This window comes from Anas platyrhynchos, chromosome Z (assembly GCF_047663525.1).
Source record: "Anas platyrhynchos isolate ZD024472 breed Pekin duck chromosome Z, IASCAAS_PekinDuck_T2T, whole genome shotgun sequence".
In the NCBI taxonomy this organism is placed as follows: Eukaryota; Metazoa; Chordata; class Aves; order Anseriformes; family Anatidae; genus Anas; species Anas platyrhynchos.
The window spans coordinates 45,810,914-45,955,092 of record NC_092621.1 but is presented as its reverse complement, the minus strand read 5'-3'; the positions used below and the strand labels follow the sequence as shown (position 1 = coordinate 45,955,092).

The following is a 144,179-nucleotide window of genomic DNA, read 5'->3' as shown; positions in this document are numbered from 1 at the left end:
GGGATGTGTTAGATATAGAGAAAGAGGGAAGACATAGAACAAGTGTTTGAAACCTAGCATTATTAATGACAGTCTAAGTGGAAGCATTTCGAAAACATGCAGTGAAAGAATAAGTTACAAAGTGTAAATCTTTCAAATAGATTGAAAAAATGTGATCTATATAGAACATCATATCAAAATCTTTGTCCAAAGTAACATGTTTAGCAAAACAAAGTTATGATAAAGCATGAACATTCAAATGTGGTACACAGCCACTCAAAGTGTTAGAAACAAATTTTTAACAACACCAGGAAAAAAAAATAATACAGGAAGTACAGCCTTCCTACTCCACTGTCGACAGTCACAAAGTCTTGAATATAACTATTTGAAAAATATTCCTCTATATTATTAAATGTCAGTTCCACAGAGGAGCATACAGCAATTATATTGTTCTCACATTCAGAAAGACAAGCGTAAAAAATCCTTCTAAAACTTGTGAGGATTTGATTTTAGGAGCCACGTTCCACAGACACCAGAAGATCTGCTCTGACGTGTTAATAGGTCTCTTCTTTAATCAGTGAGAAGAAGACAAGTCCTTGGACAACCTCTTGTTCTTCAGTTTTGTAGTAAAGAGTTCTGATGTCTTGGAACAGGTCAAGAATGAGAACTCTATCCCCTCCGAACAGTGAGTTCTCATCCCAAAGCCAGCTGTGGTATTAAAGAAACGGCACTTGTGACCGAACTGCACTGAGCTATTTCGGTGATGCAACAGCATAATAAATCCAGCTTAATTTACTGCTTAAACTGGGTTTACAGTTAGTGCTTGCTACTGACAGGAACTCAATTTGTACTGCAAGTTCTTTAGGTCATAGTTTTGTTGTTTGTATTTCTTTCACTATATACCTTTAGAGTGCAGCACAAAAAGCTTGAGCTTCAGAATAAAAACAACTGCAAAAAGTGCAGAGACTGCTAGTGAATCAGCTTGACATTTGCTCTAGCCAACTGTTTTAGAACACTGCTGTTTAAGTTTCAGTCACCTGATAAGAGTCATAATAAGTACTTACAGAGTGAACCTCTGGTGGTTTTACATTACAACTGGAACAAATAAATCACATTTTTTTCTGCATGAAATTGGCCAACAGGAGATTTTTGTCGTCTTTGGAGTGATGGAGAGAAAGAATAAAAATACCCCTTCCTGAGTGCTTTCTCCAGTCCCACTTTCAATCATTTTCCAGAGTTCAACATTTCATTATCAAGTTTACCAGTTCTGAGCTTAGTAGTCAACAAAGCCTCAGTCAGCACAGCAAGTCTGGTAAATTTGGCATTATGAAAGGTTAGATAATGCTTCACCTTACAGATCCGTAAGTATCAATGCTATGCTTTCTTGCCTTTTCTAAAGCCAATATGATATCTTTTATTGTTTATAAGTATAATACAATGTCAAGTTGAATAGCTAGGTAGGGTAGAGCTTTAACTGCTTACACATTTTTCTGCAATACTAAATTAGAATTTTATAATGTATTTTCTTTCTAGTGCAGTCAGAAATCTCAAAACTTGAATAAAAATCTCATTTTTATAAATAAATATATACTTGTTTATGGGGGGTATATGTTTAAATAGACACATAACATATATGGGAAAGAGATTTTTCATATATAAATATTTATACATGCAAATGTGTGTGTGAGTATATATACGTGTGCATGCTTAAGGCATAAGGTGTGTATATAATCCCCCAAACACACACATAGGCACATAAATCACTTAAAGAGGATATTTTGTGCTTTACAATTTTGTGCTTTTAATTTCAATGAGGGTTCAGGATAGCTGTCAGCTTCCTGCCTCAGCACCCCAGCACCCTCCCACAACTTCCTGTAAATTATTCTAAGGTTTTACCTTGCCTGAAATCACTTAATTCACATCAGTAAATGGTGAGCCTTTAGTCAGAAATGTAATCCTATCACAGACTGCTCCATGGGTAAGGTTGATTTTCCTTTATATATGCCTACTTTATATAGTAGATGGAAAGCTCTTTCACAGAGAACCTAGAATAAAAATACATTTCCATCTTCCAAGAGCACACCAGCTCAATTTCCAATCTTTCTTTCCATCTCCAGTCTACATCAATACAGAAGAACACTTTTACTGGTTTTGAACATTAGGAAAGCAGAACCTTGACAAAGAGATTTGAAGTTCAAAAAATCTAACAAATACTTTTCTAACCAACATGAGAATCTGCAAAAATCTATACTATTCCAAGTTCTCTCTTCATTTTCATCCTCTCTCCAATGTAATAATACAGAAAGTATATGAAATCTGACATCTTAAAAATAATAAAAATAATTTCAAAGTGGAGCTCTAATCCACACAGGTCAAGGCTACTTAAACAGCAAGTGGCCAATGCACAAGCATGTTTTGCCTAGATCTTCTAGGCTTGCATAAATACCTCCACATCCTTCAGTAAATCTATTACTTTAATTCCTTCAGACTTGGCAGGACCTGCTCTCAGCTGTGCAGGCACTACGTAACATTTGTGTCACTTGGAGTGGCAGCTAACAATTGGCTTCCCACTGAGCAGAGCTTGATGAAAATTACCCAACAAACTCTGTCTGTCAGAGGAAACAAACTTAGGCCACTTTTGCAGCCTACTTTTAAGGACTTTTTGTCTGTGGTATGTTGACAAAGGAAAGGCAGTACCTGACCAAAGCTCAATACAGCCTCACCTTCTTTAAGATGCAGCAGCACATCTTTATCTCGGTTTGATGTTATAGAAGGCTTGTATGTATTGTAAGCGGTAAGTATACCATTCAATAATCTTCAGTAATCTTATATAGATGTCTGCAGGGAAATTAAAAGTCTCCACTCTGATAGTTTCATGAAAAACTTCACTGATGATAGAAAATCTTACACAGAAGTAGAATTTTTTACTGAACATCTGCCCCTCCCACTAACCTTGGCCACATTTGCCAAGGATGATCATCATACTTGCCTCATAAATATTTATGTGACCTATAAAAATGTTTATAGACTCACTCCCAATTCCAGTAGCATCTTAGAATACATTCTACAAAACAGCTTAACCCATTTAGTGCCATGTAGCATAATGGCTAGGAGTGCAAATTCTTGCCAACTATAAAAAATGCAAATAAAAGATAATTAGTACAGCTAATGTATAGCTGTGCATGTCATCAGAAGATGACATCCAGATGATTTCTCTGCTGATATTTTGATAGTTGTGATCCCACAGAATAAATGCGCAGACTCATGTAGTTTCACCGGTGCAGAAGCTGACCAATTATAACAGAGCATATTGGGTTTCTGTGGCAAGGACTTGGTAGCAGGGGTCCTGCAGAGGTGGCCTCTGTATGAAGAGTCCAACAGCACTCCCATGTCAGGTCAAAGCCTGCTCCAGTCAGCTCCAAAAAGGACCCTCTTCTGGCCAGAGACAAGCCACTGAGGAGCACTGGTTGGGCCTCTGGGAGAGGAGATTTAAGAAAGGGAAAACACTGCTATGTCTATTCTCTCACTGCTATAGCAGGGAGAGAATAGTTAGAACCAGCCTTGCAGACACCAAGGTCTGTGCAAAACGAGGACAGGAGGCCCAGGCATGCAGCAGAATTCCCCTACAGCCTGTTGAGAGGCCCCTGGTGGAGCAGGCTGTCCCCCTGCAGCCCATGGGTCCCACATGGAGCAGATCTCCATGCTGCAGCCTGTGGAGGAGCCCCCAGTGGAACAGGTGGATGTGGCCCGGAGGAGGCTGCGGCCCATGGAGAGCCCCCACAGGAGCAGGCCCCAGGCCAGAGCTGTAGCCCATGGAGAGGAGCCCATGCAGGAGCAGGAGGTCTGGGGGGAGTGCCACCTGTGAGGGACCAGTGCTGGAGCAGTTTGCTCCTGGGGGATGGACACGGTCGTATAGATCCACATTGTAACAGTTCGTGAAGATCTGCTGCCTGTGGGCAGCCCCTGCAGGATCAGTTCAGGAAAGATAGTATCCCATGGGAGGGACTTCATGTGGAGCAGGGGCAAAGAGTGTCTGTGAAGGAATGGTAGATACAAAGCTTTACAGACTGACTGCAGCCCCCATTCCCTGTTCCCCTGTACCACTTGAGGGGAGGAGATAGAAGTGGTTAGATGGGAGAAGGGTGGTTTTATTTTGCTTCTAGTTTCTCACTGCTCTAATCTGCTAGTGAAGGCAATAATTTATATTAACCTCCCTATGCAAAGTCTGTTTTGCCCATGATGACAATTGTTGAGTGATCTCCCTGGGCTTATCTCAACCCTTGAGACCTTTCCATCATATTTTCTCCCATGTTTTCTTTGGGGAGGGGGAGTGAGAGAGCCTTTATGGTGGAGTTCAACTGTTTAGCAAGGTAAAACCACCACCCATGTGAAATCCTTGAGAGGAGGAGGTAGGGGGGGAGGATAAAAAAATAAAAATAAAAAGTGCGACTTCTAGCCTACCTGTGGAAAAAACAGACCGACATCTTGGCTTCAGTCAAGGGTTAATGGCAACAGCTGATCATGAGTTAAAGCCTATGGAAGACAAGCTTGAGACTGTCTTGATATCTTCCAGAGAAATCAGGAGGTTAAATATAGGGCTAATAAATTACTTACTTCCCTCAGCTGCAGTGCTGCTGGACACAATCTGTTGTGCACTTCCTTTTTAAGCATGAGGGTATTGAGTATATTATTTGTTTTAATTGCTACAATTCCAGTTAAACTTAAGTGAACTAGAATCTAAATAGTTTATTTACCTCTATTTCTTTTTAATTCATATCCATAAATCACACCAAAGAATAAAACATTTGTTTTAATAGCCACAAAGTGCCTATTCATGTTTCATCAGTAGGATGAAAATACAAAGAGTAGTGAGTCCTATAATTAACAAGCACAGCAATCTCACTGCTTTTCACATTTGTTAGAAGACATATTCCAGATGCGCTCAAAACTAATGAAACACTAGTTAATAAGTGTACATCAAGATGTCCTTCCAGTATTATTTATTTTTTTTCATAACACTTCAGCCTGTTGCTGTATTTTTGCATTTTTCACTGAGCTTCTGGGAACCATTCTCACTCCTGTACAACCTGTCAATACCATCTTAAGACATTTTGCTTTCTGCTGTGAATATCATCCACATCCTCAGTTCAGTACCATCTGCTATACACCTTAGGACTGTCAGACAAAAGCCTTTTCCTTCAAAACAATGATAATTTGGAGGCATAAAATCCCCTACTGTGCTGGTATCATTTAGAAGGCAGCACACAATCACAAATTTCATTTAATGTTTCTCCACTGACTATTTTACTTACATTTTTTCATTCATTTTTATTAACATTTCAAGCCAAAGCATGCTAGATAGAATTGCTCTTTCTTTTCCTGCTGATTTGAAAACAATAAAACATGATGAGCACACAGCATAAGGAGGGCATGTTAAATTTTCTGTGCTGCTGATATTTTTTATTGTTCAGATGTTTGCAAAGAATGGTCACCTTTCTGGAAAACTTTCTCTTCAGTTGTCCAGTTTTCAATGACAAGGAAGGAGACAAGGATAAGATCGAGTGCTAAACTGACAAATTTTGCTGAATGTAGATGAATAAATAAATACCATTTTGTATCAGTATTTGTATCAATGTTTAGAAGTACAGCCTTGATCATTCTGAAAGAAAATGACCTCCTTTAGGCAATTCCCCCAAGACTTTCCCAATACTACAATTTTCTAAATGAAAGAAATAAAGAATAGTTACATTTTCATTTTATAGTGGCTAAGTGCTATGTTGAGCCTTGTGGAGACAGAGACACTGCACCCAAGATATGTGTACTTCAGACAGTGGCACAGGCTCATAAATCATATCTAAACAAAGGAGTTTATACCAGAAACATCTAACAGTGATAGCACAGAGCTTCAAATGAGTCAGGGTAAATCAGCCTGCAAGGAGCTCCAGGCTGCAACAGCACTGACGTTAGCAGCCAATATGGCTCAACTAGCTGTATTTCTTTCACAATCTGCACCATAACGCACTCACATAAAAAAAATGGGGACTTGGGAGATTTGTTTAAGTTTCATAAATACCCAAATGCATGGTATGTGTGAGCATACAGAGCTTTTGCTGGCTCCACAGTTCAACATTGTAGAGCACAAATATTCACTAAACATGACTACATTGCTACTAAATTAGTAGTGCTCTCAGCACATGGCACTTCATCGCAGCCAAATATTCCATGCAATCATACAGTTTCATTTTCTTACATTTGTTTATTTATGCAGGAAATTACTAAAGGAAAAAAATACATGAAAATTGATTCCAGTTTTGCTGAACACATAACTGGATTTCTGATTGTCCTGTCAATCTGAAAATACACTGGCTAAAAAAGCAGTCTGTACTTTTTGTACACCATGAAAAGTGAGCAGTATAACACAATAATGAGTTAATGCATAGTTTGAAGAGGTACGATTGGCTACGGTTACATTGTCAACTTCAAAATAACCAGAACTGTAGCAATTGTCCAGCAAATATAATTCCAAAAAGCCACAGTAATGAAGTACATTCGAGCATCACATACATAAAATCTTAACAGCACATTGTATTTCAGTCTTATTTTTTAATGCTGTTTGACTGAAACAAGCAAATTAAATAAAATTCCAGGAAATTATGTGCAGTAATAGAAATGTACAATAAGGTCAAAAAGATCATGTGAGATGACAAATAAAATAATCTCTGTTTCAAATGATTGCTCTAGATTTCCCTAGCTGTCACAGTGTAGTAATATAAAAGTTATTCCCAATTGGAGCTCCTTTTTATTTGATTTCATTTTCCTTTTTGTTTGTTCGTTTGTTTGTTGTTACATTAACCACTTCTGCAAGGTAGATTTAAGAGTTTTGTACATAAAAATCTTTGATTGTAACTAAAAATTTTGATCTATGCCACTTAATCTGCAGGTTGGTCAACCTAATTTAGAGCCAAAAATTTAAACAAAAAGTATCATTTTCTAGATTAGACATGGACACATTCACCCAGTTTCAAAAATTAGATGGCATTTTATTTTTAAGTTGGTTTGCACCAAAATAAATATCCATTTCTTTATTTGTTTTAATATTTGTACTGGCTATTCAAAACCAGCATCCAACTACTCTTACAACTTTAAGGCCTATGAAGATTATTTTTTTCTAGAAAATTGATGAATCTGACAACTTAGTCTTCACAATAAACATGTCAAGAGTTTCCCTGTATCAGTAAGAGTTTCAATAGGTTTGTATTATATAAGAGTTTCCTTGAAATGTTTCCTTTGCAAAGGAAACAGAAATACAAATGAAGGGTCATTTTGTTGCCTTTCCTTCCTCTTCCTCTCTTACCCAAGATATATAGGACATTTCAAGAATACTGTCATTACCAGAGAGGGGCATATTTTAGACTTAAACCATGCCTTCCCTTTACTTGGTTCAGGACTCATGGTGTTTTCATCTGAATGTTGTTTCTATGGTCCCATTCTTACTGTAGGTGCACATATCGACAGCACTGGGTCTTCTCTGACTTTTTTTTGTTAAAAGCCTGCTCCATATTATTAAACTCCATTTTGTAGTGTTTGCTCATTTTCCCCTAAAATGTTTTTTCTTGTTGTGGTATCACTCTATCTTCTCCCTTAATCTTTCCCATTAAGTCTCCCATCTCTCCTTGGAGCTTTCTGATAGTATCGTCAGCCTATAAAACAGGAACATGGTGTACTACAGACTTGCTTCATTAACAATATTTACTGAAGGCTTTTTGGCTTGTGGTTGTTCTTTTTACTTGCTTGCTTTTTCCTAGGAACTTATTCCAATATGTTCTGAAAAGGAGTTTTAAGTTAATGGAAATATAAACCAACATTGAAATTTAGCATTACAGGTGACAGGAAGTCCAGGAAATCAGCAGGAGAGAAAGCATTTAACTCCTAGGTCATTTTTAAGCTTGCAAAATCCAAGTCAGCAGCAAGCCTGGAAAAGATGTAGAAAAGTAACGCCTACACCAAATGCAAGCAGGTTGCACAGTTAGTTTCCTGACAATCCAGTCAATGCCCAGTGCAGAACAACCCTGCTGGGAACCATAACTGAAATGTGTAACCTTGCTACAACTTAAGAGAGAGATGGGCAGCACTAGTTTGAAAAAACATCCCTGGAGAATGTTCACTGAAAAAGTCCAGTTCTCCATGACAGTTACAGTCCTACAGAAAGTATTGATCTATACATGGAATTTGTGTTAGTAGAGAGCAGTGGAGAGAAATAAATTCAGGGCTTTTGTAGCTTTTAGTGGAAGAGGAGAAATCAAACAGTGCTACATTTTTCTTCAAAATAAGAATTACCCTTTTATTGTGATAATGAAATCAGTATTCATGAAATAAAATTTCCAGAAATGTATTCCATGTTTAACAGCCATACTGAAAAACTAAATACGTATTCAGATATCATGTCTTTAAAAAAAAATAAAAATAAAATAAAAACACTTCAGGAAAGATTCAACTTCATTTAACTTGAAGATTTTTAAGAAAGCAATTTGTCATCCCATGCTCTTGAAAAAAAAGTTTTAGCCTCAGGCTTTTGGGCAATTTCATAGCCATCTGTGGCCCTTAACACCATTTCCCTTTATCTTTCATTTCTTGTTTCAGGACAGTGGTATGCATCATGAGCTGATTCAGTATTTCTTTATTCTATTATCAATATTTTCTCTAAAGAGAAATATTTATGGTTTAACCTTCTGATATCCCTATTAAATAAAGACACAGCAGGAGACAGAGAAAGACTGTAAGTGCATGTCAAAATCAGCAACAAATTCTCTTTGATAATTTCAACTTGAAAGGATTCTGAAGAGGGTAGGTGGGGAACTAAACAGAAAACATTTTGTTCTTCTTTATGCAAAGAATAAGAATCCATGATATTCTTTCTTTCGACCATGTTTAATTTTACCATGACTTTTGTCTGCTTCAGTGGAAACTATAAAAATGCATTACACCTCCTAAATAAAGCCTAAATATGGGCTATGGAAGGTCTCATTAAAACTATAAATTTCTTATACTTAACATTTAAAAATCGCTGTTAAGGCAAAGATTCTGTTGAAGTCAATTCTCATTTATCAGAAATTGAATGTGTATCATTCAGAGATTTTCATCTCTTAATAAATTGAACCAGTTATGTTTGACTTGTACTCCTCGTACTCAGAAGTCACAAGCACACTTGAGTGAATGCAGAACTTATACATATAAGAACCTGTAGACAATAAGGTAAATCACCACATGCCATTTTCATCATTACATTGATGGAGAACATAGGAACAGGCTACAAGTTGAAGAAAATTGCATAGAAGAGTTTGAAGAACATTTGGAAACCAAGAAAAAGAAAGCCAAACAAAGCACAAATACAAAAAATCACTGTCAACGTATGACTATACATGAAAACATTAATTTCCTTGTTCATTTTCTTTTCCACATTAAAAATACGGAAATATTTTCTAAAGTGAGGTCCACCAACAGAATAGCTTATTTATTTTATGGATGGATTTGCTAAGAAAATAATAAAAACAGGAAACATTTCTTTTGTGTCAGCTTCAGAATAAATGTAACTTGTTTTGTCATATGCCTTGGTTAGATAGGCTCCTAGTACAAATAAGTGCTTGTTGAAAGCAAAAGAGAGGGGAAAAAAAAAAAAAAAAAAAAGAAATCTTACTAATAGCAAACAAGTCTCTCTCTCTGCTCAATTAAAATTTAAACTAACTGGTGTAATTGTACATATGGCATGCATAATAATGACAGTGATAACATCCTGTTCAATTCAGTTTAATGAAAATCTACTACTGCTTCTAATGGTATATAATAGCACCAAATTAAAAGAATTAAATGAAATAGCTGTTAAAAAAATACAGTCTTTCCAGAAGTCTTATGCAAGCAGAGAATCAGTATCTGAAAGCACCTCAGAAAATAAGTTTGTGACTGTAAAATGCAAGAATGCACCCAACTGATAGGGCCCATGATACATAAAATTGCAGCAGCTAGATAGCAAGATTTTTAAGTCATGTGCATTGCATTCACAACTATGGCAGAGTAGGAAAGAACTCCAACTTTTGAACTACACTAAATTATATAAACTATCACAAGCTTTGCGATTAAAAGACATAATTCAGGAGGGCTGCTCATTCTATAAGAATTTGACACCAAGCTTTATTGCTTCTCTTGCTGACTGGCTAGCAAAGATATTTGTAATTCTGACACAAATAATACCATTTATATAATTATTCAGAACATCTATATCTATATCAAGATTTTTGGCCTGTTTTGCAGGCCTAGTCTTTCCCAGCAAAAAGCCCCTTTTACTCAGCTCCTTGCCAATTAATGCACTTTGAAATTACACTTACTACAAAAACTAACGAACAACATCTTATTCCTTAATGTCTAGTTTGATGACTACTGTGATCATATACCTTATGCCACTAGCCCCAGGCATCTCAATGTTTTCATCCTAAATGCCTGTTCTCAAATTTTTTGAAGATTTGTAACTGAAGTTTTAGGAGAAAAAAATATATATACATATATATGTATATTTATATATATATATATATATATATATATATATAAGATCATATATATATATATATATAAAAATATCATATATATATATGATCTTTACTTCTTAGAGCAGACTTAAACCAATTTTAAACATCTTTAATTGCGGAAAGGAAAGGAAAGGAAAGGAAAGGAAAGGAAAGGAAAGGAAAGGAAAGGAAAGGAAAGGAAAGGAAAGGAAAGGAAAGGAAAGGAAAGGAAAGGAAAGGAAAGGAAAGGAAAGGAAAGGAAAGGAAAGGAAAGGAAAGGAAAGGAAAGGAAAGGAAAGGAAAGGAAAGGAAAGGAAAGGAAAGGAAAGGAAAGGAAAGGAAAGGAAAGGAAAGGAAAGGAAAGGAAAGGAAAGGAAAGGAAAGGAAAGGAAAGGAAAGGAAAGGAAAGGAAAGGAAAGGAAAGGAAAGGAAAGGAAAGGAAAGGAAAGGAAAGGAAAGGAAAGGAAAGGAAAGGGAGCACAGACATTAAGGCATCAACCAGTCAGCCTTAATTGATTAGTTTACTGTCAAGGTTTTATTTCTTCTTCCTCTTCTGAGAAAGTGATTTCTTCTTGAAGGAAAGTTGCATTTAAATATCTGAGGTAAGGAAAACATAGTAGGCATGGAAACAGAAAGTTCTTGCATGGCTTCTAGGGAAAGGCAGTCTGTTGGTTGTAACTAGTTAACGTGGAAATATCTCATAGACAGACTTTTCATGGTTATTCAGAAATAACTATCTAATAATTATGCAAATCAAAACTTCCTCAGTCAGAGTGCATGGATTTGCATAATTGAGAAATAAACATACAATTATAGGTCAGTAGTAGCACAGCATCAAGGTACTTGAGAGGAAATGTTTCAGTATCAACTGTATTTAAACTGGGAAAGTGTAGTAATTAAAGGCAATAGACAAAGCATGCCTGAGTCTACAGAAATATGACATCTATGAAAAAAAATCATTCTATGAATCAGAATAAAACACCAAATTCTCAGCTGCTGAGAGGCTGCTCAGCTTTGCTGATTGAAACCAAACACCCATTATACAGCTAGAAACAGAGCACTGGTAGAATAAAGCATGCGCTGTGCAATCAGGAAGATAAGGATATGGAATCACAGAATCACAGAATTTCTAGGTTGGAAGAGACCTCAAGATCATCGAGTCCAACCTCTAACCTAACACTAACAGTCCCCACCACACCATATCCCTAAGCTCTACATCTAAACGTCTTTTGAAGACTTCCAGGGAAACAAGGAAAGATTTTTTTTAGAGATTTACAGGATTTTTTTTTTTAACTTCCCCTGCAGTATGAAGTGTGGCTTGCAATTGGGATTGCCTCTGTTATTATAGAGACTGGACTGATTCCCTTCCAGTACCAAAGAAGCAAGTGCTGGCAGTATCCTGCTTTCCGAAGTTCTTTGCTTGCACTACACACCAGCATCCACAGGACTGGTGTGATTTGGTTTTAGTAGCATGTGTTTGCACAAAACATTTTTGTTTTCAAAAACCAGGATTAAAAAAAAAAAAATGTAATATCTTCTGTTATAATCTCTCTCCAGTTATAACAGGTAAATGCTTTGTCCATTAAGTTTAATTTCAAGATTCAGTAATGCATAAAGAAAATTTCTTAAAGTTAAATACATTTTTACTTGCATCACAGTAGCCTTTCATAAAAAATAAAAATAGGAAAAATAGGAAAGAAAATTAGACATGCCCATTTTTTCCCAGTGTTATATGTAAGCAACTAAAAGATCCCTCAGTACTGTATGAGCTGATTTTCAATTGACTACTAAAGGAATGTATGATCTTCTATATATCCCTTTGGAACATTTAGGACCTAAATTCCAATACATGATATTTATATTTGTCTTTTTTCAGTGAGATCTTCATAAGGATTTTTCATCTTGGATATCCTACTTTCTAAATTAGTTAGTTTCTTGCTTTGTTTTCATCTTTCTTGTGATATTCATGCTGGAAGTGATGTTATGTATAAATCTCAAGCAATAATCTCAAGCAATAAAAGGAAATTAACAAAATCATGCAAACATGTCAGATTTTACAGACAATTTTTAAACCATACAATTAAAAAAAAAAAAAAAAAAAGAGAGAGAGAGAGAGACAATGAGAGAGACAATGAGAGACATGAGAAAACTCAAGGTAGAAACAAGATTTTAAAAAAATGCATGCATACTCTGCATTTGTCCATTGGGGCAGGGAAAGATTTTCCTGAGTGAAAGACAAAAATTAAATTAACCTTTGTTGGCATTTTATACATTGCATCACAGTTGATATAGAGATTCTCAACATGAAGTGGCTTTGTTCTTATAATTAGCACTTTTTTACTGTTCTATTGCAATTTATTGACTGCATCTATTAGCAATAAAGATACCTGTCCTGTCAATCCTTTTGTTGTTTGATTTATTTATTTTTTTTGGTGGTGGTGGTTGGTTGATTTTGTTGTTGTTGTTTTCTATTGTTGAATTTGTTTTGTTTTGTTTTGATTTGGTGAAAGGCTAGGAAAAAAATACAATATCTGCTTATGTAGCTGAGATATATCTAAGAACAACTGAAATAACATTGGCATGTCAATTAAGAGTGTAGTATCAGATCAGACTAATTTACTCTGTGAAGAAAACTATTTCCTATCTGCTACATTACAAGAATTCTTTAAGAAATCCTTCTACTCTGTTCAGTTGCTCCGCTGATAGCTGTTATTCCACTGGGAGTGACACACAACACAGAAGCATGACAAAAACTGCAGGCATTAAACAACTCAATTGAAATGTGTGAGTACTGCTATATGAAACACATCACAATTATAAACTATTGGTTATAATACAAGACCACTATATCAAATTATATTTATAAGGAAGGCCCAGAATATATAGCAAACAAAATAAAGGAATGGTAGGAAGTGCCACATCAAAACTGAGACTATGCACCATACACCATACAAGTTAAACTGTATATAATCACTGATTTTGAAAGGATAATATTTTTTTTCTATTTTTTTTAATTGAAATGGCTTATTTATTTTTATTTTTAATAGAAGTTATTTAAATACAGAAAAGATATTTTGATCCCCCTTATTCATTCTTTTTCCCACAGTATCTTCTTTTCCCACTGGCCATACTGTCAATTTCCAATACTGTAACTCATGTTTTAATTATTTCATTTAACTCTACTAAGAAAAAACTTGCTACAGTAAGTGTAGCAGAAGTGCAAAATTCTTTCAAGCTCATCTGAAAGCTGGTATACAACAGTGGGCCTAATTTTCCTGTCATAGAAATAGGCTTAAACGAAACAAAAGAAGCAAGCAAGCAAACAAACAAATAAAACCAGCAAGAACAGAAAAACAAAATGAAAAATTCGCCTTGTTCTTAGTCCTAAAACCGGTGAGATAGGAACACTACAATTCCCAAATCCACTTTGAATGTGACAACATAGCAACACAACTCAGCCACTGTACTAACTAAAAGCTCTAAACATTCTTCTCCTTTGCCTTTGATATTGCAGCAGATTTTGCACACCTCCTTAGCAAGGAATCAGTGTTAGTATCAGTACCAGACCACCAGCCAAAAGGAGGGAGGAAACTTCCACAGCTCCTGCATTTGTAGCAGCTTCAGACCTTGACAATACCATACAGCAGAGACAGCTCAAGAGCTGGCAACTATACCTAACAAAATGACTTTGAATAATTCATTTTAGGGTTTAAATGAAAAGGGCAAGTTGCTGCTTGACTTTGCTGTCACTTCCAGGCTAAAGTTTTAAAGAAAACTGAAGTGGATGAATGATTGCATTTTGCTTTGTTAAAACTTGCTTATGTGTTAAAATAAAAAAGCAATGTCATAACAATAAAAAGTAAGAATTTAAAAGTACATAATTGAAAGTCTTTAAAGCTATTAATTAATTAAGCTATTAAATATTAATTAATTAAAGCTATTAATATCATCTCCATAGACAGGATGTCATGTTTTTAAAAGTTATGTAAAAGTATCACACAACGCCTTTCATTTTTCCAAAATATTCTGCAGTGCCTGCAGTTTGTAAGGAGCACCCAGTGGGGATGATGGAGCTTGGGCAAGAGCCCGGGAGGAGACACAGCCAGACCAACTGACCCCAACCAACCAGAGACACATCCCATACCATATAACATTGTGTAAATGTAAAAGCTGGAGAAAAGAAAGATCAAGGAATGTTTCTACAATGGCATTTCTCTTCCCAAGCAACCTTTATGCACACTGAAGCTCTGCTTCCCAAAGAGTGGCACTTTGCTGCTTACAGGAAGTGGGGAATTAATTCCTGTTTTCTCTTTGATTGCACGTTCAGCTTTGGTCTCTTATTAAACTCTCTTTCTTTCTACCCATGAGTTATCTAACCTTTCTTCTAATTTCTCCCCATTTTGCAGGGGAGAAAACTGAGAGAGAGTCTGAAGGGGTGTTTGGCCCATCCTACCAACCTACCACATTCAATCTATGATTTTTGGTACAACGCATATAGTTTAATTTCTTTGTTATATTATTTACTTCCTCAGGTTAAAATGTTATCTGAAAAATCTTGAAAATGCTTTTTATCCTCCCTTCCACTTTGCTATTTCCCTAGGGAAAATTCTGTTTGAAAACCACAGAGAGAAAAATAAATAAAAATAAATAAAAATAAAAATAAAAATAAAATAAAAATAAAAATAAAAATAAAAATAAAAATAAAAATAAAAATAAAAATAAAAATAAAAATAAAAATAAAAATAAAAATAAAAATAAAAATAAAAATAAAAATAAAACATTATTCTATTTGATTGCAACTGAATGTATGAAGCACATGTGCAAAGTTAGCCAAAATCAAGCTAATGGAGACTAGCACATTTTTGTGAGCTAATAAATTGTTTAAAATGATACTCCTCTTCATCCATTTCTACCGTGATGACAAAAATCTACATTTTCAGTTAGCCCCAGGATGATGATTAGCTACTAGTGCAGGTTGGTCATAGAAAAGCAGCTAAATTTCTGGGTACTTGGCAAAATATTAATGTCACTGCATGCAGCAGTGATGAAACAAACTTGTAACTCAATTCTTTTCACAAGGACAATAAAAAAACATCTGTTAAGACCAACCTTGGTACAAGACTAAAGGAATGTTAACTAGAAAAAAATAAGCGAGGAGAGGGAAATTTCTAATTGTCAGAATACATGGCTTGACAACAGCACTTGAGAGCACTCGTGACATACAAACTTGGGAAAAGGGTAAGGAAAATTATTTCTGCATTTCTCAGATGGAATGCCAGGTTACAAGAGGGAGTTATTATAAGTGTTAGCCATGAGCAATGCAGACCTGGACTTGAAGGATATGCTTTCCAGTACTTCATGCCAACACACCATGCTGCCTGTAGCACAAGTTGTTCTAGAAATAACAAACGTGACAAGAAGAGATACACTTCTTTCAATTTTTTGAACAACTCGTTGTTTCTTGGAGAAAAGGAGAATAAATATTTTACCTTTGAAATCTCCTCTGTAATTACAAATGGATATAAAATCATGGATATTCATCATCTACAATATGCACTGCAAGATCTTGTGAGACTTAAATTTTATTCACCTGTCATGATAAAGAACAGCACAGTCTCACTTATTTTAGAAACTTAATGTGCAGTAAAAAAGAAACCTTCACTGAAAAAAATACTCTATAGTGTAACCAAGAGATTTTTAAATCAAATACTCGTCCAGATGAAAGGAAAAATTGTCATTGTAGTAATAAGAAACACAATAGGTAAACATTCAAGGAATAAACCTGAAAACATTTGTTACATGCTGCAGAAGGAGAAAGAACATTAAATATATAGATATTGTGTCAGTTTAATTGTGTCTATGCACCAAAATACTAACGTATTTCACATTTTGCTTGGCCAAGAAACACTTGTGTTCACTGATTTTGAAAAAGGTTGTATCCACTAGAAGGCAGGTTGACAAAGCATTTTTTTTAAATAAGACATATCAGTCTCCCTCTCCTCTCCTTCCCTTCCCTTCCCCCGCCCCCCCCCACCCCCCCAAAAAAAAAAAATCAAGTACAGATACCAATATGTTAGCATAACATATTATAATATATACACAATAATTAAGCTGGGCAATAATACAAGTATTTGTAGTGCAACTTGTAAAATGTTAAAGATGACAAAAATTCCAAATTTTTCAAAATGTTTGATGACCAGTTGTCTAAATCAACACTCAGTTAAGAGTAAGCAATCAAGTATAGAAATACAATAGAGAATGTGGAGAATGGATTTCAGACTTCAACAGCACATTCTCTTAATGACTAACAAGTCTGGAATATTTTTAGGGGAGAGAGGTGAACCTGCTTCAGCATTTGACATGAACACTTACAGCAATTTAAATAAACACTAAAAGTAAAAATAATTCTAATTGCCAGATAAAGTAGACAATAACAAAAATGCTGAAAACTTCTGCAAACTTAACCAAAAAATGAAATAGATCTGTTCTAAAAGACATAATTGACACAAAGAAAATATTAATCTAATGTAAGCAAGAAAACATCATGGGCATACATTTGTGGGACAGTGGGGTCTGTGAGATATTTTGACTCGAAATAAGTCATGGGATTTATTTTACAATAAATTACAAATTAATGTCACTAGGAAATTAGAAAAAGCCCAAAGTCTGCTGAATATTCATATCTTGTGAAACTAATGATATCAGAAGCAGAACAGTGGCAGCAAATGTGCAAGCTATAGTGAAAGTGAAATATTTTTCCAGCTCCAGAATTGTTCAAAAGTATTCCAATCAGCTGCATGAAATATAACCATGATACTCTAAATTTGCACATGAATTCTTTTTTTGTTTTGTTTTAATTTAAAATTATTGGGAAAAAGAAAAGCCCGACTCATCCACCATAGTGCTATGACAGTCTGTTCCACCATGATAAATGCTTCATCTTGATACCATAAACTGTTATTTGTGTTGACAAGTAATCCTTTTCAATCAGTTTCATTGCTACAGTGTAATCACAGTAGTCTTCTTCCTTCACCAGTTCTATTACAAACATCTGATTAAATATGCCTGTGTGTGTGTGAACATAAAATTCATGTTACTTTCTTTAACTCAACTAATCCAGACAGACATTAAAATGCAGACAAATGTCTAGCCTAAGGCTTATTAATGCAAGAGAAATTAATACATATGAGTGAGTATATGTAATTTCCTGAAAATTTTTACTATAATTTCAGAAGTCAAAGCAGATCTTGAGAACCCATCTCCATTGGCAAAGTACCACTGATTTCTGAGGCATGAATTACATGGTGTCACTTTAATCACCCTACTGATAGATAGCTTCCCTCCTAAGAAGCTTTTCTACATCTGGAGTATGGTAAGGCTTTAAATTAAAATGCTAGATATTACAGTAATCGTCAGTAGCAGTAATGCTGGAAAGTAAAACATCTCTGTTCTACAGTGTAATGATTAAGCATGATTTCCAATGATTTGATCAAAACCTCCCTCAAGCACATGTAAAATAAGGATTAATAAAAGTGTACATCTTGTCTCTGGTGCAAGGCTAATACCTCTGGTATGTCAGGCTGCAGTAGGCCCAGATTCACGCTGCCTTTGACACCTGCCTGTACACTGTGGGCACACATCTCCTCCAGCCAGGCAAGGAAAGGGCATGAGTTGCCCTTGAACTGGGGAGTTGGGAAACTGTTCTTCCCAGACTGAGCTGCTGCCAGGGCATGCTGCACAGACAAAAGAGGTCATTTAGGATCACAGGATGGGCCTGAATTTTAGAATTTGGATAGTTCAGTTGGAAAGGACGTTTAAAATCTAACTGCCTGACTACTTCAGAGCTAATCAAAAGTTACACCATACTATTGTGGGCATTGTCTAAATGCCTGTTGAAAACTACCAGGAACGGGGCATCAAGTATTTCCGTAGGATGGCTGTTGTAGTTTCTGTCCACCCACACATAAAATACTTCTTCCTTTATAACCAGACTGAACCTCCCTTGGCGCAGTTTTGTGCTGTTCCCATGTGTCCTGTATTCAGATACCAGAGGAAGAGACTGGCACCTTCCTCACCACTTCTCCTTCCCAGGGATTTGCAGAAAGCAATGAGGTCACCAGTATAGGGAGCAATGAGGTTGCCTCTCAGCCTTCTTTGCTCCAGACTGGACAATCCAAGGCCTCTCCTCCACAGGAAATTCCTTCCAGATATTTTACAATCTTAGTTACCCCCCTCTGGACACTTTTGAGTACTTTAAGATCCTTGTTATACTGTGGAGCCTAGAACTATACACCATATTCAAGGTGTGGCCTCACCAATGTTAAATACAGTGGGAAGATCACCTCTTTTGACTGGCCAGCTAGGCTGCATTTAATGCACCACAAAACACAGTTTGTCCTCTTGCCTGACAAGGAGCACTGCTGGCTCATGCTAGACCTACTGCCCCCAGCACCCCTTCCTGCTGAGCAGCTCTTCAGCCACTTGTTTCCCACTCTGTGTACCTGCTTCCAGCACTACTCCATTCCTTCTTCAATTGTTCACTTGGATTTCTACTATGAACATGATGGAGGTGGCTAGGGACAAGTAACCCACTTCCCACAGCCAGGAAGGGAAAAGAGCAAGATTTAGAGTAGAAAAGGGGGGAAAGGGTGCAGAAGTCTGCCACCTGCCTGCTAGGATTGGGAACAGCTGTCAACTCCAGCTACTAGAGCCTCCTGCCTGTTCACGCTGCGTGTGGTGCCCCGGTAAGACACATTTAGGAATGAAATAGCAAGCTTCCCCAGTATTCACTCATCTGCCAAGCTGAAGGCAGGAGAGCTGCTAGTTTTGTCACTATAGAAGTTATCTAGCTACACCACTTCACTCACTCACTCACTACCCCTCCACAGGTCTTCAATTTTTCTCTACACCTGTCTGAACTGGACACTGTCACGTGTTTGCTGTTCTCACACTTCACACTGTATGGGTGTCTTTGACACTGCTACAGTAGTCAATGTTTTATTTACATCACAAAGGACAGAAAAACTATACTAACCAATGGAAATTCCTACCAACAAGAGCAGTTGCACACTTTTCTTGTACACATATAGCCTACCAAAAAAAAAAAAAAAAAAAAAAAAAAAAAAAAAAATTAATGAAAGTCTCTTTTTCATGAAGATGGGGCCACAAAGATTCAGGATAAATTTCCCTTCTGGTGCCCAGGCTGTACCACTTCTTAATATAAAGGTTTATTGAAAAATAGATGTGTAAGTTATTGTTTGAAGTGACACAAATGAGAAGGAGCAGTTAACTGTGTTTTAGGTTAAAAATCCTTGAAACCTCACAAAGCAAAGTTCAGACAAGATTAGAGGTGTGTTTTTGTTTATAGACCTCTGGTAGACGGTAAGTTAATGAAAGCCTTTTGTGCTGAATCCAGAGCTCAAGGTATTGTGTCCAAAGCAGATGTCAGACAGTCTCTTTTTGGAAAAAGAGACAACCTGTGTGTCTGTGAAACATGGTAACCTACCCAGCATCCTTCTCAAAACCACACTGCTCCTCCAGCCTCTACTGTCCCCACATTAGAGCCCTTCTGCTAGCTAATCAGTCTTTGTAGTTTACCAAAAGATGCTGAGGTATTACCTACAGAAATAGAAAGATAAAACCAAATTCTAATTATCTGCCCCCACATCACATTTTGCCACAGGTGCTGTTATATCTAAACATAGGTTATGAGGATTCTACTGTTGATCAGAATGAACACAAAACATTTGTCAAGGGAGATATTTAACCAATAGTTTTTTCTCAGGTTTTATTCATGAAATAGAGCTAGTGAGAGGGAAAGCATAGGAAAGCATTAAGAAACAACAGCTATAAAAAACAAATTCAGGGGAGTTTAAAAGCTACACAAAACACACAGGGAATAAAATATTAAGCATGAAACATATAATGAGGTATAATGAAAAGGTAAAACAAGGAAAAAATATACCCGACGAAGGTATAATCTTGACTGAAATAGCCAACACATCTTCAAAATACAGTACTTTAGCCATCTAGACTGCATTAAACTGTTGCTTTATAGAATTCCATAAAATCATTAAGGTTGGAAAAGATCATCCAGTCCAACCATCACCATACTACCAATGTCACCCACTAAACCATGTCCCTAAGCACCAAATCCAACCTTTCCTTGAACACCCAACCCCCAGGAATGGTTACTCCCTGGGCAACCTGTTCCAATGCTTGACTGCTTTTTCTAAAAAGAAATGTCTCTTAATTTCTAACCTAAACCTCCACTGGTGCAACTTGAGGCCATTCCCTTTAATCCTATCATTAGTTACCTGTGAGAAGAGGCCAGCCCCCAGATCTCCACAGCTTCATTTCAGGTAGTTGAGGAGAGCAATAAGGTCTCCCTGAACCTCCTCTTCTCCACACTAAACAATGCCGTTTCCCTCAGCCACTCCTCATAGGATTTGTGTTCCAGGCCCTTTACCAGCTCTGTAGCCCTTCTCTGGACACACTCCAGGGACTCAATGTTCTTCTTGTATTGAGGGGCCCCAAAAATGAACACAGTACTTGAGGTGTGGCCTCACCAGAGCAGAGTGCAAGGGAATGATCACTTCCATGGTCCTGCTGGCTACACTCATCCAAGTCATCAGTAAGGAAACTAAAGAAGATGGGCCCCAATACCAACCACTGGGGTACACCACAGGTGACTGTTCGCCAGCTGGATTTCACTCTGTTCACCAACACTCTCTGGGCCCACCTGTCCAGACAGCTTTTAACTCAGCAAAGACTGTACCTGTCCCCAAGGAGCCAGCTTCTCCAGCTTCAGAGAACACTATGTGAAACCATGTCAAAGGCCTTGCTGAAGTCTAGGTAGACTACGTCAACAGCCTTTCCCTCATCCACCACGTGGTTCATCCAGTCATAGAAGGAGATGAGGTTGGCCAGGCAAAACTTGCTTTTCATGAATCCACGCTGACTGGGCCTGCCCCCTCCCCCAGTGGTCCCACCTACATTATGTGAATCCTCTTGTTGCTTTCAGTTTTGCCAAACTGCTTTTGTTGGCTAGTTAGAAAAATAAATTTGTGTACATTTTTAGAAAACTTTTCATAAAACAAGAAAATAAGAAGCTAGAAAAATAATATATTTCCAAACAGAAATTTACCAACATTGCCTGAGCAATTACAGGGAGGAAAGAAATGCATAGCTCACACCCAATTAACAAACTTTTTGGGTCATAGTCTTAGTACCCTTTGGCCTGAGAAGAACACACATATTTATGTATTAGAGTTTTTGCAACCTTAATAAGAATAAGAATTCATAAGTTTAACAGATTTTCAGTGTTTTTCAAGGAACAGTTCCCAAATAAATCTTCCACTCTTGTACCAAAATAAGGAGCAGAACATTTTTTCCACCTGCCTGCGGAAGTGACATCCAAGAAGGCTGAAAAAGGAAATGGTTCCAACCATTGTTACAAGAAATTACAATACATTTTGAACTTAAATGTTAGTTCTGCATAAAGATGTTAATTTCTGAAACTTTCCAAAAATCCTTTGTCATGTATCATGAAGCAATTATTTCTCTAACCTTTACAGACACCTGAAACAACCGTTGCCCACAAAACAAATGACAACTTTGAAGACTCAGACCTAGGTAAGGTATAAAGATAAATTAAAAACTTTCCAAAGTACTGAAGTGTGTAGTTATATATTCCAAACAACAGAAGGCTAGTCATTTCATTCAAAAAACACCATGAGAAATACCTTTGTTGTATAACTTTTCCCTCTCCCAAAGCCTCCAGCTATCCAAGCTAATCTAATCTAATCATTTGTCCTGTAAGTGCTCATTATTACCTCCTAGAGATTTAGAAAACGATATAGAAAAAAAAAAAAAAAGAAGGAAGATCTTTAAAACAACAACAACAAAACTTGCACTTTACATTGCTGAAACACATTGAACAGTTATTTAGTTGTTTGAAAGTGAGTACATATATATTGATGTTTCCTTCCAATTAGTTGCCTTTTGATACCATACTCAAAATTAAAGCATTATCAAAAAAAAATGATGAGGACATGAGAACTTTCACCATTTCTCCCCACACATTTCCCCTCCCCAAAAACAGAGTAAATTTTGATTAAATTAGAAGTTCTGTTGCAAAATTGCTCCAGAAATAAGTTTGTCTCCTTCCTAACAAGTACAGGAAGGATCAATGAGTTCTGTTCAAAGCTATTATTGTTCAGGCAGTGTTTAGTCTGCCTTGGGCTTTGTTGTTTTTGTTTGTTTGTTTGTTTGTAATTTTATATCTGTATGGGTTTTAAATATGTCATGAAGAACATATTTCCTTTTGAGGAAAATGAAAAAAAAAAAGTAAAACAAACAGATAGAAAGCTTTTGAAATTAGGAACTTCAAAGAACATAAGGGGTAGAGTAAAATTCCAGAAGATTGCATATAGAGTACTTAAGTACCACAGATGCAGCTGAAATTTCACTTTCCAGCACTGATTCCAAATTATTATTGGTGCCTATTACAATTATTATTCTGATAGTTCAAAGTGGAACTTCCCATGTGTATTTATTTTTAAACAAATAGTTTTAAACAAATCACAGAACTTCAAGAGCCAACTCTAACTAAACCTAGGCTACAGATTAGTGAACGTTTATCTCTGATGCAGTATGTTTCTGTATTTACTTTATAACAGTAGACATAGTAAAATAGACTGGGGAACTGATCTGAATTAAAAATAACTTATAAGAAACTTAACATCAGTTCCCTTAAGGGGCAGAAAGCAATATGAAAAACTAATTACACTGACACCACCACAAAAATAAATGACTGTCGAACACTGACCAAGATATCTATTTGGTGCCTTCAGAGATTTTGGCTGCAGTTGTTCTCCCTTTCACTTAGTCTTTTATATTTAAAATAACTTTAGGTACTGACCTGGGTCTGTAACTGCTTTGCAGTTATTTCAGCATGGATAATCAAAGCCAGAAGTTTTTTCTCTTCCTTTTTATTTTCATTTTCTTTTTCCTTTTCTATTTTCCTTTTCATTTTTCCTTTTCCTTTACCTTTCCCTTTTCTTTTTCACTTTTATTTCTTTTTTTTTTCTTTTTTTTTTTTCTCTTTCTTTTAACCAAAAGCAATAATGTAGTATCCAATAATACCACCAAAACAATTGTCCACTTAGACACTTGTCTACTACCTTTACTGGAAAGGTAGTACAAAGAAGAAGAGATTACTGTAAAATACAGGACATTTAGAAATTTACTGTGCAGTTTCCACATGTCAAGGCTAACAGAATATAAATTTTAGTTCAGAGGCCATACTTGAACAAGAAATCTCAAGCTTCTGTGAAGGGAGCATGATACAAACTACTGCCACCATCATGGCTTTTGGAAATTAGAGATAAGGAGACCTTCTCACCACACAGCACTAAGAGATAACAGCAGAGGCCTTAAACAGGGATGTAAAATGACAACATCCTTGCAAACACCTGATGAATTTCCTTACCATACTCAAAACCATTAATCCAAATATCTGTTACACAGTATAGTGATACTGGTTTAGGCAGATATAGAAAGACATAGTTCTAACTTAGAGCAAATTGATCTTTACTGAAACAGCTTGTGATATCCATAAATGACGAAGAATGTCAGATAGTATTCACTCATGATTTAAAATAATATTTCAGACTAGTTCTCCTGAACACATACCACATTGCACAAATACATGTATTGTCAGAATTTATGCTCAGATGAGAGACTCAGGGAGTCAGAGATATATGTCAGCGACTACCGTTGACAACACACTTTCATATTAAATATGACAAGTTGAACCTGCATCTAGAACATACAAGTAAACTTTCTGTGATGCTGAAACATTACAGCTGGAATTAGTCATATGACATAAAATAGCTTTCAGGACACCTGTCTTGTCACACAGAATCACAGAACGGTTGAGGTTGGAAAGAATCTCTGGAGGTCATCCAACCCCCTGTTCAAACAAGGCCATTGCCCAGACAGCTTTTCTCTTTTTATTTTTGTCTCCAGGCTGTCTCCAACACCTCTCTGGGCAACTTTCTTCTCCTTATCATCCCAGCCTGTCCTCCTTAAAGAGCCTGTCTCCCTGCATTGCAACACTCTAGTCATGAAATAATAACTTTTGAAATACCAATGTGTTACACTGTAGGGCCTTAATATGAAAAAGTACAAGCAGTGCTCTATGGAGTTAATGAAGATTCTGTCTGTGCTGAGGATGTGTTAGAATTTTTGTGTATACGGTAGTTGTGTTTTGCACAGAGGAGCAGCACAATATATTTCTTTCAGACCTCTTAAAGTTCTATGAATGTCTGAAAAGGTTATTCAACTGTTCATTCATATTCTCTATTTGCTCATTTAAAAGATGCCACCGTATCAAAGAAGCATGCAATGGTATATCACCTGTGTTATCTGTAACTTTCTGTGAAGATAAGTATTTGAAGATGATCCCAAGTTTATTCTGGTGCTGTCTAAGTCCCAGGAAAGTGAAGGTCAGAGTGCATTCAGAGAAGGTGAGATAAGTGATTAAACATTAGTAAATGTAGTCTTCATATGTGGTATGTGATACAACCAGACAACTAAAGAAAATAGAGCATTTTCAAATTCTTATATGTAAATTTGGTTTACTTTTTACATTTTAAATTGTTCAAATCACTAAGGTTCCTTTCTCTATAGCTATGGAAGCTATATGTCAAAATATGAGCATTTTAAGGTAGAACATTGTCCCCCTGTACTCGGCTCTGGTGAGGCCGCACCTCGAGTACTGTGTTCAGTTTTGGGCCCCTCGCTACAAGAAGGACATCGAGGTGCTTGAGCGGGTCCAAAGAAGGGCGACGAAGCTGGTGAGGGGCCTGGAGAACAAGTCCTATGAGGAGCGGCTGAAAGAGCTGGGCTTGTTCAGCCTAGAGAAGAGGAGGCTCAGGGGTGACCTTATTGCTCTGTATAAGTACATTAAAGGAGGCTGTAGAGAGGTGGGGGTTGGCCTGTTCTCCCACGTGCCTGGTGACAGGACGAGGGGGAATGGGCTAAAGTTATGCCAGGGGAGTTTTAGGTTAGATGTTAGGAAGAATTTCTTTACTGAAAGGGTTGTGAGGCACTGGAACGGGCTGCCCAGGGAGGTGGTGGAGTCACCATCCCTGGAAGTCTTCAAAAGACGTTTAGATGTAGAGCTTAGGGATATGGTTTAGTGGGGACTGTTAGTGTTAGGTTAGAGGTTGGACTCAATGATCTTGAGGTCTCTTCCAACCTAGAAATTCTGTGATTCTGTGAACATGATTTCAGGAAAAAGGCTTTAAAGAAAGTAATAGTATTGTAGTTGCAGTCAAGTTATCATTGACAATATTGTGAAACAGTTGGAAGTGATTGAAAATACATGTACTTGTTTTTAAGCCATAACTATGTTTTGAATATTCTGTAAGGTTCTATTCTTATAGGCAAAATTTTGCCCAGAAGATCTTTTGTAACACCTATTCTAACTTCAGACTGATGAATGGCTATACTGTGTTAAGTGAACCTATCTGGAGCTTTCAGCATCTGCATGACTTCAGGATTCTGTTTTCACAGAATCACAGAATCACAGAATCACAGAACTGAAGAGGTTGGAAGGGACTTCGACAGACCATCGGGTCCAGCCCCCCTGCCACAGCTGGTTCCTTAGAGCATACTGCCCAGTTTGGTGTCCAGATGGGCCTTAAATATCTCCAGAGACTGAGACTCCACAACCTCCCTGGGCAGCCTATTCCAGTGCTCTGTCACCCTCACCATGAAGAAATTCTTTCCCATGTTGGTGCGGAACATCCTGTGCTCTATCTTGTGACCATTACTCCTTGTCCTATCCCCACAAACCACTGAAAAGATGTTGGCCAAATCCCTCCGTCCCCCACACCTCAGGTATTTATACACACTGATGAGATCCCCTCTCAGTTTTCTTTTCTCAAGGCTGAACAGACAGAAGGCTCTCAGCCTTTCCTCAGAGGCAAGATGCTCCAGGCCCCGTATCATCTTTGTGGCCCTCTGCTGTACTCCTTCCAGAGATCCCAGTCTTTTTTGTACTGGGGAGCCCAGAACTGGACACAATACTCCAGGTAAGGCCTGACCAGGGCAGAGTAGAGGGGGAGGATCACCTCCCTTGACCTGCTGGCCACACTAGGATGCACGCCTGGATCCCATTGGCCCTCTTGGCCACCAGGGCACACTGCTAGTTCATGGCCAACCTGTTGTCCACCAGGACCCCCAGGTTCTTCTCAGTTCTCAACCCACCTTACTGTCCACTCCTCTATCCCACACTTCTCAGCTTTGCTAGCAGGACGTCATGGGAGACAGCATCAAAAGCCTTGCTAAAGTCAAGATAGATGACATCTACTGCACTCCCTTCATCTACCCAGCTGGTGATGCGGTCATAGAAGACAACAAGATTGGTTGAGCACAACTTCCCCTTGGTGAATCCATGCTGACTACTCCTCATAACCTTCTTCTCTTCCAATTGTTTGGAGATGACATCCAGAACAAGCTGTTCCAACACCTTTCCAGGGACAGAGGTGAGACTGACTGGCCTGTAGTTTCCCAAATCCTCCTTCTTGCCCTCCTTGAAGACCAGAGTGACTTGGCTATCCTCCAATCTTCAGGCACCTCTCCTGTTCTCCAGGACCTTTCAAAGATGATAGAGAGCGGTTCAACAATCACCTCTGTCTGCCAATTCCCTTAGCACATGTGGATGCATCCCATCAGGACCCATGGATTTGTGTGTGTTGAGCCCACTCAGACACTTCCAAACCACTCTGCTGTCAACAAGGGGGGAGATCACTTCCCAGACTCTTTCTCCTCTCTCCAAGGTCAAGGAGTCCCAGGGAGGAGTCCTTGAAGCAAAGAGTGAAGCGAAGAAAGCATTCAGTATCTCCACCTTCTTGGTGTCTCCCGTTAGCAGGACATCACCCCTCTCGTTCAGCAAGGGACCCACATTATCCCTAGTCTTCCTTTTACTGTTTGCATACTTAAAAAAAAAAAAAAAAAAAAAAAAAAAAAAAAAAACCTTCTTATTATCTTTTATCTCTTTTGCAAGCCTTATCTCTAGGTGGGCTTTAGCCTTCCTTGTTGTATCCCTGCAGCCCTGACAACCCTTCTACACTCCTCCCAAGAGGACGGGCCATTTTTCCACATTTCATAAACCTTCCTCTTCCTTTTGATCTTATCGATGAGCTCCTTGTTCATCCAAGCAGGTTTCCTGCCCCCCTTCCTCGATATCCTGCTCTTAGGGATACACCGATCCATGGAAGAAGTGCGGTTTAAATGTAGCCCAGCTCTCACATGCACCCTTGCCTTCTAGCAAGCTAGCCCATGAGATACTCCCAAGCACATCCCAGAAGAGGTCAAAGTTGGCTCTCTGAAAGTCCAGGGTTGCAATCCTGCTTTTAGCCTTACTTCTTCCACCAAGTTCTATCTTGAACTCCACCATCTCATGGTCTCTGCATCCCAAGCTGCCCCCAACCTTCACATCCCTAACAAGCCCATCCCTGTTGGTAAGAACAAAGTCCAGGAGCACCCCCTGCCTCATCAGCTCCTCCACCGCCTGCATCAGAAAATTGTCTTCAATGCATTGCAGGAACCGTTCGGACTGTGCGTGCTTACCCAACAGATATCTGGAAAACTGAAGTCCCCCATGAGAACCAGCTCTCATGATAATGAGGCTACTATCAACTGCTTGTAGAAGGCCTCATTGACAGTTTTGCCTGTCTTTTTCTTTACTACTCTTTCTTTGTCTTTTAGTCCATTATTTACCTAAAATTAAAAATCAGTTCATATTAAAAATCCCTCATATAAATTAAAAAAAAAAAAAAGGAGTGAAATTTTCAAGAGCTTATTAGCTTTTTTGTATTGAAATTCAACTGCTAAACTGGGATGTCCCTGAATCAGTTCCAGTAATTAACATTTGACACCTACAATCTGTATAACAGGTGTCAGTGTACTAGTTAGAAGTTCTTAATAAAGAAATAATATTTCCTGACTGAGGAGGATCATTTATGTCCCTTTTCTCTTCTGTCTGTCACTTAATGCTCTAGGCATAGTACTATATTAATACTCTGATATTCACTATTTAAGCTTTTCTTGATCCATTAAATATATGTAGCACATTTCATCCCAGGGCACAGCAGAAACTAGTAGGAAGGCTCCTTTTCCACATGAAGACCTGCAGCTATAGGGTAGTCTCAGTGTTGACAAAGCTGAGAAGAGTGTGTTTTTCAAGTGGAACAATTAACCACACAGGACAACCTGAATACAGTAGTGCATTATAGTGGTGAGCAACCGTCTGCAACCGTCTGCTGCAGGGAATGAAGGCATACATCTGTCAACCTGGCCTGTGGTCTAGAGAAGTTTGCTGCTTTCTGGTGATGACCTGTATCCATTTTGTTGTGGAGAGACTGCCAAATCTTGCCTTTCCCTCTACTAACGCCAGTTCTTCTCCAATGTGGACACCAGTGATTCTACCAGGGAGAACTTGGAGATCATTGAAATTGATGACAGAACCCCCAGGGATACAGGGGCCCCAGTGCTGTTCTTTTCAATCCTGCTGGATGAGAGGAAAGTTTTACTGCATGTTAATGATGATGTGGAGTTGGTGCTTCCAAGAGAATTTTGGTTTCTATGACCATGGGAGGATCACTGTCTACCTCAGTAAGTGGGAAAAATGTATCTTTGCCAGCAAGATGGCTGAGCTTGTAAGGAGGGCTTTAAAGTAGGAATGAAAGGGCAGGGAGGAAGTGATGGCTAGGGCTGTTATGCAAAGCAGATGGAGTGATGTAAATTAAAAAGAACACCAAGAAATAAATAAATAATGAAATGAAATGAAATGAAATGAAATAAAATGAAATGAAATGAAATGAAATGAAATGAAATAAAATAAAATAAAATAAAATAAAATAAAATAAAATAAAATAATAAAATAAAATAAAATAATAAAATAAAATAAAATAAAATAAAATAAAATAAAATAAAATAAAATAAAATAAAATAAAATAAAATAAAATAAAATAAAATAAAATAAAATAAAATAAAATAAAAAATGGGTTTAAGTGGAGTCACGTAAAACATTCAAAGATGAGCAAGGAAGTGTCTACAGAACACTATTATGACAAAATCTCCCAAATCCTTTCTGGGAAATCAGCATGCTGGGGTGTCTCTTTAAAGTTCCTGCACACTTGTGCACACAGAAATGGGAATAAACATGAGGAAATAGAGATATGTGTGCTATTGCAGGTCTGTGATCTTGTCAGGTTCATGGAGATATACTGGGATGGCTCATGTGACTGAGTGTTGTAATGAACTCTTTAGGAAGGATGGGTTGTAAACACAGGGAAGTGGAGGTCCCTGTGAAGGAACACCTGGAAAGTATGAAGCTCTGCCTGAGGTTAGATGAAGAGCCAAATGAGAGCTTATGACTGAGAAATAAAGAGTGGTCCGGTATGTAGAACTTTGGTCTCTGCTATAAGCCACGTTAGGATGAAACAGACTGACTGGAAAAGAGGAAACATAACACACGTTTTTAAAAATGGAAAAAAGGTACTGGGGGATGAAAAGCTCAACATCACTCAGCAATGTGCGCTTGCAGCCCAGAAAGCCAACCATATCCAGGGTTGCATCAACAGAAGCATGGCCAGTAGGTCAACAAAGGTTATTCTCCCCCTCTACTCTGCTCTCAAGAGACCTCATCCAGAGTACTGCATTCAGCTCTGGGGCTGCCAGCACAAGAAAGACATAGACCCATTACAGTGGGTTGAGAGGAGGGCCACAGAGATTATCAGAGGACTGGAGCACATCTCCTGTAAAAATAAGCTGAGAAAGTTGTAGATTTTTTTAGCCTACAGAGAAGGCCCCAGGGAGACCTTATAGTGACCTTCCAGTACTTAGAGGGGGACAAAAGAAAAGATGGAGAGGGACTATTTCTCAGGAGTGCAGTGATAGGACAAGGTGTAATGGTTTTAAACTAAGAAAAGGTAGATTTATATTAGATATTGGAAATAAATTCTTTACTATGAAGGTGGTGAGGCACTGGAACAGGTTACCCACAGAAGATATATATGCTCCATCCCTGGAAGTGTTCAAGACCAGGTTGAGCGACCTGATCTACTGGAAGGTATCTGCAGTCATGGCTGGGGTGGAGGGGAAGTGGAACTAGATAATCTTTCATGTTCCTTCCAACACAGAACATTCTATGATTCCATGATTCTTTGATATCATATAGAATACATCATACACAGGGACAAAGATTGAACCAGCCTCAGCTTATTTGGGTCTATGTAAAGAATAAAAAAGAAAATATAATGATGTTGTATTGGGTTTATGTGGCAAGGGATTGGTAGTGGGAGGCTAGAGAGGTGGTCTCTCTATGAAAAGTTCAGAAGCTGCCCCATGTTAGATAAGGGTCAGTTGAAGATGGCGCCAAAGGGACCCACTGCTGCCCAGAAATGAGACACTGAGTGACAATGGTTAGGCTTCTGTGAGAGCAGATTTAAGACAGGGAAGAAAATGTTGTGCCACAAAAGCTGGGAGAAAAGAATGAGAAGCAGCCCTGCAGACCCCAAGGTCAGTGCAGCAGGAGGGCAGGAGGTGCTCCAGGCAGCAGCAGAAGTTCCCCTGTGGCAGGTGGAGAGGCCCCTGGTGGAGCAGGCTGTCTCCCTGCAGTCCATGGGTCCCACATGGAGCAGATCTCCACGCTGCAGCCCCCCCATGGGTGGAGGAGCCCCCGGTGGAGCAGGTGGATGTGGCCTGGAGGAGACTGCGGCCCATGAAGAACCTCCGCAGGAGCAGGCCCTGGGCCGGAGCTGTAGCCCATGGAGAGGAGCCCATGCAGGAGCAAGGGGTCTGGGGGGAGCTGCCGCCCACCCGTGGGGGACCCGTGCTGGAGCAGTTTGCTCCTGATTGATGGACCCCGTGGTACGGACCCATGTTGGGGTAATTTTTGAAGAGCTGCTGCCTGTGGGAAGTCCCCTCAGGATTAGCTCAGGAAAGATAGCATCCCATGGAGCAGGGGCAAAGAGTGACTCTAAAGGAATGACAGATACGAAGCATAATGGACTGACCACAGCCCCCATTCCCTGTTCTCCTGCACCCCCTGGGGGGAGGAAGTAGAAGAACGTGAATGGGGGGAAGGTGTTTTTAGTTTGTTTTTAGTTTCTCACTGCTCTAGTCTGCTAGTGGTAGGAAATAAATTACATTAATCTCCCTAAGCTGAATCTGTTTTTTCATGATGATAATTGTTGAGTGATCTCCCAGTCCTTATGTCAACCCTTGAGCCCTTCTCATCGTATTTTCTTCCCCCTTCTCTTTGAGGAGGTGAAGTGACAGAGCAGTTTTAGTAGTTCTCATCTGCTCTGATGAGTAAAACCACCACAGCTGTATGTATAAATCTAAATTCATTCAAGCACTGGTCATGTAAATGCCTAAAATTGATTTTTACTTCTCTAAGCTGACATTGCTCTTTACAGATCTATCCACCATGTTTTGACAGCTAATTTAATCACTTTATAAATGTCACTTGATTTTAGGAAAAGGCTGCAAGCATTAGTAGAATATCAAAAAAAAAAAAAAAAAAAACAAAAAAAGTGAACATTGTAGAGGTAATGTGTTTAAGATGCAATTTATTTTTAGATATAAAATTCATCTTCACTAGTATAAGGCTGAAACTCAAGTAGATATGTTACAGTTGGCAACAGAAAAACAAAAGATGCCTGCCATGAAGAGGGAAGGGATAGTAATGATCCTTTCATACTCTTTCACATTTTTGATAGTTCAGGCTGGCAGCAATGAAATCACTGAGAGAAGCCTGAAGGCTATCAAAAGGGGCTTCAGGTGAATAGGGCACTTAGTGGATGAAGTAGAAGTACAGGTGATGTTTTCCTCTGTCCCTCCAGGGGCAGGGAGGGATTCTGAGAGGACCCAGAAAGACCAGCTGATAAATAGATGGCTGAGAGGCAGGTGCCATTGCAAGAACTTTGTTTTTTTTGACCATGGGGTGATTTACTTGGCAGCTGACCTGATGGCTGCAGTTGGGTTCCACCTGTTTCAAAGAGGGAAATGGATCCTAGCCCAGAAGCTGGGAGACCTTGTTGAGAGGGCTTTAAACTAGGTACAAAGGGATTTGGGGATGAAGTGAGGCTCGATAGACATGAGCCTTGGGGAGCAATGTTTGGTGGTAAGGGCAATGGCTCAACTGAAGTGCATCTACGCTAACACACGCAGCATGGGCAACAAACAGGCGGAGCTGGTAGCCATTGCACAGCAGGCAATGTGACTTTAGTTGCCATCACTGAAATGTGGTAGGACCACTCATGACTGGAGTGCTACAATGGATGGCTACAAGCTCTTCAGAAGGGACAGGCAACAAAGGTCAGGCAGTGGTGTAGCTCTCTATGTTAGACAGTAGAATCATAGAATCATAGAATATCCCAAGTTGGAAGGAACCCACAAGGATCATCAAGCCCAACACCTGGCACCACATAGGTCTACCCAAAAATTCAGACCATATGACTGAGAAGTCTGAACACTTCTTAAACTCCAACAGCCTTGGTGTTGTGACTAGGTCCCTGGGAACCAATGCGTGACCACTCTCTTGGTGAAGAACCTCTTCCTGATACGCAGCCTGAACCTCTCCTGTTGCAGCTTGACTCCGTTTCCTTAGGTCCTACCACTGGTCATTAAAGAGAATAGATCATCACCTGTGCGTTCACTCCCCCTCATGAGGAAGCTGTAGACCGTGATGAGGTCACCCCTCAGCCTCCTCTTTTCAAGGCTGAACAGACAAAGTGATTCAATGTTACAGAGCTTGGGGATGGGAATGATAAGTTTAAATCCCTGTGAACTCAGGGGATCGGGGACTCGGGATCAGGGCAAAAGCCAACAGGGTAGACTTCCTGGTCTTTGAGGTTGAAGAGACAAGGCAGGATGAAAAGTCAGATGAGGCATTCTACATACAGCTAGTGGAATTCACACAATTACCAACATTTGTTCTCTTGGGTTATTTCAACTTCCAAGACCTGTGTTGGAAACACAACACAGCCCAGAGGCAGCACCCAAGTATCTTATACCAGTAGTTTGAAAATACCATAATTTGTCATTATTATAATTATGCAATTAATACAGTCAGAGCTGTAGTTCACATCTGTAGGGAGAAAACAATAAAAAACAAAGATAAACTGGAGTTGACACTGGCCACTGTGGTGTCAGACAACAACAACAGCAGCAAAAGTATGTCAATAGCAAGAGGAGGTCTAAGGGAAGCATTGGACTAATACATCACACAGATGATGACCTAACAAGTAAGGAAGAGGAAAAAAAAAACTAGGTTTTTAATGTTTTTTGTTTGTTTGTTTGTTTTTGCCTGATTTTTAATATTAATGACAAATCTTGGGCTGCCTTGTACTCACAGTGTAACAGTGTAAGGAACCAGCTGTGTCAGCTGAATGTTCGTAAGTTTGTGGGCCTGAAGGGATTCACCCCAGAGTACTGATGGGTACTATAGCTGGACCCCTCCCTCTCAACGATTTACCAATGGTAAATTGGGAGTCTGTGGAGATCGCTGCTAACTGGAGGCTAAACAGTGTTATACCCATTTACAAAAATGGTGTAAGAGAAGACACAGGAGACTGCAGACTTCTTAGTTTGACCTCAGTGCCTGGAAAAGTCACTGAAAAAGGTTGTCCTGGGTGGTATGGAAAGGCATTTAAAGAACAAAGCAATTATCAGGAATGGTCAACCATGGGTTCATGAAGGTTAAGTCCCATCTTGGTAATTTGATCTTCTTCTACGATAAGGTCACCTGCTTAGAAGCTGAGGAGAAGGCTGCAGACATAATCTTTCCAGAATTTAGTAAGACCTTTGATAGTGTCCCTCATGGAATCCTCCCAGTCAAATTGTCCAGATGTGAGATAAACAGGTTCATGATTTGCTGGGTGGCGAATTGGTTCAATGGTAGAGCTTAAAGGGCAAGCTTGTAGCAAATGGCGCTACACCTGGCTAGTGGCCAGTCTCTAGTGGTGTTTCCTAGGGCTCAATTCTAGGGCCAGTTCTGTTCCACATTGTTATCAATGATCTGGATGCAGGAGTGGAATGCATCCTCAACAATCTCGTTATGATTCTAAATTATAAGGGCTTGTTTACTCCCTGGAGGGACAAGAGGCCTTTCAGAGGGATCCAGATGGATTGAAGCATTTGGCAATCAGCAACAGCAGGAAGTTCAATGAAGGAAAATGATGGGTACTGCACCTGGGCTGGAGTAATGCCAGACTAAGACTTCCATGACAGGTACAGACTACGAGGTGAGTGGCTGCAGGAGCTCAGGAGGAAGGGACCTGGAGGTACTGGTGACAGCATGCTCAGCATGAGCCAGCAGTGTGCTCTGGCAGCCAAGAAAGCAAGATGCATTTTAGAGTACATTAAATAGAAAATAGCCCACCTGGTCATAAGAGGTGTTTCTTAACATCAGTGTACTGGCCTCATGTGTCAAGGTTTTGGTAGTGGGGGGCTGCAGAAGTGGCCTCTGTAAGAAAAGTCCAGAAGCTGCCCCATGTTAGATAAGAGACATTTTCAGCCAGCTAAAAAGGGACCCACCACTCCCCAGAGCTGAGCCAGTGAGTGATGTTGGCTGTGCTTCTGTGAGAGCAGATTTAAGATTAAAAAAATGTTGGGCAACAGCAGCTGAGACAGAGGAGTGAGAAAAATGTAGAGAGAAATAACAGTGCAGACACCAAGGTCTGTGAAGAAGGAGGGGAAGGAGGTGCTGCAGGTACAACAGTTTCCCCACAGCCCATGTAGAGGACTGTGCTGGAGCAGGTTGTCCCTCTGTTGCCCATGGTAACACAGAGGAGCAGATCTCTGCAGCCCATGGAGCAGCACCCAGTGGAGCAGGTGGATGTGGCCTGAAGGTCGCAGTAGCCCATGGACAGCCCCTGCAGGAGCAAGCCATGGGGCAGAGCTGCAGCCTGTGAAGAGGATCCCATGGTTGAGCAGAAAGGTCTGGCAGGAGGTCTTGTATGTGGGGGACCCATGGTGGAGTGCATTCCTGAAGGACAGACTCCATGGTATGGGCCCATAGTGGAACAGTTTTTGAAGAACTGCAGCCTGTGTGAAACCCATATAGGATCAGTTTAAGAAGAATTTCATCCTATGGGAGGGACCCCATGCTGGAGAAGGGGAACCATCTGAATCACCATGAAGGATCAGCAGATGATGCAGTACTATGTGCAACCCTCATTTACCATTGCAGTGCAATGGTAAATTTACCATTTACCATATGCAGTGCAACCCCCATTTACCATTCCCCTGCACTGTTTGGGGAGAGGAAGTAGAAGAGAGGGCGGGGGGGGGGGAGGGGGGAGGGATGTGTTTTTAGTTTGCTTTTAGTTTCTCAGTGCTCTAGTCTGTTAGTAATAGGCAAAAATTACATTAATCTCCCTACACTGACTTGATTTTGCCTGTGAAAATACTTGTTGAGTGATCTCCCTGTCCTTATCTCAATCCTTGAGCCCTTTTCATCACATTTTCTCCCCTTCTTCCTTTGAGGAGGGGAACAAAGATTATTATACTCTGGTGGAGTTTAGCTAGCCATCAGTGTGAAACCACTACAGTTGGTGTGACTTCTTCCTAAATATCATGTACAGTTCTGGGCTCCACAGTATAAAAAGGATATCAGGGTGTTCAAAGGCATCCAGAGAGGAGGGCAACAAAGCTGGTAAAAGGGCTGGAAGGCACGTAATGCAAGGAGACGCTGAGGACACTCAGGTCATCTAGTCTGGAGAAAAGAAGGCTGAGAGGCAACCTCATTGCTCTCTGCAGATTCAAGAGGAGAAGAATTAGAAAGGGAGGTGCTGATCTCTTCTCCCTGGTAACCAAAGACAGGATGTGCATGAATGACACAAAGCTGAACCAGGGGATGTTCAGGCTGGATATCAGGAAAAATTTATTTACTGTGAGGATGGTCAAACACTGGAACAAGCTTCCTAGAGAGGTGGAGATGATGCCCCATGCATTTCAGTGTTTGAGAGAAAATTGTACAATGCCCTTAATAACATGATTTAACTTTTGCTTATCCATGAAGTGGTCAGGCAGTTGGGTTTGATGATCTCCAAAGTTCCCTTCCAATGGAACTGGTCTGTTCTATACACAATTTCTTTCATTCACAAGTTATTCACTTTTAGTAATTGAAAAGACAAGCACACAAACTGCCAATAACACAGTTATTTTCTCCAAAAGTGTAAAATTTTAGTGAAAGATCATAGATCAAAGGAAAATTGCTATTAAGCCAAGTTGGTTGGAAAAAAAAACAATAAAACTTGACCAAATTCAGAATCAGTGTCTTTCAGCACACAAAACTTACACTATGATGAATCACAGCAATAAAATTGTAATTAACTCCATGCAATAGGCATGTTTTCAAGTGTTTTTGTTTTTCTGTTCAGGACATAGTAGTAGAACTCATCTGCAGTTATGCTAAAACAAGAGGAACTTTCTGTTTACCTGTCATTGTCTACTGAGCTTATGAAGTGTGATGTATGTGTATACACCATGGTGTTAGGTTTATATGTTAGGATTTGGCAGTGGGCTGGAACAGGGGGCTGCAGGGGCTGCCCCCTATTGGACAAAGAATGTTCCAGCCAGCACCAAAAGGGACTGCTGTACAAAGTTGAACCCATCAGACACATGGTGGCACCTCTGTGATGATATATCTAAAAAAGGCTAAAAAAATGCTGTGTGGCAGTACCTGAGAGACAGAAATGAGAAAATGTAAAGCAAAATATCCCTACAGACACAAAGCTTAGAGAAGTGCTTGGAGAGGAGATGAGCCAAGCACAGATTCTCCTTCAGCCTGTGGAAAAGACCGTGATAAAACAGGCTGTCCACCTGCAGCCTACAGAGGACCACTTTTACACAGATATCTATACTGTCTTTTCTCAACCCATGAGTTTTTTTCATCATATTTTCTCTCCCTGTTCTTCTGAGGAAGGGAGTGAGAGGAGCCAGCTGACCCACCTCAACCCTCTTCCCCTTAGGCAGAGCTACTTGAGAAATTCTGTGACAAAAAATAATTCTTTCTTTCTTTGAATAAAAATACAGGCAGTAATAGTCTACTAGACCTAAGAGTAAAATAAAAATCTGACCTACTGTATGCAAATATCTTTACAATTTCCATGACATGATTCTTACAACAAATTTTTAAGGAAAATATTAACGTGGACTTAAAGAGTGCTAGTAACAGAGGACTTATCAGAGTAGTTTGCTAATTTTCCAGTGGTTTCTCTTGCTAAAAAACAGGTCTTTTGTTCCTAGTTTGAAACTGTGTGAATTCAAGTTTTGGTCTTCTGCCTTACATTTATCTGTTTCAATTAAAAAATAAATAAATCTTATTTCTAGATAGATTTTCCATTGATAAACATTGGCAAGCAAATGGAATTGTTCACTGTTTAATGAACCTTAAAATGAATGTTCTCTATTCATTCTATTGGTTTCCTTCTAAATGTTCCAAAATTTATCTGTATCTCCCTTCATACCAGAAGACTAGAAGTGGTACATATTCTTTCAAGTAAGATCATCAGCAATGTTAAATAAGTAGTAATACAGCTCCTCTAAACAGGTATCTTTTGCTTCTATACACAACAATTTTGACACTGGGATTTTCACTGAGAAGTCATGTTTAGTTAATTACATTTCAACCTTTGTTTTGTTGTGGGGTTTATGTTTGTTGTTGTTGTAGTTGTTGTTGTTTAGTTATAAACTCTTAAAATGGGTATCTCTATTCTATAAACACAGCTGCTGTGATTTCCATGCCGTGATTTTCAGGTCATGTTAGGCAACAACAGAACTCTACAAATAGAATTTCAACCAATGCCAAATCAGACATCTTACAGAAGTTTATTGCATTGATATCAATATCTAATCAACCATATTTATAATTTCACTAAAGGAAAGATCGGTAGCTTAGTTTCAGAGAACTGGATTTCTATAAGCCCACTTTGATTACAACTACTCTATCACACTTCGATTCCTCCTTAATAAAAATCTGTTTCAGATCTTACATTATTCTGTTTCAGATAAATGTCAGGTTGACAGACCTATAATTACCTGAACCATCTATCTTACTCTTTGCAAAAAAGTGACAAAACAGTTTTACTGCATTTTTTTTTTTTTTGAAACTTTTTAATTGCTCCAGGACTTGCTTAAAATCAGAATTAGCACTTAGAGACCAACTGCAGAGGGATTCATTTTGGGTAGTAATATTACTGCTGGAGTTTGTGACTTAAATAAATAACACATCTATTATTTACATGTTCTCTTCTTTCAGAAGATCTAATACTAAAAAAGTTATAAAGGAAAGAAGACATTGAAAACAGTATTTTTTAAAATAGAAGCCTTGGGGAGAACAACCTTTGTTGCTCTGCTTTTTAAATATTACTGACTCAAGCAGCACACTACTGCTCAAAACCAGACATAGCTCAGATGTAATAAAAAAGCAAATACACTCTAAATATAATTTGCCCTAATTGCACTCATAAAAGATTAGGATTATTTAATTTTTAAGATTTGAGACTAAATTCTCAAAGTCTCAAGTCTTTTTAGATTAAAAAGTATAGATTTATTAGACTAAAAACATGTAAAACTAGATTTCTGAAACTCTACAGTATATACACTTACATACACTTATATATAAACAGATTATTAAACAGCAAGCAACATAATATTTTTTCCAGCTAACTCATTCTTATACATCTTATGCCTAGACCTCACTTAAAGATACAATAGATCACATTCAGTTTCTAAATTAATCCTTCTCTCTTGTAAAATCCAATAATTTTTAGCATGTTTCACTGTTTCAGCTACAACATCCTGGAGGCATCTATGCACAGGTACACTTTATTACTATAAGTATTTACTTTCATCAGTACTATGTTTAGCACCTGTTGCAGTGGACACAAAGAATAAACGTGTTGATTTAAAAGGTGAAACAGCATCTTATGATGGCTCTACCACTCTTTGTTTTATTTGTAGTAACTGGGAGCAACGATAATAACAAATAAAAAAATCCATGATGATTTTGAAGTGTTTCTGGAAGTCTATGATTTCAGGGTTTTCTATTCATGTAGATAAAAATAGAAATATTCTGATATCCACTAGTAATTTAGAGATTTTTGATCTTCAGAGCTGAAGACTGAGTAATACTTTTGTAGTGTAGGAAGGAGCAGAATCTGTGAAAAGAGAAAAAAAGAATACATCTCAAATTCAGTTATATAATCAATCACAAACAAATTGAACCTTTAGCTAGAAACAGCTAAGTTTGTTTTTGTTTCAAAGTTACTCTACAGATATAGTTACATTACATACCCGTGAAATGTGGAGTCATTTCACAGGTATGTAAATAAAACTCTACCGCTACACATTAAATGAGTAACTCTAAGTTAAAGTAATTACCTTAGCATCCCTCCATTTCTTCTATTCATTTTAACCACTGTTGCTACCATTACCAGAATCTGACACTTCATAGCAGGTTTCACTTTAGAAGTAGGTGGCTTGAATTATCAAGTGTTCAGTTTATGGGCGTTAAGGAACAAAAATCAAGTATCAGAACATGAAACGTATTCTTCAGACACACCCTGTGGAATTTCTCTAAGTTTTTATTTTTAATTAAAAAAAAAAAAAAAAATCTTACAGTACTACTATACAAATCACTTACATGAAACACAAGGAATGAAAAAAGATATATAAGATTCATTCTAAAACAAATAAAAAAAAAAGTCTAATTTCTATACATACATTCTCAAAGAGATTTAAACAGCTTTTGTGGGTATTTTGGCTCACAGGAAATAGTCGTTTTATTTCCTAAAATATATTAGTAAACAAGACTTAACAGACTGTTATTTAATTACAGCAAATAGGATAGCAAAATAAAGTAATAAGCAAACTTTCAGGTTCTGAGTAATAAAGACAAAAGAAGTGGTTTTAGTACATTAATTTTACAGTGGTAAAAGCAATTAGTACTTAGTTATTAGTGGTAAACAATTAGTACTTTGATACAAATTCACAGTTAAAGAATGCTCTATCAAAGTAAAGAGCATTTTATTTATACATTGTGTTCCTTCTTGAAGAGGAAAAGCGCCTCTTTAGGTGCTTCAAATCACTGATGATAATCACAGGAGGCGTAAGTAAATCTGGAGAATAATAATCACTGCATATGTTAGCATTGAAATAAACTTAATGCATATACAAACACACCATAAAGTTTTGATACATTTGTTCAATTCCAAATGACAGAAATTTTTAACAGAACACATATCGAAATTTTCTCTTTTAGTATTATTCAAAACCACAAAAGAAAATTATAGTTCAGAGGAGTATTGCTTGTACTTTTAAAAACTAATCTTCCCAAATATTTATATTCTAAGATAGTAACATGTCTACTGGAAGTCAACGCATACCCCTTTCTCTTAGGTCTTCAATGTAGGCTTTCATAAACTCTTTTTCAAATTGCTCCCGTTCACGTTCACTTTCTATAATTTCTTCAGTGTCTTCACATACAATAGTTTCAACTGGGCTGTCCTTGAGACTTATAAATCTAAAGAGAGAATGTAATGCAAAAATATATGCAACAGGTTTCTGAATATCACTGGGCAACATGAATGTCATTTTGGAAGTTACTACTACAGCCAAAAGAAAAAACATAAGGAACATTTGGTCTTTTTTTTTTTTCCTCCTCTATTAGAGCTTTCTTAAGGACAATCTATAATCTGTCTCAGTCATTAAATATTTCAAAAAACACCTTCTGCATATTTCACTTTCCATATGAAAATTATTAGATTTATCTTTTTGTTTTCACCTATTTACCTAAATAATTATTTGCAATGACATGTTTTGTTTTGTTTTGTTTTGTTGTTATGGGATTTCTGACAGATAACACCAATTTCAAATCTGTTAATGAACATTATGAACTCCATCCTAACTCAACCAATTGGTGAGCAATTTGAAAATTTTGCAAGTATCACTTAGTTGATATGTTTTAATTTTGTTTTGTTGTTATTTCTCTTTTACAATGGATTCTTTGACATACATTAATTTATATTTTCAAATTTCCTAAAGCCACATGTTGTAGGTGAAAAACTAGGTGTCTATATAAACAACTCATATAATGCTCAAATTAAATGCAAAGTATTAAAAAAAGTCTCCATAAAACACTTTCAAAAGATATTTTTTCAGACTAATCATACGGCTTGTTAATATCTCACAATTTTTTTCTGTTAGTCTCCGATGTTTTCCTAATGAAAGACCTGAACATCTCCTGCAGAAATGCAGGAACACAGTAATTACAGACAAAAATACTTTTTACTCCTGTCCAGGACTAAAGTTTTGCAGCAACAAAATTCTGTTTTGTAGCAAAGTGTGTATGAACTACTAAATTTATGTGATACTACTTAAGCTTTTAACTAGCTGTGTTTGTCAGGACACTTTTGATAGTGACACTGAACTTTTCAACTGCCTAACTACTGATTCCATTCTATAAGAAATATTTGACTCCAGAATTAAGGCTGCTCTTTCCAAGTACACACAGTAGCAGTTTAGACTTACAGATGCACAATTAGAGGCATGGAAGATGAAAATCAGAAACCTGTGGCTCCTCTTTGCAATTCCCAATATCTCTAATGTGTCCTTAAGGGTTCTGATATCAGTTGTGGCAGAATTTGACCACCCGTGGTAGAAACAGATGCTTGCAAAAGTATTCCAAATGCATCTAACTTATTTTCTTAGGAACATACTTAGTTCTCTCTCACTTTTACTTACTTTAAACCTGTGGTTGACTCACAGATGGCTGTGGGTATCTCAACCAGGTCATCACCACTGACAACTAGCAAACTGAGTTTTGGCATATTAACCAGAGCTCGTGGAAGATAAGTCAATTTGTTTTTCTGTAAGAGAAGTGTCTGCAGTTGATCTAACCTATAAAAAATATGAAAGATAAGGATAACATGAAATATTTATTTCAAACAAGGTCATCTATTTAAAATAGTGCAGATTTAATCTTATTTTAAAAAGTAAAAAATAAAAATAACATGCACAAACTTTGGCTTCCCAAAAATTATTCATATCACAAACATTGTCTTCAACTTTAGTGGAAATTTCCAGCCATGCTTCAACATTATAGATAGGAATAGCGTATCTCTGAAAAACATGCCCAAGACAAAAGATTACAAAAACTACTGCACTTCCATACAGAAGATGTTGACGGAATATGATATAAAGCCTCACCTTGTGTATCCCAGTTCTAATGAAAAATATGGGTCACCATCTCACACTTTTGCCTATATGCTGGTTTCTACAAATTATATGTCTATGCTAGCCAATATATTTGAATCTATTGTTTTTCACTAAGAATTAGTACTGTGGGGAGAAAAAAATAAAAAAATAAAAAAAATAAAAAAAAAAAAAAGAAGACCAGCTCCTGGTCATGCGGCTCTCTCAAGTTTTCCCACTGAAATCAATTTAATGACAATGTTTTTTGGGGGAAGGCTTTCTTTTTCTTTATTTTCCCTGGCTTTCCCTAATGCAAAAGTAATTTGTGGCTCACCATATATTCTGTAGAGTAGACAGAAAACTACAATCATAGCAAACCAATGAAACAAGTTTTTGTCATTTGACCAGAAATTTTTTTCTTAAAAAAAGTGTTCCAGGTTATTGCTGGTCAGGCCTGTATGGTTTGTCTGAATTCAGGGATAGATATTAAGCAGGGCTTCAGTATACTGCCAACTCACCTTTTTTAATCACAGACCACATGGTAATGATTGACATTCTTTGATTATGCAGAATATCAGTCTATATGAGCAGGTGTAGGAATCCTGACATTTTCTAGTCTTTAGGATGCATTTGATCCCAAGAGCTCTCAAAATTCAGAAACTAAAGCCAAATAAAAAACTTACTTTGGGGTGTCTAAACATGATGCTTTAGTATTGAGATTGACAACTCTATTCTAAAGAAAGAAAAGGAAAAAAAAATAAAAGAAAAAAATATCTTAGAGATAAACAAAAATATACGGGTTACAGGTTATAGGGAAAAATTACTGTTAATATGAATAGGTATCCTTCAACAAAATAAATATATCCTCTTAGAAGCTCTGTTAGAGCGTGTTGCAGGAAGCACGGCTGAAAGCACGACAGACACCAGTAGAGTCAGATCATGCTCCTCCATTTTATTGCCTGAATAGCCTAACTTTTATAGTGAACTTAACAGGGGCAGACAGTGTTTCACACAAGACTATTGGTCAAAAGCACTCAGACAAACAACTAGAAGAAAACATCCCCACCTGCAAGAAAACAACCCCCCTTGTGATTAGCAGTCAAGAAAACAATCCCCTTGTGATTAGCAGTCACGTAGATCTTGTCCTTGAAGCCAGCTGCTTTTTCTGAATTCCTCAATTGGGCGATGTGGGAATCGTTGTCGTGGGAGCTTCTCATAGTTATTCTGGTAGCTTGGTTTGCTCAGCTACAGCAGGCCATGGGATTTGCTAAGGCCTACTCCTGGTTGCTTAAAGCAAGCTCAGATCAAGCAATTGTTCCACGGACTCATGTCCACGCCCTTTGTGCCAATTCCCAACAAAGCTCTTCTGTATTAATGAAATATCTACTCATACTTGTGGAGTAGAGGGTGGGGGAGGGGGAGGAGGAGAAGGGGAACAGCTTTTCACTGTTGGGATATATTGGGATTTTATATTGGGAATATTTGGATTTTATATTGGGATATTGGGATTTATATAAAGACTTCAGCCCTGCTGTCAGAGAAACCTCTGATCTACAATGTCCCAGAGAAGACTTTTTCCAAAGCATAAAGAAACGTGAATGATGAATGACTTTTCTATGAAGTCTCTTCTTCCCCAGGAATCTCTATTCCCAGATCCATAAACATTTTTTTTTCCTTTTTTAATAAACTTTAATTGATATGTTTTCAGTTAACTTATAGATATGTAGGTTTTTTTTAAATGAAGTTATGACAAGATTTCAGAGTATGTAAATGGGCCCAGGGGTAAGAATAGTACTTTATCAGGCTAGTAAGTCTCATTAAAGGATTTGGAAGGACTTTAAAAAAAAAAAAAAAAAAACAGTTTGGAGAGGTAGGAGAAGAGCATGCATATATGTTTCTGAGTAAGATCTATGTCAGGAGCTGTTGATCACATTTATTTTAATCTTAGCAAGATATTTCTGGTTTGTTGCCAATGTTCCTCAGGTCCTTTAAGTTAAATATGCTTTAGTTCATTTTTTCATCCATCCAATCTAACCTTCTAGGTCACTCCAGAGATAGTGCTGACAACTCCTTATTGTAATTCTCCTTTGCTGAAGGTCACAAGTATGGCCCATGAACTTCCAAATAACATTGTCTGAATATGATGACAAATTATCAAAACTACAGCAGAAAATGTTATTAGTTAACTGAACAGTAGAGTATCCAACTGTACAATCTGCTATCAATGAGCTAGAAAATGTAGTTTCTGCTCTCCAACCCAGTCCATCAATAACAATAGCAAAGCTTATGTGCAAAACTAATGTATTTCCTAATGTGATTTTTTCATGTGATTTTTCATTAATAGTGTCCCTTGGAAGGCTATTACTTTCTAGATTTACTTTATAGTTCATAATCCTGTCCATGAATTAAAACAAAAACTACCTGTCTATGTCTTCTGGGAGATCTCTCAGGTTGTTGCTGCTAATATCCAACCACTGCAAATTAGACATCCGGAGTACACAAATTGGAATAGAAGGGAACTTGTTTGCTGACACGTCCACAACTGTGACTTGTTTCAGGTTACTTAGCTAAAAAGAAGTGGTGCTTTATTTTAGTTACATTTTGCAAATACAATAAATATTTAATTCTTCAAACATCCTTCTTTCTGCCAAAGCACTTAGAAAAATCATAATTGCATGATGTTTTACTCAACTTTTTACCAGCTTTATATCTTAGTCACCAATTGATATGAAAAACTATTTCAGGAATGACTACTTCAAAATGTGTTCATCAGCTATTTTACATCATCATTTTACTGAATGAAATTTCCATTTTGAAAGAAGACATATAGTTTCAGACAACACCAAGACTAGAACAAGACAATGTCTTGGTTCCTACATATATTATATATGAACTAAGTTCCAGTGTGACTAATTACAGTGTCAATAATTAGATGTCAGGTTAACATTCAAATAAACAGAGATTTTATTACTCCTATCAAAAATACATAGATTGTTTTCTGTTATGCACAGAGAATGTACATTGCTAGGGACACTTCAAACATGAAACTGCCAATTTAAGATGAGAAATATTAGTCCCATGTTTTTCAAAGATCTTTAAAAATACATCTTCCACCCACCAAACTAACCATATAATATGGTGCACTAGAGCTTTTTATCTGAATACTTCTCAAAGGAATTACATTTATGTAATAAACCATTAATGTAATGATGGTTAACTACAAATGTAAAATATAACTTTTTTAATTAATAAATGTGTTAAATAATTCTTTTAGTACTAAATCAATTATTCACACTACCAGCATGAATAAAATCATACATCTTGTTAAAGTGAGTCAAAAGAATATAAATGTTAAACAAACACACGCACACACACACACACACACAAAAAAAAAAAGGTATTTTGCAATGAAAATAGTCTCAGAGCTTCTAGTCAGATGTCAGCATCACTGCCTAGCCTTTCTGCTGATGCAGAAGAGAGTAGCAGAATATGTCAGTGGTCTTTGCCCAAAGGGCTATTTTGTAATGAGGGTGTGTGGCTGGGTGTGTGTGTGGCTGGGTGTGTGGGGAGGTTGTGGGGAGGAGACGTGGAGGGGTGTATTGTACTTCCAAAGTGAAGAAAATGCAGCCAACAGCATAAATAATGGGAAAAAAAAAATATATAGAAAGTAAGAAAGTACATTCTGAATCCTTGAGAAGGGTATTTGTTAGTTTGTTTTGAATCCAGTCCTGGTTTGTTATATTTTATGGCCAAACTTCTATTTACTGCAATATTGCCAAAAATTCATCTGTGATATTTAGTTTGACTCTTGTCAGTTGAAATGGTCATATTGGTGCTGTGATGGAGCCTGTTTGTTTGTTTGTTTTCTCTGTGTTTGTTTGCTTGCTTTTTAACACACATTGCCTCTCTTTGCTGCTAGACCTTAAAATTTGGAAAAATCCAGGGAAATTTACTGAAATTATGAAATGACTTCACTGCTATGTTTGCCTTTCAAAAACATAATAGAGGTTCAGAGTCTCTCTGTCCACCATTACATTAAAACAGCCCTGGTGAGACATTACCGTGGAAATGTCTTGCTCCTGATTCAGAAGAGGTAAGCACACATTTTATACTGACACTTCTTACTTCTAAATTATTTTGTCATTTTGAGAACTGACTACTAGCCATGAACACTCACTCCTCTACTGTAAATTTTCCAGATACTGAATCTTTTTTTCCAAACACGGGAGAACCTCCAGTTGCAGAATATCAGTAACTCTTCTGAATAATACTAAAAAGTAAATGGAGAAAACAATTGGCACCATGTTTACACTGCATTTACTTTGTTTTTTAATATTATTTTCACAATTTAAAATGTGAAGAAAATATTTCAAGTTTCTCTGCACTCAGAACAAGCCACTACTAAACAAGAAAGGTAATAATCTCTAACCACCAAGTGGTAGATTAATGTAAAATAAGCTGACATCATCACTGTTCATCCAGGTTCCTAAACACTTTGCTTTCACATTGTCATCTATCATGCTGTAACATCTCATTAACGATAGGTTAAATGATATTTCTTCAACAACAGCATTTTTTTTATGATTTCTTGAAAGTGCTTTAAATATATATATTAATAATTATATGCATTAAATATAAAAAGAAATATACATATAGCACTATTGCTATATTTTTTTATGAATATTTCTGCCATTTTTCATACAGTCTTGAAAATAGATTGTTTTTATACTTCATTGGATCAAAATTTATATTTTTCAGAATTTTGTGCCCTCCCAAAACTGTACTAACAAAATATAAGGTGACAGGCTCTCTTTATATAAAGTTTGGTTTAGTGTGACACAGAATATATGGAGCCATGATTATGCTTTGTAAGCTGCAAGTTTTTTCTTTACTTGCACTTGTTCTTTTAGGGTAATATTTAACAAAACCTGTACATTTTCCATGGTATGTTGAAATCTAATGGAGTTTTTATTTAATCTATCTCTGAAATACTTCCAAAAACCACCTATGATATATGAAGCACTGAAAATTATTGCATCTGTGTATTATATTTTCTAAAGAAAACCCTGTGTGTTTTATTTCTTTTTGAAAGACTGATTGATTTTTGCACTTCTTATAACATTTCATTTTCAAACAAGCACGGCCTTCTTATCATTTTTATGTTAGTATTTATTTTTGCTTGATGCTGAATTTTGTTATTTTCCTCTATTATCTGGCTTTTAATCAATCAGTATATAGGCTTCATGCAAGTTCCATTTTAAAAAATAGCCATACTTGATCATCTAGCTACCTAGACCCACTTATCGTGGTCCTTATTTTTAGTCATTGTTGTCATCGTTATTTGACAAACTGCCCCATTTTGCTTATCTTAATAATTTTATTCATAAAAATAATACAGATAACATTGTAGGAGTCCACTGCTTCTCTTTCTCTCTGACAGTTAAACTTTCAGATGAAAGAAAAGGACACCATGTCCTGGGCTGAACAAGTTATTTGATTAATGGGTGTGTTTTTATTTCTGTTCTGCTTTTTGCCATGAAAGGGATTTGCTGATAAGGTTGTATGCAAGTTTGTCATGAGTTGCCTACAGCTTAGCATCAACAAACGAAAAGGTGAGAATTCATGTCAAGCCCTACCAAAATATAGTGCAATTTTCAGTTATGTACAAATGTTTTGTAACAGACACAGCTCCCAAACAAACTCAGTATGTGACAAGATATAAAAAGAATTTATACATAAATGTCCATCAATGCACTACCTTGATTTTTCCCAAGCATTTCACATTCAGTGAAGTCAATGAAAAATTTTAACAATTTAGGAGGATCAGATTAACATGTAATGTTGTCCCCCCAAAAGCATAGGCTGGCACTCAATATCTTGGTAGTGTGGTGAAAGCACTACAGTACATATAACCCGAGGTATGAAGTGTATGTTTGACCACTTCGATCTCAAGCATTCAAACCAAATACCCAGGTTTTCTTACACAAAGCAATAGCTATAACCTATTCTATAATTTCATTGGTATTCAATGATCAATGATTGGTATTCATGGTCAACAGGTTGACCATGAGCCAGCAGAGTGCCCTGGTGGCCAAGAAGACCAGTGGGATCCTGATGTGCCATGACGAGTATGGCCAGCAGGTCAAGGGAGACGATCCTCCCCTTCTACTCTGCCCTGGTCAGGCTTCACCTGGAGTACTGTGTCCACTTCTGGGCTCCCCAATACAAAAAAGACAGGGATCTCCCGCAAAGAGTCCAGCGGAGGACCACAAAGATGATACGGGGCCTGGAGCATTTCGCCTCTGAGGAACGGCTGAGAGCTTTCTGTCTGTTCAGCCTTGAGAAAAGAAGACTGAGGGGTTATTTTACCAATATTTATAAATACCTTAAGTGTGGGAGAAAGAGGGATTTAGTCAATCTCTTTTCAGTGGTTTGTGGGGACAAGACAAGGGATAATGGCCAAAAAATGGATCACAGGAAGTTCCACACCAAGAGGCGAAATCATAAAGTCATCTCATCTTCAAATCTCCAAACCTTGTAAATTGAGAACATTAAAAAGAAAAACTAGGCTTCAAATTCAATTACAGGTTTCTCAACATCCTATATGGACCCAACAACTCACTTTGGATGCATACTCTCCCTATGTTTTAATTTAAAAAATGAGAAAAGCAAAAAGAGCAGTGTCAGTATCACATGGCCACTAACTGACCTCTCCAGAATTCTTGGAGAGGAAGTGTCTATTGGATATAACAAAAGAGATTATTAAAGATATATTCTGGTCTTTGACCAAGATATGACCAAATGAATTAATTTCATTACCAGAATAGAGACAAAGTTAAAAGCACATTTCCTTCCCAATATGCAACAGCAATTGAAGAAACACTATTCAAATGGCAATCTTTTAATTATGATTCAAACATACACAATACTGTTTTGTCATGACAATACACTCTAGCCTGTGAAGATACATTGTGGTTTCCAAAATATATATATATATACATATAAAATATATATATATACACACACACACATATATATACACATATATATGTATACTAATTTACAATGATTCTGAAATCCAGAGGGAACTACCGTTTGCCAAAGGGGTGCAAAGGGGAAAACAGGCAAAAGAGAAGAAAAGTTTGTTTTATAGATACTGAGAAAATATATACATGTATTATTAACAAATATGGCAAAAAAGAGTTAGAAAACACTAGTTGATCACTTTGTTTTGCATTAATAAAACAGTAATTACTCACTTGGAAAACAATATATATGTATTGTATTTGAAAAGATAATAGATTCATGTAATGTCACAACATAGACAGAAGCAAAATAAATAAGAAAAATAATGCAAGAAAAACATTCAAGTGAAACTGAGAAAGTGATCCTATGCTCATAACTCATTACAGTAGCAACATTTTGATGACCGATATTGATGAAATCATTTCACCTTATGAATATAGGTGCTGGGCAGTGACAAGAGCTTTCTGTGTGAGAGTGAATATATGCAGCCTGATAAACTTGGCAGCGAGTTTTACAGAATGTCAGCAAAAAATTAGCTTGTCTACAAATGTAGATGGTAAATTGAATATTGAAGAAGGGAAACAATGTTCTCCTCAGCAGCAGAGGTCAGAAGATTTCTGATCTGTCAGCTCTCTCCAATGATAGCAGGAATAAAACTCTCCTTTTTTATTATTTTATATTTTACACAGTAACTGGCAGGAGAACCCTGCAAGGTGGAATTGGATTTAGAAATTCTTGAAGCAGGAGTTACATAATGAAAATGCCCAAATTCAGGAAAGTCACAACACAGATAAATCTGTTCTGCACACTATGACATATCTAGTTTGGAATTAGGCCTTATCTAGTTGAACAAACTGTTTCAAAATGTCTATCATCAAAATTATTTTCTTTTAATGCTACAGACAGTACATGTGCGTGACCCTGATAGTACATAAAACTACAGCTGAGAACACTGCCAACAACTGTGTATGACGTTTTGGTTTGCCAGGAATATAGCAAAATTTCTCTCCCTCCTTTCTATTCCTCTCTCACAGAGTTGTTAGATATGTGCATAAATATATATATTAATCTAACAGTAAAAGTTTTGAGTTAATCTCTTCACAGATCTTTCCTTTCTATATAGTACCAAGATTTCTTGGTGGGCTTATGTCTTGCCCTGGTAAAAACACATAAGAAAAATGGAAAGATTGCTATTAGTAGAAAAAGCACTGAGTAGAGGGTCTTTTCCTGACCTGGACAATCAAGGCTGTCCAGATTTTGTCCAAGTACCCATCTAGAAGGTATTAGATTGTTCCTGTTGTTACCGTGTCTGACAATAAATATTTGCCTGAATACTTACTCTCATTCTTATTTATAAAAGCTTATAATGAAGCTGGGCTTCACAACTCCGTTTACAGGGAGAATTCCCCCGACCCGGAATTTGCAGAGACCTGTCACAGGCACTGAGCACACTGCAGCAATCCAGTAACACCACTCATCAACATATACTTTGGTACTACCCCACAGCAGAGGAAATAGCAAACTTACAAACCTCATCTGTGTTTTACTAGAAATTCTTTTTATGATGCAGAGAGAGAGAAAGAGAGAGACAGAGAGGCAGAGAGAGAGAAGATAATCTATTCCATATAAAGGTTGTATAATAATGAAGCACTAAGTGAAATTGTATTTTTTTTTATATATATATATAAACATAGGTGTGCTTAGAAAATATCTGGCCATGTCCAGTCTAACCAAGAGTCGCCTATAATTCAGCCAGGCTTCTATGCCTAAATTAAGCCAGGAGCTCTTCCATCCAGTCAGACTATCTCAGGAAGAGGTAGGCAAAAATAAAATGGGAGGCTTGCTGTATAATGCTCTTTGGATTGCTAAATTTTGTTCCATGTCTGATAAAGATAAAGGGAAATGGTATCTAATAAAATCAGTCACCTGGCTTGTCCCAGTCTAATTACTCAGAAATTAAGTTGTGTAGAATCAAGTTTCCTACTACTGTAAAAGTATTAGTTCAGATACATTTTGTAATCCTCTTTTCATGCCCTATATTAAAATAAGCAGCTTCCAAACAAGTGTTCCACTACCCAGTCCCCTTCAGATTGCATCCAAATAACTTATCTTTCTTAGCTACACGTTGCTGCTGAGACATGTAATCCCATACTAATTTTTAATAACAAACAACAAGGAAAAATCTGCATATTTGTGAATACCTTGCAAAATGATAGATAATATCTTCTGTGAACATGACATCCCAGAAATATCTATATAATGCTTTGAGCATACAAAACATGAAGAAAACAAACTTTGACTACTGAACAAATATTTAGAAGGAGTAACAGTTATTATTAAGAGGATGCATCTAAAACCATCAAGATTTTCATAACTGCAAATAAAATCTGATACAGAGGGGATGTCCAAGCTAATACAAGGACAGTGAACTACACAGATTTCTCACCCTGACTGAAATGTGGGAATATATGGAAAGGTGAAAAACATAACTGCATATAACTCAGCAAAAATCTTTTGTTCAACATGAACTAGCAGTCAAAAATAAATAAATACATGCATACATAAACAAATAGTTGGGTCTATACACGAATGTGAGATACAATGGTTAACTCCAAAACTGAAGAGGTCCAGACTGGAGACAGTGTGGGCTACAGTGACAATGTCCTGGTTGAGTTTGTGATCTTGAGGAATATGGGCCTGAACTTCAAAAGAGCAAACTTCAAGCTATTTTAAAGACCTAGTGGATGAGATCCGCTGGAACACTGTCCTTAGGCACAAAGGAGCTGAACAGAGCTGGCAACTCTTTAAGGATGTTCTCCCTAGAAAACAAGAACTCCCCATCCCCCCGCATAACAAATGTTTGTTTTTATAAAAATAAACAAAGAAACAAAAAACCCTGCTTCAATATCCTACCACTCTGAACCATCCTTCAACATTTGATCCTCAAATCTTGTCAGCCTTTTTATTGCATCTAACCAGCATTCACAGCATTTTGTATTAACTAGTAATCTGAAGACCTGGAACAAAATTTTTATTTTCAGATTTTCATACTGAGAATGAAAAACTTTTTGACTATATTAAAAGCAGTTTGGGGGCAATCTGATTTGTTCTTAACCATCTCTCTACCCTGCAAGGAGCATATTCAGAAAAATAAAAAGCTGCAAAAAAAAAGGCAAAAATGGAGTACAACAGATCATGAAATGGTGATGTACGTACGTGAACCTGACAGCTTCATATTCTAATTCATTTCAGCCTGTCTACAAATGTTATCCCATGGGTCAAATATAACTTTTCACTGACCAACTCAGTATTTTAAGATGAGACAAAATAGCAGCCTCAAAACAACCTGGCAGCCAGCATATAGCACCTGACAAGATTGAAGCTAGAAGTGATAGCCCTCAGCAGCAGTCCAGTCCTGCAGACCCTCCCCAGTCATACAACCACATAACCATATATTACATGACCAGACACACTAAAGGGAAGATCTGTACATGCCTACCATACAAAATATACATACAGGCAAACATCAGCCACACTATAAACATAAGCTGATTCATGGAGTCTCAAGTTTTAGGTCCACGCAATTGGCAGATCTGTTTTTTGACAATACCATCTCTGATGAGTTCAGAAGGGTTATTGGCCAGTGTGGCTAGAATAAGAGAGATGATGGAGAAGAAGAAAAGAAAAAAAAAAGAAAAAAAAAGAAAAAAAAAACCCACACCTGTATCCCTGTGTCTATTAAAAAGAGATAGGAAGAAAAAGAATGAGCAAGACTAATTTTGCAAGCTGAAAGACTGGGCGGGGGGAGGAGGATCTTATTCCTTCAAAAATGTGTTTACACTATAAAACATGAAGTTACTTTAACCTTACCATGACCTTTTTAACTTGTGCTCGTTCATAAAACTACCGGACTCCTCCTAAACTCCAGCAGTAGTAATCAAATCTATGACAAGCTACAACCATGAATTAAATGCATAGTCTAAATGCCAGGGAAAGAGACCTCTTTTTAATACTTTTTCTTAGCTTTCCAGCCATTAATTTCATAACCTGAAATTCATGGCACTTTGCATTGCTGTTCAAAAGCATGACAAAAGCTTGGGTTTGAAAGTAATCATCTCTTCAATAAGAAAACCAGGAACCACTGAACAACACCCTCAGCTGAATTGCCCTGTGCCTCCAACATCACTTTTACTTTATGCTAGGTGTAATTCTACATTCTTTTGTCCAGCACTAGGAAAACACAGATCCTATCTGAATGAGCCTAAGACAAGAAAAAATAAGGCAATATCTGCTTTTAACTGATAGTGCTGGTTCTTGTCTTTATACCTTCCCTACTAATCAATGACAACGAATAAAAAAAAAAAAAAAAAAAAAAAAAAAACAGCCTTATCAAGTGTTGTTTGCAGCTGTGAAGAGTTGATCAATCATGTAACTACCTATAATTAGTTAACAGCTGATAGGAATGCATTCAGTAATAAATTAAATACATTAAGTTCAGTTAGACTCTTCAACTTTATTCTTCTTACAGAATAAATAATTATTCTCAGTAGTTGTACTTCACAGAATAACACATAATTCTTTCATTTTGCCTACAACCCTCTTCTGTTTCTCATCAATCCATGTGTGTAGACAGCAGAGACAACAACCCCACGTTTTCTTTAAGTCATGTAAATGAGTGAGTGGTATGCATTTATACCATCTCCTGTGCTGTTTCTTTTTAGTAGTTATGTAAAATCTGCTTCATATTAAATGTGTTGATGAATGGAAAGCATGCACACTGGTATTTTGAAAGCATTGAATGCTATTGGATTCAATGAGATTTTGAACTGTTTAGAGTTGGAACAATACTGTTGGAACTGTTTTGCAGAGTTGGAACAATACCAAATATGCTTTCCTACTACACAATTATTTTGCCATTTGACTCACACTTTTTGAAACATTATAGCCATATTTTAGTGCTCTCTTATGCCTTGTTGCTCATTCTTAAATCTTCTCTTATGTTGTAAAACTAATTCTATGTCATGTCCTTTTTTTTTTCTTTTAAAGGTGATATTACTTTTATTGAACTCGTGAAAGTTAAAGGAAAGGTCATTGGCACCACAGCGTGGAGATAGACATGGATCAGTTCTCTAATGAAGTGGTCTGTTATTATTAGCTGCTGACTTGCTCCAACAGTGCAGTGCTTTTGAAGTGTTATATTAATTAGAAGACTTGGAAGCACAGTGTCAAGAACAGGATCAACTGACACACTTTCTTGTGCCTAACTGCATAATCCTGTTTCCTAACATAGAGCCATGCCCTTCTTTAGCCCCTTGTCTATTAAAATGTTTGTGAGAGTTCCTGCAGCTGTAAGCTCTCCATGAATCTCCTCTGACACCTAACACCTTTGCACCTGCTCTTTCGGGTTTCACACCCCTCCTGCTAATGTTTGATGTTACATCTTATACCAGTTCCATAAAGCAGCTGTTGCTTTAGGTGGACTGACAGGACTTTGGTCAGCCATGGCAGAAAGCCACTTGTTATGAGCATTAAGCAAATTTGAAAAGAATACCAGCACTGGTAAAGAAAAGCAAGACAAAATTCTTTCTAACAGAAATGTACACAAGTTGAGTAACTGGTAAAACTTTTCTGAGACTGTGAAACATACATATAGAAATGCCAGTCTAAACAAAATCAACAGAACTTTTGCCAATGATTCAAAAGCAGAAGAATTTCACCAGAGTTTGGCTCACTGCTATTGGTTTTGTTGTCCATAAGGTTGTGCCTGGCGCACTGGGCACGAACCTATGGACAACAGCTTCACAATAGCAAGTTGAACTTCTTAATACAAGCAACACTCTTCTCTAGTTTATGGTCCTGAAAAACCCACATGGATAAAACTCAATTTTTACCATATCCAACACATGACTTCTTGGTAAACTTCTAGAAATACCTCTAGAAAAACCTTTACTTTAACCCCTTTATAGGGTCACACATGCTAGCACTGTTGAAAGATTCAAGATAAAATAATGAAGAATGTATTTTGCAGGTAAATAAAGCAGTGAAACTGCACCAGCTACAGCTCCTGTAACTGAATATTTTGAAAGCTCCTGGAGTCTGTACTCATTTATATCAGGACTGACATCTACTATGTATCAGAAACATACATACATACAAACACTTTCTTGATCTGTTGAAAACACAGTGTGCTAAAACAGCCAGAAAGCATAACCTTGCCATTTCTCTGAATTTCGAAGTTTATACAGGATTCACATGGAAACACAGGCATATATACATACATTTCCTTTTTCTTTGACAAAGTATTCCTATGACATTCTGTCTTATTCCTTCATTTTGTACCACCTAGACCTCACAGGGGTATCTTCCCATTCTAAGCTCTCTAAGGTCTAGAAATATCTTTTACAAGCTGGCTGTGTAAATGTAACACCATGTAGGTTGCCTTTTGTAACATTTACATTTGATTTCAGTTTATATTTATAATTCATGTCAGGAGACAGACAGCGTAGATTGCCTAAAAACTAGTACAAGCTAAAGCTGCTTAGCATCTCCTCTTTCATGATCTTTCTCAGCTTGCACAACTTCTTAACATAAATTAGCAGAGTTAACAGACTTCATAACAGCCTATGAATTTCTTATTTGGCTGATTGACCAACTCAGACACAGAAACAATATATTTGACAGGATACATTTATAAACAGATATGAGAGTTTCTTCAGAATTTAGGAACTTCAATTTAAAATGGGTATTTTTTTTTTCACTGCATGGTTTTTGCATAACAAATATATCATATAATTCTAGAATTCTTGGATTAAATTTGAGGTCCTCCTCTGGACCTGCTCAAACAGGTTCACATCATTGTCATGCTGGTGGCCCCAGACCTGGATGAAGAACTGCAGGAGGGTCCTCACAAAGGAAGAGTTGACAGAGTTTATTTTTATTGTTTGTTGTTGTGTTTTTGTTTTTTTTTTTTTTTATAAAGGAGAGAAATGAGAATGCTGTGAAAATACAGATTGATTTAAATTCCCACTAATTTAATTACCATAGCGAAATAAAGTTTTCATAGTTGCCTGAGACATTTCAAAAAACGTATTGGGATTGTCTGAGTACCACAAGGCTAGAAAATAGTGTCGTTTTTTTTCACTCTGACTTATTTTTAACTTTGGTAAGTGACATTTTGCCACTGCATTTCCTTTCTGCTTTGCTTGTCATGGCTATTTGCGATATTAAATCTGCACGTTAGGGATCTCTAAGTATGTGTTTTTACAGGATGGTATCACAGAGCTTTATTTGTAGTAATCACATTGCTAGTATTATAATATACTGCTAAGCTGCAGATCAGCTTTCCAAAATTGTTCACCTTCTAGCAGTTTTCATATGAAATATCTCAATAAACATACTGAAAGTGGAGAGTGTTCAGTATTATTCTATTAAGGAACATCACTGAGCTGTTTGTGCCATTTTGTGAGGCTGAAAAAATTTGAACTGTGTTTGTTTGAATTGTGACATAGAAATAGAAGTTGTTTTCATTATTTGTTTAAATGTCAGCTTTCTCTGAATTCTGCAAAGTTCTGAACATCAAATATATGTTGGTTTTGCAAATACTATAGCCTAATTGTATAGGGGAAGTTTTGTTTTATCAAGAAGTGCAATGCTTTTTGGTTATGTATTCCTTGTATTGTGAAGGAAGAATACAACATTTATTTACTAAATGGTTCTAATCTTTACAGTTTTCATAACCTTGATTTAGGTCTTTCAGAGCTACTGCAAACAAGAACAAAAAAAAAGAATCAATAAAAATAATAGATTTTTTTAAATAAATATTTAAAAATGTTGCTTTTTTTTCTTTTTTGATGTTGTTGTTGTTTGTTTGTTTTTTGAGAGAGAGAGAGAGACTTACAATATGCTGTTTTAGATGATAGTGTACAATTGATTCCTTTAGTGCAAACAATTTTTATAGAATCATAGAATGGTTTGGAAGGGACCTTAAAGATCACCCAGTTCCAACCCCCATGCCATAGGCAGAGATGCCAACCACTAGATCAGGGCCTCATCCAACCTGGCTTCAAACATCTTCAGGGATGGGGCATCCACTTGTCTGGGCAACCTGTTCCTCTGTCTCAGTATCCTTACAGTGAAGAATGTCCTCCTACACTCTCACCTGAATCTCCCCTCTTTTAGGTTAAGACCATTTCTCCTTGTCCTATCACAATCTGCCTGAGTAAAGAGTCCTTCATCATCTTTTTTATAAGACCTCTTTAAGTATTGAAAGGTCACAATGAGATCTCTCTGGAGCCTTCTCTTCTGCAGGCTGAACATCCCCAGCTCTCTCAGTCTTTCTATGTAGGGAAAGCACTCCAGCCCTTGGAACAAATTTAGAGCCTTCCTCTGGAGCTATTCTAACATATCACCATCCTTCTTGTTCTGGGGCCGAAGATCTGAATGCAGCATGCCAAACAGGTCCTCACAAAGGAAGAGTTGATAGGGACAATCACCTCCCTTGACCTGCTGACCACTCCTCTTTCGATGCAGCCCCAGATGCAGTTGGTCGTCTGGGCTGCAAGTACACACTGCTGGCTCATGTCGAGCCTTTTGTCCACCAGAACCACCAAGTCCTTCTCTGCAGGGCTGCTCTCAATGAGTTCTTCTCCCAGTCTGTGCTCATGTCTGGGATTGTCCTGAGCCAGGGACAGCACCTTGTACTTGAACTTTTTCAGTCTCATTAGGTTCATGTGGATGTGCTTCTCCAGCTTGTCCAGATCCCTTTGAATGGCATCTCTTCCTTCTTTGATATCAACCAAACAACTCATCTTGCTGTTGTCTGCAAACTTGTTGAGGGTGCACTCAACCCTATTGTCTTTGTCACTGATATTAAGATAAAGATAAATATTAAGATATTAAGATATTAAGATATTAAACAGTACCAGTCCCAGGACAGACCTCTGAGGGACACCGCTCATCACCAAACTTCACCTGGACATAAAGCCATTGACTACCACTCTCTGGGTGAAACCCTCGAGCCAATTCCTCATCCACTGAATGGTCCACCATCAAATCTGTATCTCTTCAAACTGGAGACCAGGATGTCATGTGGGACTATGTTATAGGCCTTACAGAAGTCCAGCAAGATGACATCAGTCAGTCTTCCCTTGTCAACTGATGCAGTCACTCTGTCCTAGAAGGCCACTAGATAGGTCAGGCATGATTTTCCCTTGGTGAAGATCTGCTGGCTTGCATGTGTATTGACATTTCTTCCAGGAAGATCTGTTCCATGGTCTTCCCAGGCATAGAGGTGAGCCTCACCGGTCTTTAGTTCCCTTGGTCCCCCTTTCTACCCTTTTAAAAATGGTACTGTTGTTCCCATTTTTCTAGTCAGCAGGGATTTCACCTGACTGACAGGACTTTTCATATATGATGGAGAGAGGCTTGGCAACTAAATCAGCCAATTCCTTCAGGACCCTGGGATGCATGTCACCAGGCCCCATAGACTTATACCTGTTTGTTTTCATCAGGTAGTCTCAAACCTGCTCTTCACTTACACTGGGAGAGACTTTGCTCCCCCAGCCCCCATCTATGGCTTCAGGGAAACAAGAGATGTGGGAAGCTTGAGACTGGCAGTGAAGACTAAGCCAAAGTTGTTGAGTACCTCAGCCTTCTCCGTGTCTGTTGTTATGAGTTGTCATCCGTCTGAGGGGGAACACTCTCTTTGGCCTTTCTTTTCTGAGCAGAATCCCTTCCTGATATTCTTTGCATCCCTTGCCAAGCTTGGTATCATCTGTGCCTTCGCTTTCCTGATCCTGTCCCTGCACATGTGGACAGCATGTCCCTGGACATGTGGACACATGTCCCTGCTTCCACTGCCAGTTTTTATCCTTCTTGCACTTCAGTTTGACCAACAGATCCTTGCTCAGCCATCCCGGTTGCTTGCCCTCCCTGCCCATTTTGTTATGCGGGGGGATGGGGAGTTCTTGTTTTCTAGGGAGAACATCCTTAAAGAGTTGCCAGCTCTGTTCAGCTCCTTTGTGCCTAAGGACAGTGTTCCAGCGGATCTCATCCACTAGGTCTTTAAAATAGCTTGAAGTTTGCTCTTTTGAAGTTCAGGCCCATATTCCTCAAGATCACAAACTCAACCAGGACATTGTCACTGTAGCCCACACTGTCTCCAGTCTGGACCTCTTCAGTTTTGGAGTTAACCATTGTATCTCACATTCGTGTATAGACCCAACTATTTGTTTATGTATGCATGTATTTATTTATTTTTGACTGCTAGTTCATGTTGAACAAAAGATTTTTGCTGAGTTATATGCAGTTATGTTTTTCACCTTTCCATATATTCCCACATTTCAGTCAGGGTGAGAAATCTGTGTAGTTCACTGTCCTTGTATTAGCTTGGACATCCCCTCTGTATCAGATTTTATTTGCAGTTATGAAAATCTTGATGGTTTTAGATGCATCCTCTTAATAATAACTGTTACTCCTTCTAAATATTTGTTCAGTAGTCAAAGTTTGTTTTCTTCATGTTTTGTATGCTCAAAGCATTATATAGATATTTCTGGGATGTCATGTTCACAGAAGATATTATCTATCATTTTGCAAGGTATTCACAAATATGCAGATTTTTCCTTGTTGTTTGTTATTAAAAATTAGTATGGGATTACATGTCTCAGCAGCAACGTGTAGCTAAGAAAGATAAGTTATTTGGATGCAATCTGAAGGGGACTGGGTAGTGGAACACTTGTTTGGAAGCTGCTTATTTTAATATAGGGCATGAAAAGAGGATTACAAAATGTATCTGAACTAATACTTTTACAGTAGTAGGAAACTTGATTCTACACAACTTAATTTCTGAGTAATTAGACTGGGACAAGCCAGGTGACTGATTTTATTAGATACCATTTCCCTTTATCTTTATCAGACATGGAACAAAATTTAGCAATCCAAAGAGCATTATACAGCAAGCCTCCCATTTTATTTTTGCCTACCTCTTCCTGAGATAGTCTGACTGGATGGAAGAGCTCCTGGCTTAATTTAGGCATAGAAGCCTGGCTGAATTATAGGCGACTCTTGGTTAGACTGGACATGGCCAGATATTTTCTAAGCACACCTATGTTTATATATATATATAAAAAAAAATACAATTTCACTTAGTGCTTCATTATTATACAACCTTTATATGGAATAGATTATCTTCTCTCTCTCTGCCTCTCTGTCTCTCTCTTTCTCTCTCTCTGCATCATAAAAAGAATTTCTAGTAAAACACAGATGAGGTTTGTAAGTTTGCTATTTCCTCTGCTGTGGGGTAGTACCAAAGTATATGTTGATGAGTGGTGTTACTGGATTGCTGCAGTGTGCTCAGTGCCTGTGACAGGTCTCTGCAAATTCCGGGTCGGGGGAATTCTCCCTGTAAACGGAGTTGTGAAGCCCAGCTTCATTATAAGCTTTTATAAATAAGAATGAGAGTAAGTATTCAGGCAAATATTTATTGTCAGACACGGTAACAACAGGAACAATCTAATACCTTCTAGATGGGTACTTGGACAAAATCTGGACAGCCTTGATTGTCCAGGTCAGGAAAAGACCCTCTACTCAGTGCTTTTTCTACTAATAGCAATCTTTCCATTTTTCTTATGTGTTTTTACCAGGGCAAGACATAAGCCCACCAAGAAATCTTGGTACTTTTACATGCTTACAGAGAATGATCACCAACTATCATGAATATTTCACTGAATTAAAAGGTTTGAGCAACAAATGCATTAGATATTTGATTGAATTTGTCTAATAGGGGGAACTGGCTTCTCTGAGATGTGCCTGACCACACACAGTCAACACAGCAGCGTTCCATGCACAGCCAGCTCTAAGGGACCCTCTACAGGGCAAAGCAAAGCCCATCAGCCACATGCGTGGTGCCATTGTGAAAAAAACTTTTAACAAAGGGCAGAAAATGCCAAACAGGAAGAGGAGTAAAGAACAAAAAGAGTGAGAAAGAGCAGAGATAACACCAAGGTCAGAAAAGGAACAGATGTTCCAGTCTGGAGCATATATCCACAGTGCAGCCCACAGAAGAACCACACTGAAAAGATGGATATTTCTGAAAGATCTGCATCCTGTACCAAGCCCATCCAAGCCCATGCTGAAGCAAAGAAAAAGTGTAAGGAAGAAGGAGAAGCAGAGAGACACTGATGTATACTGATTGCATCTCTGCCACTGTCCCCCTCCCCCCCCCCCCCATCCTTTTCCACTGCTCAGGACAGAGAGGTGTATGGAGTGAAGGAGTGAAGCTGAGCTTTGAAATAGGGTAAGAAAGGTGTTGTTTTAATGTTTCTGTTTCTCAATACCCAAATCTGTCTTAGTTGGCAACAAATTAAATTAATATTCCCCAAGCAGAGTCTGTTTTGCCCATGGCAATAATAGTCAAACAATCATCCTGTTTCTATCTCATCCCATGAGCTTTCTTATCCTTTTTCTCCATTCTTTTTTTCACAGTGTTGTATTGAGGAGGAGTGAGTGAGCAGCTGAGTTGACATTTGGCTATTAGCCAAGGTTAAACCACCACCACAATTAACAGTGTCTGCATTCCCTTCTTAGATGGTTTAGACTAATGTGATATTTTAATTCATAAAGTAGTTACTTGCCAGTGACTACCACCTATTGTCCATCTGAGAAAAATCAAATACCTATTACATTAGCAAGGATACTGATGCAATTGCTCTGAATAAGATCAGCCATAGTGAGTACACTGAAGGCCAAACACTACAGCCTTTTAAATCATTTGATAAAAGTGTTCCTTTAATTGTATGTTCTGCTTCCAAAGCTGCCCTTGAAATCTTGATTCTGGGAAACTAATTTTATAAACTAAATCAGAGGAGTTTATGTAGCCTGCCTCCTGGGTCATTGCAAGTATAAATTAAGTGTTGTCCTCCAGAGAAACAAGAAAATATGATAGAAAATGCCAATATTTTTCTTCCTGACTTTTTAGATCATACTGAGCTTAATGTTGCTTCCAGCTTTTGAGTTTTTGCTGTTATATAAACAGCCATTTGCACAGTTGTTTCTTTGTTTTGTTTTGTTTTTATGTAGATTGTAAGTAAACCATTACCTGTATTGAATAGGAGACTGTCAGAAAGAACCAAACTTTCTGAGCTTGCTGAGAGAAACCCTTGCCTCTTAGGACTCAATCCGGAAGAAAACTTGCATATGCAGTTGGTTTTACACATAAAGGCTGTTCATAATGCATAGAAATGTGCAAGCCTTTGCCTACAATACCTGTAGAAGCAACTGGGAAAATATCATTGATTTTAACACAAATACACTGCTCTGGTCTGGAGGTTTCAGTATACTTCTTTTCCTAGATGCTTATATTTTATTCCTCTGTTTATCAGGATCTCCTTTATTTCTGATTTCATTACAGTTCCTTTTCATTACTTAGTTTTATCTGTTTAACCTTTTACCTTTGCTAAACTGAAGGAGAAGAGAAACAAAAGAGAGACCTGCCTGTTTGTTCTTTTGCTAACATTTCTATACAATGTCCACTCATAGCATTCTCTTTCCTCCACATCATCTATGAACAGTTCTTTGCAAAATAAACTGCCTTACATTGAAAAAACAGAGAGGAAAGTTAATTACTGTTTGTTTCATTGGAACAGAACATAAGCATGGGCAAAACAGGTCTCGCATAAGTTTAATCCACTCCAATATTGCCTGGAAATCATCCACAACAGATGGATGCAAAAGATGGAAGCAAAGAGGAGCCTGACACTTCACACTGGTACTCCCCTCACTCATGGGAACATATGAAATTGTGCATATGTACTAGCCAATGGTTTCATTTCTCAGAGAACAGTAAGTGTTTGAGCAGTCAAGCAGAGAACAGTTATGTATCCAACACAAGAAACAGTGTTGGTGCATGCTTGGGAGTCCTTTTCTGTCTTTATTATATATTCATACCATGCCTCACATGTAATATCCCTTTCAGACATAATTATGCTCATAGCAACATGCAGTCTTTTTTATAGACCTCTCCATACTCTTTTTAAAGAAATACATACATTGGGAACAAATGAAGGTTAGTAAGTGAATTTGACTGTCCAGATACACTTTGCCTCCACTGAAAATAGCTATTTGCAGCCTTCTCCTTATCATCACTGGCCAAATCCCCTTTGGGATCACGTCCTCCTTCATATATCAGAATAAATGTGAACAAAATTTAGTTACTTGAAAAGCAAAACAAAGAAGCTTGGTCTTGTTTAGCTTCTGCCTTCATCATTTTCAGTGCTATTACTACCAGAACATTATTTTGAAAAACTACAAGGAATGTGATTAAATCTGTTATGGTAATATTTTTAGATTTATTATAATTTATAATCCAAATAATAAGGGTAGAAGAAACACAGTTTGTTATCTTACTTCAAATGGGAGCTCTCTTATTTCCATGTTTCCAGACAAATCCAGTTTTTCCAGATTCTCACAGTCACCCAGTTCCGGAGGGACTGACTTCAAATTATTAAAACTCACATTGAGCACTTTGAGATTTTTTAAGCAGCCTGTTAGGGAAAGATAATTAAAATCAGTAGTGAGGGAAAAGGGGAAGAGGGGGTATTAAAATAAAAAATTACTCTGCAAAACAGGTGAATAAATACCTTCTGCAGCAGTCACAAAGATGGGAACACATTGCAAAAGTGCTGTGTTGTACTCATAGATGTCTCTTAATCAGCAATGATTTTGGTTAGAGTTTGAAAGACTTAATAAGACTGATCGTACCAGGGCTAACTATTGACTTCATCTGAAAATAGAGAAGTTGACATTCACCTCAGGAAGATTGTTTGAAAAGAAAACCTTAGTATTTGTTATAGAACCTATTGATTGGGAACAATTGTTCCTACCTAATTTACTGCATTAACAGACCTGTCTCCAGTACACAGCATTGCATAATTTTGATTATGAAAGATAAAGGATACATTTGTTTCATTATTTGTTTAATCACAATCCCTCATCTTTTGTCAGCTTTATTTTGGGGCACCAACATTTTAGACTACATTTAGTCACATTGCATTCCCTATTTTTTCTACGTATAGAATTCTACTTATAGCATAATCTTCAATAAAAATAGGATTAGAAACATAATTAAAAAGCAAAACATGTTATACTGCAAAAATGCAAATTCTACTGCAACATAGTTAAATAGGAAAGAAGTAAGGAATTTGAATGTACCGAAGTGCCAATTTGTTAGCAAAGGGATCTTTCGACACATACATAACAAAGCCAAGAGAATGTTCTATGTACACCTGTCCTGATGTATTACATGGATGGTTTTCCTCTCTAATCCATGATAAAATGCAGCAATCAGAACGGAAAGCAGTGGTAAGAAATTTAAATACAATTCAGCAACAAGAAATAAGGAAAGAACATCTTGTGCCAACAGGTTCTCGAAGTAATACTGGCAAACCAGGTAAAGATATGCACAAGAAGCACAAGTCTGTATTTTATCACTGTCTTCCAGTTATCATCAAGTTTTAAAGAAAAAAAAAATCGTGTGTTTTATGAAATTTGGATAACACTGGAAAGAATTTCTCTGTTGTACATTACAAGTGCTCAATATCATAATTGTAAGCTTAAGGCATTAAGACTTTGTTAAATTCCCCCCAGAACAAAAGCTGTTGTAGAGTTGATCACCCTTTGCAATGTGTTCCTGTGCCTCCACAGGAAATCCTTACTGGAGGCTAGATGGTGCTTCCACAGGAAAAGGCAACCAGAGAAGAAACATAAGAGATTAAATGCCCCATAATCCTTCTCTTAAAAATAAATAAATAAATTGATAGATAAATAAATAATAGATTTGCTCTTGATAGAGGCATACAATTTGATGACCAATAATAACAGCCCCAAATCACCTACACCTGCAGCATTTTGTGTAGATCTCCATTTAGTCCCCCTTGGATAAAATATTATCTTCAAATGATATATGGACCATCTAATTTTTCTCTGAATCTACAGAACAGTGCTAATCTGAATTTAAAGAACAGTGTTAGATTAATCTCTGCATGTTGCAACAGGGAAAAGTATAGAAGCTCCCACACAGCTTTCTCTTGTATGTAGTTCTGACAGAAATAGAAACTGAGGAGGTATTTAAAATTTCAGATTTGTCCTTTTAAAATGGTAACTTGTATTTCATCTTTGCAGTAAAGTCCTGGTTTAGTTAAAATGACAGAAACAACAAAGTTTTCTGTAAGACTACAACTGGCATTGCTTTGGTAGTACAATATACTATCTTACAACAGTCATTGCAGCTGGTGAGAGAGTAATAGAAACAACTTGAGGATGTAAATGTGTGACTTTCCAACTTTCCAGATCATCAAAGAAAAAAAAAAAAAAAAAAAAAGTTTAATCTAACCATGACTAAGTCTCACTGAGTTTAATATCATGATGTAGACAAGTGAAGGTATTACATCACATGCTAAGTGGTATAAATACCAATTTACCGTCTCACTGCAATAAAATAATCACTAACATAGAAGTGCCTCAAAATGAAATAGAGAATCAGAAAATCCCAAATTAATTCCTCACACAATTAATTCCTCAGTGAAGAGGAGTAAGTCCCATTGAAATGGAAAAGAAACTATTCATTTGCAGAGTAACTTTTTGTCTTGTCTTTTAGCAAGGTAATATTGTACTGAATCTGTCTGGGATGAAGTTAATTTTATTCATAGCAGCATGTATGATTTGTGACTAAACTAGTAATACCAAAATAGCATTTTACCTGTTACTGCATGAACAGCACTCACAAAGCATCAAGGCTTTCTTTGTTTCTCACTGCCTCACAACACGCAAGGTTCAGTAAGCAGGCTGGGGATGGGCAAGAAGCTGTGGGACAGCTGACTCCAACTTACCAAAGTGATACCATACTGCATAACACTTTGCTCAGGAATAAAATCGCAAGGGGGAGTTTTCCAGGATGGTTATTGCTCAGGAACTGATCAGGTATGGGTTAGCCATTGTTGATTGATTCCTTTTGCCTTGTTTGCTTTTGTTATGTTTTGTTTTTCTTTCTCCTTTTTCCATCATTAACTAAACTGTCTTTGTCTCATCTCGTGAGTTTTTTCACTTTTTCCCTTCCAATTCTCTTCCCTCACTGCATCGGAGTGGGCAAGTGGCTGTGTGAGGCATAGTTGCCTACCAGGTTTAAAACACAACAGACGTACCTGCTAACTTTTAGCCACTGATATTTCTACCACTGTCTCAGCTCACTTACTCACTGGATAACTAATGTAGGCAATGGACCCAGGGACACCAGTATCCTCTTGTGTAATTCTGCTAAGAAGATGTATTTACAACACATAATTAGTAGATACGGAGCAGAATTAGCCATAATAAAATCATAAAAATTTAATAGCCTTTTTAGGCAGAGTGATGGATAAAACCCTTTTAAAACCATGCCATTTCACAGTTGTTATTTTTTCTCCTTTTCCAGTTTCTAATATGTATGCTGATGTTCACAACATGGTTCATCCCAGCTTGAAGGTATAGGAGAGCAAGTAAGAAGATACATATTTTTTCTTTTTTTCCTTCAAGCTCTCTCTGATATGACAGAAGAGTACTTCAGAATTGGGAGTCAGTAACTAGTAACTGCTGTGGCTAAGATTATTAAAATTACAGGGAAGAAAAAAAAAAAAAAGGCAATAAAACTTACAACTGAATTTAATTCATTCAGGACTACATACATGAGGAGAATAGAGTTCCTCAAGATTAGTCTGTGGGGAGCAGTCTCTTGCCTTTCTGTATAACTCCTGTTTTTTCACCTCTAGCTCTCCAGTGGATTAAGTTATTTCACCTGACAGCTGAGAGGTAAGTGAGAATTAACCTTCACTCTAGGACCATAAGTCATTTACAGGACACAATGGATTAATCCTTTACACCACCTCTTCACCCCCATATGTTGATTTACCACATTCCATCTTAAAAGTGGTTTGGCTTTTGACATGCACTCCTCTCAGAGGCTGGTGGGGGGAGTTACAGAATTTCATCCCTTTCATGATTAGAAAAGGTCTTCTAATTGCCAGTCTGAAATCATTTGTAGAAATTTTATAACCACAAATTATTTTGTTAATTTTATCTTTAAACAGCAAATTTCCTTGCCTGCTGTTTACTTCTCAAAGGTTTTCATAAACATCAGACATGTTGGAATTTATCTTACTAGCCTAAACAAATCAATTCGACTAATTTGCACTCATAAAATAAAAATTTGCCTCTTAAAATTGTCTTAATATACTTCTTTAGTGTCTGATCCCAAATCAGAAAAACATTCTTGAATCTGAGTGACCATAACTCCGTATAAAACTCCAGACAAGTTCTTACTGTTTACTTGTACACTGGCAATTAATACTACTTTTCTTCAGTTGGGAATATCTTGCAGTTGGAGTATCTTGTACTGCCTTTTGTGTGTGTGTATCATACTGGATTTCCCTTTTGTGACTGGACTTCTCTTTTTTAATCTTCCGTTAAATGAACACATGACTTGCTGCAAAAATTAGTAGCTCCTGAGTACATGACCATGAACTCTAAAGTCATTAATTTAAACTCTCTACTTTCTTAGAAGCTTATTTGACTATTCAATTTTTCATACTTCCTCCAGTGTGTGCAATGACAATAACTCACAAATAGTATCAGCAGATTTCAATTGCCCCGTTCCTCAAAGCAATTAAGAAATAAACTCAGAACTGACTCTTGAGAATTCCACAACTTTCCTCTTGACTGATAGCTTATCCTCGCAAACAAGTGCATTTACCCAGGCCTCAGCTTATTTTTACAACTTTTGTACCAAAGTCCATCAAATTTTCTATACTTCACTGTCGTGGTTTAACCCGGCTGGCAGCTAAACACCACGCAGCCATTCGCTCACCCTCCCCCCTCCCTCTCTGGGATGGGGGAGAGAAAGGGAAAGTGAAGCCCGTGAGTTGAGATAAAGACAGTTTAATAAGACAGGAAAATAATAATAACAATAATAATAATAATAATAATAATAATACAATGGTGATAATAGGAAAGTAATAATAATATGTACAAACAAGTGATGCACAATGCAATTGCTCACCACCCACTGACCGATGCCCAGCCTAACCCCGAGCAGTCCGGCCCTCCTCCCCCAGCTAGCCACCCCTATATATTGTTTAGCATGACAGATGGTATGGAATACCCCTTTGGCTAGTTTGGGTCAACTGTCCTGGGTCTGTCCCCTCCCAGCTCTTACTGCACCCCCAGCCTGCCTGTTGGCAGGACAGAGCAAAAGGCTGAGATGTCCTTGGCTTAGTATAAGCACTGCTCTGCAACAATTAAAGCATTGGGGTGTTATCAGCACTCTTCTCATCCTAAGCCAAAACACAGCATTCCACCAGCTACTAGGAAGAAAATGAATTCTGTTCTAACTGAAACCAGGACATTCACTATAAAATGCTTTATGGGGTGCCACATAGAAGAGATCTACTACTTGAACCTCAATCATCTCAAAAGAAGGACAGAAACCAAATGAGTCAGGCACAATTTACTTTTGTTTTATACATTTTTAATTCCAACCTTGTTTGCATTCAGCTCCACATCTTTAATTACTCCTTCCTCTAATAATATATATATATATATATATATATATATATATATATAATTCTTGCAAACAAGATAAACAGGGCTAAGATTGGGTTATATCAAGTTGTCTGAATTGTGATCCAGGCTATAAGGATTATTTTTAATCTTTTCTCACATAAAAGAAGCAAAAATATCACTCTCCTTTTCCCCCAGATGTGTTCAACAAGTTTGCTAAGATATCTGTGTTGGAAAAAAATTGCATGAATACATGTCTATAAGACAACATTCGTGACAATTCAAAATTCTTATGTCTGGGTATTTTGGTCAAAGGAATGCAAAACTGGGGAATAGTGAATTTCTAAATAACAATTCTATAAGCATTATCAGCCAGATTCCAGACATTCTCAGCCACATTTGGAGTTTATTACCATAACGGAAGGGGGAAATAGAAAGGAAGATAGTATGAACGGCTTTCACTACCTCAGTTGCAGAAGTTTGCATTCTTAGTTGTAGTGGCCAGCCACCACCAGGCCTTACAGGCATGCACTACAACCATTGACACAGCCCTGCAAGGATACAGAAAAGGTGACACTCCCTTTGCAGCTGGATAAATGTATGGCAGGATTTGACCACCACACCTGCCACCAATACACCCAAATAACACTCAAGTACAACTTCTCAGTTAAAGCTAGTGGTAATGAAATAGTTGCTGCTACAACATTGTTGTTAACTATGCTTTATAGCACTGAATTTTCAGTTCTATAAAAATGCAAATTAGGGAATTAAACAGCTAACATCTCTGTTTTGAAAAGAGAGGTAGTAAAAGCAGTAATGAAATCCATGGCTTCCCTGGCAGTTTCACAATAAAGAATATTTTATTTTTAAGTTGGAGATGCAATGCCAAAATTGTTGCCTGAGCTAGCATTTATTCCAAGTTTAAATTTTTAATTCATTTAAAAAAAATAAAATAAAATAAACCAGTAATTAAGCTCTATACTTTGTGATGGGTAATGCAGCATAGTAGTAATAGTAACATAATTTCACCATTTAAACAGGGCTACATAGGTTATCCTAGTAAGTTACTGGAGACAAAATGCAAGTAAGGCTACAAAGAGCTTTTATTATCTAAGGAACCCATTCAATACAAATGCAGACATACTTGTATAAGCTGTAGTAAAATACAAAGCAAATTTTGCATTGATCTGACAAAATCAAGACAAATTAGCTAACACAGAAGCTTGCTGTGGGCCAAGACAAATAGTTTCCTTACTTCCAAACAAATAGTTTCCAATCTCCTTTACTGAATCAGTGACTTTTGATTTATTGGAAAGGAGATATTGATGTTCAAGCTTACAGGTGACAGGTAAAACACTAAATGATTTTAATTTTGTTTGGGTTTTGTCTGTTTTTGTTTTTTACTTCTGATGAAAACAACCAAAGGAATAAAGGAAAAAGAGGGATGAAATCTTCTTACACTTTTATGAAACAAAGATGTAAAATCCTTTTTTTTCTTTTTTTTTTCCATTGGTGCTTATAAAAGCTAATAAAGTTTTATTCATTAACCAAGCTTCATGTGTTAATAAAAAAAATCAACATGCAGAGAGAAATGGTGAGTAACTATTACAAGCAAAAAATAAAAAGGAGAAAGCTGGAGATCTAAGTCTGTGGTCAGAAGAATATTAATACAATGTAAGGAGAAAGAAAAGTTTTCTTGCAACAAAACAGGTAGAAGTACAAAGAAAATCTTTTGGGCTGAAGATACCCCCAGGGATGGGGGGGAGGGGCGCAATTGTTGAAGATCTACTGAAAGGGCTGAAAAATAAAGAAGTGTAAATAAAAATGCAATGAGCTGAATTGAAGATACTTTAGTACATCAGAAATCATATAGAAAAGTGATTTCTCTTTTTCATGTGAGCAGATAAGCTGAAACAAAGACTCTGCTTTTCCTATGCACAAGATGATACACAGCTGTTGCACAGCTCCTGCACTGTACCCATGCACTCAAGAGCCAGAACATCAAATTCACCATAACTTTGTTGCCCAAAAAAATCTCCTGGGTACATTCCTCCTCGTTATTTTTTTCTGTTATTCCTGTGAAAATCAAACATGACAACTCTGAGATGGACAACAGTCCCATTTTACAGTTCTCACATTTCTCTGTTTTTAGTTACTTGCTTTCCATATTTTCCATGAAAATATCTGCTGTTATGCAAAAAGAAGTCGAAAGCATTTTTATCTGTCTTCTGATCCAATCTCAGTCTTTTCAATTGCATAGATAGTTATAGCTGAGAGAGTGATTTGAAGTATCTGAGGATGGGTTTTAGTCTTTTCTCTAGAGCTTTTGCTTCTAATTCAAATAAAACCTGAACTTCAGTTCTCTCGGATATTTTAGTTCACAGACTACTACTGCAGCAATACTATTTTTTTTAAATGAAAATATTCCTATGATCTGTTCTCTCATACTTTTAAAGACATCTTGTTAGAATCAATAGTAGTCCAAACACAGCTCGCCGGTTTAGCTTCTGCTGGATGATTTGTTGGTCTAAATTCGGTTTCAATTCTGGCTAAAGATTAAAGACTCGACAGCATGCATGTCACTGACAACTTCAACCATCTGTCATTACTCTCAAGTATGTTTTAGTTGTGATATTTACCTACTTGTGTCTGTGCTGTAGATGGAACACAAAAAGATAGATAGATACCTCAGCACTTCACCTTTCCAGCGACCTTAACTTCTGATTTAGCACCTAATTGTCACTCTTTGTTAAGAAGAGCTCTAAAGCCAAACAAAAATAGTTTTTCCCTGTGATAATTTAACATTTAGAAGACTAAAGTCTTTTAAAGCATAATAATAAAAAAAAAAAATTTTTTTTTTTTTTTATAAGGCCTTATTAAGATAACAAGCATTTCCAGTATGTAGGAAATAAAAACTTACCCACCACCATTTGGAAGCACATCAATTTACATATCCATAAAGAGATCATTATACAAATTGAGAGAAAAAATACTTTGTAATTTACATCATAACAAGGGCAGCTTCATTGTGCTACTAGTAGATGTAGTAATTGTGTTACTAGTAAGTCCTATCCTAATAGGACATTGACTAAAACTGAAAATTATTAAGCAGTTTGGGCAAGGAATAAAGCTAAACAGTTTAGCTACATAGTCCAGAAGGGGATTTGTTGTATTATTTCTTTTTAAACTTCATCAGTGAATCAAGGTCTTTGTCTGAATGAACTAGAACTGCTGCTCTGATGTGACTACTGTATGATGTGGTGTCTCAAAAGACACCACAGGTTTCAAATCCAGGTTTCTACAGATGAGGGTTTAGTACAGTCATATACATCTGATGAATCTTGGGAAGAGAAAAAAAATCTGAAAAAGAGTTCACTTTTAATGAACAGGAGAGTGCTGAGTGCTGTAGCATTGTGTCTGAAGCAAGCAAATTATAGTTGCATAGTATTCACTAGCCCTTCCAATCATTCACATTTAAAAAAAAAAATAGCAGCAACAAAAATATTTAAAGGAAAAAAATCAACATCTTGTTTTTACCTTGGAGGGATGATTGGAGCGGAAGTGGATGAATGGGGATAATACAAAAATACTGAGCAAAATTCCCATAATTTAAATGCAAGTGATTGCTACTCAGAGCACCTGAAAATTTCTTCCTTGTTTCCCAAGAAAGGTGTCTGCGGTGCCTTTTCAATTGCCCTCTACAGGTATCGGTTATGATAGAATGATCTGTTTGTGCATCTTTATTCTGGAAACAGACTTTATTATCATTCATGATCACTTTTTCTTTGTGATATTTTCATTGTCAATGACCCAAATTACAAAAATTTAAGGAAAAAAAAAAAAAAGAGAAAAAACTTCCTTGGTCTCTGACTACCTTGATTGCTAAACAGCTACTCCTCAAAACTCTCTCTCTCTTTTTTCTTTTTTCTTTTTTCTTTTTTCTTTTTTCTTTTTTCTTTTTTTTTTTTTTTCCAGGTTTTAAGGCCTTTGGAAGAGGACTGTGCCTTTTTTGTTTTTCTTCTTCACTACCTGGTGGAAGGTGTTAGTCCATTAATCTCACTGACCCATCTGATTTCTGTAGTCAAAGTGCTGACAAAACAGTTATTGTTTATTTTATATCCATTGTCTCCCATTCATGCCTTGATTATGATTTGTTAGTATATTTAGCTGCCAGGTTTAAACTATAAAATATATCTCAATGTCAGCGGGAAATTTTCTGTGTAAACAGTAACAGTAGTACATAAATCAAAATCATTAGTGTTACTCTGTCTGGTAGAAAATCTAGCAGTTCTTTCTGTGTTACAAGATGCACTCTCCCTTTCTTCCTGTTTTTCTCACATAAACATATGATAACAATGGAGATGAAGGCTTTAGTCTTTATTCATTGTCTGAAAGATACTAATTCACAGTGTACATTAGGATTACCAGGCATAGGGAAAACTTAGGACTACTATATTTGAAAACAAAGGTCAAGGTGTCAGTACAAATAGGTGCATGGATTTGACTCTCGGGGGCCCATAAACTCTCATAGTACACCCAATCCCTTCAGCTCTCAAAGGCACCACTGTTTAGAACAACACCCTTCCAAACACTCCAAAGAGCAGGAAATCCCTCTCGAACCATCACAGACTTTCTGTTTCTTATTCTTTAAGATGAGAAAACACAAGAGCCACTTACTAAGTTATTATTATTGTAGAGCTTAAAACAGAAAGTATAGAAGAGTTAAGAATTACATCATCTCTTTAAAACCGCTGTTGTCATTTTGGAAATATCAGTTTATTGATAGGAATTGTTACAGAACCAATTGCAAAATTGAAAAATGGATTTTATGCAAGATTATATTTCTAGATTTATCATTACCACAATCTTATATTTTGATTCATTTTGCTTGTAATACTCTTTCTATTTTTCCTAACCCTTGACAAACATAAAACACCACCTCTTCTCAGAAAGTATGATCCATCTACTTAATACAGTCAATAGTCCCATAGTCAGCAAAAGTGTAAGTCAGTTTTTCACACATCTGGGCCATACTAAGACCATGCAATTCAACAACTCTAGCCACAACCAGCTAACTGTAAAAATTTAAACGTGACTGTTAACTGGAAAAAAAAAAAAAAAAAAAAAAAAAAAAGTGAGAATAAAATTATAAGGAAATGAATAAGAATATTTATGAACGTTAATTTTACTCCAATACAGCTAGATGGCAAATGTATAAATAACTGAATAGTTTGAACCAACATACCAATTTCCACTGGGAGATGGTTGATTTGGTTTTTTGACAGCTCCAGAACTCTCAGCTCTTGAAACAAAGCAATGTAGTCTGGAATGGTTTGAATCAATGTATTGCTTACATGCCATTCTTTCAGAAAGGTCTGGTCTTTCAGAGATTCTGGAAATTCCTGTAAATAAGATTATATAAATAGAAACCATCAAGATAGAATTTTGTTCTATCATGTTTCTAAATAGAGTGAAAAGAATTCCCATGGCCAAATCTCAACACTTTTCCTAAATTATCTTGATGTAGAACATCATTTTGCCAAATCCTCACAGGAGTTGTTATCTTTTGATGAGTATTGCAGATGTCTGTCACCACATAATCTTTTTTTTTCATCTGTTAATGCAATTATTTTGCTCTAAAACTGAAACCTATTTGAAACACTCAGATGTTTGGTGCCTCCCATATTATTTCCTTTTTCCAGCTGGAGAATTTTTCTAAAACACATTTTACTGCTTTAATTCATACATCAGGATACAGTAAAATGCAACACGGGAACAAAATAGTGGGTGTATGGAGATTACCAATATAGGTTTTGACACTAAAACAAAAAGTGTCTTCTTAATATCTGCTGAGGATGCAAAATTTGTTTGCCAAGATGGAACATGGTCCAAAAAATAGAAACATTTCAGTTAGGATAAATACATATCACTTATTGAAAGTCTTATTTCAACTATGTAACTTCATGAGTCATTTCACCAGTTTGAGAATTTTTGCTCATTTGTTTATTTCAATATCAACAAAAATATTCAATTTTTAAATCAGTCAACCATTGCAATTAGTTCTTATTTTACTCAGAGAATATATTTTCTTTAACATTTTTAGGATTGTTTTAAAAACACAGCAAATAAGTTTGCTTCTGGGTAATTTTCACACTATATTTTATCTGTTCAAAATTTCCAAAGTATAACAGCTAAATTGGCTGAAGGTTTTAGAGCCTTTAATTCTTAAAAATTTGCTTTAGTTAATTGGTATTGAGTTCAGATATACACTTCATTGAATTGTGTCACAAAATCCCTTTAACTGAATCAGATAAAAATCATTTCATAAAGCTGATGGTCGGAACACTTAAAGTCAACTTACTAAACCAGCACATAATTTACCAGTCTGCCCTGGATTTTATATCACTGTATGTTAGTAACTTCTGGAATAAATAATTGTGAAGAGGAGCTAACTTTGCTCCATAAAAAGAGAAGTGTAATAGTTTAAGCTTTGAATTCTTTTACACCTTCCAATTTATTTTTCTGCACATAAAGAATTCTACACAGTAGAAATTGCTGTTTGGTATTTTTTCCTTCTAAGTTTCATAGATGCCCCAAGACATTAACAGGTGTGATGCACTTAAATTGCGGGTTTTTTTTTTTTTTTTTTGCTTTGTTTGGTTTTGATTTGTTTAATTCTGAACTAGAAGCAGTGTTGCTTAACTCTTAGATAAATTAAAACTTCTAATTAAAGATATCCTGGACTTAAGATCACTTTCTTTTTCTTTATTTGGGTGTTGCTGTCTCAAATTTCAGTTCTTTTCAAATATACATACGCAGACATTTAGCCTATATACGTAGTTTGGCTTTTCTACTTGTCTTTCCATGTCTGGTATGGATCATTTCATTTCTTGCTTCATTTTCTATGTGTATATTGCATTGTGATCCATCTTTTATATTTTTCAGTTTATGGCAGTTGAAAAATAAAATAGCTTAAATGCCTTAGGACAAGTCAGGAGAAATCTCTCCTTCTTTCTGATGTGGGTTTCCACTACCACACCTTCAATCCTGCACATTTTTCTACAGCAAAATAAAAGAATAAGTGCCACTGCAAATTTGGTTAGTATTGCTTTTCTCAGCTTTACAGAACTGAAAATGCATGACGTCGGGAATAATAACATTTAACTGGAGTATGAGAGATACTACTGTAAGAAAGAACCCTAATTCACTAAGAAAGGAGATGCATAACATTAACACCGGAGGGAAAAAATGTTTGGAACCAGATATTATTTGCCACTTTATTTCTGCTGTTGTGCCACAGCCTAGGTCTGTCTTGATCTATTCCAGTGACCTGCTGTTTTTTAATACCTTGTTATCAAAACTGACTATCTTCCAGCTGTCAAATGCAGCTGGGAGCAAAGGATAACACTTGCCCCTATTAAGCCAAAAAAACCAGTTCTCCCAGACCAAAGGGGTACCCCACAAGGTTCTTTTTGTATTTAAAAGACAATGGAGAACAAAAATCACTCTCAGATAAAGACCAAGCTGCCCAGCTCCTCCAGAAAAATAATAATAATAATAAAATAGACAAAATATTTGTCTATGATTAATGAGAAAAAGGTTTTAAAAAATCTTTATTAACTGTTGTATGAATAGTGCCAAGATTCTTGTGCAATAACTGACATAAATTCAGGCATAAAGTTAAAATAATAGAACTAGATTCCATTCTTCTACCAGTTGTCCACACTCATTTCCTTTCTTTGGATTTTTTCTTTATATCTTATAATCATATTTACAATTTCCAAATCTAAGTTTACAAATTCTTTGCTATAATGTGCTTTTCTTTAACATTCTCCATCTTACCATACATTTGTTCGTGTCACTGGTGTGATATTTTACTTCATTTACAAACTACATAGGGAAGGGAAGAGAAATTTGCACAAGTTTTATGTTTGCTTTACTCTCTGATTCCCTTGTGTTCTTTTGTAATCAGCTGTTGCCATGCTAAAGCTGGCAGCCTGCTGATAAATTACTCCATGAAGACTGACACTTGGAGGATAGCCAGTCTTTTGCCTTTAACAGCAAAACAATAACTCAAAACCCTTTGACTGGGGGATGGGAGGGAGTAGAGTCTGAAAAGGAAATAAATAACAAACTTACAACCAGTGCTGATTTTACTATTTTTAATTAGAAGAGAACTTATCTAGCAGACATGAGCCTGAATTAAAATTGTGACCAAAATATTCAGCTCTCTAAAGTTTTAATTCTGCTTCTATTCCTAGCCCTGTAATTTTATCTGTCATTGACCAAAACCAAAATTGGGTCCAAATTTCTTTCATCTTTGAGAATCATTGGATCTAGCTCCAAAAGTGGGTTAGGCAGTTTACAGGTTTTGTGGAGAAAAAAAAAAAAAAAATCTCTGGAAGTGAAATAAGCCTGAGAGATTTTCTCTGTTCATTCAATGCAGTGATTCTATTTAATTTATTGTGGCAAACAAATACCTCACTGTCACTAACTACTGGAAATAAATGGAAATTCTCTGTTCTCAGTGAAAAGACAGAGCATGTCAGATGGTAAAAACAGAAAACAAATACAAATCTAGTAATTAATTTGCTGACATTTTCTGTGAAGAAATTATATGAAGAAGATTGTGATTTACTAGTAAAGAATTTTTGCATCACTCATTCATCCATTTGTTGTGCACATTTGATATTTGAGTTGTTTAAATCTGTTGGATACAGATTCTCTGCTGAAGAAAATCATCACAGCCAAGTACAGCCACGTTCTGTGTTTCAGTGAACATCATCACCACTCATTTGTAAATACTAATATTGAAAATTTACAGTTGTTTTTCCTGAACTTTTTCTGAAAATCATTTAAAATTCACTGATCCACTAGAGAATAAACATTCATTAGTTAGAAGCAGAAAGCAAATGTTCAGAAAGGAAAAAAAAGTTAAAGTAAATTCATTGAAAAATTTGTATGAATATTCATAGTGTTATTTTCTACAGCTTTCATTCAGCTCTAATAGCCATGCTGTTTCTCTGAAGAAATAATTTAATTCAGTAGATACATGCTTACATGTACAAAGGATCTCAATTAAGTGTTTCAGCAATTCATCATCATTCTCTTCCAGACAAGTAATTTGACTGTACAATTCAAGAGTCCAAAGTCCCTAAAGAGCTCTCTTTTACAGGGGGTTTGCTTGGAAAATTCTTAGAGAAATAACAGTTTCTGAAATATACCTTTGGAACCTCAACTTACTTGTGGCTCTTCTCATACTCTTCTCATGACAACAAGTCCCATGACTTTTGTAAGCACAAGAGGATTTAAGAGACTCACTGTTGGGGGCAATACAAATGGGTTCTGCACATTGTTTAAAAAGACAAAACTCCGTCTGACTTCTTTCACAGTGTCAGATTATGAGACCAGCCTGTTTGTTGTTGTAATATCTTTTCTCTCCTTTATTTTTTGTTGTTTATTTCAACAGCTAATTATAAATATTAATTAATACTGTACCTAGCTTTCAGAAATGCACCACACGGAGATGTAGACATTTGAGTCATAAATATTTGGTTGGTATATGAAAGAGGAGACAAGGACCACTGAATCTTAGGAATGTTGTCACACAACCTCTTAGTTGTGGAGTTCTGACAGACAAAGGTAAATCTATCTAACTGATGCAGTTACCAACCAAAATCCATAGCCAAAAGTTACCCATTCTAGACAGGCATAACCAAAATAAAGCTCAAATCACTTTCAGATTCAAAGACTCTTAGTGAGCACAAGTTCTTCAGGTGTAATGGCTTGATATTGATTCTGCTTACAGCATTGTTGTTCAAAAGATTTCCATTAAGATCATAGAATCATAGAATATTGCAACCAAACTCATAAACCCATAGTGACTTGAGACAACTGCAGGCTCAAATTACATCTCAAAAATTAACTTAAAAGTGAAGCATAACTAAAAAGAATTAATGTTCCACAAGGAGTTATGGATCTGCATTTCCATAGAATTGCAGTGCTAGTCTATCTAGCTCATACTCAGTGCCTATTTATTTAACCTAATATTCATTCTATGAGTTTTATCTTTCTCAGAGATGTTAAAATAATTACTTTATAACTAAAAGGAATAGTGAGTTTCCACTTAATTAAAATACATTAGCATTTCAATAACATTTGAAAAGTAGAAAATAGATGGCATGGAGGTCCTTAAGGAAGGCATTCCTATTAGGAATTCAAAATGTGTGACCTATTTTAATTTCCTCTATTACTACGGTTCTCCAAAGGAGATCCAAGAAGATTTTCAAAAGAGCACTCTCCAGATGATTTTTAAAATACTTGTCCAAGCTATTCCAGTATACAGTTGAACATTTCATGAGACCTGTTTTTAAGTTTGCACTCAACAGCACAGAGTCAGTGAGCCAGATTCCCTGCTATGCTCTACAGATCTGAAGCATGAGACAATAGCCTCTTTGCAACATCTACATTTTTACCATCTAGACAACATGTGTACTGATGAGTACCTGGTATAAGTTATAATTCTAATTGGCTGCAACATTTCAGATAGCTCAGTTAGTTGGTTTGTTGTATTTTGCTGTTTGAAGCTGTTTGTTTTTTTTTTGCTGTTGAAGTTTCTAATGACAGGCATTACGTGGAGACCTCTGGGAAGGATATGGTAAAGCCACTTATTTTCTTCTTGCAAAATCCCTGTGCTGGGGATTACTCCTCTGTGAGACTTAACTTCACAGCATTCAGAAAGAAAACTGGTACAGCCTAGAAGCAAGCCCAGTTCTCAAAATTAAATCTGTAAGTCATACCAACAACCTGCCCAGATTTATCTGTCTAATGTCTAGAGAATATATTACTGCTTCATTGATGAGAAGAAAGAAGAAATGTAATAGAAATACTTATCAGCTAAAAGTGAGAGAGAGAGACAATTCAACAGCTAGTTCCCAAAGGGGCACTTAGTGGGGCTGTGCTATTCACTGCTGCCAAATGTAAGAGAACAGCCAATATGAACACAAGCTATTTAAGTCCCTGCAACACTACAATAGCAAACCCTGTTTTTACATCTAGTGTCTGAGTGCTTAATCTCCCAAAGTTTCCACTCATAGATGTATTTATGTGCAAAATCAATAACAAAATCTGAAGTGCAATTGACACCACAGCTCCTGGCTACACACACACACACACAGACACAAAAAGGGGGGGGGGGGGGGATTTGGGGATGAAACTGTGCCATGACCATGGATATTTCTACACACAAATTGTCAGCCAGTGCAGCTTAGGTTGTATATTTTGGAAATGCATTTTCTGTAAGTGCAATTTCTTCTGAAGGACTGATAGGGGAGTGTCATGTCTGATTCTTTCTTTGTTTTGGAAGTAACAGCTGACATTTGAAAGAAAAAAATATAGAGAAATTATATTATCTGAATTACCAAAGTAGATATTTGAGAAAATTACATTAAGGAGAAATATATTTCCTTCAGAACTTTGTCAAGTGGATTATCATATTTTTAAAATATTTTTCCCCTGTTAGAGACTGCCAGTGCTCTTTGACTTTGAAAGACCAATGGTCTTCTATAAACAAAACAGTTTTTATTTTATCTTTGTCTGCAGACATCTGAGTTATGTCAAAATATCTTGCTGAGAAAGCAAGATATTTTTAGCCAGGCTGGGTCTGGACAACAATACACAATGGTTGTGTGATAAGACCACATAAGATACGAAGACAGAATGAAAGTACATGATGGTTAAAATTGTACTGCTCAAGATGGCACAATGTATGTAACCATACACCAGTATCTCTGAAATGTGATCTTTCAACATGTTATATTGAAATGAAATAACATGGAAAATCCAATAAACTATATAAGTTTCATTTTACCTCTTAATATAAAGCCATGTTTATGATAGTAAAACAAAATGTTAACCAACTGGCAAAAGAGAAGAAGAAAAAGTTTTAGTTATGCAGTTCTCTGCTATGTGATGCAAAGTAAATATCTGCAGGTGGTACAATATCAGTGTTCAAGGAGCTGTAATATCTCTTTTTTTTCCCTTCAAATGCACATAAAAAGTTTACAATACAAGAGAGTGTGCATTATGAATTACACGGCTTTAATATTATTGTCAATATGCAAGGTCCTTGAAAGCTAAAATATAGTAACACTCCACCAGATAAATGATTGGCATTATGTTCTCCCTTCTAGAGCTAGATGGGAACTATACTTTATTTTCCAGAAATTTTGCTTACATTTGGTTTATTCAGAAAGGAATTAAAGTAAAATAAATAAATAAATACAATAAAGCTGAAAAAGAAAAGACTTTCATATCCAATTTCAAGTGTGGGACAAAGTTATGTTTCAGGTTAACCAAAATAATTGTTTACTAGATAAGATTTATTCACCTTGTAGATTGGTTTTTCAATTTGCACTTTTCTTAATTAAAATTTCAAAAATCCATTTCAAAATGATAAACTACAAAAAATTAAAAATCTAACTCTAATATTCTAATAAAAAAGGCCATCTCCTTAATAAAACAATATGCATTATAAGTACATTTCAGGCAAATCATTCCAGACACACTGTAAAAATTCCAGGCACACTGTTGTTCCTCTTTTGCTGAATTTCAAACCAGCATTAACTCAGAGCTCATTTTTAAGCTTGTATTGTATTTCACTCAATACATAACCAGAAGCACAAAGCTTGGGAAAAAAAAAAAAATGTGTAGGGTCTTTAAAATATTTAGCATATTTAAAAACTAAACCATTAGTTTAAAGTAAGAGAGGAAATGCTTTTGTCACTTCTAACACAGGGAAAAAACATCATTATCATATGTTTGGCAATGAAAAAAATGTTTTGCAGCATTACAAGATACAGTGCAAAGCTACCCAATCTCTTTAACAACAATAATATATTTTCTATATTTACCGTCCACTGCTGCCCAGAAAGCTGAAAAATAAACTTGTTTCTTTCCTTATTTGCTTCATCTGACAGAGCACGTTTCTTCTGGAGCTGAGGAGTCTTTCCATATGTGTCCAAGACCTTCTCATCTGTGTCTACAAAGCCATTTTTAAGGTACTTTGATTGGGGAATGCCTTTCTTCCGGCACTCCAGTATGAAGTTCCATTCCTGCTTTATCCTGAAATAGTGACAAAAAGTGTTTATGTGAATTAGCTGAAATCACAGAGCACAGAAGTCTTAAAACTCAATTTTTTTTGCATTAATAAATAACAAAATGTAAACATGCACCTAATGTATTGGTCATTTAGAAAAGCAAATGCATTCCTGGAGTCTTGCTTAGATTTTTGAGACTGATATATGGATTTCAGATGAGCAGGATTTCATATAGATTCTATACCTTAAAGAAGGCTGTAGAGAGGTGGGGGTTGGTCTGTTCTCCCATGTGCCTGGTGACAGGACGAGGGGGAATGGGCTTAAGTTGCGCCAGGGGAGTTTTAGGTTGGATCTTAGGAAGAACTTCTTTACCGAAAGGGTTGTTAGACATTGGAACAGGCTGCCCAGGGAAGTGGTGGAGTCACCATCCCTGGAAGTCTTTAAAAGACATTTAGATGTAGAGCTTAGTGATATGGTTTAGTGGGGACTGTTAGTGTTAGGTCAGCGGTTGGACTCGCTGATCTTGAGGTTTCTTCCAACCTAGAAATTCTGTGTGTGTAATACAGTGATACTCAGGGACTAACAGAAAAACAGAGACTAAGCCTATTGTCATAGAAAGCAGCATGAATGATGCCCTTTATTTCACAGGAAATGAGACAGGATAGAAAATACTTTCTCACAGAACAAGGAACATCGTATGTATATACACAAAAAAAAAAAAGGTAATACATATGCAAAATTTTTCAGTTGAAAAAAAAAAAATTATTTTAACAAGTAAGGTGTTAGAAATATTCCCTTTTTCCTGCCCTTTCTTGTTCAAGTATAATGATCTATTTCCATTTTTAAACATTATCTTCCAACACCATCTTCAAAGGTGAAAGATAAGGTCAAAGTTATCACATGCTAACTAATTTAAGTTTAAATTTCCATGTAACTTTAGGCTCACCTCCAGGGCAAAGTATTACCTATATAACTTCAGGTGCAAATTCAATTTGATATAATTAAGCAGTGCTAAAATCACATGCTTTAATTTAAGAGAGATTTATTCCAGCTTAGTCAATTAAGGAACTGGTTGATTAACGGAAGCAAGACTTCCTTACACCAAAATAAGACTCTGCAGAGTCTTGTTTCATAAATCTGTTCTCATATTTGGAATGATAGACTTTTTTTGTTGTGCATAAGTTTCAATTATGTGATCTCCACCCTCTGGCAAAAATTTTAAGCTAAAGACATGGAGAAAATTAACAGGTGCAGAAGGGAACAATGGTGAGGATAATATGCCCTCTAGGGAAACAAAACCATGAATGGCACATCCTAAAAGGAGAAGCAGAAGCAAGTTTGTAAAGTTTAAGCAGGAATTAATAAAAATTGTAAACATATTCCTAGCTAAGCATTTGATTTGCTCTAAAATTATAAAGTTTAAAATAACGCCACATTAATGAGCAAGAATATGTGGTTTTAAATCATGTACAATAAATCAGCTACAAACATAAATACAAGAAACATCTTCAAAATATGGTGCAAGTAAGCAATTTTCAGACACTCATTGAAAGATATATGATAAAAAATGAAGAGCAGAGTATATGTATGGGAATAGGATACTGTATTTTAAAAAAACATTTTTAAGTCATTGCTAGAAAGAATAATATTCAGGGATCAGAAATGCATGTTTAAACAGGAAGGGTGTTACTCAGGCAGTAGTGAAGTACCTAGCATGAATGGGTGTTCTTACTGAAACATTAGGGAATATTGGAGAAACATGAAAGCAGAGATCACAGCAACAGTAGGAGACTTCAGCTATCCATAAACACATACCACACTGACACAAGGTAGACAGTATACAGTTTTGCAAATCACACATGACTTTATCAGAGCGGCTTGTCTGAGAGACCATAAGAAGACTAGATTTAGTTTAAAGCAACATCATACCATACACAGATCATCAGAGAACTACAGAAGACCCCTGTTATAATAATCACCACAATGTATTCCCATGGGAGAGAGAGAGGGAGAGGGGGAAGGAGGGGGAGAGGAGGGAGGGGAAGGGGAGAGAAGGGGAGGGGGTAGAGGGGAGTTGGGTGGGGAGATGAAAAATTGCAGTTCACTTTTTTACACAGTGCAGTGCACTTTTACACAAAAGTGATGGAAGATTGCATAAAAACAGCACCATTTCAGAGTAAGTACATTCTAAAGAAGGGATCACGTCCTCCTCTCACTTTCAAAAATGGGGAAAAAAAAAAGAAATAACATTTATGTTCACATGAAGGAATGAGAAGGCGGTATAACTCTGACAAGTTAAAAGTAAAAGCATAAAAAGGTAAGTGAAGTGACTTGCTGCAGGTATACAGATGAATGGGAATAGGATTTTTAGCACATCAGAAGCAAGAAGCCTCTCAGAAAGATGGTGGGAACAATAACTTACCAAGGTATGAAAAGAGCAGTAAAGGAATACTCAATGTTATTAAGAGAGCAGGAGTCATTAAGGAAGCTGCAGAAAAGTCAAACTTACCCTTTGCTTCAGTGTTCTTTGGAGGGATCAGTATGCTCTTTAGAAGTAAATATTTTGAGAACTCACTGACATTTAAAGTGCCAACAGAAGAGGCTTGAGAATAAAAGAAAAAAATATCTGAAGTAAATCTCCCAGCTTCTGTTGGTGCCTAATTGTGAACTGCTTTGTACCACAGCAAGCTGTGATAAGTAAATGAGTAAGGAAGAACAAAAAAATTGGCAATCAGAAATGTGTTTACCACCACATTTCAGTCCACGGAGTCCCTAGAGGAGTACTGAAGAAGTCACCATAGTCAAGGAAGAGTCCTCAACCAAACCACAGCATCTCAAAATCTTTTCCTAAGATACTTGAAATAGCAAGGACACAAGAAAATGGGTTAGAGGAGACACATCTGCCTAACCCTTTTTGTGGTCCTCCAAGATACTGCCTCTGTTACCTCTAGTTACAGAGGGACAGACTCCCAAATATTCAGTTGCAGTAGGCAGCAGTACCATAGAGTATTCCCTCCAGTTGCAGCCTGGAAGCACTCAGATGACATGTGAGCTTTCAGATGTTTTACACATTAGAAAATTCAATTTTTAGTGTTTATCTTGCCTATTTCAATCTGTCCTTTGAACCTCAGAGACCACTGGTGCAGTAGGGGACAGAAAATGTAACAGCAAGAGATCAACCGGAAAAGCTAGAAAACAACATTTTCATATACTATAAGAAAAATAAACACACCCAAAACACCTACTCATTGTTTTCCAAAACTTGTCTACCAGTGAGCATAGCTAATTAACTATAAAAGCTCTCATTATTGTGCAAGGTGAGTGGGAAGTGAAGTGGGAAGAAAAAAAAATAAAATAGTGAATTGAATCCCTGAAGAAGAGAACAAACAAACAAACAAAAACAATCTGAACCATTAAAGGGGAGAAATTGAACTTAAAACTTTGGCACTCTTTTTTTCCAAAATATTCTAAATAATCCTAGCTTTTCATACCACTGTTCATGTTCCTACCAGTCCTCCACATACAGCTTTTCTGTGCCTCTGCACAGAAATTCTCCAGTACTGCCCTCTCGCTTCCATGGAATTCCTTCATTTTCTACCAAGGAATTAAACATTTTATTTCAGTGTATAATTCAATACACTGAAAAAGTTTAACCCCATGATGCTTTTTTTAATATTCATTCATCTTCACTCATCAAAGAAATAACTGATGTGTTCCTCAAGGTATAAATTCCAAGAATGTTAGAAAACTTAACAAACGGAAATAAGAGGTCAAAAAGCCTAACTCTAGGAAAAAAAAAAAAAAAAATAAGGCACTGAGCTGCTGTACAACAGCTCAGTGCTGGCTGTGTCAAGTAGACATCAGGAACACAAGAGCAGACTGCTTAGATCTGAGATTTTACTCTCTTACAGCAAAGAATATAGAAAAAGGTCAAAAGGCAACTGCATTAAAGATGAAAGAATAAACTGTCCTCTGACACTTTATTGATAACACATACAAGACAAAATTCAGGAGGACATTATACAGTGTTAGACAAATAAAATAAAATGCATACAACAAAAATCACTGCTAATCAAATCAGTTGGTGAAATATTGACTTCAGAAGAAAGGCATTAAGAATTAAAACTGGTGAGAAATTCAACGTGGATATCCCAGACTGAGGTGGAAATCCTATGTCAAATTTCTTTGTCACATACCACTCTTACATCAAGTTATGTCAATGTGCTGTTTTAAGCTTTTAAAGAATGTTTTCTTGTAGTTACCAGGCTAAGTACTATGTACAAGCACGTTTCGAGCAGATGGAAAGTGAATTAATAATGGAGCAACTAACATGCATAATTTTGTACAGTACGTATTAGAATGAAAACATGATATACGCCAAGGGAAGAGGGTCTAATTATTTACAATCCCTACTTGGACCCTTGTGGTGTGTGCTAACCAAATGAATCAATCAGGCCTTTTTGGTCTGGAGGTGTAACTTCTGTCAAGTCAATATGTATAATTGAGCAGAGATTACAGAGCTGTAAATTGCATATCATATCATATCATAGAATAGCTTAGGTTGGAAGAGACCTTAAAGATCATCTAGTCCCAACCTCCCCTGCCATGGGCAGGGATGCCATCCAGTAGACCAGGTTGTACAGGGCTTCATCCAATGTGGTCTTGAGCACATCCAGGGCTGGAGCATCCACAGCCTCTCTGGGCAAACTATTCAAGAGCTCCACCACCCTCTGCATGCTACAGCTGAAGTCATACCAAAGGATAAAGAATCACAGAATCATAAAATCATTAAGGTTGGAAAAAACCTCCAAGATCATCTGCTCCAACTGTTACCCTATGACCAATATTACCCACTAAACCATGTCCCTGATTATCACCTCCAACCCTTCCTCAAACACTCCCAGGGACTGTGTTTCTACCACCTCCCCGGACAACCCATTCCAATGCCTGACTACTCTGTCTGAGAAGAAATGTCTCCTTTTTTCCAACCTGAACATCCCCTTGAGCAATTTGAGGCCATTTCCTCTAGTCCTTTCACTAGTTACCTGTGAGAAGAGGCCGACCCCCAGTTCCCCACACCTTCCTGTCAAGTAGCTGTAGAGAGCAATAAGGTCTCTCTCCCCTGAGCCTCTTCTTCTCCACACTAAACAACCCCAGGTCCCTCAGCTGTTCCTTATAGGACTTGTGTTCCATATGATTCAATCACATGGTTATCAGTCAGCACTGTCTAGTAGTCTTTGTCAAAGCATAGAGCTAATGATACTCCTTAAAGGATCTTTGTGAAAATAAAAACTATTTTAAGTCTTTCTTTCCTTATGCTCCTCAAATAAAGTAAGATTACCACCATGTTTTCAATATCTGAAGGTTATTGTGTGAGTCTTGATGAAAGACAGAGAATACATCTAAAAAATGTGGCAAACAGAATATATCCACACATACAAAATCAGCCTTTAAATATTCTATTATTCTTCTAGACAAATTAAATTTCTGGTCTTGGTACTTTAAGGGCTCCTGATAGTCCAAAACCATATTTCCATATATGACAAACAAATGAGTTCTCTACAAAATCACAGTTCTCCTTTTTGTATCCTTTTATTACTAAAGTTTGTATCCTTTTATTACTAAAAGGATGTAATAAATATTTCATAATATTTTCTGTATTTTCATCTTCCTCCAGAACTTGATTGTACACTTGCAGTCAGATTAAAGAAACAACTATTTTCGTTATTTAGATAAAGGATGTTTGTCTGGTCAAGCCTAATTTAGGTGGGAATACAAACACAAAAATATTTTTTCTGGACTTAGGAACCAGATGAGATATAAGGATCCAACTCAGCTAATTACTCCCATATTTCAACATTAATTATCAGAATAGTTTAACTAATTTTAATCAGGCTGATTACAAACTATTTACATGTGTCTAATAGGTATATGTTACATACTTTTATATTTATAACACAAAAGCACATCTGTAAGACTTCGCTATAACATACTGTAGATGGTACAGAAGAGTTATTTCTGGCAAGCTATTAAAGTCTTACTACAGCTTAACCACTGATTTTCAGTAAGCTTTCAAGACAATGCACTGTAGATACTAAGCAGAATCAGCAGGGAAATGGAATATTTAAGTATTTCCATTTTGGTGAAGTTTTCTTCAACAAATTCTTCCCCAGATGTTACCTCACCACACCTACAGCAAATAAATTTTACAGCACATAATTGAGATCTCTTATGATAGATATTTCCTTTTGAGGATATGGGAGTTCCTTGCTTGCCATTTTAGATTCTCCAACAAAATAACAGATCTAACTAACCTGATTGCAAAGAATTACTATTAAACAAGTTTGATGATTGCGCCTTCAAAGGACTGATCAGCTTGGAAAACAAAAAGCTTACATTAATGTGGATTTGAGTCATCCCAGTAACTGAAGAGTAATTAGGTTTATTTGGATAGTTCTTCCTTCTGGAATTGCCTACTGATCACTGTCTGTATAGGAGATCTTGATGAAAAAGCTAAGCATCTTAAGTGAAGAAATGAAGTTTCACTAAAAGACAGTATTTCCTCTAAATCAGGATGAAAACTGTCACCAGAACACTACATGGTGACACCAGTTTAGTACTCTTGAGTGATGTTTAAATCAGAATTACTAGCCATGCAATATCACTAAACAATCGTATGGAATTTGTATAGGAGCAGCACAGTTAAACTGGAGCTCAGCCCAGACTAATATTACTGACAGATGAGTAACATTTCCCTCAGTTTCAAGTGGATTAATTTAATTTCAGTCCTACTGTCAGGCTCTTTAGTAGGTTGTCAAGTATTGTGGCTGAGCAGCAGCTTTTATCTTTCAACCCACTTGCGTGCACTAAATTAGATGTGATGTATGTATGCACAAGTGTGTAAGAGCAAAGGCAAATAACAAAAATGGTTATTAGTGCTCCAGAAATACTCCCAGATTGTTACTCATTATTTGTGTTTGGGACTAAGCAATCCCAAACTGAGTTTTAGTCTTGTTTAGAAAAAAAATCTGAATTGAGTATTGAAAAGAATAAAGAAAAACATCAAAAATGCTGCAATTATTGCAATCATTTCAAACATGTTGCAATCCTTCCAAAAATATCATAGAATCATAGAATCATTTAGGTTGGAAAAGACCACCAAGTCCAACCTTTAACCTAACACTGCCAAGTCCACCATTAAACCATGTCAGTAAATTCTGCATTCACATGTTATTTGAAGACTTCCTGGGATGGTTACTCAACTACTTCCCTATGCAGTATATTCCAATGCATCATAACCCTTTCAGCAAAGAAATTTTCCCTAATATCCAAGCTACACCTCCCCTGGCACAATTTGAGGCAATTTCCTCTTGTCTTATCACTTGATTCTTAGGAGAAGAGACCAATATCCACCCCACTATAATCTTCCTTAAGGTAACTGTGTGATAAGGTTTCACCTGAGCCTCCTTTTTTTCTAGGCTAAACAACCCCAGCTCCCTCAGCTACTCTTCATAAGACTTGTTCTCTAGGCCCTTCACCAGCTTTGTTACCCTTCTTTGCACATACTCCAGAATCTCTATCTCCTTCTTGCAATGAGGGGCCCAAAACTGAACATAGTATTCAAAGTGCAACAACTCACAAGAACTGAGTACATAGGGATAATCCCTTCCCTAGTCCTGTTTCTGATACGGTGTTTCTGATACATGCCAGGATGCTCTTGGCCACATTGCTGACGTATATTCAGCAAACTATTGACCAATACCCGCAGGCACCTTTCTGCTGGACAGCTTTCCAGCAACTCTTTCCCAAACCTGTAGCATTGGATGGCATTTTTATGCACCAAGTGCAGTACCTGGCACTTAACCTTGTTGAACCTAATACAGTTGGCCTCAGACCATCAATCCAGCCTATCCAGATCCCTCTGTAGAGACCTCCTATCCTCAAACAGATCAACACTTGCAACTAACTTGGTGTTGTCTGAAAATTTATTGAAAGTGCACTCGATCCCCTTGTACAGATCACTGATAGAAATATTGAAGAGAACTGGCCCCAGTACTGAGCAGTGAGGGACTGGGCCTCCAGCTGGGTTTAACTCCACTCACCACGACTCTGTGGGCCTGGGCACCCAGCCAGCTTTTCACACAATGAAGCATACATCCATCCAAGCCATGAGCAGCCAGCTTCTCCAGGAGAATGCTGGAAGAAACAGTGTCAAAAACCTTGCAGAAGTCTAGGTAGACCACATACACAGAATTTTCATCATCCACTGAATGTGTCACCTTGTCATAGAAGGAGATCAGGTTTGTCAAACAGGACCTGCCTTTCATAAACCCATGCTGACTGGCCTTGACTACCTGGTTGCCCTGTAGATGCTGTGTGATGGGATTCACAATAATCTACTCCATCAGATTCCACAGCACCAAGATCAAACTGACAGGCCTGTAGCTTCCTGGATCCTGCTTCTGTCCCTTCTTGTAGATTGGCATCACATTTGCTAGCTGTCAGTCCAGTGGGAACTCCCCTCATACCAACACATGCAGCATGGGAAACAAGCAGGAGAAGTTGAAAACCATGGTGCAATTTGACAAATATGACCTGATTGCTATCATGAAAATGTGGTAGGATAGATCACATAACTGGAACACTGGAATAGAGGGCTATAAGCTCTTCAGAAGAGGTAGATAGGGAAGGAGGGGAGGCAGTGTTGCCCTCTCTGTTGTGGCAGGGATTGATTGCCAAGAGATGCTTGTGGGTGAAAGTTAAAGATCACACCCATAAAGGACGGCTTGTGGTTGGAGTCTACTGTGGGCCACCTGATCAAGAGGAGACTGTGGCTGAGGCATTCTATCTTCAATTACAGGAAGCATCATGCTTGCATGCTCTCATCATGATGGAGGACTTCTACAACCCAGATGTAGGCTGGGAAAACTACACAGCAGAATATAAACAATCCAGGAGATTCCTGAAGTGCAATGAGGATAAGTTCCTGATCCAGGTATTAGACAAACCAACCAGAAAAGAAGTATTACTGGACCTGGTGCTCACCAGTGTGGACAAGTTCATTAAAGAGATCAAGACTGGAGGCAATCCAGGCTGCAGTGACCATGCCCTGCTAGAGTTTGTGATCTTGAGGAATACTGGCCTGAAAAAGAGCACAGTCAGGACCCTGAACTTTCTAAAAGTGAAATTCAAGATATTTAAAAACCTAGTGAGTGTGATATCCTGGAACACTGTCCTTATGGACAAAAGAGCTGAACAGAGCTGGCCACTCCCTAACAATGTTTTTCTCAGAGCACAGGAACTCGATGTACCCCTGTGTAAGAAAGCAAGTGTGGAGCACAGAAAACAGGGACGGCTGTGCAAGTTCTGCTGGTCAAACTGAGGTGCAAGAAGGAAAAACAGGCAGTGGAAACAGGGACAGGTGGCCTGGAAAGAGGCCAGAGATGCTGTCCACATGTGCAGGGACAGGATCAGGAAAGCCAAGGCACAGATGGTACCGAGCTTGACAAGGGGTACAAAGAATAACAGGAAGGGATTCTATAGGTATATTGCTCAGAAAAGAAAGGCCAAAGAGAGTGTTCCCCCTCAGACGGATGACAACTCATAACAACACACACGGAGAAGGCTGAGGTACTCAACAACTTCTTTGCCTCAGTCTTCACTGCCAATCTCAAGCTTCCCACATCTCTTGTTTCCCTGAAGCCATAGATGGGGGCTGGGGGAGCAAAGTCTCTCCCAGTGTAAGTGAAGAGCAGGTTTGAGACCACCTGATGAAAACAAACAGGTACAAGTCTATGGGGCCTGGTGACATGCATCCCAGGGTCCTGAAGGAATTGGCTGATGTAGTTGCCAAGCCTCTCTCCATCATATTTGAAAAGTCCTGTCAGTAAGGTGAAGTCCCTGATGACTGGAAAGAGGAAAACATCACTCCAGTTTTTAAAGGGGTAGAAAGGAGGACCCAGGGAACTACAGACCAGTGAGCCTCACCTCTGTGCCTGTCAAGATCATGGAACAGGTCCTCCTGGAAGCAATGTCAAGGTGCATGTAAGACAAAGGTGATCTGAGACAGATAGCATGGCAGGCAAATCATGCCTGGCCTACGTAGTGGCCTTCTAGGACAGAGTGACTGCATCAGTTGACAAAGGACAAAGCGCCTCCCCTGTGCAGAAAGTTTGAGAGAGCTGGGGATGCTCAGCCTGGAGAAGGCTCTAGTGTGACCTTATTGCAGCTTTACAATACTTAAAGGGGTCTTATAAATAAGATGGAGAGCAACTTTTTGCTCAGGCAGACAATGACTGGACAAACGGAAATGAGGGGAGATTTACATTAGAGGTTAGGAGGAAATTCTTCACTCAGAGGTTGGTGAGGCACTGCAACAGGTTGCTCAGAGAAGCTGGATGCCCCATCCCTGGAAATGTTCAAGACCAGATTGGATGAGGCCCTGTGCGACCTGATCTAGTGGGTGGTATCCCTGCCCGTGGCAGGGGTTTTGGAACTAGATATTCTTTAAAGTTCCCTGCAACCAAGCCATTCTGTGATTCTATGATTGTTCACCATTGCCAGAATCTAGACAATGTAGTGCAAAACAGTGCTTTAACACAAATTTCCTTTCATAATATGGACCTCCATAAACAAATAATCAGACAACAGTGCACTTTTTTTTTGTACATTTTGTGTTTGATAACCTATGGATTTAGAGTGGCCATGCCTAATGGGATAAAGAACATACATGTAAGTAACATGAAATTACTTTTCCACAGTAATGTACTGTTTGTCTCTCTTTTTTACTTTTTCATACTCAGTTGCTGATTTATATCTGCACCCCAAAAACAGAGGTCCCTTAAAGTATTTAATGGCATTTCTACAGTCCAACAAAGCCAAAGGGGAGACAAAGGACTGAATTAATTCCACACAAATTGATCTGACAGAGTATCAATGATTTGATGGTAGGTGCCTGAGGAACACTTCTCCTATGAAGCCAGGCTGATTGAGAATTGTTTAACCTAGAGAAGAGAAGGCTCTGGGGAGTCCTTATAGGGGCCTTCCAGTACTTGAAGAGGGCCTATAGGAAATCTTGAAATGGACTCTTCATCAGTGACTGTAGTGACAGAACAGCCATTAATAGTTTTAAACTGAAAGAGAGTAGGTTTGAGTTAGATATTAGGAAGAAATTCTTTATTACGACAATAGTGAGACAATGAACTAAGCTGTCTGGGGATGCCCTATTCCTGGAAGTGTTTAAGGCCAGGTTGGATGGGGCTTTGAGCAACCTGGTCTAGTGGAAGTTGTCCCCACCCATGATGTAGGGAGAATGGTGGGGGGGGCAGGCAGAGGAGGTTGAACTAGATATCTGCAGGGTCCCTTCAAACACAAATCATTCTGGGAGTCTATGGTTCTATTTCAGAGGGACAGATATGAGTTCCTTGCAATATTATCCGTGTACTGTTCTGTAGAAATAGGTTTCACTAGCGAGCTGCTTTTACATCAGCTCTAGAAGCTCTAAATTCCCAAAATTTTTGCAAGTTCTCACCATTAATGCAAACATAGTTCAAGTTTTGCATTCGGTTGGTTTCTGTCGTAGAAAATCTTTAGGCAGAAGTAAGAAATATCTTACACATGACTGCTTAGTGACCTTGCATGAACTAAATTACCTTTCCCCAAGGCAAGCAAAGTTCCCTAGAGGTTAATTGGGAGTTTCTCCACAAATAACACACACTACATTTCACAATATATTATCAGGTCATTTTTCATAGCAACACAGCTGATGAGGAGCTGCACAGTCTCAAGGGCATTAGTGAATTATAACCTCTTTGAGAAAAACAAGAGTTTGTTAATAATAAAAAAAATAATAATAAAAAAAAAGGAAAAAATAAAAATAAAAAACAACTCTGCAGGCCAGATTCCAAACTCATCTGTTACACAAGTATATTTGGAGGAAAACTCTATTAATTTCAGCCTTACTTGGGAATTCACTCTGGCTGCTGGCATAAGTAAATATCTAGAATATTAAATGCTGGAATGCAGTCCTCAGTTTAGGAAATTGCCTTCTTTGAATGTCTTTTTGGACTTAACATTTTGGGTTACAATGCTTTCCAAAATACTTTCTTTCTTTGAATTGACAATGAGCACTAGACTGTCAGAAGACCTACTTGACAGTGGTAACATTTTAATCCTTGAGTAAGGGAATACCAGAATTTGGTGACATATGCAACTCGTTGAATTAATGATATATATTTCCACAGAGAGACATTATTTCTGTTAGATATTTAATCGTAATTACAATTATAGATACTTTCAAATTTACAACAAGAAATATGTTGTCATGTTTTTGAAAGCACTGAAAAACATCTAACTTGTAATCTGACCTTTAGAAACTGAAGGCCAGAGGTCACAGCATGCCTCATAAAATAAACAAGATTTTTCTTATAACTGCATTTTGTATTTTATTTCCAGTATTTTTATGACTTTGACCATTACTGTATCAGCTTTATCCACTCTACAGTGCCTACATCATAAGAATGAATGTGAAATTTGCCATTTATCTCAGTGAGTGAAATACTGATCACTCACAACCAGAACCAAAGCATTATTTCAGAGGCTCTTTTTTTTTCCAGGAGTTCTAAAAGTAGAATTAACTGGTGAGGAATCTGGTTGTTAACAGGAGGATACACAACAAGACACAAGACTATGCAAATTACAACCTAGAGGAAAAAAATAAAAATCATTTGTGAATGCATCAGATGTTCTCAGAACCTTTTGCTTCTCTGCTTCATCTTAAATTACCTCCCAAATTCCTCCCTAAATTTCAAGTTGGTGCAGGAAGATAGCAGAATGACTTTGAACATCATTAGTGGAAAAAAGCAGAAAAGACCATCAAGCTTTACCCTTTAAGCTGAAAGGGTACTGACAAATAACCATAAGTGAAAACAGAAAGGAGAATGGTAGTGGATTTGTTGTTGTTGTTTTCGTCTAAATGGAAAACACAACTCACAATGAGTTTTAACCTGTGCTGCTGACCAAAAATGTGAGAGCTGAAATTACCAGAGCATACAAAGTTTCCTTCTTTCCTTCTTACATAAAGAAGTTCCCCACATCTGGCACCTCTGGTTTGCTTTTATACTACTGAATTAAGAATTTATCTTTTGCATCACAGAAAACCAGAAAGAAAAAAAAAAAAAAAAAAAAGACAAAGAAAAGATGACCAAGGGGTGTTGACATTGGGACTGACATTACATCAATTCTGAAGGCATAGGCAGTTGGAAGTTACACACATGGATGTCTAACCATAATACTCTTTTTAAGAAGACTGCAGTGGCACCCCATGAGCGAATAGCAGACATAGAGGTAATGTAGCAAGTTTTCTGCTTTATTTGCCACAGAATTGTACAAACTTTAAACTTCTTCAAGCCCAAATAGAATTGAATCTTGCCAGGAATGGCAAAAAGAAGTGCTTTGACAAGTACATCAACACAAAAGACGAGAGAAAATGTGGGTCTTCTGTTGAATTCAATGGGAGACCTGATTATAGAGGGCAATGAAAAGGACAAGGTTCTGAAGGCCTTCTTTTCCTCAGTTTTTGCCAGAAAGACCAGACTCCAAGCCCCAGAGACCAGGCTGAAATGTCGGATCAAGGAAGATGTGTCCTTTATGAAAGAGGATAGGGCCAGGGAACACTTCATCAAACTAGGCATGCACAAGTCCATGGGCCCTGTTGAGGTGCATCCAAAAGTGTTGAGGGAGTTGGCAGATATCACTGCAAAGCCACTCTCAAAATTTTGTGGTTGATTTTGGCAACTGGGAGAACTGCACTAAGACCAGGGGAAAGCAACTGTCACTACTATATACATGAAGATCAAGAAGGAGGCCCAGGGTATTACAGGCTACTCAGCCTCGCCTTGATCCCTGGGAAACTGATGGAACAGCTAATCCTGGAAACCATTTCCCACCACATGAAAGAGAAAAAAAATCATCAGGAGTAGTCAGCATGTAGTCACCAAGTGGAAGTCATGCTTGACTTAACCTGATAAGCTTCTATGATGAAATGACTGGCCTAATGGATGAGGGAAGAGCAGTGAATATTGTCCTCCCATTCTTCAGTAAGGCCTTTCACACTGTCCCCCATAAGATCTTCACAGAGGCGCTGTTGAAATATGGGCTGGATAAGTAGGCAATGAGGTGGACTGAAAAGTGGCTAAGCAGACAGACCCAGAGGGTAGTGGTTAGTGGCACAGTCTATTTGGAGGCCAGTAACAAGTGCAGTACTCCTTGGGTCAGTACTGGGTACAGTCGAGTTTAACAGCTTAGGTAACAATCTGGATGAGGGGATAGACTGCACCCTCAGTAAACTCACAGATTACTCAAAAGTGAGGGTAGAGGCTGATGCACCAGAGGTCCATGCAGCCATCAGAGGGATCTTGACAGACTTTAGAAATTGGCTGAAAACAACTTTGTAAAGTTCATCAAGGAGAACTACAAAGTCCTGAATTTGATGAGGAACACCACCAAACACAAGCACATCCTGGAGCAACCAAGCTGCACAGTAGCTTTGCAGAAAATGAAATAGGAATCAAGACAGCAATTTACCCTTGCCACTACAAAGATGAATGGTGTCTTGAGCTGCATTAGGTCGAACATTGACATCAGGTCCATGGAGGCAATCCTTCTCAACTCAACACTGGTGAGGCCTCACCTGGAGTACTATGTCCAGCTCTTGTCTCCCAATATGTCCTAGTTTCAGTTAGAACAGAGTTGATTTTCTTCCTAGTAGCTGGTAGAATGCTGTGTTTTGGCTTGGGATGAGAAGAGCGCTGATAACACCCCAATGTCTTAATTGTTGCAGAGCAGTGCTTATACCAAGCCAAGGACATCTCAGCTTCTTGCTCTGTCCTGCCAACAGGCAGGCTGGGGGTGCAGTAAGAGCTGGGAGGGGACAGACCCAGGACAGGTGACCCAAACTAGCCAAAGGGGTATTCCATACCATCTGACGTCATGCTAAACAATATATAGGGGTGGCTAGCTGGGGGAGGAGGGCCGGACTGCTCGGGGTTAGGCTGGGCATCGGTCAGCGGGTGGTGAGCAATTGCATTGTGCATCACTTGTTTGTACATATTAGTAGTACTATTATCATCATTGTATTATTATTATTATTATTATTATTATTATTGTTATTTTCCTGTCTTATTAAACTGTCTTTATCTCAACTCATGGGCTTCACTTTCCATTTCTCTCCCCCGTCCCAGAGAGGGAGGGGGGAGGGTGAGCGAATGGCTGCATGGTGTTTAGCTGCCGGCCGGGTTAAACCACAACACAATACAAGAGAAATGGAGCTATTAGAGACAGTCCATCAAATGACTTAAGATGCTAAAACACTGGAGCATCTATATGAGAAAAATATTGGAAGAGCCTGGAAAAGAGAAGGCTCAGTGGGGATGTCATCAACTAATATAAATAACTGAAGGGGGGCTGTAAAGAAGACAGAGGTATAGACTTCTCAGTGGTGCCCAGTGACAGGGCACTAGGCAGTAGACACAAAATGAAACACCAAACATTCCCTTTGAACATCAGAAAACACTTCTTCACTGTGAAAATGAGTCAGCGCTGGAACAAGTTAGGCAGAGAGGTAATGGAGTCTCCCTCATTGGAAATCCTCAAAAATTCCCAGGACATGGTCCTCATGGTTCTTGGCTACCTGCTCTAGGTGTCCCTGCTTGAGCAGGGGGGTTGAACCAGATTACCGTCTGAGGTCCCTTTCAACTTCAGCCATTCTTTGATTCTGTGATATAACAGCTGGGACAGAAATCAGATTTAATGAGATTTCAACACAAATGGCTTCACTTCTATTTTCCACCATCATGAACACTTACAACAGCAAACTTCCTCTGCCCCTCAGCTCATACCAAAAAGAAAACTTATTCTTGTTAATCTGAAGGAAGATCTTTTTTTTCTTCTTCTTCTTTATTTTCTTAGGATTATGTTTTTTAACATAGGGTTTATATAAAGATGAGAGAAGCAAGATTGTCACTATGAATGTTTTGAAGAGAAAGTTCATACAGAAAAGGCAATCAAACTGTACATTTCCCTGATCTCCTCTTAACCAAGCTGTTCTGCTACAAGGTCAGCATAGCTGCACTGATAGTCAGAATCTTTAAGTCAGATCTTCAAAATGTTGCACCAAGAGCTAGTATCCTTAAATGAGGGCACTGTTTAACTTTGTGTATTTTATTTTTAAAGCATAAAGTGATTTTTATTGCTTTGTTCTCTTCTCAGAGGGGAAAAAACGATGTCATATATTTCTAATATTGCCAGCACAGTGTAATATTTCAGTGTCTCTAATAGGGACATACATAAAGAAAGCAAAATATTGCTTAAAGAAACAGTAAGTTAAATATATATATATAATAACGATTAGTGGTATAAGCTCTATAATCAAGGGACTTTTTAATATCTGAACAACAAAAAAAAATCTTCTGGTAGTGTTTGTTTGTTTGTTTTTCTACGTTCTCTCTTCTATTCAGAAATATTTTTATATGTCCATTTATTGCAATCATTTTGCTTCTCTTGTCAACTCAGTAAGATTTTAAGTATTTTGCCATACTGTATTTTATGAGCATGTTTTCATGAATTCCATAGTAAAAAGCAATATAGCATACAAGCATTAGAAAGGTATAAAATGTATGATTTTTCTCTTCAGATTAAATCTTCACAGTAGACAAGTGAAATACACCATCACTAAATCACAATTTACATAGGAAAGAATGGGGCAAATGAAATACATGCATAGTTAGAACATAGAATGCATTATACTTCTCTTAAAATCCTTTATGAGAAAGCAGTATGAAATAAAGAAATCTCACACAAATACACACACAAATAAAAAACAGTCTGATAATGCTTAGTATATTCCAATGTAGTGGATAATAATGATTTCAATTAAAGAAAAGAAAAGAAAAGAAAAGAAAAGGAAAAGAAAAGAAAAGAAAAGAAAAGAAAAGAAAAGAAAAGAAAAGAAAAGAAAAGAAAAGAAAAGAAAAGAAAAGAAAAGAAAAGAAAAGAAAAGAAAAGAAAAGAAAAGAAAAGAAAAGAAAAGAAAAGAAAAGAAAAGAAAAGAAAAGAAAAGAAAAGAAAAGAAAAGAAAAGAAAAGAAAAGAAAAGAAAAGAAAAGAAAAGAAAAGAAAAGAAAAGAAAAGAAAAGAAAAGAAAGGAAGAAAGAAAGGAAGAAAGAAAGGAAGAAAGAAAGGAAGAAAGAAAGGAAGAAAGGAAGGAAGAAAGGAAGGAAGAAAGGAAGAAAGGAAGAAAGGACGAAAGGAAGAAAGGACGAAAGGAAGAAAGGACGAAAGGAAGAAAGGACGAAAGAAAGGACGAAAGAAAGGACGAAAGAAAGAAAAACAGAAAGAAAAAGAAAGAAAGAAAGAAAGAAAGAAAGAAAGAAAGAAAGAAAGAAAGAAAGAAAGAAAGAAAGAAAGAAAGAAAGAAAGAAAGAAAGAAAGAAAGAAAGAAAGAAAGAAAGAAAGAAAGAAAGAAAGAAAGAAAGAAAGAAAGAAAGAAAAAGAAAGAAAGAAAATTTGGCTTACTTCTCTAATGAGCTTTTTTCTAATCTTTCTTTCTCTTTCCTCTGACGTTCTTTGTTCTTCTTAACTCGAGTTTCCCACAGTCCTCTTATGAGAGAAAAGTCAAATATTATCACCTGATGACCCATACTGTTGACATTAAGCTTCTCCTGCAAGAAGAAGCCATCATGATCACTTTGGGAGAGAACAATGAGAAAAATAAGGGACAGAACAATCATGTTTCGTTAAGCTTAAAAGGGAAAAAAAATCAAAAGAAACATTAACATAACATGCTTTCTATCTTACCTATTTTTTGTAGTGTTTTGTGCTAGCAGTAATCAATGTTATATACAAAGTATTTCTATATAAAATTAATAGCTACAGATAAATGTTAAATTTTCTGGAATACTTGCACTTTTCCCCGTCAAAGATGAAGACACAGTTGCAATAAACTACCAATTTGATTAAGTAACACTAATGAAAATAACTTTAAGGACTTTGTGGTTGTAGCAATTTATGTAACTAGTGTTAAAATGAGAACTAATACAGTATTTATTCATCATAAGTCATGCAAAAGCACACCGTCTTGAGTTCCTACCATAATGATTTTTATGGACATAAGTAATCCTGTCCTACTGTAACTGTAGGTGTTTATCTCTGAAATTAGTTAAAAGATCTGTCCTATAACACAAAATAAAAACTTACCTTCTGCAAAGATAAGATCCCCATTTACTAGGACATGTAAGTCATAGAATCATAGAATATCCCAAGTTGGAAGGGACCCATAAGGATCATCAAGTCCAACTCCTGACACCGCACAGGTCTGCCCAAAAGTTTAGACCATGTGACTAAGTGCACAGTCCAATCACTTTTTAAATTCAGACAGGCTTGGTGCAGTGACTACTTCACTGGGGAGCCTGTTCCAGTGTGCAACCACCCTCTCAGTGAAGAACCTCTTCCTGATGTCCAGCCTAAACTTCGCCTACCTCAGCTTAACACCATTCCTGCCGGTCCTATCACTGGTGTTTACAGAGAATATGTCATCTGCCTTTCCACTCCCCCTCATGAGGAAGTTGTATACTACAATGAAGTCCCCCCTCAGCCTCCTCTTCTCCAGGCTGAACATGCCCAGTGACCTCAGCTGCTCCTCGTGTCTTCCCCTCTAGGCCCTTCACCATCTTTGTCGCCCTCCTCTGGACACTCTTCAACGGTTTAATGTCCTTTTTGTACTGTGGTGCCCAGAACTGCACACAGTACTTGCGGTGAGGCCACAATACTTTAGGTGAGGCCATACCAGCACAGAGTAGAGCAGTTATCACCTCCCTCAACCGACTAGCAATGCCAAGTTAATCTTCCAACAATTCAGGAGTTAATACCAAAGTATTACAACCTGAGGCCATCTTTAATGTGGTGTTAAGAACTGAGCTGAACTGGATCCCAGCTCACCAATCCTTCCCTATTCAGTTAAAAAAAAAAAAAAAAAAAAAAAAAAAAAAAAAAAAGAAACTTTATTTTCCCAAAGTTCATCACAAAGTTCTCATTCTCTTTAAAGGGGAACATCACCGAGCTTGGCCAAATAGGAACTGTATCATCTTGCAACTTGAGGAGGGAAAAAACATGCTGGAGTACCTTTAACTACCACAAGAGAAAACCTTGGATTTGCATCTTATGAAATATAGTGTGAATAGCAATATGGTGTCCCATACTAATCTGTAGGAATGGTTCAGTATCAAAAAGGAAACAAATCACTAAAAAATATAAGTATAAATCTTGAGAAACAGGTAAAACAGCACTCTTGCTCTCTTGTCCGGAGTCACTGGTGAGGGTGTAATCCTCACAACACAATTTTTTTCATGAAATACAGGTACAGGTCATTTCTGTCATTATTAGTTCATGTGCTGGACCACTGTGAACAAGTCTTACAAAACAGAACATTGAAGCTTTTTAAAAATAATTGTTTTCATATAGAAAATGAGAAAAGCAAAATCAGCTATTTATACTTCGAGGTTTCCATAGATTGAGATTAGATTCCACTTTTATTATACCATCCAGTTTTCAAAAGAAAGAAAGATAAGGGAGAGGGAGAGAGAGAGAGAGAGAAAGTGAGCACAAGAGAAAAGAAGAAAGGAAGGAAGGAAGGAAGGAAGGAAGGAAGGAAGGAAGGAAGGAAGGAAGGGAGGAAGGAAGGAAGGAAGGAAGGAAGGAAGGAAGGAAGGAAGGAAGGAAGGAAGGAAGGAAGGAAGGAAGGAAGGAAGGAAGGAAGGAGGGAAGGGAGGGAGGGAGGGAGGGAGGGAGGGAGGGAGGGAGGGAGGGAGGCAGGGAGCACCATTGGAACATCCACTGATAACTGACAAAGCAATCTGTCGTTTTCTTTACTGGGTATTTAAAGTTTTCAGCTATTATGTTTTTCTCAGACCTGCCTGTGATAATTTTTTCCAAGCTCTACATCCTTCAGTTGGGGCTATTGAAAATGGCCCAATTTCTCTGTCCTTCTGTTATAATACTGAAGAGGAAGAGAGAAATATTCTCTCTTCTGCATTTTTCCTCTTGTACTATCATAACTGTCCCTTTTCTCTTTACATATAGATCTCTCTATAATACATAACACTTAGAGGAATAATATCTTCTGAGCCAGCAAAACACCGTAATGTCCTCTGGAAGACACGTAGTGTGGATTAAAATGAATTATGAAGATGTATACCAAAAGGAAAAGTTCCTACGTGTCCACCTTATTTGTCGTGTTAGTAAGAAACATCCTTACTAAAAACCTCCAAGTGCTAGCACAGAGATACTGATACACAGAGACTGATATTTTTGGACAACAAAATCTTCTGTATTTTAGGATGGTTAGATATCTGCTATCTTTGGTGAACATAAAACTTCTCCCATTGCTTGTTTATACTTACAAACATTAACAATGAAGCAAAAAATTGTTCATAGCCTACCTGGAACTGACTGCTGAGAACAGCTGAGTCAAAACCCCATTAATAGCAGTGTAATGAGAACGGTGACCTTATTCTCAGTGGAATGGTTTATCTATAATCAGACACACCTTCCTAAAATGTTTTCACAATTAATTTATAGGAAACTGGTTATCACCTAAAATAAAGCACTCTCCTCCGTTGCCTAAATCAAGAAACACGGTGACCAGAACTTCCCCCTCACAGTAGCTGCAGTCACTCTTCAGGATCTAATTCATTTTAATAGATCAATTCATAGCACTCTGTTTTGGTAGAAGGGCTATTGCAGGAGCTGAATTGCTGAGAGACAGTGAAGTGGCAGCTGGACACTTGACCTCTGCTGGAACTATATGGCCTTAATCAACAAAAAGTCTGAATGAACTGTGAAAGTACTCTATTTTCTTGACTTGTTCCCCGCCTTCCTGTCTCTCATGTTAAGTCATCTGTTCTTTATTGAGACACTGATTTATTATATGCTCAGGATGGAAAACTTTATACAACTTCTATCCACATATTGGATTAAACAGTGATGCATTGGAGTTTCTCTTCAATGTCCAAGTACAAGAGGAATAGGGGTGGGAGGTGAGAGGTGTCCATCATAACTCCTGAGGACTAATCTGTTCAAAATGAACAGAGCTACAAATCCTGATTAGATCATATGGTGGTAAGGTTCTAGAAATGTTCAACAGGATAAACACAAAAGTTTGTTGCTAGCTAGAGCTTAGAAAAGGCCACTCAACAAAATTCACAGAGCTATCCTGGGCTGAAATATGAACAAAGAGAATCAACCAGGATGGCATGAAACATGGGCATAAAGAATTAACCATATTTCTCTCCAAGTTCAGGTGCCATTCATTATGAGATGTTACAGATGTTGTCCAGGAAAGGGAGTCTGGCAAGCAGGAAGATATTAGACTAATCTGATACCAAGAGCAGGTTCTTCAGGGTGCTTACTCATGTGTGGAAAGAATTTGAGATGGAGAAAACAGCTACCAAAAGTAATTTCTATTTCTAGAACATAGAGATGATCCTATTCAAGTTCACACACAACAATTGCTTTCTTCCAATCATTGTATTAGGCCTGCACAAGAACCGAATCTATCACATTGTAGTCACAGATGGGAAGTTACCTCTGAGTTGAGACATGCCTCATTATAGACTTCTTTTAACTTCCCTTCAACTAGCATTCCACACCTGTTTTCCTTCCCATACATAGAATCTTCACAGATAACCACTATGTATATTTTACCCTTTGTTACTAATCACAGAATGTGTGAAGGGGGCGCTGGGGGTCACGTAATCAAATTGCCACACTCAAAGCAGTCACCTATTCCAACTGCCACACTAAAAGAAGGATGTGTAGAGATGGTTGTTATACACATACTTCAGCCCTCTTCTCCCTCCAGTTTCCCCATTCTTTTGTAATTCAGCATTGCTCCTTTAACACCCCATACATGTTCATTAAAGACTAGTTTGGTCATTCTTGTGAGGATTACCCAACCCATCAACAAAGCAGTAAGTGAAAATCATGATAGATAAGTAGATAGATGATAGATAGATAGATAGATAAGTAGATAGATGATAGATAGATAGATAGATAGATAGATAGATAGATAGATAGACAGACAGATAGAGATATTCATATACAATTTATTTCTTCCACAAGTAATAGGCAACTTTGTTTTTGATAAGGACAAGTCCTGACCATGGAGCCAGCATCTGCAAAGCCCTGCTTCATAACGAGGCAGAGTTTGCAACCTAATGTCATCTTCCTTAGGTGATATCTACATCTATATATGCTGTGGATCATCAGCTCACCTTTCTTATATGATGTACTGTTATAATGTTCATTCAATCTTATGAGTTATTAGTGAGATAGATCACAAAAGTAAGGCTCTTGAGTAGTGTATGATAGCACAGTGCTTTCCAGAGGGGGGAAAAAAAAAAAAAAAAAAAAAAAAAAAAAGGAGAGAGAGAGAGAAGGCAAAGATGTAATTTACAAAAGAATCACTTGCGAAAAAAAAAAAAAAAAACAGTTCTCTGTGTGCGCCTATGGAAGCCAATGATCTTATCCCTGGCCATTTACACCTCCAGAGAAGTAATCTACAGGGCTTTAATCAATATCCTTAAAAGACAACATACTGGGAAGTCAACCTTATTTCTTATCTAATTCTTCTCACAATAGTTAGCTCAGAAGCAAAGCTGACTATTAGGTTAAATATTTTTTTTAATGATTGAAATGTTTTCCTTTCGGAATTAGGTACACATTACTTTTTAGGCAAGATTTTTAAGTAAAATATATTTTAAGTAATTACTTTCAACATTAAAAGAGCTTTTTAAGAATAAGTATTTGCACTATGTGGCAAAGTGACAATAGAGTCTTTAACCAGTGAAACTTGAACTAATGGCAAAGAAGTTTCCTTTTCTTTTTCTCATTCTTTCTCTTTATACTTTTCCTCAGAAAGAGAAAGAGGAAAGAGAAAGTGAAAACAAAATATTATCTTTAATAATAATCATATTAAAAATTAAAAAAAAAAAAAAAATCCCTTTCAGCACTATGGCTATTGCAACATATTTTTTTTCCTCAATAATAGGCTACGTCATACCTAGTTTTCATCAATAATGCATACACAAGAATCTTTAAAAGTAACTTTTATCCAATCTACATTCTAAACATGGAATTTACTTTTCTTCCCATGAGGGCTGTGCTTTCAGTCTGAGGTACAATGTCTACAATATTTTTTCTCAATGTCATCTTTCCAGAGCCCCATGCTTTCACTAGAGAACCTTAAAAATCCCCTCTCCTCAAGAAGTCTCTCAGCCTTTCTCTACTTCAGGGTCCAATTCAACACTGAAACCAATTTTTATTTCTTTCCAGGCAATTTAATAATCTACTGCCTCTTTGAGCCAGTTGAAGCTGAGCAGATGTGCATGCTTACACAATGACACTCTGTCTGTATTGTTTTAATTCTCTGATTGCTATATGTTGTCCCTGTAAGCACTGAACAAAAGAAAGACCTTTAGAAATATTTTATTGTGATTTCTGGTCTTAAGAAGAAGACAGAACTATTATTTTACTATTTTGTAAAAAATTTATTCATATTACTACATATATAAACAGACCTATTAAAATCAAAGGCATTTCTTATGTGTTTAAGGATACTAACACACTTAAGCATTTGGAGGATTAGGTGAGAAAAAAAAAAAAATCAAAATCTTAGTGATGACACTCATTGTGTTTTCATTGAAATAATAAAACATTAATGCCAAATGTTATTTCTTGTTAAAGCATCTGCTTAAGTATATTCATGGATTACTTTTATTTTATCATTTATTTTATTTTATTGTGTAAATTAACCTAAAGGCACGCAGACAGCTCTCTAGCATCCCCCTTGGACTTCTTTCCACAGTAGCAAGACCCAGGAGCTCTAGACTAAAATCTGTTTGGTAAGGTGTTGAAAAACTACAGAATAAAAAAGAAGGCATCTGCCTTGTAACGTCTATAATCTTTATTATTTCTATGTATGGTTATTCTCAGATTTAGTATGCTACCTCCTAAAATCCCTCGCTCCCTTCAGTTACTGCTATGTCATCCCCTTGTGTTTGGGGTCCCCTGCACAAGAAGGATGTTGATCTATTAGAATGGTGCAGCCTGATCTAATGGATGGTTGGAACTAGATTTTCTTTAAAATCCCCTTCAACCCAAGCTATTCTGTTATTCTGTGATTCTATGATTTACAGGTATGTCATAGACCTGCTAGGCAATTCCCTGGACATTTTTGACAACAGCCATTGCTGTCTTGACCACTCTGTTGTTTTTGTTCTTATTTGGCCTCTGTTACCAGAGAATTTGACTCTTTGTTTGTTGTTTTGTTTTGATGTTTAACTGGGGTTGGGAAAAAGGAGAAAAATGATAACTTGCAATACATCTGGAAGTGTAGCAAAACTGGGCAAAACTGGGCTATGCTGGACCACTCAGGCAACTTGTTTTATTTTGTTTTTGTTGTGGTGGTTTTTGTTTGTTTGTTTGTTTAAATGGGAGTGCTTTTCTGCAACTCTGTCTTTGATGCTGAAGGAGTTTCATGTAAGTTACCTGTGTGTTCAACACAATAGCATGACCTGTCTTATCTTGAAGAAGCAAAATGCTTAAGGACAGGCAAGCTAAAAGTAGCACTGAATTCCACACAGAAACCCTATAGAAGTGCACTTCAGATCATCAGTTTCATTGAATGAACAGTTTGCAACATTTCTGCCTTCATCTCAGCACCTGAGGTATATAGATGCTCTGAGAAGCAACATCTTTTGAAAGGAAAGTCATGGAGCATAGGGTAAGAGTCATCTTAGATATGATGACCACATGGCCTTCCAGAACTGACTATATCAACTCTTTTAAAGCTTCTTGCTGTTTGTCAAGGTTATCTCTGTCTTGTCTAGAGTGTGTTTAATACAGTTAGTCATATGCCAAAATTACATTTGCTTTATTATATTATAGTCCAGCCTCATCCGAACACAGATGGTGTCAGTGTTAATACTGGCCAACTTGCCTGTGCAGTGTGTATTCTATAGAACAAAACCCATGTCATCTCATTAGTCAGAAAGCTGTCCAACATAGTTCTGCTAACTACTAATACAGCTAATATTAGTCTCTGTTACAATCCTTCAGAGTTTATATGGGTCTCAGTTGCCTTCAAAAATAACACTGTATAAACTTTCCATTGCTGAGTAGCCAAAATATTAATGTTTTTCTTTCTTCAATTTGTTTAATGGTCTTGTTCACTTGAGCCCTTTTTCTTTCAGATAATCCATGTGGGAGATCTGCTAAGGTTTCATGAATATTACTGGCAGGATTACATAGGGGAAAGCATGAGTGAACATGTCTCCTACCAATCCTGCAAATAATTTCTTAGGAAGTAAGCTGACTCACACATTGAATGCTTCAGAATGATCAAGTTATTTATCTCATGAGTCTTTAAATAATTCAAAAGGAACCTGACATTTGTATACCAATTAAACACATTTTTTGTGTTATCAAGGAAAGATTAAATTACAGATGCACGACGCTTTCAAGAGCAATTGAAAGGGTGACACTGCCCACAGAATACAACTATGGTATGCTAACTGCACAATTCTTAAATGGGGCAGTGCTACTTTGGAAGTGGGAGGGGACTGCAGAGCAGGAAGCTGTTTTTCCCTACACAGTACTTCTGCTGGTAAAAAGAGCTTACTCTACACCATCAGGGAATTATTCTCCCCAGAAGTTTTGCAGGTTTATCTGTAGCTAAACCTGCCAAATGTGAGATTTACCAGTCAGAGTTTCAGGTAAGGGATCCAAGTTAGATCACACCTCAGATCATATATGCATGCTTAAAGGGAGAACATGTAGGCAGGGAAACTCTGTGCATCATGGCAGGTAATCCCCTAGAAGCCCTGGGTCTGCAGAGATCCAGTAAATGCTGCTGCACCACAAAGTACATAGAAGAGAAAAGGAACAAGCTGCTCCAGGCTTGAGAAAGCAGTCCTGACACCTGGACACAAGCCCAGATGTTTTGGGAGTTTGAAATGTTCCCTCCTGCTCTCTCAACAGCGCATTCTCAGGCAGCCAGCTCCTAGATAAACAAACATAGACAGCAACATTTCCAAACTATTTAGTAGTCCAGCTTTCACTGAAGTTAATTTCAGAAATTAGTGTATTTGCATATCACAGGTCTTAATCCTAAATGCTCTGATAAATCAAGTTATTTTTGAGTTTTCTATTTATTATATAAAAGAGTTTTTTAAGGACAAAATCTGACATTAGCCTCTTTAACACATAAATAAATAACTTTTTCATAGTTTATATACCAGAGCTAATTGAACAAATATTTTTTTCTTAACCTATTACTTATACTTCAGGTAAGAATAACTAACTATGAACATCAAAAAAAAAAAAAAAAAAAAAGTACAAATGATCATTAAAATAAACATAAAAAAAAAAAAAAAAAAGTGAATATAGACATTGAAGGGCTGAGCTTGGTTTCCACACATTTTTCTAAGCATATTTCTTATTGTCCAGTGCTGCAGCACAATATCTTACTGACAGTTTTCATTAATGAGTTGGTATTCTTGATGTAAAATAACCAGTCTCACAAAGATTCCCCTTTATCACTCCAGTCTTCACATCTTGATTTTCAGATAATTTTTCACTGGGTTATTCATTAATTAGGTCTTTAATTATGGATTAATTAACAGCTGAATTACAGCTGAATCCTTGTACTTCAACTCTTGTAGCACTGATATGTTTACCATTAAGCATGATAGATGTTACATACGCAAGGGGATTTATTACAGATGTATTCCCCTAACACTTCAGTGAGCTGACTAATTATTCAAGGTGATTCTTCCACTGGCAATGTAGCTAACAAAACACTGGACTGATGTCTATGACACAAATCACTCTTTATTTTTTCACAGGGCATTACTGAAGAGAGGTCTATTTCTCTTAAGATTGAGAGAGGTCTGATGGGGATGTATTTTAAGGTTGTTTTTTTCAAAGGAATAACAGTGAGCTCAAAAGTATATTACATATTTTTAAAAGTTGTTGAATCTACGAATATAGCTGTAATCAGCAGATGAAAACAATTGTCATGGGTAGTAGACAAAAAAATCCTCAAAAAGCTAGAGAATGTATTATGAGTTAGAAATACTCCAAATCAATTACTTATTCAAAGACACATGACAAATAAATTTGCATACAGTACCAATGAACAAAACATGGAAACTTTCATATATTATTATTTTAATTAAGCAGAAAGTTACAGTCTCAGGGTTCTCAGACCTGTTTTATGTCATTGATTTTTTTTATTTTTTTTTTTTTAGCAGAACCTTTAATTGACTTATTTACATTCATCATATGGATAATGGGCTTTGGCCATCCCCAGGAAGAAGGACTACTAGAGTTACCTTTCATACACTGGCAGCAGCTTGTGGAGTTAGTTTTATGGGTGACACCATTAGAAATATTATTTTAGATTGCATTTCCTAATTGAGAATAGCCAGATAACAGAGAATAGACAAAATTTTTACTATGTCCTTTTGCTCTCTAGGTCCATTTTCCATGCACTGAACTAAGAAGAATCCTATCCTACTACCTGCATCTTCCCATGTTGCAGAAAGTGAGTAAAAACCCATGTCTGACCTATGACTCAAGCCTTTTAGTCATTTCAAATTTACTCATATGTTGAGTAAAATGCTCATAGCCTAAGAACTCAGATTACATGATCTAAGATGATAGAACAAACAATTTAGATAAGCAAGATAATATGCTGTTTTTAACTACTTCAGCAGCTAAGTTAGCTTAGCTTAAGTGATCCAAACCCCACCACAGCTGTATTTCCTCAGTTTTCTTCCCTGGCCACTGATGTAGCCTTAGAATTTTCCACCATATTCTCCCATGCCTGTAGATAGGAGAAACAGGTGGCATAGACAGCTGGGCATCCTTCTTGTAGCAGTTCTTCACCTCCACCTTCTCTCTGAGCAAAGTGAATGAAACTCTTTGGTAGGATCCTTTTTGATCCTGGCAATGGTGCTGAGTTAACTACTACCAAAAGGAGGCGAACTGGTCTGTACCATTTAGCCTACAGAAAGTAATATGTCAATGATGACAACATTTGACTTTATATTAAAGGTTTTGCTCACAAAATATTTGGCAAGTTGGATTTCCTATACCATGTTAGATCAGCTGTAAGTGGCCTTCAGAAACTGAACATCTATAACTCTTTTTAAGTTCCACTCTAAATTTTGACAGACAACAAAGATATATGACCTAACTACCCCAACCATTTTTTTTATTGAAAATCATTCACACACCAGCATATGTCCTTGAGATGTAATAGCAAGGGTTTACTACAAATGAGTCATGGAGTGAGCAAATAGCTGGAGTCTTGAAAGCTTTCCTAAATTATACAGTTTGGATTTGTCACAAGTGTAAATGTATTTAGAGGAAAAAACATATGGGGTGAAGTTTACTATCTTTAAAGGTATCCAGCAAACACATCACTTTGGATTAATGCCTTGCATTTCAGCTGTTTTCCCATATCCATTAACACTTAAAAATCCACAGCACAGTAGCAGCAGCAAAGACCTGATAACGACATTTTACTTTCACTGCTATTTCCTACCTTGACCCCACACATCTGAAGAAATACAACAATCAGCAAATCTGTCACTTACCTACTACTAAAGAACACGAGTGTCCAGAGCTCCTGAGTGTACTCTGTGGTTATTTAATTTGGGACACAGAGGTTGTTTATAGCAGCAGTACAGCTCGTGGCCAGCCAGACCTGTCTGAACCCCACAGCGTGACTAGCTTTCCAGATGTACTAATATGCTATATTTGTAAAGTGATAACATGATCTGTGGTCTTACAGCAGAGGCATTGGCAGGATAAAATATCTATACTGCATGACTCAACATAGGACGAGAAACAGCAGTGCTGAGGGCAGCATCTCATTTGCACCAAAGTATAACAGAACTAATGTTATTCGTACTTATGTATTTTCCTTGGAAAAGCAAAAGGAGAATCAACACAATAAAGATACTGAGTATTCCCCTGGTACATACTCTGTCTTCCTTCCTACGTCCTTACAAGTGTGAGAGATAAATAGACACACATGCACACAGACACTCACTGTGCAGTTGCCCTGAATGATTGATTTATAGCAAATACTACTTTTACTTGCTCATTTTTTTATGACTACTGCTGAGAATGGATGACAATATTCCTGTTTGCTGAGTGTTGCCACTGAAAAAAAATATCACTCTGGTATATCATGTTTGTCAGTGTGACTTGAGGGCTGGCAGTTCTCTTGCGGCTTGCCGGGAGGGCTCACAGGGGCTGGGGCTCCCCATGGGTGCAGCAGAGAAGGACCTGCCAGCTGGGCTGGTCCAACCTCCCCAGCCAGTAAAAGGGCAGTAGAGGGTGCACCAGATCCAGGCGCCTCCATGGGGAGAGTAACAGGACAGGGATGGGAATAGGAAGGGGAATGGGGCTCAGGCCAGACCCTGAGATGGGCCTGCAGGAGGGGACAGGGCTGTGGGAAGCTGCAGACCAGCACTTCTGTGGCCTCACTGGGGCAAGGTCTGATGGCCCTGGGGGCTGTAGTGAGATCCTAGGCCATGTTGAGATGGAGAGGAGGGGGCATAGAGTGGGGCTGAATTGGCATGCTGGGCTCTGGGTAGGTGGGAGAGGCCACAGTGGGGAGGGGAGAGGGGAGTGGAGGAGGCAGGCAGGGAGAGGAAGGCCATCAGTGACCTCAGGACCTTGATGACAAATATTTGGGTCATATTCTTAGTAAAATAAACCCATTCATTCCTAATTTTTAAATCTTTCTTTGTCAAAAAATAACTTAAAAATTTATACCTTCAAACAGAAAGAAAGACAATGCTTTTAACAGAAAGTTTCAGGTCTGTTCTTTTCAAAAATAAGGTTTTCCTTCAGAAACATTTCCAAAAACTGCTTTTGATTTAATTTCCTTTTAAGTTCAGCTTTGCAATTAAAATATCATTTAATTTTCTGATAAAGAACTGGCATTTTCCAACCATCTTTGTTTATTATTCATCACTGCCAGTAATAACAAGCATTAATTACAACAGCTGGGCTTGGCTCAAAATTCATATACCAGTTTTACATTGCTGTGTTTCCAGTGCTTGCTCTGAAACCTTACTACGTTGGTACTAGCAGGAGAAAATCTGGGGTGGGGGGGGAAAAAAATGGAGATTTAATCTTTCAAGTTTGTCTTCAAGCCTGGAGGAGATAATATCAGGATTCACCCTGACCTTTTTGATATAGCATGCTTCACTGCCTTGGTGGCATGCCTGAAGAATCTGCACCACAAGTCCTTACCCTTTGGTCATCTTATTTTTCACAAACATTAGTGATAAAAAGGTTATTGATCACCACTACCACATCTGAGTTGCCTAAGATGTATTTGTTGTCTCTTACATCTGCCCACCTACAAGCACATTTTTGCCAAATAGCTATCAGAGTTTTCTGTAGCTGTGATGCATATTGGACTTTAGCTGCAAGAGCTGACTAAGCAATCGGTGAGAGAAGCAATATGCATATATACTGTGGAGCAGACAAAATGCATCCTTTGTGTTATCAAAAGCACACTCTATATTTTTGTTTGCACACTGCCTACAAAAACACATTCCTGTATTTTTGTTTGGAACACAGGAACATTAAATTATTCTTTGGGTACCGCACCTGGGACACAACAACACCAAGCAGCACTACAGGCTGGGAGATGAGTGGTTAGACAGAGAAGTGGCCTGACAGAGAAGGACCTGGGAGTATTGGTTGATAGTTAGCTGAATAGACAGTTGGCTAGCAGTATGCTCAGGTGGCCAAGAAGACCAACAGCATCCTGGCATGTGTAAGAAACAGTATGGCCAGCAGGACTGGGGAAGTGATTGTCCCCCTGTATTCAGCTCTGGTGAGGCTGTATCTCAAGTACTGTATTCAGTTTTGGAACCTTCACTAAGGAATCAAGATGCTTGAGCCAGTTCAGAGAAGGGCAACGATGCTGGTGTGGGTTCTGGAGAACGAGTCTTATGAGGAGTGGCTGAGGGAGCTGGTATTGTTTTGCCTGGAGAAGAGGAGCCTCAGGGGCAACCTTGTCTCCCTCTGTAGGTACCTTAAAGGAGGCCGTAGCGAGGTGGGGATTTGGTCTATTCTCCCATGTGCCTGGTGACAGAACAAGAGGGAATGGGCTAAAGTTGCACTAGGGGAGGTTTAGGTTGGATATTGAGAACTTCTTTACCAAAAGGGTTGTTAGGCACTGGAATAATCTGCCCAGGGAAGTGGTTCAGTCACCATCTCTAGAGGTCTTTAAAAGACGTTTAGATGTAGAATTTAGTGATATGGTTTAGTGGAGGGCTTGTTAGTGTTAGGTCAGAGGTTGGACTAGGTGATCTTAGAGGTCTCTTCCAACCTAGATGATTCTGTGATTCTGTTAATTAGCAATTATATTAATAAATATTTCAGGATTCATCAATCACTGTATTTTACAGTTGTTGATTTTGACCAAGGAAAATAACAGGTCTTGTAGTGTTTCAATGTTGAGAGACTGAGATGGGTCTCAGCAACAGACAGTTCCCATTTAAGTTGTACATCATAGATCAGCTGTTCTCAAAACACTAATCATAGCCTATCCAGAAGGGGAATAGGGGAGTCTTGGGAGTTGTGCTGACAAAGGAATGAGGAAGCAAGGATCAGCTTGTGAAATCAAAATTGCCTAATTTAGAAAAATAAAAAATAAAAGGTGTCTTCCACAGGAAAATGAAAGATGGAAGAACAACTGAGGAAGGAACTGAAGAGAGGTATAACAAGTAACTGAAGAGACTAAAAGAGGGAAAGAGTGAAACAGAGAATATAATATAAGCTAGATCAATGCCTAACAAGCTTCATTCAAAGTCTTTCTTGCCCCTGAGGTTGTAGGAATCCAGTCAAGTTGTAGTCTATTCTTGGAGCTAACAAGGGATCTGGTATACCAACGAATAAAAGGAAAATCTTGGATAGTATGGGCAACAGGCACAAAGGATTGAGAAGTAGACAGATCAGCCAACAGACAAAAGGCTTGTCTGAATCCAGCCAAATTTACTGGCATGTCTGAGACAATTTAAGGCATGCTTGGTTGACAGAGGCTAGTTCCCTAAAAGTACTCTCTGCATACTGCACTCTGCATCCCAGTGCACGGTCTGTTGCAATGCTCCCCATAGGAACTGGACCTCATCATGCTGATGGAGTAGACCTGGCCAGGGTCTGTGTACTCATGCAACATTGCAGTCAAGTGAGTCCTCTTCCTGGACAAGGAGCACTGCCTGGGAAGCACTGCTGAAATAGTCATTTCATAAAGAGGCAGTTCCATTCTGGCAGCTGGAGATAATGAAACTCAATAGACTAGAGCTATCACCAAATGGAGGTGGAGCCAGTGCTGAAATTTCTGGCATCCCAGTCTTGATAATAAAATGCAAAAATGCCCAAGCTGTCACTATGTGAAGCCAGCTGTTCCACAAGATAGCAGCCATATCATTTTCAATGACCAACTCTCACTTAAAGCAATACAGTCTTTGTCATGCATCACTGTATTCATCTAACCCTACTGCTATCCTAAGACAGTAGATCCTCTACCCATGATACTGATGAATCCACAGCTCAGATAGCTAATCTGGATAACCAAGCCTATTAACACATAGATCAAGAGATTTTTTTTTCAATTCTGCTGTAGTTGGAACACACTTAATTCCCCTATCTCGACAACCTTTCCTGCTGTGCCACTTTATAGAAAATACAAAAAGTACAAGTCATCAAAGATACTAACAACATGATGTGCTTAATAAATTATTGCAATAAATAAAAATGCAATAGATATGCTCTTTTGTTGTTTGGTTGGTTGGTGTTGGGTTTTTTTGTTTGTTTGTGTGTTGGTTACGATTTGGATAATAATATGCCATTAAATTCATGTCAGTAAAAGACTTCAGACAACCAAATGAGTATCAAGATAACACAAGCTCTAGACCTAGAATGAGTAAAGTTGGGAAAAGTACTTACTGTAAACAAGACACCTTTCCACTAACACTTCAGACAGAAGCCTGAGAAGAGAAGTGCTTCTAGCATAGCTTTCATGAAAACCACTATGGTAACAATTAGCAGCTATTTAAGGACACATTTCCCACAAATACCTAACAAAGCCAAATTTATGAAAAGATTTACACAAAGTTAGGCTGAAGATAGAACTTCCTATACAATTTTCCATTTGCAGAAAAAAGAAAAAAAAAAAAAACTTTATATATATATATTTGTTGCATTATGCATTATTTTCACACTATCTGTTGTGGCCTTCAGTCTACAGCTGTCAGAGCTGCAGAATGACTGCAATAATACTGCAGAATCCATAAGTCCCATTACACATCAGTTCAGCAGGGCAAATTCGTATATCAGTAACCTCTCAGTCTTGAGGGGTCAGCCCTTTCTCATAAAGTCTCAGTAAGCACCAAGGGAAAGATCCAATTTATAACTCCTGACAGAGCTACCACTAAGAGGTGGTTGCCCTGAAATGTGCCTGGAGCATTAATATGATAGGAAAAATCTCAAGCAATATTTGTATTGTGGGCCATGAGTCACACTGGTTTGCTGTTTTACCTGTGCAATGAAGCCTCTTGTACAGACCCATGCTATTACACAAGTACTTCAGCAGGATTGACTTATGGTTCTTTGGTGAAGTTGAATGAAAAAATAGTCTTGATGAAAAAAAAAAAAAAATTCCTTTGTTGCTTTCTGGCTATTTTGTCAGGGGATCCTATTGACATGGTAGGTAAGTCTTTAAGAGTCACAGCTCCCAAGTGATCTGGGAATAAGTAACTCTCAGAGAACCTCAAAATACCTCAGGAATTGTCCCTGGTATTTCTTAAATGTCTTTAAAAACATTTCAGCTTGTTGACGCTGTCTGTCCAGAGGTAAATCACTCTCCAGTAAATGTGCAATGACCTTAAAATCATGACAGCAAGAATGTCTACGAGTTTCTGAAGGATTTTGCAGGCATGCTAGGAAAGAAATACAGCACTGAAAATGTAGAGTTGTACACTACAAATTTTGCCAATCTCTTTGAGTAGACAACAAGACTGTGACTGGTTGAGATCTTCCCAGGAGGTTGTTAGCAAAGTTATAAAGGATAACAAGATTAAACTATATTAGTACCAATGATAATATTAGCATTAGTGCTTGATGATGGACCCACCATATGAAAGATGCACAAAGATGTAAAGTGGAAGTACAGCTTTACTCAACCTCAGGCTCCTTTTAGAGCTACTTACACTTGTACCTGATTTAAACTGAATCACCTCATTTAAGAAACATTTTCTGAGCAAAATAATGGGCATGTTATCTATTGATCATTCTCTTATTACATTTAATTGTGCAACAAATCAAAGGCACGGGAGCCTGCTGGTGTGAACGAACAGAAATTAGATGCGTGTTACATTTGATTGACCTGCAATTGCTGAGAACAGGAGGCTCTTTGGTAGAAGCCAGATTCAGTAGACAGTCTCATTAGATGTGTCATTAAAGGGAGCAAACTGTAACTATCCATCCACGCTGAGCAAGTCAGTGAAGCAGCACAAGCTCTTTTAAGGGGTGCATATCTTTATCAAGCTGTAATAGGGTTCTGTCAAGGGATACAAACGTGTTGTTTTCTGAGGAAGATTAAACCTAGAAGAAGAAGGGCAAATACAGCTTAGTTCCCTTTATAGTCAAGTTTGTGCACCCAGAGTGCTGGAGCAAACAGACCAGTGGACTATCAAACACAACACCCCACCATGGCATCATTTCAGGAAGTATGTCTGAGAGGATGATGTGACTTTCTGGCCATTTGAAAACCTCATCATCCCGTAGATCCCCACAGATTTACAGCTCATACTCCATTGTAGTAAAATAAAGAAAATCGAAGTGTTCTTTCTTTGAGCGTGCTAAGTAGCACACACACTCTTGTCACACACACACACACACACACACACCCCTCCTCTTGCAGTCCTGCTGCTTTGTAAAACCACAAGAGGATGTTTTTAAGAACGAAACAAATGGTGCCATCTACTGTCCGAATGACAGGGCCACCTAGCTCCCTTGCATACACGGGAACTCGCCCCGTGATTTTTCTTCTTTTTCCTTTATTTCTGTGTGTCACATGGAGGCTCAGAGGCAAACGCGCTTTGGCAGTCTACTTTGAGAAATATGTGCAAAAATATGTTACTAGAACATGTAATTCTGTAGTATGACTTTCCTGTCTCAGTAGTCCCATCATAGCACCATAGGCAGTATGCAGTACTTATGGAGTATATATCTCTACTACTAGACAGGGGAAGTAATTTTACTGCAGGAAGAGTGCGCATGAACACCAGATACAGCTGCAAACTAAAGAGAGATAGAAGCTACCTCTGTCTTCTGATCCAGAAAGGTGTTTTTGTTTTTATTTTTAATTCCTGACCTGCTACTAGTAACCTAAAAAGTTCTCCAATGACCAGCAACCTTTGTTACTTAACCTTTTATTATAGCATACCTTAAATAACTTTTAAGCCATACCTGCAAACTAAAAATAGAGTAAGTGGGAATCTGAACATGATCTCAGAACAGAAGCAACCTTCAGATTAGTACAGAAAAAAAAAATGGTCAATGACTTCTCAACTCAGTGTCTTCCTACCTACTATAGATTAAATTTAGATGACACTGCCATGACCTAATCAACATGTCAACAAACTTTCAGGCAAATTTCAGGCATGCAACCAAAATGAAAGGACTATCAGATGAGCATAATTTTTAGCTTTAAAGTGACACATAAGAAGCCATCTCAAAGTAACACAATAAAGCTCAATCCAGGGTAGAAATGAAAAGTTTGTCCTCCCCATAGCTCTTGTGCCATTATAATCTAATTCTGTAGTGTTTGTCTCCTTGCACTACTTCCTGCTCTACACTGCAGACAGAGCTGAAATAAATTACATAGTACAAAAAATTGGCCTCCAAAGATGCCATTTTAACACAGCAAATGTAAAAAGTTCAGGAAGAGACCTGAAAGGAAGAGAAATAACTTGATTGTGCCTTGATTGTGGGTTGTTAATGGTTTTCATTCATACAGAGAACTGGGTTTTAGATTAAAGGGACAAAAATATAAAGATCAAAAATAAGAATGGAGGCCTGGAGGTGGAAAAAGAAGAGTTTTAATTTTATGAACATTCTTGGCATACATCAATATTGATAAGACAATTCTCTCTGAAATAGTTAGGCATCTCCCACCGCATGTGACACATGGGGCTAGTTAACAGAAGATGGATGCCACTGAATCAAGTATTTAGCAGCAATGGAGTAATATCTGGCAAAACAGACTCACATCTGAAAGGGCATAGATTCCAAGTTTGCTGACCTTGCAGCATATACACCTTCATATAGCCAAAAGCCACAGGATATGTTTTCCTGTGCTGTGGAGACCTGAGGGCCAGGGAACTTGTGAGTACACAGGACAGAGTTGAGGCTCAGTCCCAGGAGTAACAACATTCACCTGCAGAAGAGGTAGAATTGGGTTTGGCAGGTGCCAGTCTGATAGTGACTATTGGCACTAGCCCTAACAGTCTTTTCTGGGTCCCCCCTGTCCAATCAAATATATTGTTTTTTTTTTCCTGTGTCTGCACAGACCCACCGCCAGTCATGTTTCATGGTCTCTGGATGTGAGACATGCTTGAAGTTCTTGTCAGCTTTGCAGATGAAAAGCTTATCTCCTGCTACTTCGGTACTAACAGTGCACTATCAACAGTGCTATCCATTATCAGTACAGTTTTAAGTAGCTGAGCTTTGTGTTGTCAATGACAGTAAATATTAAAGATGCTACAACCACTAAATATATATTATCTTTCAGTCTGTCAAGCATACATTGCAAGAGGGGGCCATGGCAATTACAGAAGGTAATTACAAGTGGATACAAAGTAGTTTATCATAGCAGATGACAAATTGCAAGAAAGGATGAAGAACCTTTGTTCTATGTGGGCAATTCATACAGACTAACCAATAACATTAAAACAATTAACCTGGTAGAATGTACTGATTTTTAAAAAATTGTATTTAATTAGTTTAAATGAACTATCCCATTAAGACTCAAACTCATCATTTTGATTTAGAAAGTTTTAATAAGCCCAACCTTTAGCACAGTTTTAATAACTGTATTATAGATTTATAGATAAATGTCTGAGGTGGAAAATATCCAAATACAATGAATTCCTAATTACAGATCGCAAGAATTTCTCAGGAAGTTTTAAATCAGTGAGATTGGTAATAATTTTAATTGAAATAATATTCTATTTTTTTAACTCTAACATCAGGCATTTACACATTTTTACCAGGACTGTAAAAAATTATTTCTGTAGCAACAAAATTACAGGCTTCTAGCTTTCACCCAAAATTTTAAAGTCGACCACATCATGGTCACTATGATCAAGATGGCTACCAATTGCCACATCCCCCACAAGACCCTCTCTGTTCTTCAGCAACAAATCTAAGAGGGCACTTTTCTTAGTTGGCTCCCTTAGCACCTGCACAAAGAAGTTATCATCTAGGTGCTTCATGAAACCCCTGGACTTGCTCATGTCGGCTGTGTGGTGAACCCAGTTGACATATGACAAGTTGAAGTCCCCCACAAGGACAAGGGTAGTTGATCTCGAGGCACCTCTTAGTTCCACAAAGAATAATTCATCGGCGTTGTCACCCTGGCCAGGTGGTCTGTAACAGATTCCCACAACAACATCCCCTTTATTTGTTCATCCCTTAATCCTTACCCAAATGCTCTCAACTTTGCTATCACCAACTTGAAGTTCCACGCAGTCCAGCCCCTACTTCACATACTCTGCCACCCCCCCACCTCACCTACACTGCCTGTCCCTCCTGAAGAACCTATGACCATCTATAGTGACACAACATTCACAGGACTCGTCCCACCAGGTTTCACTTATGCCGATGATGTCATAGCTGTGGGACTGGGCCAAGACCTCTAGTTCATCCATTTTATTCCTCATACTGAGTGCATTTCTGTAGAAGCACTTCAAATGAACCTCATTGTATGCAGCACCTTGTGGAGCAGACTGAAGGACCTCACTAGTACACAGTTCCTCTGATTCCAGAGCACCACCCCTTAGGTTATCACTGGCAGGTCTGGTTTTATCCCTTTCCCCCTTTGACTCTAGTTTAAAGCCCTATCTATCAACCCCACTAACTCCTGTGCAAAAACCTTTTTTCCCCCTCTGAGAGAGGCGCATCCCACCCCACTTCCCCAGCATTCACTTATCTGCCAAGCTGAAGGCAGGAGAGCTGCTAGTTTGTCACTATAGAAGTTATCTGGCTACACCACTTCACTCACTACCCCCCCACAAAGTCGGTCTTCATGCTTCCATTTCCACTACACCTGTCTGAACTGGACACTGTCATGTGTTTGCTGTTCTCACTGTCTGAGTGTCTTTGACACTGCTACAGCAGTCAATGTTTTATTTACATCACAAAGGACAGAAAAACTATACTAACCAATGGAAATTCCTACCAACAAGGGCAGTTGCACACTTTTCTTGTACACATATAGCCTGTCAAAAAAAAAAAAAAAAAAAAAAAAATTAATGAAAGTCTCTTTATCATGAAGATGGGGCCACAAAGATTTAGGATAAATTTCCCTTCTGGTGCCCAGGCTATACCACTTCTTAATATAAAGGTTTATTGAAAAATAGATGTGTAAGTTATTGTTTGAAGTGACACAAATGAGAAGGAGCAGTTAACTGTGTTTTAGGTTAAAAATCCTTGAAACCTCACAAAGCAAAGTTCAGACAAGATTAGAGGTGTGTTTTTGTTTATAGACCTCTGGTAGACGGTAAGTTAATGAAAGCCTTTCGTGCTGAATCCAGAGCTCAAGGTATTGTGTCCAAAGCAGATGTCAGACAGTCTCTTTTTGGAGAAAGAGACAACCTGTGTGTCTGTGAAACATGGTAACCTACCCAGCATCCTTCTCAAAACCACACCGCTCCTCCAGCCTCTACTGTCCCCACATTGCAGCCCTTCTGCTAGCTAATCAGTCTTCGTAGTTTACCAAAAGATGCTGAGGTTTTAGCTATAGAAATAGAAAGATAAAACCAAATTCTAATTATCTGCCCCCACATCACATTTTGCCATAGGTGCTGTTATATCTAAACATAGGTTATGAGGATTCTACTGTTGTTCAGAATGAACACAAAACATTTGTCAAGGGAGATATTTAACCAATAGTTTTTTCTCAGGTTTTATTCATGAAATAGAGCTAGTGAGAGGGAAAGCATAGGAAAGCATTAAGAAACAACTACTAAAAACAAAACAAAAGTTATCTTTCTTAGATCTAGGGGAGTTTAAAAGCTACACAAAACACACAGGGAATAAAATATTAAGCATGAAACATATAATGAGGCATAATGAAAAGGTAAAACAAGGAAAAAATATACCCGACGAAGGTATAATCTTAACTGAACTAGCAAAAACATCTTCAAAATACAGTACTTTATCTAGACAGCATTAAACTTGTTGATTTATAGAATTTCATAGAAACATTAAGGTTAGAATAGATCATATGGTCCAACCATCACCATACTACCAATGTCACCCACTAAACCATGCCTCTAAGCACCAGGTCCAACCTTTTCTTGAACACCCCCAGGATCGGTGACTCCCCCTTAGAGGTGGGGAGTCCTCTCCTTGTGTTCTACCTCAACTACTTCAAGTGAATTTGTGCTGAGACAGATTTTTGAATTGTGCAGAGGCTTTCACAGTGCTGACTCACTATAACATAGAAGCTGGATAAAGAAGGATTCTATCAAATTCCTTGTCTCTGCAATAATAACCAAAAAACATAGGGTGCCAGGATCAAAACAGCTTGGGGAAAAAAAAAAAAAAATGTAGTTTTGAAAACAGAGTGATTAAATGCCTATGTTCTTCTGTAAATGAGAAATAAAAAAGGAATTTAAGGAGCACATTACTCTGTATCCACAAACAGCAGGTGCCAGAAAGAAAGAAAGGGAGACAACAGGTTGTTTTCTGGCAGTCATTGATTCTCAGGCGATTTGTGTTTTAAACAGTTGTTCAATAGATCTGACAAAGCTAACTGAAAGAGTGTATTTCAGAGATTTGAGGTCTGCATTGCAAACAAGAAATGAAGGACTATGGACATTTTTATTTTCTTTCTTTTTTTTTTTAATGAAATGACACTATGTGACTGATGCAGTTTTGGACGGCCTATTTTTCACTAGTGGAGGGCTAAATGTGTTTCCTAATATGAAAGAGAAGAAGAAGAAGCTAGGATAAAACATGCCGAAAGAAAATCTACTACAGCTGCTTCAGTCATCTTATCTTTCATTATTCTTTTTTTTTTTTTTTTCTATGTTTCCATCTGGTCAATTCCTTAAATGGCAAGCCTCAGCCTTAGGAAGAAATTTTCCACTCAGAGGGTGGTGAGACACTGGAACAGGTTGCCCATAGAAGCTGGAAGTGTTTAAGGCCAGGTTGGATGGGTCCTTGGGCAACCTGATCTAGCGGGAGGTATCCGTGCCCATGGCAGGGAGTTAGAACTGGATGATCTTTCAGGTCCCTCCTAATCCAAACCGTTCTATGATTCTTTGAATCTTTGATTCAGGTGAGCATCAGCAGCAACAGAAGGGAGGTGTCCCTCCCCAGCACAGGTAGCTCCAAGCAAGCAGAACCATGGCAAAGTCAATTTAGGGTCTTGGGGTACTGAAGTCTCAGTACAGTCTATGACAAAAAAACACAACAGGTTTGGACCACTGACAAGAGAGCTAATGACTTTACTGCTAGTGGACAGATTTTAAAAGATTTAAGAGTCTTCAGAAAAGTCCCTCAACAATCATTCAGATCTCTATCAAGAAGTTGTGCATATGCATTTGGAATTTTATAATTTTAATATTTACTCTTAACTATAAATATTCACAGATTTGTCTCAAGCATAGACCACTATGGCTTGAGTTTCCAGTAAAGGCCAGTGAGAACCATATCATGTGTTGTCCTTGTCCTCTACAGTAGTCATCAGTTAAACCCCAGGCAATAAATATATCAGAACTTTGCTTTGCTCTACATGATTTCTGATTAACACATCCATAACATCTCTCAGGATACATTATTTCCCTGCTTTTGCCTGGTGCACAAAGACAGTAATCTGTCAGTATTAGATTCTGGAAGACACATTCAAGGTTTTGCCTATGTCTTCAATGAACTACTCTGGAAGAGAATGACTTGCAACATAACAGTTTCTACCTGCAGACCTAGGGTCTTACTAGCATGTGGATGTGTCTGTAAGCCTTATTTCTCTACAATGTCATGTGCTTCAAGTTCAAGGTATGATTTCATGAGAGTGCACTGACCTGAAGCTTGATTTCATTAAAATGAAGAGGCCTTGAAATCCTCTTCTATATCCTAATTCCTTCTTCAATCCCAGCCACATACTCCTGCCACTTACCTTACCTGCAATCACCGGTTCCTCTCTGTAAACTTATTAACCCAGAAAAAAAAAGAAAAAAAAGAAAAAAAAAATCCAACAGACCATATCAGTATTTTTCTGTGAAACAGATAAGTACTTTATAAACTTTGTGGATTCAACATGTATCAGCACAACCAGACAAGACGGAGCTGCTGGGAGTGGTAAGGAAAAAGTGGAGAGATAAGGGAAAAGATTTCATTGTCAGCAAATTTTCATATTCCTTTTGGCAGGATATGAAACTTGTTAAAAAAAAATGAGGGAGTGAGGGGGTGAAAGAGAATGTCATGGCACCTTTAAATGTGTGGTAAATCACAAATGATTGGTATATTCTTGGAAGAGATTATATTCATTTTCTTCTCTGGAGTCATGTTACTTCACTGTCTAATTCAGCATCATTTAACACTTCATGTCCAAATCATCCCCTAAGATTTAAATGTATTTACAGTTACACAAGGGGAAAAACTCTCACCACATTTATTGACTCAGATTATTTTACATGGATTTATATACTGGTAATTGCAGATACAACTGTGCCTAAAATAAGACAGATTTGCAGGGTGTCTAAGTTACTCACACCTCTGAAGTGTTCATGGCATCATCTCCAAACTGTTTCCTGAAGAATATAAAATATATGCAGGGATTTTTTTTTTCATTTAATATTCTGTCTTAAATAACTGGGAACCTAATTCATGTAAATCCATTGATTTCAGCACATACGTCTTTTTTAATATCTACCAGTCTAATGTAGAATGGTGATATATCTTTAGAGATATAAACTATGTAAGAATTGCTCCTTTAATACAATTTACACTAACAGCTACAATACAAGCTCGTTGGCCTGATGACCAGTCCTTGTCACAACATAATCACTAGGAAGTCAACAATTGTGGATTATTTTCCCATTGTGAATGGGTAGAGACTGATGTTTCTGACCCAGTTTTTAGGGTACAAGATTTCATACCTGTTTCTTTAACCAGCTCTATACTCAGAGAATTTCAACAGGCTGATACATAGCTTTACTGACAGAAACAAAAGCTGTGCTTCCCACTCCTTCCTTTTCCACATCTTCTTGCCACTACTCCTGCTTTTGACCAGGAAACACACAATTTGATATGAGTTGAGCCAATTCATCACTGACCAAATAATTATTCTATGATTCTAAAGAGAAAGATACATTTTCTTGTGTCTAAATGTGTGAATCTGTCTGAAGGGATGGGAGAAAATGATCAGCCAGTGACTAGAAGCAGTTTACTGGACAGTAGCAGTTCAATTTTTCCCCCATTAAATCGCATATATAACTCAGAAAGAACTGCATCACATTAACAGCAAGGAATACAAAAGGAAGAAAAAAAAATCTGCCCTCACTTGCACACCAGGAATCCTCTGCATTTTCAGCAGCATATGACTGATGTTCTGACCAACACATTGGCTTCACTTTTGAAGTGCAGCTTTTTCCAGTTCTAGCACAACAGTGAAACAATGTGAACTTCATGCAAGATAGTATGAATTTCTCCAGTCCAAATCTGAATTAACAATTTACAATCACAGTTCACCACAAGAAAATTGGGTGCATTCCTGGGTGCAAACCTGTCTGAAGGGTTATGATTTGCAAGCTCAAGCAAGTTGGTTCTTAGAGAGAGAGAGAGAGAGAGCGCGATAAATAAATAAATAAATAAAAAGAACATTAATCCCTTATTACATATATATATATAAAATAATGGAATGGTTCACACAGCTGGAAACCTCAGGACATCTGTGTGGAACAGCTGATAACTGCTATCACTGCCTCTTCATTGACTCTTCATTGGCAGCTTCACACTTCTTGCAGTTCTGCAAGCATCGATTTAAAATGGCCTGTAACACTGCCAGCTCAATTTAACAGCAAGAAGCTGAAACTAAAAAAAAAAAAAAAAAAAAAAAAAGCTATGCAAGTTCTGCAAGAGACTCTATGACTCGAATGTATTAAATATATTACTCATTACAGCCTGGAAGACTGGAAGAGACATTGTTGCTCCCTTCCTATAGATTTCTCTTTTTGCTTTAAAAGCATCCAAAAATATTGATATACCAGAGATAAATTTTAATAATCACCTGTTTATATTCGGTCTTTATAGTCCTGTTTCCCCAATTTAGCTAGCAAGTCATTTAGTCATTTCTCATCTTGCCCACATAGCTTTGCACATGTGAAAGAGATGCTTGTTTTTCCAAAGACTGCAGTAGAATCTCTGTGTATGTACTAAAGAAACTGCGCAACCTGTGAGATTCAATCCAACAAGTGGTAGATTACAGTGTATTCAAAACACCAACATTGGTTCCCCCAGGGGCCACCACTGATTTCAGTAGTAGCAGAATTGGCTCATTATTAGCCCCTAAATGAAATTACATTAATATTTCCTTAATGGAGTTATGGCTTCTAGCCTTTTAGTCTCTATTGCCTTGACCTTGTGTTGTGCCCTCATGTTGCAAAATTAGTGCATAAATCCATATTGTCATACCAAGTTCTCCCAAAGGTCTGGGCCCTTTGACATGGCAATTTATTTATAATTTATAATGCCCATAAAGCTTCCACTTGGGTTAAACTTAAAAAGTCTTGGCCACCTGCCTGACATTCACCTGATGATTTGTTCAAATTTAAACTTTACAGGTGCAAATTTCCTTGAGGCAGGCACCAATCTGTATAGGAGTCAAGACTTGCATTCAAGGCTATGCATTTTGCATTTGCTTGGCAGATCCTTAAGCCTACCTAGAGATGTTGTGATTTCATGAGCTTTGACAGAACATGATTTCATGAGCTTTGACAGTTTGGAGCTTTCCTGCTCCAAACTCAGGTAATGGCCAGGGCACCTACCTGGGAAAGAAGGGATTGGACCAACTTTCAAAATTGTCTGTCACTGTATAACTTAATAAATCTAGTTTAGACATCTTAGATTTAATGTAATTAAAATTTAACTTAAGGATAAGTCATTCATTTCATCTTTGCCGTTTTTCTTTTTTACTTTTTAATTAGATATTTCCTTGACTATGTTACAGACATTTTTCTTCTTCCATAATATTCTTTTTACACTACCCATTGTCTTTCCAAAAGGCTCCTGGGCTAATTTGCGTCTACATAGGTATAAATAAATTGGTGAATTCGCATCTGTCTCTAATAGCTGGACAACATGTGCAGTGGTGGGGTAGTACGTCCCAGAAAGAGACAAAGGCATCCTGTATTTGTTGTGATGTATGTTCACTCAGGTGGGCGGGAGTGGAGATATCCATACTGGGAGTGGGGGGTAGACAGGTGATAATTGCCTTTCAATTGCTTATTGACTGACTTGTTAGGCAGGAAAGCAGAAGTAGCAGCTTTTAAGTCTTACAGGACACAACTTGGAAAGCTGCTTCAAGTTCTTACAGCGATTTGTTCTTTAAACAGATGATGATGAGCAGTAGCTAGAGGGGTTTGACAACAGAATACGTTGTTATTTCTTCCTTGGTTTCGAAAGGCTACGGAAGGATAATGAGTAAGAGCCTCCCTGCTAGGCTGGAAAGGTCAAGATTCTCTTTACAACTCTGTCAGTGTTCTTGACTGATTTTTTTAATGACTGAATAGAAAGATATTTTTTTTTTTGGTGGGTTTAATTCTGTTAAGGTGAACTTTTGCGATTTTTTTTTAATCAAACACATAGCTGTTTTGATGGATTATTTCACCTTTCCCACCTATGCTGCAATTCATGACTCCTTCACACCTCTCCTGAGCCCTCTCTTCTGTCTTAGATCCATTTGTGCGGAATCCATTGTGCCATAGGAATTGTGGCAACAAGGATGAATAATTCAAACTGAATACCGTGGTTACATTTTCTTCTCCCTGTTGTTTTGCTAACTTTCTGTAAGAAGATTTAAATCCTTTTGAACTAGCTATTAAAACACTAAGCTCTCTATCTATATTTTCATTCTAAAGTTGTGTTTGATCATGGTACTTGCTCTATATATTTCTAGTCCTTACTTAGATGACTTGCTCTTATTTTAAAATCACATTTCTAACATGAATGCTCAGCATAAGTGGATTTCTGGGATCATTCTTGTTGGAAGGTATTCTGCTGCTAGTAAGCTTTTTTCACTTCAGAAAACTCAAAATAACGAAGGGCTACCAGTTATGACAATTCAGATGTGTAACCTTGCTATATATTCAATTCACCAACCTCTACTTGAAACTTTTAAAAGGCTTTCACACTGTAAACTAGGATGAGTTTTCTGTTTAAAAGAACCTATTTTCCAATCACTTGAAGCAAATAGTTTTTTAAAAGGAGAAGTCATGTGGGAAATGAACTATACATGCTTTGCTTTGAAAATAACTTTCTCTGTATTTAAAGAGACTTGCTCTTGGTAGGGAAAGGTCAGTAATGGGTGAGGAAACTAATGTGATTTTTCATTATCAATTTTTTAAATTTTGGCAATATGCCATATTTCTTTTCTTAAAATCATTTTTAGGTTCATTTTTACTTGAAAAAGAACAAAAAAAAAAAAAAATTGTGAGTTTTCTCTGTATCCTTGCAAAAAGTGATGCCGACAATAAATTAATACAGCTCCCTTACCACTGCAGACTGGGATGATTTTTTACTAAAAAACAGTTTTACAAAGCCATTTCCTCCTTTCACCCTGACTTCAATCTGTGTTAGGCAATAACATGGGGGAAACATAGTACCGAAGGACAATCCTGTTTCTCAGCTTTCGCTGAAAGAATATCAAGCAATTATAGAGCCACAAAAACAGGGGAGACAAGACATCAAGAGGTCACCTTATCATTCTGCCCCATGGCCCAGGACAGGATGAAGAATACCCCAAAGCAATGAAGTCTTTGTACTGTAGATATTTCCAATATTTCTTCTAGTTCTTTTTTTTTTTTTCGCTTACTGTATTTCAATACAGTTGAGAGAACATCACTATTTTAAAATCTCATAGGATGACAGATGTAAAAACACTTGCACATGTGAAAGTAAGATCTAGGAGTGTAACACTGCTCTTAACAAAATTTCACAGACAAGTTGTTAAACCTGTTAAATTTTGCTGCAAATATGAAGAAGTGGTGTCCTGGGCAAGTTTTTCTGAACGTCCTAAACACTTCAGTGGTTGATACCATGACTTTAATATATATATACTTATATATATATATTTAAATGAAACTTTTAAAAGCAGTCTGCAGAGACGAACGTCGTTATCCATGGTATAAAGGAACTAACTCATCTCTGTACAAGTGTGTTTGTAGGACTGTACCATCCCCACATATTTCAAGATGATAGTGGTAAATAAATTAGTTTCAGAGGCTGAAAAAGCAGGTATATAATATACATTTTCTCATTAAGTGAGATCCTAAACTGTTAGGTTGCAGAAGGTGTTTGACATCAACATTACAACCAAGATATTAAAGTTATCAAAACACATCTTGGAGAAAAGTGATACCCCAAGATAATGTCCTAGTTAACTGAGGGGAAAAATGCCAAATCTGAGATTCGTATTAGCAAAAGAGGAAAAAAATAATAATAAAGAAAAATACAAGTTTTGAAAAAGATTAGTTTACTAAACAACCTGGAACTCCAAGAATCTGACTTTACCTACTAGGTTTCCTGTCTTCCACTATCTTTTCTCTTCTGAATGCCACTGTTAACAGCTATTCACAGTTCCATTCAGATTTCCTGTGCTTCCAAGTGCCCGCCAGAAATGCATTCCAATGGCTTAGAAAGGTTTTTTGAACAGAAGAGGAAAATGTACATGTTCAAGAATTCCTCCTTTTGATTTATGTTTGCAGAGGAAAGCAAGGATGAAGAGGAGATTTTCAAAATACCTTCCCAGAGTGTTACCAGCAGCAAACATCTGTTTTTCCACATTGCACTCTGCCTTACAGAATGGAAGCAGGCCAGAACAGTCCAACCTCTCTTCATGTTTACAAGTGAGATTTCAGAGCTGGGTCTTGTTCCTTTAACAGAAACGTTTTGTAGAACCTAGCTAACAATATCAGCTTCTCCCGGCTATTTTTACAGTCCTCTGAAATTGAAGGAGATATTTCTTCTAAAGCTGTGGCTTACCACACTTGCAGGGAGGGATCTGCTTCCACCACTGTGCAAGATGTAACAGTGAAAACATCTGTCAAGAGACCTCAAATCACTATCCAGGGACCTTTGCACACCTTCATGAGAAGGAAAAAAAAAATACAGGGAGTGATTTTTTTACAAATAGACATTTTGACACAGGATGTTAGGCTCTGCAAATGTATAGAGAACATATTTGTTCCCTTAAATATTTAAAGCTTTTTCATTTGTTCATGTTTTGCTAGAGAAATCTATTGGTTATATCTTTAATTCCCCAAAACGTCATTTTTTAATGCTTTTTCTCCCAAGTTCTGCAAGGCAAAAGAGATTTTTTTTCCTGCTTAGGAAAGACACTAAGGGTTTAATATATTAGTTTCAATGATAGATATAAAACATAAGATGGTTAATTAAATAATGCAGTGCCTAATTAAATAGCCCAGATAACTAATTATTATTGTTTTTTTCTTAGGGATCTTGGTAAATTTTCTTACAATTTTTCTTCAGAGAATTGAAGTAACTAAATAAAAATAATAATAATAATAATTAAAAAAAAAGCTAGACCCTCTCTTAAATTGTTTACCTCTTGTCAGAAACTTAGTTATTTAATAATATATATGCATATGTATGATCTTCCATGCAAAAGCAGCAGAAGGTGTAGCATTTTTACCGTATAACACTTGCTGAGCTGAAGACTTTTAAACATGATTCATTTAAATCTCATTGTAACATTTTCTGATTTGCATATTCCAGGTAATTTGAATTTTCAATGTGACAACACAGTCAGTGTCTTCTAAGAATGTCTGCAATGGGCAATAGCAAGTCCTCAGGACTGTTAATAGACTATGGTTTTCCAAGAAAAAAAAAAAAAAAAAAGAAGAAGAAAAAAAAAATCTCCTGCTGCGGGCTGTACTAGGAGGACCAGTTTTTGTTTCAATCAAAGCTAAGGTGAAACATAATTACAAAGACCTGTTGTGGAAGTCCTCTGATCCACAGCTTCCAATAACATTCTAAACTGCCAATAGAAGGGATTCCCTGCAAATTATCACTATGGATTTCACTTGTATGCTTAACTATAATATTTCCTTGGCCTACAAAGAAGTAAAAAATTCATGAAACTAGGTATATTATAAAGACAGGGAGAAACAGATATTACCATTGGGAGGATTACAACTTAAATCAGGCAGAACAAGTGAGTTAGGGAGAAATTTATATTGTTTTAAAGCTGCAAAACTGAGATGCAAAGAAAAAGTAACTTTGGAGCAAAAGGTACTTTTGCAGAAAAAAGCACTAGATTTTCTGAGACCCACCCAACGCAGTCTCTGCCCTAAAGCAGTTGCTGCCAAATTAGGAGCCTGATGGAAATTTAATTGCTGAAGCAGGCATACTCATAGTGTCATCAGTGAAAGTTTGGAAAGTACAGTTTTCAGGTTTTTGTAATCCAGCAAGACCAGCTTTGTAGCAAACATAGCTCTCCCAAGAGCTACAATTAGTCAGTGATGAGGTACCACTGGGGAGAAATGCGTATCTTCTAATTGTTTTGTATTATCTAAACATTAGCCTCATTCAGAATCTACCTAAATACATGTCTGTCTTTACAGGATTACCTCATATCAATTAGACAGACTCACTTGTGGGACAATATGACCCTTCTTTCTGATAATTTCATCCAAAAAGTGCCAAAATTTTAAACTGCTTTTGTGTTCCATGCCTTCTCTTTCTCCCATAGTTTCCAGTTTCTAATCTCATTACTACTGTAGATACCATCTAAGTAGGTTAATAGACTGCTGCTGTGGAGCACTGAGAATCTGTCTAGGTAATCAGTCATCTGTTTAAAACAGTCAAATGAAGTTTTAAATTAAGATGGGACTTGAGTCAAAATGTTAAAGCTAAAAACCTTTGCTCCATGGGATGGACAGGACATATGTTCATGTTTTGTGTCCCTTTTCTGAACTGATTAATTATCTCACCTCTCAGACAACCATCAGTGGAAATTTCTCACTTGCTCTTTGAATGATTAAAACAGAAAAACAAGTATACAGACAGTAATATTAAACAGTAATAACCACTGCTAATTAATTAATGTCAGACCTATGCATGCAGAACATACGTAGTTAGGTCCAGATTTTCTTGGTGATTAGGCATTGGTCCCTCTTCAGTTCAGAAAGAAGACTAAGATGTGAATGCTCTTGGCTAACCCCACAATTTATGTCAAAGAATACAGTAGGCCAAAAAATAAAAAATAAAAATAAAACAATTAAAGGAGAAAAAAAAAAAAAAAAGTGTCTCAAATCCTTTTTTGTTCTTAGATAGAATTTTTGTTCAATGGACATCCCTGAAAAAGTAGTGGACACTGACACAGAGGCACTCAAATGCCCCTGTATGGTCAGACTCAAGTGTTCAGATTGAATGGTAGCAGGTACAGGGTGGAAGAGGCAAACAGCAGCACTATTATCCAGTTGGTCTTGCATTCAGTACTGATAGATGTAAGAACCTGGTCTGAAATGAGCCATTTAGTTACAGCATTCCTCATTTAATCCTTAACAAAACAGATTCCGGGAACAGTCCTTACTCAAGCAGTTCCCTCCAGGAGATATATCTGTAGCAGGAGGTGAGGAATTCTGGCTACAGTGTACCTCATGTACCTCATGAGAGTCTTCATGAGAGGTTGTGACAAACTAGAAAAAAGTTTGCAGGATCTCACACTGAATCTAACCTGAGTCCCAAATCTAAAAACAATGTCTTAATGAAAAAGTCCGGGCCAAAGCCTGTCTCTTTGTGCTTCTCAGAGTTTTCACAGAGATGTATGACAAAAACATGGACACGGCAAGAAAAAACACCAGCATCACCATTAAAAATATAAATCACTGAAAGCACATCCAATAGCAGCACAATGCTGCTCTTAAAGGGATTTTGATGGGGGGGGGGGGGGGGGGGGGAGAGAGGAGAAGGGGAGGGACAAGGAGGAAGAGGAAGAGGAGTTTGAAGTATTTTTGTAATCATATCTATAGTAGATTTTTTTCTTTTCCACATTTCTAGCTGAGAAAAAAATCTATCAAGATAACTTTTACACAGTAAGAAAGAGATAAAGCAGGACAGGAGAAAGAAAAAAAAATCAACTTTACAGGGCTTTGTTTTTAGTGCACTTATTTGGGTTTTAGAGTAGTTGTTTTGTTGTTTTTTTGTTTGTTTGTTTGTTTGTTGCTAGCAAAGTCAGGAACAACATCTTTAATATTGAATCAATGGAAGGGCTGTTCTTTTCTTCTTCTTCTATTTTTTTTTCACCTTTTTGCTATCCCATTTTAGGATAGATCTATATCCTCTTGACAAAGCCAAAGGTAATACTTGTTCCTTAAGGAGGGGTCTGGAGAAATTCTGATCCTCTTTAATGTCTTGTGAGTAGATGTCCTAGTTTGGAGGGGAAATGCCTGCTGTGCACAGCAGGAGCTGGTGCCAGGCTACAAGCTCACAGGATAGTTTGTGACAAGATCTGTTTTTTTCCCATATGTTTAAACTTAACCCCCTCCCTGCAAAACTTCTGCAACTGACTTCATCGTTTTCAGTTTTTCATTGTAACTTAAAGACATGCTGCTGTAATAATTTCTTGTCTAAAGTGGTTTATTTTTCTTCATTTCTAATGGGCAATTACACTTTTGTTGTTTTTGTTAATGAGTAGCAACTTTTTCCAAAATCTCTCTACAGACAATATCATCCATCTTATGAGTTGATTGCTTCTTTGAAAAGAATGAGTGATCATCTTGAAATGCTTATGCTGATGTGAAGCCATAATATGAATTGTTTGCTTGACCTTTTCAAGATTGAAAGCCTTACTTTTTTCAGCTCATCATAATGTATTTATTTTGTAATGGGAGAAAAGGTTTCTCCTCCCATTCACCCTTTTATCTAGAATGACAGAAGTGGACATATGCTGAGGTTTCGTAGGATATCATGCTAAATATCTCATTATGGAACAGTTTAGGCTTTCCAAAACTGCAGTCCCTATAAACACCCTAGCTCTGTATGTAACCTACAGGAGCAAATAAAGGAGAAGCGTATATCAAAGGTCACTCATTAACCTCTGGTATTTAAAAAGGTGAATTAGTTTTCCTTTTGCCTCAGATTCATATTGTGTCTCATCCTAATCCTATAGACACAAAGAGGAGCAGATCATTGCCTTCAGACTGACAAGAAAGAAAAGCTGAAAATAGACATTTTGATTTTCAGTGTCTATTGCTACAGCTTCTTGTCTTTGAAGAAAACCTGGCATATCCCAGATCCACTAATGTTTTGCATTACTGGCACAGATTTTGCTATTTCTGCAGGCATCTAACAGAAAGCCAATTCAGCTCTTTCACTGTGTGAATGAAATATCAACCCTTTCACACTAGGCAAAGCAGCAGTGCAGTCTTTAGCAGGAGCTACCTTTGTTGCCCCAACAGATGAGCTGCTGGAGAGTTGTTCAGCCAGAAATGAAGTTCAAACAGAACCTTTGCCTGCAAAAAGACAAAGAGTTGTCATACGATTTGATCATTTTGTACTTCTTACCATAGCCATAGTAGTAGCATAGACAGAATTCTCTGAGATATGGACATCCTAGATAAACACATACACAAATCCATTATCCATTACAAGCACACAGGAAGAGAGCAGAGGGAGTAAAAACCTGAGCCACGCTGACTCCAGCCATTCATTGGAGCAGCAGCCCTTGACTGGCCCTGTACTCACAGTTGAAGCATCATTTCTGGCTCTGCTCAAAACTCTGCCTAATACAAAGCCAAGTCTTGATGCAGGCCCAGCATGAAAAGGGTGTATGTAACCTTTAGTCAACTTCTTCATACACAAAGATTACAGGAGATAATTATACATGTTTAACTGACATGTTGCACTACAGTTTACCTTCCTCCACATCTCAGCATCTGCTCAAGAGAACCAGAATAAAGAACTTGTTACAACAGCAAACTGAGAACACACACACACACACACACACACACAAAAAGGAGAGAAAGAAAAAAAAAAGTAAATTCTGCCCAGGCACCAGCAGTTTCACAGCAGTTAGCTTCTGTGATAAGAACAGGAGAAGGGCAGAAGAGCCCTGCATTGCTGTCAAATAAGCTTCTCTCATACATGTGAAAAATCACGATCACTGCAGATATTAATGACAATAAACTTAGTAGATAAAAATAGATCTAAGTGATAGCTTTTCCTTGTGTTGACAATGCAGAAGAAATAATCTGCTAGGGTGTTTGATGACAATACACCACTAACCTACTTAACTATGCATAAAGCATGCTAAATCAGACTGAATCCAAGTACTGTGCTGTGGATTCCCTGGGCACCAGACATAGTCTGACATGCCAAGAAGCTCAGGAACAGCTTAGACACCACCAAAGCCACACATAGATGTAAACTTGCAATCTGAATGGCTGTATTCTACCTCCATCCCATCCCTGATTTCTGTAGCCATTCAATGAAACAGTTAAAGCAGACTTGAAAAATGAAACCAAACTCATCACACAGATAATTGTGCAGTTTAGTAACCTTTGCTGGCCTTTTCACTCTGATTTCAAAATGGGCCCAGAATTGTTTTGGGCTTTATGCCACTGTCTAGGCAACAGCAAAATTTTTAGCTGCCCATGTAGTATGAATATGAGAGTAGAGAGTTAGAAAATGTCTGCTACTAAATGAAAGGCAAAGACAGTTTTGGGGGAGGACAAAGAGAATGGGTGTGGTTTGGATTTTAGCTATAGAAATACTGAGAACCTTCTTTCATACTCAGTTTAGAAATGAAAAAAAAATAACAGATGTCACCTGATAAGTGTTATTTTCTACCAGTTTCCTTGCCAGCGTATATACAACAGCAAGCAGACATGGATCAATATTAGAATCAATAATAAGAATTAACGCTAAGGATATTAAAATTTCTGTAATTACATTCCAGACAAATCTGGACACAAAATTGATTCCCTGTCCTGCAAATGTTGAGATGTAAAACGTCTTCCTCCTTTGCATGAGAACAAAGCTACAGAGTTTTTTTTCCCTTTTGTGTCTGTGTGTGTCTGTGTGTCTCTGTGTGTGTGTGTATAAAAACAGAAGGAAAGACCAGTAGACAAGAAAGACAGAGGAAAGCAGAAAGAGATGAACAGAAATGTTTCAAAATAGCTAATAGACTTTTGTCTAGGCCACTCAAATTAGATTTCTCTGAAAACTCAAGTCCACTCTTTAGATCAAATCAGAAAAACTAAGAATTCAAATCTGGGTCTCAGAAATCCCATCTGAGAGGTACAACTGTCAAGTTATTTCTCTTTTTTGAAGGTGAGTCCCTGTTCTTGAACAGTGCTCCGTCAAAACGATGCATTCCACAGCATCTCATTTGGACATCAGGCCTTTTCCAATTTGTCAACATTTCCAACCAGCCGTAGTTACACAACTGCACCCCCACTGTCAAACTCACAGAACGGTTGCCTGAGGCTACTTCTGTGCAAGCAGAAATCCAATCTGGCATAAAGACAAAGCATTTTAATTTTTTTTCTTAGTATCCACTGATGTGTCTTCTTTTTGTTAAATGGACACTTGGGAATGGACATTTTCTGGCAGAGCATAGCCTTAACACAAAATAATCTATATTGCAAGTAGGAATCAATGAATTTTTGACAACAGACCATATTCCAGTATAGCTGTTATTTTTCTGTCCTTTATTCCCTACTAGAGGTTCAATTTCTCATTCAGGAGAAATAAAAATTTACAATATTATCATATTCTCTTTTCCTTCCTTCAGTCTCCACAGCAGGGTATGCCATCCTCTTAGATATCCTATTTAAGTGTTAAGCAGTCTATTCTGTAAACTAGAGCGAGAAAGCAATCACTGAAAAAAAAAGCTCAGCAGCAAAGTCTGTTACACATCTACCTCCTGTTTTTCTTGCTAGAAATTCACAGGCAGGTCACAAGACAGGAGGTTAAGCAGGAGTAGAAGACAGGTGGCTGTTGTAACTTATGGTTTCAGTGACCTCTAGGATGAAGTTCTCTCTTATTCAGAGTGATCACCACTTTGCAAGCAATGTAAAGCTGAGATTCAATCACCATTGTCCTTCAGTTGCATCAAGCCAGCAAATTAAGTTTTTCAAAACTCTACTGAACGTAGTGGAATCCTTTTGTTAAAGACAATCCTGAAGCATTAATGCCACCCAAGCTTTCACGGTGTATGTGGTTTGAGCACCACACATCAAAAAAAAAAAAAAAAAAAAAAAAAAGAGGAAAAGGAGAAGGAAAAGGAAAAGGAAAAAAGGAAAAGGAATAATGAATTGTATATAGTATATGTAACAGTACATTATAACATATAGCCTACATATTTTGTTACCTTGGTTTCTCAAGGATCCCCTTTGTGAGGTATACTTTATTTTCTTTTTTATTTCTAAAAGAAAGTGTACCCAATAATAATAATAACAATAATAAGAACAACAACAACTTTAAAATGTTTAATTTCTCCATCAGACAACTTTGATTGTCTAATATTGCAACCCACTCCTAAGAGTTTCTAAAGAGATTTTTCTGAAATGGCAATCTATGTAAAAGGAAACTTTTCACAGTTGCAGGAGTAAGGTAGTATGCAAAGTATATAAAGCAGCACAGAAATCTTTTAGAAGAACCCTGCAATAGCAAATTCCTCAAAATATGTTTTGAGTGACCTGTTTGGTATTCCTGTTAATGGATATATAAAAATTTCTTGTTAGCAGCAAAGTGACAGTGTGGATGTAAGGGAACAGAAGTGGCATGGCTCATTGAAAGGGCTGCTTTATGTAAAATGAGATATTGTTCTGGCTCTTTGATCTGCAGAGCAGAAGGTTATAGATGCTTCCCTGAAACTACTAATGCGGCAAAAATGCCACCTACTAATAAAGAGTAACTCTGTACACTAAGAACTGCCACTTGTCCCTCCTTGTCTATGCTCCTCTGCACAGTCCACAGGAGAGTAACATCTGTGGCACCACACACAAGCCTACATATGGGGGAAATAGGGAACATCCAGGAGAAGTAATCCAGGGTGAGGAATGCACATCACTACATTAAAGTGTAATCATCAAGGAGAGTTTGAAAGAGAGACTAGAAAGACTCAGTATTAAAGAAGTCAGTGACTTTAGCCCCAGCTGCACAAACACTATTATCAAGTGACATAACACTTCCATACAACAGAGCCACACATCATGACCAATGTGCTTCTCTCCCTCAGATGTTCCTGGTCTTACTCTTATAAATAGAATCTTCTCTGCTACATAGTTTTAAGGTATTACATATACACACATAGCCTGGCCTGGACTGTGGAAGAAATTTTATACCACTAGGTAAACATCAACACAATTTACTAAAAGAAGCCATTTTTTTCTTGTCAGTTTTTATGTGTGAAAATGAAGGGCAGTTTTCCAAATGATAAACTGTCATAGTCCCTTGGAAATCTGTGCCCTTGTAAAAGTAGAAAGATTTAGCAGGGAAAATGGTAGATTTTCACTTAAAGAGGAATTTTATGAGTGTTCCCAAAGCCTCTATTAAGAACCAGTTAAAATGAATTAAGCTAGGCCAAGTTTAACCATAAATGTTAATCATATACTTATCTCAAGCTGTAATGTTGACCTAAATTTGCAGATATTTTCTCTACTGTCATTGCCTGGATGATGCTTACTGCTTACTAAAATTCCCTAACTATTTCTATTTCATTTGTAACCAAGCAAAACTGTGTTAACAAAACATACATACACCATGTTCTTATTTCAAGCCCCTATATCCCTTGGAGACTCAGGACATAGGTAAACTATTAAACTGCTTCAAATATTTTTTTACCCCTGAGGATGGCTACAAGCAAACACTGCTGAAAATCACCATGTTTACAGAACTTGAGTTTTCTTCTTCAGTCATTCATGTGTGCCATATTTGGAGGATCTAAGCACACACACGAATATTCAGTTTAAATAAGGCTATATCAATTCACCTTTTTGTGAGGCTGTTCTCTATGTGTGATCTGTAAGATGACCAGATTTAAATGAGCTACTTGGAAACTTAAATATTTTCACTGTTGTGAATGATGACCTGAACAATTTGGGCAGCTCAGCTGAGGAGGCTGTAATCTGCAAGAGGAGAAGCAAGGCAGGAAGCTTATAAAAATCAGCTTTTCTGTCAAAAAAAAAAAAAAAGTGACATTTGCACAAATATACATATGTATATCACAGTGTGAAACTGCAGCTGGCATGCTGTCTTGTGCCCTTTTAAACTTTATTATCAAATAAAACTTTGTGTTCCAGAAAAATCTCCATATCAATTTATTGTTCCTGACTGCCAGAGATTCCTCCTCAGGACACAACACATTTGATGTTAAAGCAGTCACACTATAAATCTAGATGTTCGCAATATGCTCAGTTTAGCTGACTCAGATTATTTCTACCCTCTTTTTTTTTTTTTTTTTTTTTTCAGGGAATTATACTAATGACCTTGATGCCACAACCACTGGTTTCTGTGACAGAATGACTGTCCTACCATTCCATTGTTACATCAATCCTGACCTGCAGAGTAACCAGCAAATGAATGTTTTACGTGTCCCTCTCCACTCTCAACAAATGTCATTAAACAGAGTTTGTCATGATTAATCATGTCAGTCACAAATGTTTTATCTTATCATCATATAGTCATGCTTAAAAAGAGGGAGAGAAGAGAGTTTTACTGCTGACAGACAAGAGAGAACAGATCTACACTAGTCATTTTTCCTTAAATCTGTAATCATTCTACCTAAACCAACTGGGGAAATTGACGTCAGAATGCTAATATCCACGCCAGGTACATGCTGAGATTTGCTCTGTCCCTGAGAGCATGACTATCTGTACAGATTCCACTGTTGCTTTTGCTTTCCACCACTCTGGTCCTGCTGTCAGCAAAGAGCCCTTCAGCACACTGAGGTCACCTATTGCTAAAAGAGCAATGGTTCTTTTCCTGCTGTAGACCCCAATGTGATCTAATTGCTTGAAGTTTCCCTTATTTTTCTGACTTTACTCATGGGGTTTCTAGTTTGTTCTTTATCAAAACATTTTTATGTTTTATTTTTTATTCTCAGAAGCAGTTCACTGACTGTCTGTAACACCTACAAGCTAGAAACTTTCAAAACGGTCTTTTGATACAGCTATCAATTCTCATTGCCTGGATGAAGATATAAACATTTGGTCTTGCAGAAAAACAGAGCTTTCCCCAAGCATCATTTCAAATGTGTCAGGTCTGGCTTACAGATTTGAGTTGGAGTGGCTCACCTATGCAGCTCCAGATCAATTCACACAGTTCCCAAGCTAGTATGGAGGAGAAATTAAACCTTTGTAATGGTAGAACTTCAACGTACTCCTTGCAGAAAAGCAACCTGGAACACAAGGCAACTTCAAACAATGGCACATGCAGCATATTTAAATAGTTGGACCAGGGCCCAGATGGATCTCAAGGCAGTCACATGAGACAGGAGCTCTTGAATGGAACAACAGACTGGAGACAAAAGGAAGACCTGGACTGCTGACAGCAGTTAAAATTATTATATGCCATTTTGTTTCTAGTTTAATTGCTTCAAACTTTTAATTATTATTATCATAGATTAAAACAACCATTGGATCTCTGATTTTGTTTGCCACCTTTTGCTTGCCACCAGGATAATTGTCCAAGAAGTATCAGACCTGTTTCTTACATGTATCTCATCACCAATAACCAGTTTCACAAAATGACACACATATATGTGTAAATATATATATATACAAGCTGCTCACTAATTTGGATTTGAACTTGTGATATGGTTTAGGGCTTTCTAATAGCTCACAATACCTGAAAAGAAGTCCTGTCCAATTCCTTCTTTCAATGTCTGGATGCCAGCCAGACAATCCTGCTACTCCCACACACCAGCTCTCAAACTCACTGGACCTCTTGCTGAGCAAGACGGAAATTCATAGGATAGAAAAGTAGCCCAGGGGGAAAAACATATAAATAAATAAATATTGTTAAGGAAGTGTTTATTCTAGGTTAACAGATTGATTCAGCTCCATAAAAGGTCCAATGCTACTAGAGCGAGTGCAAATTTGCCACCCAGACAATCACTTGATAGACGTTTGCTGCCTGGGGCTGTACTCATGACATTACAAAGAGGATACTGAGCTTGGTCAAGCCAGAGGACTACCACCCATTCCTGCTCTTTCATGTAGGGACAACTGAGGCTGGGACTCAGAAACATCAAAAGGGATTTTATGTCCCTTAGAAAGATGCTGAAGAGGATCATCATAAGTATTGTTCTCCTCAATCCTCTCCATTGCAGACTGGGACCCAAGGAGGAGATGGCATACAGATCGGGTGAGTGAATGTCTCTGTGTAGTTGGTGCCGTGTTCAGGGTTTCTGGTTCTCTGATAGTGAGTGTGATTTTGAGAGATGGGGCATTCTGCCATGGGATTAAGCACACCAGATGAAATGGGACAAGAGAGTTTTGGGCAGCAAGCTGGCCAGACTCATCAGCAGGGCTTTAAACTATATATGGCAGGCGAAGCAGATATACCTGTAAGTGACACAAAGGAATCACTGAACACTAATACTTTAAAAATCATCAGGGAAACAACTGTGAATCATCCTGTAGGAATGAGGAAGGACTTCTCTAAAAAATTGATGCAGCCCATAGCCCCAGCTGAAGTTCCTCTACACCAGTGCATGCAGCATGGGAAACAAACAGGAGGAGTTGGAAGCCACAGTGCAATTAGAAAACTATGATCTCTATGCTATCTTGGAAACATGGTCGGACGAATCACACAGCTGAAACATTGGAATAAAGGGCTACAGTCTTTACAGGGGAGGGAAGGAAGTTTGGGGGCGTTTCCCTCTGTGTTAAGAAATGGATAGGCTGAGTAGAGTTGCCTCTAAGAAACAGCCAAGAGCAGATTAAGAGCTGGTGAGTCAAAATTAAGGACCAGACCAACAAAGGACATCTTGTGGCTGGGGTCTACTACAGGCTGCCTGATCAAGAGGATTCTGTTGATAAGGCCTTCTTGCTCCAATTACAAGCATCATGATCACAGGCTCTCATACTCTTGGATTTCAACCACCTGAATGTTTGCTGGGAAAGCTACATGGTGGGAAGTAAGCAAGCCAGGAGACTCCGGGAATCCACTAAGAACAACTTCCTCATCCAGGTACTAGACAAACCACCCAGAGGAGAAGTGTTACTGGATCCAGTGCTCACCAATGCAAAAGAGCTCATTAAAGAAGTTAAGACTGGAGGAAGCCTGCACTGACCATGCTTTGGTTGAGTTTGTAATCTCAAGGGATATGAGCCTGGCTAAGAACAAAGTCAGGACCCTTAACTTCAGAAGAGCCAAATTACAGCTGCTCAGAGAACTGGTGAATAAGATTGTATGGGACACTGTCCTTAGGACAGAGGATCAAATCAGAGCTGGCAACACTTTAAGGATATTTTCGTTAGAGAGCAAGAGCTCTCTATTCCCATAAGTAATAAATCAAGCAGGGAAGGTAGAAAAACAGCAAAGCAGAATACAGACCTGCTGGTCAAACTTAGGCAAAAGAAGGAAATGCACAGACGGTGGAAACAGGGCCGTGTACCCTGGGAAGAGTACAGAAATGCTGTCCAAATGTGCAGGGATGGGATCAGGAAAGCCAAGGCATTGACAGAACTAAACTTGGTGAGTGATGCGAAGAATAACAAGAAGGGGTTCTACAGGTACATCAGCCACAAAAGAAAGACTAAGGAGAGTGTAACACCTCTGACAAATGTAGATGGAGAACCGGTAACAACAGATGTGGAGAAGGAACACAATTTAGGTACTTAAAATCTTCTTTACCTTGGCCCTCACTAGTGGTGAGGCCTCCCACATCTGACATGTCCCCAAACATGGGGACTGTGGGAACAGGGTCCCTCCCACTGTATGCAAAGAGCAAGTTCAGGACCTGGTACAACTTAACAACTACATGTCTATGGGGCCTGATGACATGCATCCTATGGTCCTGAGGGATTTGGTTGACATAGTCACCAAGACTCTCAGTCATATTTGAAAAATCGTGACAACCAGGTAAAGTCCCTGGTGGCTGAAAAATGGGAAACATCACTCCCATTTTTAAAGAGGGTAGAAAGGAAGACATGGGGAACTACAGACCAGTGAGCCTCACCTCTGTGCCTGGCAAGAGCATGGAATGAATCTTCTTTCTGGAGGCAATATTAAGGCACATGCAGGACAAGGAGGTGATCCAAGACAGTCAACATGGCTTCACCACTGGTAAATCATGCCTGACAGAACTGGAGGCCTTCTATGATGGAGTAACTGCATCAGTCAACAACTAAACAATGTCATCTACTTGGACTTCTGTAAGGCCTTTGACATGGTCCCACATGACATCCTAATCTCTGAATTGGAAAGATATGGATATGAATGGTGTACCATCCAGTGGATAAGGAATTGGCTCAATGGCCACACCCAGAGAGTAGTGGTTAATGGTTCTATGTCCAGGGGGAGGCTGGTGATAAGCAGTGTCCGTCAGGGTTCTGTCTTGGCAACAGTGCTTTTCAATATCTTCATCAATGATGTAGACAGTGGGACTGAGTGCACCCTCAGCAAGTTTACAGATGACACTAAGCTGAGTGATGCAATTGATACCAAAGAAGGAAGAGATGTCATTCTCGTGTACAAAAGGCTCAACATGATCCAGCAGCATGGGCTTGCACCCCAGAAGGCCAGCTGCATCCTGGGCTCCATCAAAAGAGGTATGGCCAGCAGGTCAAGGGAGGTGATTGTCCCACTCTACTCTGCCCTCGTGAGGCTGCACCTGGAGTACTGCGTCCAGGTTTGGGGACCCCAGCACAGGAAAGATGTGGACGAGTTAGAGCAAGTCCGGAGGAGGGCTACAAAGATGATAAGAGGACCAGAACACCTCTCCTATGAAGAAAGGCTGAGACAGCTGGGGATGTTCAGCCTGGAAAAGAGAAGGGTCCAGGGAGACTTCATTGCAACCTTTCATTACTGAA

General features: G+C 37.7%; 1 protein-coding gene across 2 annotated transcripts; it reads right to left on the bottom strand.

The window, feature by feature from the left end:
• Window positions 1-38,431: 38,431 nt before the first annotated feature.
• On the bottom strand, window positions 38,432-111,370 carry LRRC2 (leucine rich repeat containing 2). Of its 2 annotated transcripts, none has more exons than XM_027446668.3 (9): window positions 111,234-111,370; window positions 100,090-100,235; window positions 82,334-82,544; window positions 74,668-74,824; window positions 64,242-64,378; window positions 45,237-45,382; window positions 42,366-42,521; window positions 41,009-41,145; window positions 38,432-39,781 (listed from the first exon to the last, which is right to left on the bottom strand). In XM_027446668.3, exons 2-9 carry the CDS (start codon window positions 100,212-100,214, stop codon window positions 39,732-39,734), a joined length of 1,119 nt encoding a protein of 372 aa, XP_027302469.2. In that variant the 5' UTR covers window positions 100,215-100,235; window positions 111,234-111,370; the 3' UTR covers window positions 38,432-39,731. The 2 variants fall into 2 exon arrangements, with proteins under 2 accessions (XP_027302469.2, XP_038027034.1); XM_038171106.2 differs by having other exon boundaries at window positions 100,090-100,260; window positions 111,234-111,351.
• Between the last annotated feature and the right edge of the window lie 32,809 nt (window positions 111,371-144,179).

Bases quoted from the DNA above. Each gene is read 5' to 3' on its own strand.
- LRRC2 (XM_027446668.3), bottom strand. From the start codon at position 100,214: ATGGGTCATCAGGTGATAATATTTGACTTTTCTCTCATAAGAGGACTG. The intron at 82,545-100,089 runs GTAAGCCAAATT...TCACTATTTCAG, and splicing joins GAAAAAAGCTCATTAGAGAA to GATAAAGCAGGAATGGAACT. The intron at 42,522-45,236 runs GTAGTTTTTGTT...TATTTTTTATAG, and splicing joins CTCCCAGAAGACATAGACAG to GTTAGATCAACTGCAGACAC.